Source organism: Plodia interpunctella, chromosome 1 (assembly GCF_027563975.2).
Source record: "Plodia interpunctella isolate USDA-ARS_2022_Savannah chromosome 1, ilPloInte3.2, whole genome shotgun sequence".
NCBI lineage: Eukaryota > Metazoa > Arthropoda > Insecta > Lepidoptera > Pyralidae > Plodia > Plodia interpunctella.
Genome location: NC_071294.1, coordinates 2,620,284 through 2,764,462, shown reverse-complemented (window position 1 = coordinate 2,764,462; position 144,179 = coordinate 2,620,284). Strand labels below are relative to the sequence as shown.

The window sequence follows — 144,179 nt, the reverse complement described above, 5'->3', positions numbered from 1 at the left end:
CAGAATTTCGAGTTTTTATTAATCTAAGTGGCGTGGAAAAAGGAGGTGTATACCCAGCAGTGGGTTTATGTAGGCTGAAAATGATGATGATCAATCTATGAGGAAAAAATAAAGATCGTAGTGATGTCACTTTTCATATTAAAAAAGCATTCCAACCCCCATAGAGTAGGTGTAATAGTAGTCACCACAGTCTGCTATCTTGTTGTTCCAGTTCGAGATCCTGAGTAAAAATAAAACTTAAATATTTAACACAAAGATCGAGACGAATTTCTAAGTATGATTGCCGATTTTAAACATTAAGCATCAACTTGTTATAATTGATACCGTCTCGGTTGGTTAAACGATCGTTAACTTTAGTGAAATATTAAATATCTTTAGCTAACAAAGAGATATTAGATCTGCATTTGAAGCGTGTTTTATTTGGTTAATTGGGCACAACATTCTTAGCAAGATTATTATTTCTCACTAGTGTCAGATGATAAGTTCATGAAATGCCTAAATAGTTATATAACACATTACACACATTTCTGGTACATGATCATTTCACAGAAGTCGATTCAACGAAACGGTGGTGGTGTAATGATTAAGACGCCCGCCTGTGGATTGAAAGGTCCCAGGTTTGATTCCTACTCGTGCCACATGAGTTTGCATACCAATCTGACTCATGTATAATAGTTTTCATCGACCACCATCAAGAATAAGACTATGAAGAACTGATAAACATTGTATGAGTAGCTACGTGTAGAGAGGTGACAAACATATAAACTAACTTTAGCATTTATTTATAGTTGGGATTAAGATATTTTTACTATAGTCACCAAAAGAGCACAAAAGAGTTGCCAGTTAATATTAAACAATAAATTCAGCCCCGTGTTACGCCTACGGCTGGTTGGGCCTTCCGCGATGCGGCTCCATCAATCACACATCAACGAAGAAGCGCCACTTTGATTTATCTGCCCGCATCACGACTAGATGGAAAGGAAGACTTTTTGTTATTAGATAAATTAAGGAGCATCGGTGTTGGGAGAACGTTCGTTTCGAACCCACAAAAGGAACAAAAATTGAAAATAGTTTTAGTTTGAAATTAATAAAAATAAAATATTTCTATTTCAATTTTCAACTATATATATCTATAAAATTGAAAATTGTATATAATCTATATTATAATTCTATATTATAATCTGTGCCTTTATACTGGAAGCATTATGTAATCTATGTCTGTGCTTAAGAAATAAATATTCTTCTTTACGATGAACGAAATATAATGTTAATATTAACTAGGAAGAGGTCAGTAATTAAATAATATACGATTTGTGTTATTTTTCCATCGTTAAAATTTGATGCTCGCTCGACGAATTGACACATGCGTAAGTGGAATTCCTAGTAAGGTCATTTTTAAGCCAAATGATTAACTATCCACACTTTATTATCTACTAATGCCCTCCTCAAACGTTTTTAATCTAATAAACTACGAACAATGCATTTTATATAAATCTGAACTATTCAAACATTAGGCCTTTTGAGTCGTAAATTAATATAACAAATAGCTTCCCATTTCTCATTCCATAGTCAGGAATAAGTTAACGCATGGCAAGAAAGCGAACTAATCTTAACATACAAACATTTATAATTTGAAAGCGTCGGTGGCGCCACCACTGAAGCTCCAACTTAAACATGTTACATTGTAAAGGCGAGGGCACATTTCGAGGTTATGACAAATGAGCACCACGAAATTGAATAGTCCATTCTTAATTCGATATTTCTGTTATAATATCCAATTATAGCTTGTAAGAAATTATTTTGACTTTTTCTTTAGTTTAAGGGTGAGTCTCGTCAACTAATTAATGATTTCTTCGCATTTGGAGTTCAGGGTTGCCCACCGTCAAATCAAAAACTGTTAAAATCAAATATATAATAAAGAAAGATTGTGGCGTTTTAACAAATACAATGAAATTAAACCAATCGGCAAAGTAGACCATTTGAACAAGAGAACCAAAAAAGTAAGCAAACCATTGAAACATGTAGACTAATGAGGAAAGTAGACAAAGTTCCCGAAACTCCAGTAGATGGATTAGTAAAAAATGTACAGTTTGAGAAAACCGACCGAGGATTTTGTCATATACCTAACTTACTTTTAATCTATATTTAATTTTATTCTACTAGTAGAAGTAACTGTTAGTTCTACTGTAACCGTAATTCTATTTAAATAGTTATTTATATTCAAAAATAAATTACAAATAAATAGCAACACGCGTAAAATTTCAATTATTATTTGCTGTGTATAATTAAATATGCTACCAACTTTTTTGTACAGTTATAACAGCTAATAAATAACGAAACGTCGGTATGATTAAACACTTTTTGTATTTACATTTTTAAATACTTCTTAAGTGTAAGACGTGATTAATGATATGAAGCTTCAATACCGATGCGTTTAAGACAACAGTTATTTAAAGCAATATATTTACATATAAATATCATTCTATGGACTACCTATTTGGTGTAATGTCTAATTGAACAGCAGCTGCGGACTAAAGAAAGTCTATTCCGTTCCGTGGATGATGTTAAACATGTGTTTCTTGTGTTACAAATACCCGCATATTGTAATTTGAATGCGCAATAAAAATGCTATTAAATTATGTAAGGTAAGTATTGGTAATTTTCTTGTAATTCTTGCTTATTTTTTTTAGAACAATTATTGCATTTTAAATTGTGAACAATATTATATACCAACTGCGACCCGGGATACCACTCGCAGGGTTATTATTTATTTATTTTCCCTAATTTGACCTGTTGTACAACCCTGGATTGACCCAGAACAGTCTCAGCAGGAGTCGACAGGCGTTTTTCATAGTCCACCGCTTACCCGCCCTTTTAGTTGCCCGCGATGCCTTATTTGAAAAAAGAACTACTTACTTTTTAATTTGGTAGGTTTTAAAGCCAGAATGATATAGTTGCTTTGCTGACACTATTTACAGATTAACAAACTGTGGTTCAGTGAGGGCGTCGCTACTTGTGAATAAATATGGCGCTATAAAATGACCCAAAATTGGAAACTTCCAAATAAACCTTTTTGGTCCTCGTGGCGAGATAAATATTCTTGAAATTGTACAGAAGAAAAGTTGTACTATTTTATGTTCCATTCATAATATACAATAGGTAAATCTTTAGGTATAACTTATATAAATAATTTCGCAACGTTCAATTTCCCACTATATAGATTCAATAAATAAATACCTCGCCATGATTTAATTGCTTTTTGCACTGCCAGTTACACAAATATATCATACAATAACTCACATATTTCTTGTCTGTTTTTTGAAGCAAAACCAGCAATAGTTATGCGGCTTATTGTTTATGAAATGAAATAATTGTGAGACAAACTATTTTACTAACAACGTACTAATTAGACTTCAAAAAGTTCTTTGCAATATGTATGAAATGTATGGTGATACAATTCTTTAATATATACTTGTATCATTTAGAGAGATATCTATCAACAGTCTCCCTTTGCACGAATATATCTACGAACAATGTTATGTATCAACAATGTTTTCGACGAACCATGCTATCTATTTTTAATCGTATAGTATGTACAAACGTGTATCTGTTTCCTTACATATTATAAAACAAAGTCCACTGCCGCGTCCTGTCTGTTCGCGATAAACTCAAAAACTGATGACTTTCATGCGGTTTTCACCAATAATAGTTTATTATTAGTCACCTAAACCTTGAGCAAAGTTTAGGTGACTAATTTCTTATGTTTTTACACGAGCGAAGCCGGGACGGGCCGTTAGTAACCTAATAAATGCTTCTTTTGGTTTTATTTTTTACTAGGTAACTATTTTAAAGGTTCCCAAGAGGTTTTATACTACTTACATACTTTTCAACGTATAAAATCGCAGGCAAAGGGAAACAAAATTACAATTAAATCTTATAATAAAACCCTAGGTCAAATTCAACTAGAATGATAGGCCTGCCTATCCAGTAGTGTACTTTTATAATCTGTGGATCTAGAAATGAGTTCAAAAAAAATATTCACGTAGAAATAAGGTTAAAATCGTTAAAACAGACGTAGGAAAGTAGAGACTATGGCAAAAAGGCCGTTAGTGGGTTCCATCATTGAGTTGTCACTCAACATTCATACATTTATACAAATCAAAGTCATTAAGGTCGCAAAAACTGGTAAAAACCGCCATCGACTTCGTGAGATCACGTCTAAATGAGTTGAGGAATTATATTGCAACTGCATTTGCAGAAAACGATTATGCTGTATTCGTGCTTCTATTGGATCAGCGTTAATTGAAAATGACATAGATTACGCAGGTGACTTCGGCCGCGTTTGCTAATAAATCATCGAAAAACAAAACATAGCTACAGCTATTTTTGATGAAAAGTTGTGAAACGATTCACCGAATTTATTAAAAACAACAAAACATTTATTTACGTTCAAAAACAATATGTATTTACATATATGTTAAATTCTCACGAGTGTCGGAATTTTAAACAGTTTCATATTAAAAATAATTGCACGCCCGTGGGAATCCAGCGGCTTTTTAAATTAAAACAAATTTTCAAATCAACCAACATAATTACGTGACAAAAATGTTCAGCCATAAACTCACACATATTTTTATCGTATCTGTCAACGATAACGACGCGAGCTTGAAACCAGCCTTTATTTATTTCCAAAAATGTACATTATGGACGTTAATATAATTCTATTACTATTGAAATCATATCTGTCGTCAGCCATCATATAAATACGTTATAATCCTACATATTGCCATGTTTGAAAATATTAATAATATGACCGTGAAGTGATCACAAGAATTCAATTATTAAATATTTTCTTTAACCGTGGACGTTATGAAATTAAAAAAGAAAGATAATCAAGTGTGGTATTAAATAACGCACAGTCAACAAAAAAGGTTTGAAACAAGCAAAGAGGCTGATTAAGGCCGATGTCACGCCGATAAAGGCCGTAAAGCCGAAAATTGAAAAGGCGGCCTCATTAAAAATGCTATATTTTAAGGTTTTTAGGCGCGCAGCTGTACCCTATGGCGGTTGTGGAGTGACCATGCTTTTCTCATTTCTTTTTTTTTTTTTAATATGCACTGACTAATCTCATGTACATGTTATCAGCAACCCTGGTAAAATAAATAAAAATATTTTAATATTTGATCTAAATGTTATTTAAACAGTTAACAGCCAGACAACAGAGAACATAATATACAGGAAATTGTACACATATTTGTGGGTAACTTGACGTGCGGTTGACTTTACATTACATTATTTATATGCATTCATTTTTTTTTCTGCACAAATTTATAGTAATTTTGGTGGAATCAAGTGTGATTTTGTTACTTCGACACAATAAACAACTACTTCCAAAACGCTATTAAGAATAAAAATCGTCACCACAAAATCCATCGCAAACTTTTACACGGTCTCTTCTCAATCCCCGAAATTATATTCATCCTACGCACCGTCCAATATCCATAAAACAGGGCCGGCTAGGCCACCCTACAAGCTGTGTCTGCGAAGCGTCCCGCAGCGTATTCTAATGAAATAAACTGAAAATCAACACACCAGCCCGCGCCATCCGCCTTGAACTCACGATATAATTAACGCCCAAATTTATTATAATATTATCCCGAACGTATTACGATCCATGGTCACGCTATTCCTTTGTTTCTTTGTTTGTTTAGCTGCAAGCGATTTGTTCGCTGATATGTTTCGGCGTTTCATTAAAATGTATTAATATACATATAATGTTATTGCTGTAGATATAGTTAATGATTGCAATTCATTTACGCTCGAAAGCAGCTGGTGCCCTTTTCTATAATCACAGAATATACAATACAATACTTCCAGTAATTACTCACCTAACGAGAACTCTGCCTCAAGGCACTATCTCAACAATAGAAAGGTTAATCAAGGAAAGAAAACTTGAAACTTAACGGTATCTCATAATGTTATGTATTTAAAAGTGTTAGACGATCAATAAATATAGGACCTAATGAATGATAATATAGGATGACGGATACAATGAATATAGGTTAAGATTGACGACCTCGGTGGCGCAGTAATAAAGTTCTTGCCACTGAACCGAGGGGTCCCGGGTTCGATCCCCGGTCGGGTCATGATGGAAAATGATCTTTTTCTGATTGGCCCGAACTTGGATGTTTATCTTTATATGTATTTGTCATAAAATATAGTATCGTTGAGTTAGTATCCCATAACACAAGTCTCGAACTTACTTTGGGGCTAGCTCAATCTGTGTGATTTGTCCTAATATATTATATATTGTCCTAATATATATATATATAGTTTTCTTTGATGAATCTGTAACTTTTTCACATGATTTGTCGTACTGGACACACCCAGGACTAAGGGCTTGAAATCATAGTTTTAATAGAGTACGTTTCGCACCTACTCGTGACACAAGATATACCACCAAATCTTCCACTTTTATAAGTTAATAATATATAATATATAAGTTCACATTTTGTATATTTAAAATTGTACATTAAAAATTTTCCTTTTCGACTTCGAAGGCGGAAAAATAATTGTTATTTGAAAACTAGTTATTAAACGAGATAAAAATCTTCAGTTTTCATAGGAATGGACTGATGTTATATTCTATTCAAGTCGCCTAAAGGCGTCTGACATGACTTTTACGACTACCTACCGCGCTTAGTGGCAAAAGGAGCTTTGAAAAATATAATGGCTTATGGGACTTTGCGTCAGAAACCAATTTGAAGAAACTAGGTAAATAATTATTATAAAAAATGAGGCGCCACGGATATTGACTGTAGTGCGTGCAAAAATCTAGGAAATATTTTATTAAAAGCAAGAGAAGCACCAATTAACATTACAGTTGCATAGAGCATAAATACCAAAGCTTATTTGTCCGGTGGATGGTAATGAGGCTTTATATTTGATTACCAACTTTACAGGTTCAATTTCTTTTATAAATCGTGATCAGGAAAAGAAGGAGATATGGGATCGGGAAACAAAAAGGAATTTAGTACACAAAAACAACACAATATGTAGTTCTTCTTCATAGTCGTATTCCTCATGGCTGAGGGTCGTGATCATTACGTAGAATGAAACACACATAACAACTTTCTTGGCATTATTAACGGAGTGGTTTGCCTTCTCCATTTCACACACAAGTTAATAATCAACAAGTGTGCAGGTTTCCTCATGATGTTTTCCTTCACCGAAAGCAAGTGGTGGTCGATGAAAACTACTATACATGAGTCAGATTGGTATACAAACTCATGTGGCAAGACTAGGATTCGAACCTGGGACCTTTCCATTACACCACCACCTCTCCAATATGTTGTTAAATAACCAAAAATCGCTACTGAGTATAGTCGGAATTATTGTATCCACTATTATTAGGCTCTGTTTGGAGATTAAATTCTGGTTCCAAAGAAAAATACATAGCGATAACCAAAATGACTTTCCAGAGGTTATAGGATATTTAATTTTAAGTAAGTATATCCTTTGGTGAAGATGTTAAAATGCTAAATATCGGGGAGACCTTAGTAAATTTTATAAAAAGCTTATACTCGATATAACTAGACAGCCGTTAGATAGTTCGTATAAATTATGAATACATCCAGAACGATCGGTCTACTCTCCCGTTTTGTCAATTTTGAATATTATGGTCTGTTTTCTCAGTGAAAAAGAAAATCTATTTTCAAAGAAATCCTGAAAGAAATGTTGTAAATGATGCAATTAGTGAGAAATAAAGAAATTTTTTATTCATTTATTTCTTCCTAATCCGGTTACTTCTATTAACATTTTAAAAACATATCCCCTTGCATCTGTAATCTACCGTCGGTTATCTACACAGAGGCAGTGTATCCATTTGATTAAAGATGGTAATGAGACGAGTCCCACACTGGAATCATAGACAACATGAAATATGACTTGCCGATGATTTATAGTTACAAATTATCTTTTTTATACAAATGCCGGCTCAAATCTGTAAATGTAAATAAAGCAGCCCGGCTTTGATTTAATAATAGTGAATATACGAAATCAATTTAGTTTCTATATGAATACGTAATAACCTTGTTGTTATGTTAGATAAGTGTGTTTTTTTTGGTTGTGAGCTGTGTGTTTATAGATATCGAAATACTATTAAGATCAGCCTTTAGATATAGCTTCATTTCTAAATGCTTTTATTTAGTTTCGACCCGATGTTTGTTTGTCTCTGATCTAATCTTGAAACCTACTTTCAGTTGTCCTACAGAGTTAACATTTTCCTCGTTGCGTCCGTGGAGGAGGAACTCCTGAACATACTTAATTGCACGAACATAATGTTCGTGCAATTAAGTATGTTTTTTATAGTATTCCCCTGTCCATCCTTCTTGGTTCTCACTGTCCAGTCCTATTTATCTAAAACACGTGACTATTATTAGCATAAAGATTATACATATATGTATAAGATTCTCAATGGTATAGTAATATTAAAGTAATAGACTCTCCATTCAGAAACATTCCATTTTTTTTTCGTTTACTTGTAAATTGAGAGTTGAGTTGGTTGGTGTTATTGTATTTAATTATATGAATATTCGAGGGCTACTTACAATGAAAACAATTTTTAATCTTAATATATATAATTATATTAAATATTTTTTTAATATCATATCTTATTTATAGAAAAACATTATTTCATTGTGCAGTCAAAAATCCATCTAACGGTCAACTTTCACAAACATTTTCAAAACGACAGAATCATCCCAATTACTGTTATAATAATATCATCGTCGAACTGCGGGTCACCTGTTCCAGTTCTGGACGTAAAATATGCATTATTTGCACCTGCATTATTAAATCGATTGGTTCCTTTTCTTCTCGACTGTCGAATAGCGACAAAGACGCCACGCTGCGCGCGCACCCCGCAAATAATCACTATTCGATTTGCCTGTTACAAGGGTCTGTTCAAATAGACAATATAACATTTTCCGCTTTGATTTTAGTAGTATATTTTTTTATATATTTAACCAACCAAGTTACAATGATTTTAAAGTAATTATAAATAGTGCTTCTAACTTAATCACCTTTTACAGGTATTGTATTATTATGTCTACTGCAAACAGTGTTTACTTATGTATTATCCAACGCAGTTTTTTTTGTTATGTATTCTTGAGAAAATATTGAATTAATCACACCTTAATTTTCAAAAATATTTTAATAATATCTTTCAAATAGAATATATTTTAATATCATTATGGACCAACCATTTAGAATCTAAGAAAATAATAATAATATTTAAATGTATGATTGCTTTTTTTGGTTAAAATAAAAAATCTGCTTTTGCTTTATATAAAATAATTATACTTAATATTTCCGTGTTTGCTGCATGCATTTGCATTTGTGTACATATATTTTACGTTTTCTTTCACATTTTATATTGTTTTTAAAACCCCATCATACTTAGTAATATTCGCGTCTATTTATCAAACAAAAAAAATAATTTAAAAATATCTAGTAATAATGCGCTGTTGGTGCAACGCTTCTTTATTGTTCCCAAATAATCGCATGTAGATTTTTTTCCCTTATAAAAAATACTCTAAAAAGAATAGAGACGGACAGACAGAAGGTCGGGCCCCCATTTACATGATAGATGCTCCTAATTCAATCATCTATGAACGGTGGTAGCCGATTGACCTCCAAGCGGGTGATATATTAAGCTATCAACTCGTTACATAAGCTGGGAACTAAAATTGAATTAATATGAACCTGAAATTATGTTAGTATATTTTTTATGTTTGAAACGAATTACTTCAAATAGGCTTGATTCTTGATTCTTGATACTTTTACTTTATATAATACTTTTTGTTTGATAATAAAAATGTTTTGTAAGACAAAAATGTAATGTCAGTAATGATATGCGTCGTTTAATATAATATTTCATTGAATAGGTTAACGTTTTACGTTTTACGTTTTAAAAAAACATGTTGATTTTAATTAAAATTAGGTACATTGCTTTCAATTGTTTGTAATATCAGACTGTTATGACTAATGGTACAGACATAAATCGACATCGCCATACTTACGTTAAACTGAATTCGAAGTTTAAAAATAAAATATATTCAGCAGTTGCCTATAATGAATAGAAGAAAAAACTTGCGCTATGCACAATTAAAAGTTATTAATTTAAATAATAATTTACCTAGTAAATGGCCTAGTTAAGTCGACGTTACAAATTTCCCTGTAACAAGCGCGAAGTAATTTCGTCGACATTGCTTATTACCAGATGTTAGGGAAACATTTAGCGGTGTATTTACCTGGCTGAGCGGACAGAAGCCCAGTGCGGCAAATTATAGGGGGCAAGAAATGTAAGCCAATAAAATGAAGTGTTAGGTATAGAAATGAGCTTGGAAAATGCATATATTTTGATATTTAGTACTGTACAGTATAAGTGATGATTCTCTAACGTCTTAGCTTCTTAAAACACACTGTGTACAAAATATATGTGTGTTTGAAGAATCGAAATGGCAAATCAACTTCATTATCATTATTAAAATTGTTCGTCGCGTGTGTTAGCTATATCCACTTAATAAAACCTACAAGAGCAAAAGAAAGTGTTTATAAATATACGTGTAAATATAAGATATTTAGTCAGTTCGTCCTTGAGATTTTTTAGCTCAAATTGTTACCATAAATTCCTATAATTAAGCCCAGAAGTTGGTTGAACTACAATTTGGCATACAAACCACAGGCTAATCTTGTAACCTTTAGGTTTATTTTTACGCTGATCACGGGCTTCTCAGCGACATAGCCCTGCAACTGGGAACACGCGAGGATGAGGAAGGGTAGGTATACCGAAAAAATAATCGAAAGTGACACATTTCAATGGTAGCTAGGGGCGGCAAAAATTTAATAGCCTACTGTTAGAAAATTCGTAAATCCGCCACTGGAACCAATCCGTTCCAGATTTCTACAGCCTGGAGCCAGTCATGTAATGAGTTTACTGGACAATTAGTACTCCGCCATTAATACATTCGAGACCGATAGGGCGCCCCGGGCATCTGTCATTACCAACCACACGAAGAGAACCCTAAACCACCCATATATGTCTAAAATTACCGCGATATTGATACATTTCCACAGGTCTACTTAATTTGGCCGCGTAATCTCTATGCCCTATTCATTTGCGTTGTTAAAATGATTGACACATTCAATTAGCCAGGTGACCGACGGACCTCCCATCAGGTTCCTAGTTATTAAGTAGACCAGCCTTAAAAGACCTGTCTGGAAAGAAAATTTTCATAATTGTTTCTTCGATTTATAGCTCAAGTTATATTGGTTCAGTTTAAAGGAAGGGTTATGCCGTGGTGTTGTGGTTAGAGTGTTGTTTTCTGAAATTATAGTATGGATAGCGTGTCTTTGGATTAATAGGCCTTTCAGCGAAGTCGGATGAGATGGTTTATGTTTAGGGGAAATAGTGTCAAGGGTTAAAGTTATTATTATAAACAGAATACTTGCTCATTACCATCTGATTACTGGGAAATGCTGTACTCAGTTCCATATGTTTTGAAAGTCAACTGCTTTAATTAATGAAACCGCATCTATACATACAATAAAACTGTAAGTGGACTATGTCTGTACATAGGAGATATTATAAATAAATAAATAATAAATAAATAAATGAGGACAAACCACACATATTGAGCTAGACCCAAAGTAAGTTCGAGACTTGTGTTATGGGATACTAACTCAACGATACTATATTTTATAACAAATACATATATAGATAAACATCCAAGACCCGGGCCAATCAGAAAAAGATCGTTTGCCATCATGACCCGACCGGGGATCGAACCCGGGACCTCTCGGTTCAGTGGCAAAAACTTTACCACTGCGCCACCGAGGTCGTCGAACAATATATATTATAGAACAATAATTATGGGGGATCTTTATGGGACTAATATGGTTAGAATTTTTGTCTGTCTTTCTGTCTGTCTATATATTTTTATTATATTTTGTTCGCGCAAAACGTAAAACCTACAGTTTGGAATTTGATGTGGTTTTCACAGACGTATAGCGGATGGTCTAACTTAAAATCTGGTATAAGTTTCATCGAAATACGTTGCTTAGAACCTGAGATATTGACAATAAATATCAGAGAAGACTTAGTTTTAGTTTTATTATTATGTATAGATAGATAGGTAGATATACAGATATTCAGAAACCAAGAAGAGCTACATAAAATTAAGTACTTATGATATTTTTTGTTATGTAAATTATTGATCGCCATAAATATAGAATATTAAATGTGTAGTTTATAACATCTACATTGACATAAACAAGGAATTAACGAAAGAAAAGAAAAAAGATATTTTAACTAAGTAGGTACATTTGTAATATTCTTTAGATAGATATACCGGCGACGACATGAAAATCAATGTTTAACACAATCCCCATCTCGACATGCCAATTGAACCAACGACCTTTGTTCATAAACTGTGAGATTTAACCACTGAGCCATCAACACCTTTACTAACATATGTGCATTCAAATAAAGCACCAATCAAATTATTACATTGGTCGAGTTAAAACACTAATGTTTGATTAAAACGGAACGTATTTTTCTTTTTTACCTTTTTACTTTATCAATTATTTCTTTTAGATTTTTATTTAATTAAATTACTTTTCCTTTTTATCGTAACCCTTAAGTAAATACGAAAAGTATTTATACAGCATTTAAAATATATTCTAAATCTGATTAAAATAGATTTTTAAAATTTGGTCGCGTTCAAAAATAGGTTTCGTGTATTTTTGAAAATAATAATGAGATGAAGAAATTCTGAAATCGAGCGGGAATTGAACCCATTAACCGACTTAGCAAAATTTTTACTACTAACTTGTGTCAACCACTCGCCCACTATCTCAATGTGAACATTCTTTAACAAATGTATACTTAATATTAAATACTATAAATGTAAATATCTCGCGGTGGGTCTGTCTGTCCGTCGTGTTATCTTATTATCTGTAAACGAATGGCTGCGTGATTAGCTGTCCTAAACATGACTAGTTATCAACTATAAAACACATATAATTACATAGGTTTTATTTCAAATAACACTAATATTATTGTAGACTAACTTTTAACCGCGGCCTCGCCCACGTATATTTTCCACGGGAACATTTATTTTTCCGCGATGAGAGTTGCCCTATGTCCTTCTCCATATTTCTAACTACATAAATTTCAATTAGATTGGTGGAATAGATAGAGCGTGAAGTGGTAATACAACACAACAATACAACAACAAACAAAATTACTTTCTCTTTTATAATATTAGATTAGATTTTTTTTTAGATTGGTAATGGTTATTTTATAGATCTTTGCATGATCATTTATCTGGTGATGTGGCACCAGCAAGAGTGGTTTAATGGTCTCACAGTTCAGATTACCGAAGACAAAAGAAGAGCAAATTAAGTAGAAAAGAAAAGTATAAAAGTGGACCGTGAACTACGACACTATATGGCCGGAGAAAAAAACCGGGAAAGCACCCAAATTCTCATCTGAGAGACACATTTTAATAATCTTTGCATGTTCTCGGTTTCAGCCGGGACTGTGACGTCAATCTGTTTGTAATATCAACCCCCTTTACCAATATACAACATCCTTATGCCGCGTCTGTTTGTTCGCGATAAACTCCAAAAGTACTGAACGGATTTTCATGTGGTTTTCACCAATAGATAATTTGATTCATGTGGAAGGTTTAGGTGTCTAATTTATCATGTTTTTACCCGAGCGAGCCGCTAATACTCAATAAACCTTCGAGTTTTACTAATCCTGGTTCTGTCGAGCCGGTAAGGTAAAGACGTAAACTTATTACAAGCTACGAATGAATTTAATTAAACTGACCTATTTGCAATTAATGTACTGAACAAATGAAAAGGATAAAAATAATTTAATTAATAGGAAATCTAATTACGTTCGTGATCGACTCGAATATTCTTAGATAGGTAATAAATAATAAATCGCTATCAATTGCTGTTTACAAAACATGTTACAAATTGTCCCATTATAATTCAAGTTTTTATAATATTTAACAACCCCGTGGCGTAATGGTCACCACGGCCGTCAGCTATCTGGAGGTCCTGGGTTCCGTTCCCACCGCGGGCAAATATTTATACTTGTGATCACAAATCACAAATATTTGTCGTACCTATATGCACGTTTGATAGCTATTTATCACTTATGTATTTGTAATGTATCAATCTAACGAGCATTCGTTAAGTTCATTTTCGTCTGCAATGACCAAAGTCAGATTATAATACAGCATTTAATGATTTTATATATAAATTCATGCATTTTTATTTTAAATTTTACAATTTCGAAAACAGATGTTACGGAACTCAGTAATAGATAATAGTAAATTTACCTACATAGATTTTTGCTAGCAAATCACTCACTTACAGAAACAGCAATGCTTGAATGTTCAACACGGAACACCAATCGTGTCATTTTTACTTCCCAATCTAATATTTCGAATATTTCCATCTCCAATGAAATCGTTTAAATACAACAATTGGCCGAAGATGACTGACTACCTACCAAATGAAATTGGAACATCATTTGAATTCATTCAAATGGCTGTTTTTTACCAATGTCTCCAAAAAAGTTCTCAATTTTTACCGATTCACTCCACAATGGCTCTATGGGGCTACAAATCTACTTGTATCGTGATGAAGGCTATGTTGGACGGTATTTGTGCTGCATTTCAATTATGGATGATAATGGCAAAGGGTAACTTGCCGACAGGCAAAGATAAATTGTACAGACATGTCAGAGCAGACGATGGTTGATTAACATGATTTTGCCCCCTTTCTCTCATATGAATGACCGTGACGACTAGTAATTCGGAGTCCGCCCTTAAATTTTGAACTGTGCTACGGTTCTGTCTACCTTACCTCAACCTTCTTTGAAACTGTTTTTGTTTTTTTTTATTTATATTTATTTATTATAATTTTGAAGATTCGTTTGTCATTTTTCACCCCGCCGTCGATCCTCCTTGAGAATGCAATTGTTGCCTATCAGCTGTCTGCACTGTGTCCCTTAGTTGCCTCGTACGACATTCACGGCACGTTATGTAGTGTTTTTATTCCCCTATTCCAGGGCAGAACCACACGCCTTATAAATTGACTGCTTTTTTATACAAGAGTATATCAGATCCCATTGAATATAGAATTCCTATATCAATCCGTAATAAGTTTCTTGCTACTTGTCTCACTGAGAGTAACTACTATACATACAATGTTAGTCTATGGCGTGAGTGAGACGTCGCGCGCAGCGGGGCAGATGACATAGCGACAGGACGCCACAAAGCGGCCGCTTTATTGGCAACACAGTTATAATAACTTACTGAGCTACTATTACTACCTACAACGTAATTAGCTCTCTGGGCAGCCGAGCTCTTCAATGTGAGATGTACAGACAGGGTCGTGGCAAATCTGACCATTTTTAGATGTGCATCTTACTTCAATCATTAATTGTTCCAATATTAATTTCCAAAGAGTTTTATACATCATACATTTTTAATTATGCCAAAAAAATTAAAGGCCCTATTAATACATGTGAGTAGGTAATCGAAATTTAAAACAAAATATCGTTTAGGTTAATTTTTTAAGCGTACATCGGGCAGATTGTAACCTAAAAAAATTGAGAGGGACTTTCGTTTTGTTCAGCTATTATAATAAGGATACGCCATCAACTCTAATGCGTTACACAATGCTTGTATTACAACAATATTATGAGTTTGTTTATTAAATACACGAACATAAAGGTGCTACATAAAACTTCAGTAACATAGACATAGAACTACTACAAAATTCACTACAAGCTTGTCATCTAGTGACAATTTAATAAAGGCATAACACACAAAACATGTTGGTGTTGCAAGTAAGTATTGACATGAATTTCATCATAACCTGCCCATAATAAAGCCAATAACGCTGGCGGCCGCTTTCAACAATCTCATTGAAAATGTTGATTAAACCGAGAAGACGCCTCCGCTTTATTAATAGGCTTATGATTGCGACCTCTATTAAAAGTTATCACAACGCCGCCGACGGGTTAGCGAGATGAAAGTCTCTCCGAGGCTGGACGCATAGAGTTCAAATTTCGGTGCAGAAGGTGCGGGAAGTTTGAGTAGGTGGATTTACGCCCAGTAAATCTTTGCTTTGCTTTGCCATTATATTCGAGACTAGCCGCTCGTCCCGGCTTCACTCGCGTAAAAGCATAATAAATTTTACACCTAAACCTTCCTCAGTAATCACACTATCTATTAAGAAACACCGCATCAAAATCCATTGCGTAGTTTTGAAGATCTAAACATACATAGGGATAAACAACGGGAAGCTACTTTGTTTTATACTGTGATATTTGAAAGAAATTAGTGGACTGGGATGAAGCGGTGATGGTCCAATGGTTAAGACCGCATCCACCCTGTGTTAGAAAGGTCCCAGTCTCGAATACTACTCGTGGCACATAAGTTTGTATACCAATCTGACTCATGTTTAGTAGTCTTCATGTGAGTAGACCATTGCTTCCGGTAAAGAAAAAAATCGTGAGGTTCTGCACTCTAGATGTTAGTAAGCACCACCATTGTGAAATGGAGAAGAAAATTACAATGATTAATTAATGATAAATTTATGCCAAGAAAGTCATTGTCTGTGTTTCATTCTACTTCCGACTGTAAGGAGCAGAAGTCAGATGATGGCAATGTGACGACGACTGATGTTTATGGAAAGCATAATTAGAATTACGATTATCTTTAGTGAATGATATTTTAAGAATATCTGATACCAGTGTTTACCCCTATGAAAATGGTACCTCTGAGCCAGGTGGCTTAGGTATGGTCCATAAATAGTAGAGTAACGAGACAAGAGGTGATGATTTGATGATAGAAGCATGCAGAGTTTGACGTACCTAGTTTGTAGTGCTTTTACCGCTGTCTGCCCGTTACTTGATCTATGGCTTGACGCGCCTCGAGTGTGTCTGAGTGATTGAATGCGAGAGCAAATTATACACTGCATGGACACCTTATTACTGGCCTGCGACTGTTAAAGCAATTTACCTGACATTTAAATAATTCTCGGCAATGGGAGCGTAATGGCGGCTGCTGTCCCGTTCGTTACCCTGAACAGAGAATTCGAAATTCGAAGGACGTTTAGTCACGTGCCAGTATTTTTTGCAACTTTTTTGTACCCAACATTGTCCTTTTGTTTTTTTTTAATCGTCTTTTGTTTTTTTTTCCCAGTATATCTTGGAAATCGAGGTCGATTGAGCTGAAAGAGTTGGTAAGTACTTCCATATAAAGTTCGGATCATAGTGCAGCATCATTTGGCCAATGACCACACCATTTGCCGTATGTGGCAGCCCGGGTATTAAATTTTACATAGCAACAAAAGGCTGTATCCACCTATATCTAAAGAAGGACTATCTACGTGTAATGATAAGGCATTTGTATCGAACAATCTCCATCTAGCTGTGTAGCGCTGAGTCAAGAGAGCCACATGTGGCACAAGAGGTCACTGCGTTCGGTCACTCAGCCATCGGCTATGAATCTAAGTATATTAAGAGGGCCTTGGACTTGACTCAGGATTAAAATTATCCTACATATTTTACCCATTGACCAAATTTTATCGAAATTCTTCCACTAGATTTTGTGAGATTGACTAACAAACATACTCAGAAGAAGTCTAGAAACGTGTGTTTGTAAACTTGAGACTATAAATTGCTTGGGATTTATTAGACTAGAAATAAGTTAAACATGTCCTAGGATCCCAGATTAGACAAGGGTTACCTTTGCTGCTCAAATATCTGAGATTTTATTACTTTACAATGATTCATATGTCACTAGCGACTGGCTACACAAGGGGTTTCTACATACACATACAATTAGTACAATATTTTAATGTATTTCATACGGTTTAGCCAATGTTCACAATTATAAGTGCTGGAAAAATCATTTTTTAATGACTTCATTACAAAACATGAAATACCTAACTAACTAGAGTATCATGTTTGTATAAAACTTAGGAAATAAAATACATAATAATAGTGAAAACGTAAAAATAATGTGACTTCAATTCCTATTAGCTGATCTCATCAAAATCAATAAGGGAAAAATGCAAACAAACCAATTACAAGCATCTTCGATACATTAGCAGAGAGCCCTTAATCGTAGTAGCATGTTATGAAACATAATTGTGGTAGGTAGGGTTCACACTACGCCCAAAACTGCAGGAGACTGGATCAAAATGTATTTTTTTCTCCTGAAACAAAAACAAAATAAACTACAATAAAATCTATAACTTCAGAATGTTGTTAGACAACAAAACAGCGGGAAAGGCGTTGAAAAAAGAGAGAATAATAATATAAGTAAGTACGTCTATTAGATGTTAGCCGCGGCTCCGCCAATTCATCCAAAATTCAGTCGCCATAACCAGAAAGATTGATTTATTGTTGAATGTATTTACCCTACGTATGACCTCGGGTCTTAGCCTATTTATTCCAAACTAGCGGCGAGTAGTTTTCGTCTATCTCTGTGCCAAATTTCATCATATTCGGTCCAGTAGATTTTTAGTTATTCATTACTGACGAAAAAAAAGCAAATCTTTTATTTTTATAATATTACTATGGACTAGTACCGATAAATATGAATTAGTACGGATTTCATCGAAATTTGTATTTTAATACCAATTTAGGTAACTCAAAAGTGGTAACCCTAAAGTAGGAGGTAGTATAAAATCCGGTAGTTAATTGTCCCAAATTGTATAATGTTGGTGCGGCAGTACATAATTGGTCCACTTGCCCCGGGCGCGCAGGTATGAGAACCCTGCCGCAAATTAGATTTTTGAGGTTATTTTTTTCTTCTATGTCATCATAACTTCGACCAAATAACTTAACTTCTGATTTCTTTGTCCAAAATTCGAAAGTAATTCTTAAAAGATTTGAATACACTCACAGTTAGGAAAAAATGTAAAAAAAAATATATTTCTTTTATGGTTATGAAATATGGGTAAAGAACGTAGACTTCAGGGCATTCCAAACTTATTTGTACTGTGACTCACTTGGGTATGTGCCATTTTTTACGACGCCCTTACACCCAGTCCCCAAAAAACGAACCAGTTTTTGTTGCCTAGCGCGATGCGATTCGTTGCTTCCCGCTCTAAGCGGTTAAATGAGATGAAATCTATGCTTAAGAATATAAATTTAATAACAACTCCTAAAAAATTTCAATGCTATAAACGAATTGGTGTGCAGAACGGCATACTTGTTAGTTATTAACTGCTACTGCAAAGAGTTCCGTCACGGTGGAGTGTTTAATTAAAGCAATACGATCAATTTTAATTGTCGATATGTTAGAATAACATTTCACCTCTGTTGTGCCGACAAAGTATACCAAGATTATCAAGACTTATTTGTTGGTAATAGTACCAAATCGTATTGAATTTTGGCAGCTATATATTTGTTTGTTTAGAGTAATGTACAGGGCCGAACTAACCATAAAGCACAGGTTTCCCTTAGATTAGTTTTAAATTTTAATTATATTGTACATTAAATTAATATATATGAAATTGTAATTAATAAAAATACTCGCAAAAATTTGTGTTAAATATTTGTGCACCATACAACCCAAATCATGAATACAAAAAATAGGGGAACCTATTAGAGACCCACTACTTGTTTGATGTATGGAGAAGGACATAGGGCACTATTCATCCCGGAAAAATAACTGTTTCCGTAGGATATTTACGCGGGCGAAGCCCTTGCCTTTATATAATACTTATAATTAAGTATACCTACTATTATATATTTCTAGCACAATACTACATCGAATTACAACAATGCATTACTTGTACTTTTAAAATTAAGGCTATAAAACAACGCTTCATGTCGTAAATATATATCGGCTTCATTATTTTCAGCGCCCTGGGTTTACCAAATCAAATAAAGGGCCCATGGGCTTGCGAGATTCGGGTCTGGTGAGAGTAGGTACATTAATCACCTGTGATTCGTTCACAACGACGCAGGTTCGATTACAGAGATCCAGTGATAAGCAACTCATTAAGAACTTAATGAGTTGATTTGTATGCTAAACAAATGCTAGGACATGGTAATATACTAATCAATTGTCGATGAATAGTTAAAACTTGTTCGTATTGTGATTTGGGTATTGTATGGGAACCCATTACTAGTAGAACAACAGTACTAAATTATTAAATGTTTAATCTTTTCCAATAGACTAGTCTATATACCAACTGATATTACAAAATAATTATAGTGTGTTTTTTCTCCTTCTTTCAGGTCACTAAGCAATTAATTAATGAGTATTTTTTTAATGTGAAACTATTCACATTTTATGCACATGTTACCGTTGTCTGCACTGCAGAAGCTCAACAACAGAAACCAGTGTGGCGACCATACAATCTTAATGCGATTTAGCGATAGCCCGCGGCCACCTGATGTGCACTGATGGACGATGTGCGATGCTGCAATTATCTGGCAAAGGGCAGACGTGATACTAGGGATTGTACACACCGCGCCGCGCACCGGCGCGGTAGGATCTCATGTCGCATTGGCCTGTAATTAAACCGCCCGACCAATACACGTACACCGCCTGACTGTGCGATATAGTGTGTAAATCACGGGTGGATCTCTCTCATCTGATATTTCGGTTCCTTCCTGAGCAGTTAAGCGTCAAAGCCCAGAATTCACTTTCCTACTTACATTCTAATTTCACACGGTGAGCATTAATTGCCATTCTATTACCAAGCATTTAGACGTGATTAGACAATATGAAGCCAGCACTAGGTTTGCCTTTTTGACAGGATCAGTGGGCGAAGTGCGGGTTTGCATTTCAGTTCGCTGCGTCAAACTTCGAATCGATTCGATAATGAGAAGTGTATAAGTGAACCTATTTAATGCAAACACGCACTAACCAACCCCTCAGAAGCAAGTTGCATATATATCCAGACATTAGAGCGGAATACTCAAAAGTAATTTTTAGTAGTCGTCACGAACTAACCAAAGGTTTATTGACAGATTAGCAGAATCTGACAGACACCCAAACTAATTCCATGTTGGTAACATATAGTCGTCAAGTGATGTCGTCGTGGATGATATGCGTGCCAATGCGTGTGCGTGTCTGACAGACAACTAAAGACACCAAATACCATGCTAGGTGGAAGAGAAAAGCTAGGAAATAGAACCCAGGGTTGACAATGAAACAGGATAACGTCCAGATGAAATATTATAGAGATTGATATAACATAGTCGCTCGTCTGTCGAAGCCTTAACTCGTTTTGATTACCGTTCAGCTATAAATATCGTGTAACGTGCAGACAGATCGACAGCCGACATCCTTTGTACCACTATGATATGATAGGTATTTATAAATTACAAAGTCTTATTTTACTTGTAATTACTCCGAAAATTACACAAACATGGATGGATAAAAGACAAAGATAACATGAAAAGCCAAAATAGGCGCGAATTTTCTGTCATCCTATTTTTGTAATTAGAAATTCAATTTATTGTAAGCCTTAACACACAAAGGTATATATTAGAAGACTTTATTGAAATCTTGTAACATTTACCTCAAATTGACACTTTTCCTAGTTATCACATTTACGATTGTGTCGGAAGATTTTTTAATATACTAACTAACTTGCCCCGGGGCTCGCTCCCGTGGGAGTTTTGGGATAAAAATAGTCTAAATGTTATTCCTGGTTATATTCTACATGTGTACCAAATTTCATAACAATACGTCCAGGAGATTTTGAGTGAAACAGTAACAAACATACATACATAATACTTGTATTAGTAGAATTGTAATATTAATAGGAAACTGAGCAAGCTGTCATTAACAATTATGTTGAAGGAAGGACGTACGGTCGCCTGCTAAAACCCATTCATAGTCCCTTCTTTTGAACCTTATTCTTATTCCGATTAAAAGTATTACTGGTCTTTTGCAGCCGACCGGAGCTAGTAACGGGGTAGGTTTACTTTTAGAAGTTTGTATTTTTTTATATTTTGCAGGTTACATTTTTATGACCTGATATTATTTAAGACTTCAGAGGGGCAGCTGCCCCACCCTGCCCCCTCTGGCGACGCCCCTGGCCATACCAACCGGTCGCCCGCAGCCCGCAATTACCACCAATTACTACACTCGTTATTACTAGTATATCGTAAATTCAGACTAAATGCCGCGCTAACGTTAAGCCAATATCGACGCTAATCAATGAATCAATTATATGTAAGCCATCATCATTACACATCATAAAAATATAGTTGAGAGCGTAAAAATAGTTTGCGCTTACACATACGTACAAGTAAACCATTCTGCTTCAGTATCCCTTGCCCTGTAGCCTGCATGATATAGCTAATATGAAGTATGTCAATACCATTTAAATAGATGCAGTATATATGTTGAAGAGTACCTACGTACTACTATCTAATCAAAATAGTGTACGGCGACATAAGACATAAAGAGATGAATTGATTCGTTCCAATCTTAACGGCATAAACAATCTTAAACAGCTTAGCGGTTAAAAGCACTGTCCCGGAGAGACAGGGGAGTGGGTTCAAGTCCCGCTCGATTACGAAAAAGGATTTTTTTCATCTTGTTATTATTTTCAATACAATTTACGTACTCTGCACATAATTAGATCTGACGTCTTAGTAATCACTCTATAAATATGTTTTTCACGTGCAAGCCTCAAGCACTTTTATTTTAAAACTAGTAATAAAGCGACGCAATTTGATCTCGTTAAGAATAAATTCCTCGAAGTCCTTATTAATGGCAATTAGCGCTAAATGCCTGTTTACAACTTGTAGTTAATGTTGCATAACTTAATTACTATTCAAACTCGTTTAATTTGACTTAATTAGAATCTCTTTATTGTACAAGGAAGGATTATTCAATAATTGAATTTTAGTTCATGTAAACAATGTTTATGAATTATATAAATGGATGACGGTGATTCCGGCCTAATTAGGGCCGCTCCATACTCGTAAAACATCCCTTACGAGGTGACTAAGAGATATAATGTTTGATAGCTTAGAGGCATCAACAGAATTCTCAAAGAGTTGACGTCAGGTAGGCGACCGAATCTTCTAAAATGTATGCCTTTCAAAACTTTATAATTGGTCTCCAGCACACCATTAAAAACCAGAGTCGACACGCTAAGAAAAAAAATTGCATATAGGTACATTACCCAATTCTCTCTATAAATTTGTTTTATCGATAGCCTAGCAATTACAAGTAAAACACCATTTTAAACATCTCCCAGCTGGTAGACGTTTAAAAGACCATTTTCTTCACACCGTCAGATTATAGCCTAGACGAAAAACATTACCGCGAATAGCCAAGTGAATAGTGAATTACGACGTGCTAACACAAAATTATAGAAACGATTACACATTTAAGGCCGACGCGAACCCCGCATTATCTGTGAAATCGGTAGAGCGAATCGGAAAGTGCGAGGTGGAATCAATCAGCTGGTTGTTTTTAAGCGTGCAATAGTGAATAGTTAATTATACTTAATTAGGACACAAATGGATATGTGTATGGACACAGAGCGATGGTCTAGACAAGTGTTAGAATGGAGATCTCGAGGGACCACCAGGGGGGATCTGGCAGAGAGATAGGTGGACAATATCAGGAAGCATGTCGGCCAGGATCCAGGGGTAGGGTGGACAATATCAGGAAGCATGTCGGCCAGGATCCAGGGGTAGGGTGGACAATATCAGGAAGCATGTCGGCCAGGATCCAGGGGTAGGGTGGACAATATCAGGAAGCATGTCGGCCAGGATCCAGGGGTAGGGTGGACAATATCAGGAAGCATGTCGGCCAGGATCCAGGGGTAGGGTGGACAATATCAGGAAGCATGTCGGCCATGGAATACGAAGGCTAGAGACACGAGTCGTGGAGGAAGCTTATATCTGAAAACGGATAAAGAAAGGGCTACAATGATGATGATAACTTCATTACTCAAAGATAAATAGGCACAAATGTCTGCCCATGCCTTTTCCGCCTGCTTCTGAAAAGGCAAACCTAAAGTACTGGCTTGATGTCGTCAAGAAAGATATGCTTGCCAATGGATTAAAAACAAGGATGTTGAAGACGAAGTGGAAAGATTTCATTTGGAAAACGAACCTAGGGCTCTGACGAGTGAGACAAAGACTTAATTGGACAGAAAGGAGGCATAGACAGAACCTCAAATGCCATAACTGTTTGTTTAATAGTATAGGATAAGATTCCTTCGTAATTATATAACCTGTAGGTGTTTCGCCTATCTATATTTAAAAAATGGTAAGCCCTTCTGGCATAATAGGGACCAACACTGTTTGAATGAGTTTCTTTCGGCATTTCTTCTCAGCAGTGGTCGTTCCGAAATGCTAGTAGTTTGTAGCTTTGGTAAACATCATTTAATTTAGATTACGTGAAAAAGTGCCTGTGAAGGCCTGATTTCTGAATAAATGATTTGATTTTGATTTTGATTTTGATTTTTGATATCACATATCCTTTCATCTAAACATTTAATAATACCTCCCTGAATTTAAACAGTTATAAATTGACTGCTGTCTTTCTAATTATTTTTATCTTTTTACAACAAATTAAATTTTAAAATGGAAAATTTGTAATTAGTTTCGGATTAAAAACGAATAAACTGTTGATTAAGAAAACATTAATCACTGATAAATTTTATTCAATTCATTTGTATTAACTTTTTATATTTATGGTAAATCGTAAAGTATGATTAATTCTGGTATTATAGTGTTTTAACACTTAATAACCCGGCGAGAGGTCTGTGTAATCAAGTAAGGCTTCTTTATTACCCTTTGCCAAATTTAATTTTCTATGTATTAATCGTAAAACATATTGAATAATTACAACTGATAGTCTTCTCAAATTGCGTGGATAATGTGTAATTTTCTACTAAGTATATAAATTTAATTTGATTTGATTTGATGAAAATTTCATATACGATAGGGTACTACTTGTATTTAAAAAAAGTTCAAGAGTTTTACGAGCCGAAAAATGAATATTGATATAGGCTGAATTAACAATGAACCGACAAGACGTCCTAAATTTTTTGATGATGAATGACGGGTCCGACAGGCTCAAATGGGGTACTTATAGCCAATAAGGAACCTTAAAAATGATTGTGGCTATACGACGAACATTATAAATTCCTCAATGTCTTTTCGATACGGTGAAGACATAACAACGGGAAGTTTCAATACCAATCGGCGCCATTACAAGCGACCATACCCTCGTTCCGTGCCGGCAAATCAAAATAGATTGCGGCCCATCGAAGACACTTAAAGCCTATTCCCTTAAATGCCAGCATAAAACTGAACACAAATTTCATTAAAGCAACAAATAAAGCTGGACTCATCCAATGGATTCACTTTAAAATGTTAACCAACATAGTAACCATCGCCACTTGCTTGGGGCAGTTCACAGTGGTCGATTTAGTGCGTTTCGTCGTGTTGTTGAAGCTGTGGTGGTGGATTGATTAAGACAACTTTGTACGAAAGATCCCATGTAATAAAACTACTCGTGCCTCATTAATTTGTATATCAATCGGAGTCATGTTTTCGTGTAGGATTTTTTTAGAAAACCTGTACGTTAAGTAGCACTGATTGCTGACTGTTTTATGTTTTAAAATCTGACACCATTGCTAACACACCCAATAAAAAATATCAATATAAATCAATAGTCCACCTCTAACCGAAACGATTAATGTACTTAATCGCAGCCACACTTTTTATAAATACAAGCTACTCGCCCTTTGACTTTACTAAATCACTCGACCAGTGTGACACAATCGTCGTAATACCGCGCTCATAAAAGATTATGGCGGCCACTTCCATTATCCTTCATAAGCTAAAACTCCTTATAAAGAGCGGTGTAAGTTATCAGCTCCTGTGGCATGCTTGCTTTTGCTCACGACTTCGTTTGCGACGCCATTGTCTGTATATATTATCATAACTTACTTTTCCAAACAACTTTTTACAAACATACATCCCTTCAGACTCATCCAAGTAACAAAATCTGGTACTATAAACGACCTGAGAACCTTTTAGGATGAGCTAGTTGTTTCAGGCAATTTCTTTCAATTAAAAAAGTCACTGCCGCCCGAGCTTGGCAGGAGAGGAATAACCAAAATGGCTGGCGTGTCAATAGTGGGGAAAACAGCCCTGGGATTCAAACCTTTGACTTTTGAATACAGAAGAATCTGAGAATGCGATCAGAAATACAATGTAAGAAAAAGAGAGAAACTAATCAAATCACGTTGTTAAAATTTCCTAACTTTCAGTGTCCATTTTACCCAGTAAAAAATGAACACAATGAAATTTCTTAAGCAGTAACTTTAAAAACTTACGGACGTGACACACGGACAACTTTTCCATATATAAGTATGGTTTATTGCCACTTATGTTGTTGAAGTTGCACTGAGCCAAACAGCGCTTAATCGTCGACAGCAGTCGTCAAACGAATTACTAAAACCTTTTCTTTTTGCGGGGGGTAATAACTGGACGAAAGCGAGTGGACGCAACGTGAAGTCTATGTGGTGTGTGCCTTATATGGCGCATGTCACGTTACAATGTATATTATATGAAATCGTAGACAAAAAACTATAGACGTATAGAATGTTCTATCCATCGATTTAGAAAGTACTTCGTCGGAGTACCTAAGAACTCCATGGTTCTATCTCATTCTCGTCTTATTTTTTTTTTCTTTGTCTTTCTATGGAATATAGACGGCATGGAGATTTCTCCAATCTTTCAATCTCCAAGAAATTTTTCATAAAAAACGTACATATTTTGATTTCATAAAGATTATTATTATTGTATTCAACTCGTGGCAAAAAATCATGTCAAATATATAACTACTTACTTGCAAAGTAATTCCAATGTAAGTTTACTTCTCCAAATTACGCCTTCGTAGGAAAGGTTTTCTTTTTATATATATATATATTTATTAAACAGTACATTAATAGTCTGCCAAACTGTAAAACAGTCCTAGGGTGCGAGTTTCACCAGTAAACTTTGACGTTGATTTTTACCGGCGGCGCGCCGCTGACGTTTAGACAAAATGGCGTAGGCACTTTGCGTTTTTCTACGCAGGTTAAAGTTAACGTCAAAGTTAACTGGTGCAACCCGCTCTTAACCAGATTAAGTTATCAGAGGTTGATGGTGAGTTATATCAACGAGAGCGTGAAATATGCGCGCGAGCGTTATCAGAAACGTCATAGCGTACCAGGATTTATTGTATGCATCTGGGCATTCTTGGACTAGTTGTAGCTTTAAGTCCTGTACGTACAGATTGCGAAACAGTGCGTATTTATTGTATGGAAAAAACTACAATCAATTTTATAATATCCTATAGACATTTTAAAGTGCTAGTTTCAATTACACAACAAAGAAAATTTAGAGGATTACCTATTTCGGTCCAATTTCCTTATAAAATGCGAAACTCCGTGTAGTAACCAGAGGTAGAATTTTGTACAAAAGTTATCTTCATGGGTCATCACACCTCACTGTCATCTTCCATTTATGCCGCCAAACTAACATTGTTGTGTTCCGATAGAGGTAGTGTAATTACAGAGTATCTAAGTACTGTGACAAAAGACAAGGCCACAAAGTCGGCAACGCGCGTGTGACATGACACCTCTGGTATTGCAGGCGTATAAGCTGCGGTGACTACTTACCCACCATGTTTTGCCTGCAAGGCAGTGTAAAAAAGCAAGTAGAATAACAAGAGAAACAGGATCCGTCATGAGTACCAAATAAAACCGTTTATTCCAACTTAAAGCGTGAACGAGTAAAGATAATTGGCATAAAACGGCACTCTAGGCCAATAAAGTTAATTTGGAACATGGGAGCTGCTGAGGCGGTCGCGGGCGCAAACCAACCAATGTGCAGAGGTGTACCTATGTGTGTGTAAAAAAATTGTAGCGCAGATACCAGAAGAAGTAGAAAAAGATGTACAATAGAAATAAAGAAACATAGTTTATCCAACAAAGACTTAAATAAGACCATCTATTATAACTTAATAAGTATAATTCATATATAGTAAAGCCTCTTCACATGTTCCAAAATTCCCAGAGAAGTTGCGTGGGACACATTAAAGGCCTGACCTCAGCTGTTGTAATGAGTAATTGTAACTTAAATCTAGTTACCTATTAGAAAACACCACATTCATAAAAATCGAGCTAATGAAAGGTAATCCAGTAACTCATATTATAGTACTACTTAGTACCTAAAAGATTATATTTCTTATAAGTATTGTTTCATAATAATGGCCATCCGTTTCTCAGTTTACTACTCTGGAAATTTTGCCAAAAATATAAAAATTACTAAAGATATCAATAGATAGTTTTGCTATATTAATGCCTGGATATTTTTCAAAAAATCAACACGTATAGTGGTTTACTTACCTTTGCCCAATCAATACACGATATACTTTACACACAAGAGACTTGGTGAAACCATATCTGTCCAGCCCTTGCTCCGCGTCGGCGGTGAGGTTACACAAGGACTTGGTAAACGCTCTCATCAACTTTACAGCATCTGGCTCGTAATTTAATTAAAAAATTCACAGAAAACGAGCCGCGCAGGCGCAATCATCCAAATTGCGACCGGCAGCAACGGCCTAATTCCCTTAAATATTATTTTTGCCTGCTTTATCTCGTATATTTTGAAATTAACCCGGCGGAATAATAACTGTTATATAGCCAGTTTTGATTAAATTCCCTCAAAACCAATACTTAAGCGTTATCAAGCTTTATCGATGGCGGTCTCGGACCCACGACAATTGACAGTCCGCGAGGTTCATCACCTGTCTTCAGATAGGAATCCCGCACACACCTCCCCTTTTGTGTTCTAATAACGAACCTTATGATAATGCTATGGTTTTATGCAAATTTTTGAACATTTATTTTTGAATTATCGTTTTCATCTTCCATTAATTTATACGAAGCCAGTATATGTGCCAATCCATCACATAAAAAAGTATTTGTAAAAGTTGCAAAATCATTGATACATTGCATATAAATGGAAATAGATCAAAAACAAATTATACTTACATCAAGTTCCTCTCGTCATCCACCTAAACGTGGCTTTCAAGTTTTGACTCTTGACTGTTTACCCCGCAATATGTACTGTATACTGAATTTCAGTATACCGTTGAATGGGTGTTGTCAGGAATCAGAAACTGGCGTTTTCGCGGCAGTCTTCATATCTGTCTCCTTGCCTGCGCGCTGGTACGACCATGTAAGGAATAAATGTCTGGCTATGCCGCTCCCGCCTGGCTCTTGCAGAAAGGGGAAACACAAGTAATGCTGGCTTGATGTTATGTCAATGGTTTGCCAACCAGGGATGCTGACGACACTGCTAACTGGAGACGATAAAAGTAGGAAAGCTGGCCCTGGGCTCCTGGAAAGAAAACTGGAACACGCTCAGATGAGAGCAAGATATTTTATACAATTACAATATAACTGTATGTCATAATGATTTCCAGCCTCGAGCTTTTCATTCAGAAAATATTGTCATCGTTCCCAAAATGCCTTACATCAGAAAATTCGATTCACCCGCCAAATCGATTTGCGCATAATTCCTCAAACGTCAGAGGATTTTTATTAGCGATCGTTGATGGCCGTTGTTAATGTTATTATGCAAATGTAGCATAAAGTGTCGGCAGACATGATGGCCTGGATCTGCTCGAACATTGCTTTGAGTATGTAAATATATGCAGTAGAGTGCGTGACCGAATTTCTTACTCTTGCGCGAAAGACACGTGGGCGAAAGACACTTGCGCGAAAAGACACTAGTGACCAGAGCTGCAAGAATGAAAAGTTTTTTTTAGATAGATATATGTACAAAACATAGATGATACAACTATTTTTTCCATTTGATCCTACTTAGTCTAAATTTGACACCTGCTGGAAGTTAAAAAACATACAAGTCTCGCACTTATTCTGGCTGGGTTGTAACTAGTAACTGTCTGTTATTGCATACATCAACGAAAAATATAACAAAAATCTGTACTTGTTAAATGGTTATTGCAACAACTTAACCTCATTAGATTGAGTAAAGCGATTTGTCACCACCCGTCATATAACCTTACATTTGCTAACATTGTTACAAATTTATATCCACACAATGGCTAAACAATTACACCAACGTATTAATTACAACCAATAAACGTAATTACACGACCACGAGATGACACGTTCAGAACATTGTTGCTGTAACAGCGATACAACAGCGATAAAAATAATAATACCCGTAGGTACAGTTGATCGCGATTGAGTTGGCTGAGAAAACAAAGCTAAGTAAATACCGTTCGAAAAGCAAGACTCAAGTGGAGGTCATATAGCCAGAAAACGAAATCGTTGTGCAGACGACGGTTAGAGTGGAGGTTAAGGGCAAAACGTCTAAGAAGACCACAAATGAGATGAAAATACGACATCAAAAAGATAGCAGGCAGGAACTGGATTTATAATAAATAAATAGGCCTCTGCCAAAGACCTCCACAATGACCGATTGAAAGCAGCCTGCGTCCAGCATCTTCCTGCTACTTTGACGATACTGTCAGACACCTGACCATACTGCTAAGGATAAGACATAATTACATCCAAATAGTATTTAAATAATAGGTAGTAGGTACCTACTTATTATCACTGTAATAAGCACTATTATTGAAAATTCAACCAATGGTGGAGGCACCAACGGCATTAATTATTATAACGTTAAGTCAAAAACGTGTGCTAATGGTTTTTCAATAAAAGTGCTTATTACAGTGATAATAAGTAGGTACTACCTATTATTTAAATACTATGCCGAAAACGCAGCGCAGTACCTCTACTGCGCTGTGTTTTCGGCAAAGTCGAATCCATAAAACCGAGGAATAGGTACCATACTAACTTTAATTTTGTTTTTATTCAAGTGGAAATAACTTTGAGATGCGCGGCCTTTTGTATTGACAAGTACACTATAATTTGTGCCAATATTGACATAGTAAATAAACTTTTTAACGAGCAACATAATTAGCAGATGTTGCCATTTTAATTATTTTACATTATAAAATTGACGCTTCGAAAATGGGTACCGTCAGCAACACTTTAACCTACCAAGATTCCACAAATTCGTTGCAAATACGCCGCTTTTACCGCCACGTAAGGTCCAAGCAAGATAACTTAATATGCAGGCTGTACATTGTACATCTGCAGTAATTTTGTGCAAACAATTGAAAAGGTTATCGGCTTTCTTTACTGTAATTAAGGTGCCAAAAAGTATTAATGTCTTCACGGCGACTTTCACATTTTTCTGTAGCCGTGAATATAATACTTAAAAACTTTTTACTCAACTTCTCAATGAAGGAGTGTAATATTTTTAGGGTTAATTTCATAATTATGCGATGCAAGTTTCTTTCAACCGTAATTCCTTCACTTTGTCATAAGTAAGTACCTACCTGAATATAATAAGCATTGAGAAAGCATAATGAGGAAGTAATTTTGTTTGTTACCCAACAGTTAGAAAACAAGTTTGGTTGAAGAGAATCACTCAACCTTCTTGTCTCATACAAGTTAGGAATACGAATTACTTATATTAAAATAAAAAATAAGTTCATGAATTTAAGAAAGCAATTGATATAATTACTACATTACATCAATACATACCGCTGTCTATCCCCATGTTCTTTAAAACGATATACCTACCTACACAGGTAACTGATTTTGATGCGGGTTATTATAAATAGTGTAATTCCTGAGGAAGGTTTAGGTACATGCAAAATTTAATATGGTTTTACCCGAGCGAAGCCGGGATGGGAAGTAAAATAATAAAATTGTTCATCTTAATTTGAGTTATTACTTATTGAATAAGCTTCCTGTGGTTTAAAAAGTGCGGTCAAAATAATAGATGGAACCGACAATAATTATCAAAATTGCGCCAAATTGAAGACCCAATGTCGCCGACATCTCATTTCCTTTTTCTTATGACTTTATTAAAAGAAGACATTTTGGGGACATTAGTTTATTTGAAAACAAATCACAATTTTATTTTGTTTTGTGCACGCGATATACCGACTTTGACGTAACGATTCTTCTGGGGCGTATCTTGCTGAACCATTGCCAGTAGCCCTATAAAATTAACCTCATTATTTTATTAAGGAAAAAAATGTCTGGCCTGACATAGAAATACCAGACAGGCGTTATAGATATATTATGATAGGTGTAAATAATAGATATATTATTTACACCTATCAAGTTTTATCCAAATTGGAGCTGGAGACTGGGTGATTGAAGAGACTAGGTGATTGAATATCAAACTACTACACACACTCACAAATGCCCACTCGCAAACTGCCCTATGTCCACTAAAATCCATCTTGACGATCCATTGATGGATCTTTTTCCACTTTTATGTCCTTTAATCCATGATTTTTTGTAAATCGCTCCTATTACTGCGGCATAAAGATCCATCAAAGGTAACTTGACATGCGGTCGACTGCCCGAGACATGACAAAGAAAATTTAAATTTGTCTCTATTTGTCACCTTCCTAGACCTTACTCGAGTTTCACAAGTAACTCTATATATTAAACCTATCAATAAAACAGCGCCGATATGATCCAAATTTTATTCAATTACAAAACCTATGTAGTTTGCTTCGCCTCCTTGGCATTCTGCATCGCCTGGGCCAAATACAACTTCGCCAAGCTTTGAGAACAGAACGAGCTGATATGTTGGCTGTATGTGTTGATTTGTCCGGCGACTATCATCGGGTTTAGCCTGGGTGGTACAGGGTGGGGCTTGAACAGTTTGTTGACGTCTTCTTCGGGTAGTGGTGGTTCATCCTTGGCTGCCCTGGCTGCGTTCTCTTGTGCCCGCTTGACGAGCCAGCGGTGCTTGTCCTGCTGCTGGCGCACCACGAGCTGCTGGTAGCGGTTGAACTTGATCGCTTCCTGATTCAGCTCGTCTACGCGCTCCATCAGACTGCGCAGTTGACCTGGAAAAGGTATTTTTAATTAAAATAGAGAGTTGTTAGTTTTTGTGCTCCGTGACATAGTTTTACGGTCACATATTTCTTCAAAAATAAACCTTAAAATTTTGAATATTCGATTGTTTTACAACAGACCGCCTTCATCACGTTAACCCGCTATGTGACCCTTAGTCTCCTAGTACGACATGCACGAAAGGATAAAATTCACCACTTTTTGTTATTACCTGATGATATTGCATTAGTGATCCCAACTCTTCGTGAGGAATACGAGGCAAAGTGGCGAATTATTTTTTTTTATGGTATGAAATACGCTGTTACCTTCAAGCACAGAGGCAGTCCCCAAGTCTAGGAACTTAGAGCCTTCCTCCTCGGGCAACATCTCCTGCAACTCGGACATCATGATGTTGGTCAGTGGGGAGTTGCGGATCACGATGGGCACCTCAATGAACAGGCTCTCGTAACCAATCTTCAGGTTGCGCAGGGCTTCTGGGGTGTAGTCACCCTCTTTGTACATGGCTATCGCCTGAAAGAGAGGTTTATTTAAGGAATATAATAAATTTCACAATGGTCTGAAAAAAAAATGTTTTGGGATGCATATTAACGATAACGACGATGAAGCTTTTTTCCAAATCAGATTTTTTCCAAATCAGTGCAACAAACTTCATAAACTTTTCTTTAAAACTGATGTAATTTGAAGGTCTGATCATAAAGTTATTTTTTATGAAGCACATTTTAGGAATTTTCTTATATTTTATAATATAAGGGTCCTATAGATGTGATGTGTAGATATATAAAATATAAGAGAATTTTTTTTTCGAATTGATTTGACTTTTTTAGATCTGACTTTTATTGTCTCAACAGCAATACACTCTATGATATTACAGTAAGAAATGCGCTATAAATCTTCATATCTGTGAAGGCCAGATCCTAAGAATATAATAAAAAATCCTAGATACCTGAGGAGTGAGACGATAAGCCTTCAGTGTGAGGAATCCTCTGGCAGACTTCTTAGTGTCGTAGATGACAACCACACTCTCCTCGATTGAGGTCTGGTAGTGGTACTGCGACTCGAGCAGGGACTGACTGAGGAAGTTACCAACATCTGCACTCTGGTACCTGGAAATTATTTATTTTTAATTATAACACACTTAACATATATATTACATATAGTAAAAGAAAATGAGGAAGACCAGTCCTGCCTGGCACTGGTCTTCCTCATGTCATGAGACAATCAAAATTTACTAATATTATTAATATGAAAGTGTTTGTTTGTCCTTCTTTGACATCAAGTTTTTGGGGCCAACAGATAGTTCAAGTTAAATAAATACATCTCTTTCAGTAGCATTGAAGAACAGACAAAGTGTAAACATATAATTTTTTGGGTATAAAAATTATTTATCTTACCACCCAACATGGAAATGATCAACATTGACTCTCCTAAGTCTCCGCATCATATCAAGTTGATACTCCTCCTCATCCATGGTGTCATCATGTTTGGGGAACGGAAAACAGTTGGTGATCTCCAGTCTATTCTCCACCACAAGCCCCAGCAAGGCACCCTGCGCTACCTCCATATTACTGCATGACTCTTCATGGCAGTGCTTCACAATTTTCATCACCGCCTGAAAATAAGTAAATAAAAACATTAAAATTAAAGAACTTTTTTTAAATCTATTTTATTTGATGACCTCTGTGGCGCAATAGTAAAGTGCTTGATGGAAAATGATCTTTTACTGATTGGCCTGTGTCTTGGATGTTTATCTATGTATGTATAGTATTGTAGAGTTAGTATCCCATAACACAAGTGTTAAACTTACTTTGGGGCTAGCTCAATCTGTGTGATTTGTCCATATATATTTATTTATTTATATCAGAAGCTAGCTAGCAATCTTTATATTATGTACATTTTGTACATATATTAATAGGGTAGACGAAAAAAAATATTTTGGTAACTTCTTAAAAGTCCTTTAAATTATTAGAAACACCAGGGAAAAATACTGTGATAATTAGTGTTTTCAAAGGTACGACAAAAATAAAATCACATATTTTTGGACTCATACTAAATGATACTCGAAGGTGACGTCATAATTGAGTAATATCTTAGTGAAATAAGCTATGTTTGTCATTAGCTACTTTAAATATTGCATTTATAATTAGGACTTCTTAATAAAAGTTCATTAAAATGGTTTTGTTTTTTACAATGGCGGAATTTATTTTTATATTATTATTTTTAAATGGACTTTCCAATGAACTTTAATCTTTACATGCATAAGTATCCAGGGGCATTGTTACAGTCAATGAATTATCACAATGACCTTCAATTACATATTTTTTATTATTTTGACCTTCTCATCTACCCTACCTATTGAAACTATATTTAAAGTTAAATAAATAACGTTGAATGTGATAATAATAAATTCGGATGCTAGAGACATTTTATTACACAGGCTGAGATCATCGCCGGATTCATCAATAAAGAGTCGGCCACTCCATTTGTCCCCAAAAATGACATGACTCACAGGTAAATGGAGGTGAAAATATTTATCTACTTACATACTTCTCACTCAAGATTGATTGAACCCAAAAATGCTATTTTGATTCCATATACAATGCTTCTCAAACTACACAGAATGCGCCATAAACTCATTAAATAGAAAGTTGGCATCTTTTCACATTAAAACCCAAACAAAACATAACCTAAAACAATCGCCCTAACCTTAATCATAATTGGATCACAAATGCAATAATAGTAATATCTAACATGAACACTTGTAGAATATAAACGTTTTACTTTAATCTCATGTAAATAGTAAAATAACTGCAATTTCCATGAAATAAATGACGTGTCTACAATTATTCAAATGAGATGATGGCGAATTACCATACAATAAACAATATAAAATAGTAACTAAGTCCAAATAGTAATTACTTACCAATCCATCGCATTGAACATATGTTATTGCAGCTTCAGCTTCAGGAACTCGCCTAGCAGAAGCACTACCGCGACTCGCCATTTTTGGTTTTAAAAGAAAGACAAGAAAACAACCAACATGACAAATGAAATGACAGCAGCCTTGATTGAAGGTATTATATTCTCTATGCTTATCTTTTCTTTGTCTTTGATTCCTATCGGCAAAGAAAAGAATAGGTAGACTAGTCTATAATTTTCTCTGTCTGTCACGTAAACGGGAAAGCGGAAACGAGAGCGGAAAACTATAGCCCCGTCCCCATCATATCTACCATTTCGATCAAGCAAAAAACATAATAGGCATATCCCATAGTTTTCGAAGTGTTTTATCGCGATTTTTCCCAATATTTCGGCACACAAATATGCTACAGTGTTGTATATTTTCACAAACGAATGCTTACATAATAAAAGGATTAATAAAGTACTGTAAAATAAACGTTTTGATCAACTTAGCAAAGGGCGGGCGGCAATGCTTTTGTTTACCTGCCATAGAGTGCTGCACTCTGGCGGGATAAATGCGCAGTAATACTCCCTATTAGTCCCTCATCATCATCACATTACGGCTAAACTGCTATTTTGTAATAGCTGGATCGGACTGGGAAATTCAGGTGAACGTTCAATGTGATAAAATCCTTATATTTTTTCGGAATGTTAATGACACTGCTTTTACGTCACTTTGACATTTCCCGTTTGTTATGTTAAATCTGTCATTAAGTCAGTTTTTGTCATTTTGCGTTTTAGTACGAAAGTCCCAGCTAAATACACATAAATAAATGTGAAGTCTTCTTACCTATCAGTTTTCTATCTGCAATCGTAAATATCTTAATTCATATTAAAAGTAATATTTGTTTTATAAGTTGTAGCGTTATATTTTTTTTTAAGTGGAAGTATCGATCAATGGCAATTATAATTATTGTTGCCAATGGAACACTTCTCGAAAACGAAACTACATCATTAGAATAGATAATGAGTCAACATAAATTTTGGAAAGGCTTAACACCTTTAGAAATTAATTCTTCATCACAAGTACCTGAAAAAATTGTGAAGTTATGTTCCCTTGGCACTGATTTCATTGTCTTAGGGAACGACCATGGCCTTTATCACTGCAGCATTGAAGAAGGCCGAATGGAATTTAGTCGAATTAATGGAATCACTGCGATAGATATATCATATCATGATGAAATTCTTTATATAATTGATGTACATGGCCGCCTATACAAAACAAACAATAGCTTTAATAACAAAGAAGAAATTGTGGTCAAAGAAGATGCGAAGTGCTGCCCACACGGTTTCAAAAGCTCTAGCTACAAAGTCAAGTTCAGAAATGTAGTGACAAGTGATTTTGGACAACTTTTTATCAGTAGTGATGGGCAACTGTGGGGGTCAGGTGTTATGCCCCAAATATCTTTAGATACTAGTAGTATTAAGAAAGTGCCATTTTTTGAAGGGAGGACAGTATACAGTGCATCAGTAGGGCAGGATTTTGCAGCTGTTATAGCCAGAAAGAATGTTAAAAGGTCAGGTAATTACGACACAGAGAGTGACAATGAGGATGAAGAGGTTTTTGCATCAAACTGCTCACAATGTCAGACAATAATAGGCCTAGCTTCCCCAGCATCTGTGCCGTCCTTATCAGAAACATGTCCCCTTGGAGTCCAAATAAGCAAGTCCAGTGATGACTCCAGCAGCACCACTGCCCCACAGACGGATGTCCATGTTGATGCTCATAGCTTTACTGAAGATTCAAGTCCTTCATCTGAAGAATCTAAGGTGGCACCTGATAATGTTTCAAAAAAATCTATTGTGGAATTAGATGTTCAGCAGAATAATATTATTGAATTGGAGGAAAGTGCAGGAGTAGAAACAGAAGCTCATTGTTATGTTCGAAATAACAATTAATTGTGTATAAATAAAACACGCTAAGTAGCTGTTGTCAGTGTTGTGTATTGGCGGTAAAAACAAAGTGAAGTAATGTCACATTAAGTGTCAACATGAAGCCACAGACTATACACATTTTATCTATTAATAAAGTGAGCAAGTACTAGGCCAATATATAACATATCTCCTCCCCAAGTATAAGACGTGACAAAACAGTACCCATTATTGATATATGTTAAATATTTAACAATCTAACTAAAACTCACTACACAACAAGAAATTAATAATTAACTTCCATATAATCATTAACATCTCTATTGACTATTTACTAGTTACAATATATAATCAACACTTGAAGAGGTACTAGGTCTCTGATAGGGAATCTTGGGCTGTGTGGATAATTTATTTCGAATTTTTCCTGCATTGGATGAAGGTTCTGCAGCGAAAGGCTGTGCAGTAAAAGGGATGCCTAGCATCTCAGCCCACTGGTCTGCATCAGGGATCTCAATAATGCTTTCAGTTTCAACATCCATTGCCTCTGTCTCTCCGTATGTCGTCTCTGTACTTTCCATATTACTTTCATTATTATCTTCAGGCTTTCTCAAAGATATAACTTGATCCATATGCCGATCAATCACTCCTCCATCACTATCTCTCCTAATTTGATAACTTGAAGGTCCACTTTTACCAATAACAACTCCTGGTGACCATCTTGGGCCTTCATTTCTATAATTCCTGTACATAATCTTCCGTCCCACATTAGTTTCTCTATGTTTCTGTTTGCTATTATTCTCTATTTGGTAATCCCTTTTCTTAGCTATTATATTTTCAGGATGTATGGTATCAAGAATAGTACGCAAACGTCTCCTCATCAAAAGCTCTGCCGGAGTTCTATTTGTCGAAGTGCAAGGTGTCACTCGTAATCCCAATAATAAATTCGGTATTTTAATATCCCATGTAGTAGGCTCTAATTTTTTTAACTTGTCTTTGACGGTCTGTACCATTCTTTCCGCCAGTCCATTAGTTGCTGGATGGTATGGAGCAGTTGTAATATGACGAATATTGTTAGCTCTTAGAAAATCTTCCATCTCTGCAGATACAAAAGATGTGCCATTATCAGAAACTAATACTTCACATAGTCCATGGGTGGCAAATGTTAATCTTAAATGTCGAATTACTGTAGCAGAAGTTGTATTATTTACCATAAATATTTCTGGCCATCGAGAATATGCATCTACGAGAATCAAAAAATATTTATTTTGGAAGGGTCCAGCAAAGTCAATATGCACTCTTGACCATGGCCGCACTGGTGTTATCCATTCATGTGTAGATTTAGGGGGCATATGACGATGTTCTAGACAGGTCTTACAACCACTCACTAATGATTCAATGTCATCATTGAGACGTGGCCACCACACATAACTTCTGGCCAAAGATTTGGTTTGGACGATTCCACTGTGTGTCTTATGTAAAATTTGCAATGTTGTTTGACGTAGAGATTCAGGAATCACTACACGACAGCCCAAAAGTATACAGTCTTCTTGTACTGACAATTCTGCACGTTTCAGCCAATAAGGATGTAGGTCCGATCTACCTTCTTTGGCTGGCCAGCCCCTCTGTATATAATAAATCACCTGGAGCAATGTTGCATCCAACTTAGTTGCCTTGGCAATGTCTTCAGGTTGGAATGGAAAATCCTTGGGTGTTTCTGCCATCAGCAAAACGTCACATAACTGGGTTTCTGGCTCTTCTGGAACGGGTCTGGGCCAACGACTCAAACTATCCGCATTACCAATCTGTGGGCCTGGTTTATAAGTTATATCATAGTCATGCATAGACAAAGCAATGGCAATCCTTGTTAATCTTGGTGAAATCATATTAGACATTGGTTTTTTTGGGTCAAATATGCCCAACAAAGGTTTATGATCAGTAATTATACAAAAATTCCTGCCCACAAGGTAGTTATGGAATTTAGTTATGCCGAACATGATAGAGGTGGCTTCCTTATCAAGTTGTGAGTACCGCCGTTCATGCACATGTAATGTTCTCGACGCCATGGCTATAGGTCGCTCCTGATCATCTTCAAATTTGTGTGACAAAACTGCTCCAACTCCATACTCAGAACTGTCGCATGTGAGAATCAAAGGTTTGTTTAAATCATAATGTACTAATGTCAAATCGAAAGTAATTTGATTTTTTGCAGTATCAAATGCCGATTGTTGCTCTGTTGTCCATTTCCATGGGTTATTAGAGTCTAAAAGCCGGTGTAGTGGCTCCAGTAATGTGGCCTTGTTTCGGATGAATCTTTCATAAAAATTGTACAGTCCTAAGAATGCTTGCAATTCTTGTTTATTTTTAGGCGCTGGTGTATTTACAATAGATTCAACTTTACTTTTTGCTGGGTGTATGCCTTCAGCATCTATAACAAAGCCTAAGAATTCTACTTTCTCTTTTGCAAACTTGCATTTATTTTTATTAAGCCGCAGGCCAGCCTTTTCTATTCGATCTAACACAATGTCTAATCTATTTAACATTTCTAGCACAGTACACCCACATATAATTATGTCATCGATCAGTATTGCTACTCCAGGTATCCCTGCCAATAGAGAAGTCATCAAACGTTGAAATATGCCTGGACAAGCCTTAACTCCAAATGCCAATCGATGTACAGTATATAAACCTTTGCATGTGTTCAGTGTTAACAACTTTGCAGTGCTCTCATCTACCGTCACTTGTGTGTACGCCCTGTCTAAGTCTAATGTTGTAAAAATTTTACCTCCTGCTATTGTGGCAAATACTTCATTGGCTGTAGGCATGGGATAGGTATCAGACTCCGTTGCCTCATTGACAGTACTACGATAGTCTCCACATAATCTGATTTCACCAGACTTTTTTATGATAGGTACAACAGGTGTTGCCCAGTTAGCAAATGATGTTGGTCTCAATACTCCTTCATTTTCTAATCTATCTATTTCTTTTTCTACTCTTTCTTTAATAGCAAATGGCACTGGACGCACTTTGAGAAACTTTGGAGTTGCTCCTGGCTTCAGATGTATAGTCACTGGATGTCCACGATAAGTACCAAGACCCTCTTTGAAAACCGCTTTATACTTGTCAAATAAATTTTCTATTGTATCATACTCGTGCGATACAAAATTAACATTCATAGTAATGTTCAATGGTTCGAACCAATTACGCCCCAGTAAATTGGGTCCACAACCCTTGGCAATGACAACTGAGAGATCTTGTTTATGTTCTTTGTATGTTACAGGTAATGTTGCCTGTCCAACAATTTTGACTGGTGTCTCTGTCCAAGTATGTAGTGACAGCGAAACAGGTCTGAGGATGGTGTGTGGCAAAGACTTACAAATTGTGGACCAAGACTTTTCATTTAATATGGAGAAACTAGCCCCTGTATCCACTTGCATACGGACGGATGTATTGCCAATTAACACTGTTATTTCATAGGGTGGCACTCGCTTTAAACCTTGTATGCAATAAATTCCATTTAAATTATCTGCAAATCCTTCTGAAGTGAAGTTAACTTGTTTTGGTGCATTCTTCTTTTTGCTGATACAAATCTTTTCAATGTGTCCCTTTTTCTTGCAAAAATGACAGACAGCATTTAAGAATCGGCATTCTCCTGGATGTTTATCACCACAGCGATAACAAAAACGAGTGTTCAGTTTAGAGTTGACCACATTAATGTCCATTGGCTCAACAACGGACGAAGTCGCCGACGAAGACGGCGCTCCAAGCTCAGTCATTGAAGCAGTCTGGATCATGCGTACATCTCGTCCCGCACTTTCAGCCGCAAACATAGCATCCACTACGTCGTGATAGCGTAAATTGTCCCGTTTTAATAGATCATATTGAAGCTTTTGGTCGCACATTCCACACACAAGTCTATCTCGTAACGTACGCTCTAAGTCCGAAAAATTGCAATATGCACTAAGCTTTCTTAGCTCAGCGACATAATCGGCAACTTTCTCGCCACGTTTTTGGTCACGTTTGTAAAACTGATATGACATGGATATTTCATTTGGTTTAGGGCTATAGTGTCTAGTAAGAATTGTTTCCACTTCATTAAAAGTTACATTATTCGCCGTCCGCGGGGTGATAAGCGCCAGCAAAGTCTCAAACACACGAGCACCACACACCGTAAAGAAATTAGCACGCTTAACACTATCCAGAATGACGCCATTAGCCTCAAAACAAAACTTTAGTCTATTTATGTAAACGTCCCAATTGTCCACTTGAGGGTTGAATTCCTCGAATTTTATTGCCTTTGTATTCTCCATTACTAATTTTTAGACTCGTCGCCACTGTTATGTTCGAAATAACAATTAATTGTGTATAAATAAAACACGCTAAGTAGCTGTTGTCAGTGTTGTGTATTGGCGGTAAAAACAAAGTGAAGTAATGTCACATTAAGTGTCAACATGAAGCCACAGACTATACACATTTTATCTATTAATAAAGTGAGCAAGTACTAGGCCAATATATAACACTCATACAAGTAATGAAAAGATTAACCACATATTCATAAATACAGATGCAGCCAGGCAGTTCCTCAGTAAACAGCTCTCCTGGGTTTCGGCTGGGGAAGATTACCTTGTCGAATGCACAGAAAAACCAACAAGAATTATTAAAGAAAATGTTTCAAATCTCACTAACTTTGTTTATGAAGGTGTAAAAACTGTAGGAGATAAAGTTGCCACACTCTCTCGCCATGTGAGTGGTAGCAGCGACAACAATGAGGTTGTGGAACTGCAAATTAGAAATTATAATGAAGAAATTGCTTCTCTAATGCACAACTGCACTTCGAACTGCAATATAGATGATTTACATTTCTCAACAAGTACAATAAGCAGTGAGAAACAATTTGAAACTTGTAGAAAGAATGAGAATGTCAAAAATATGGCCAAGCTTGGTAAGAATATCCTTGCAACTGAACTGTGGACCTGGGGAGACATATCATATGGACAACTAGGTATAGGTGATACAGTTAAACGAATAAAACCAATGTTGGTGATGAGCTTATCAGGTTTTGGGCTCCAGAAGGTGTCCTGTGGAAAATGGCATTGTTCAACCTTAACTTTAGATGGTCGCCTATTTATTTGGGGTTACAACCATTACCATCAAGTTAGTTTTGACTGTAGAGAAGACAAAAGTAGCCCAAAGCAGTTTACTGAGAATTCTGACAGTGATAGAGTGAGAGACATGATTGCCACTGAACACCATACATTGGCCTATACACACAATGAAAACATATTTTACATGGGCAAACACACAGATGGATACACCGATTCTATAGTTAATTTGAATACAAAACCAGATGAAAAAGTCACTGAGAATGGTAAAGATGTGTCCATGAAAATTATAGAGCTACAAATACCAAGTAAACCCCAAAATGTGTGTTACCATTGGAGAATATTGTCTTCAGGTAACATTAGTTACTGCTCAGTTGAAGAGGCCATAAAAAGCCCAGAATTTCAAGATCTATCTATTGCTCAAAGATACCTAGAGGAAATGCTTTTAATATACCATTCTCTCGTTAAACCTTTTCTCAAAAGGAGCAAGTCCATTACGGTACATTCCATTATCTATGAGACTGTTTGTGATATGTTTGGTGACATTTTAAATATAACTGCTCTTAATGTGCTATCAATATGGCAGTATGCCGAGAAGCACATAAACGAATGTGATATTTCTTTAATAAAAAATTTAGAAGAATATATTTATTTGTACAGAAAGTATTATGTAGCTGTAAGCAATTTGATTGTTATCGGTGGTTTCACCCAAATCAATAATATTGTTGATGTCCCATCTAGTGTTTATAATTTATTTAGTGATCAGCTGCCATCAAATAAACAGAAAAATAACAAGAAAACATTGGAAGCCATAGTAGCATTAGCTTTCGTGCAACCCTTAATAAGACTGAGCTCATATAAATGCATAGCTCAGTCACTATTGCGGTACAAAACAAAGAGAAAAAAAGGCGACGCCAGAACGACAATTGAGGAGAAATTGGGCAAGGTGATATCATCCTTAGACTTATTGATAGAAGAGCAAGAAAAAAAACGGAAAGAGGCAGAAATTACCAAGTTGTTTTGGGAAACAACAGGGAAAACGCTTGAACAATATAAAACGCCAGATCGCCGACTAGTCCGAGAATCGAAGTCCCGTGCATTAAATTTGGTAAATCCGGGAAGATTTTCTTCGCATTGGTTTATTTTATTAAACGATTTGTTCATCCATGTCAACGGTAGCACTACGAACTTACATCCATTAGAAACTCTATGGGTTGAGTCTGTACCAAATACTGATACTTTGTCTAATGTCATTCAACTACTGACTCCAGAGGAAGTTATTTCAGTATCAACAACTACAGAACAAGAGAAAACAGAATGGTTACACGTATTCAATACAACAATAAAGTTGAAATTAAATAAGGAATCTTCTTTCAAACCTCCATCGATACGTTCAGCCAGCTATACTTTTTCAAATAAGGTGTCTTTTTACAAAGACGCCACTTATACTGGAAGATGGCTGGATGGGAAAACACATGGCAACGGGAAAGCGGAGTGGCCCGATGGGAAGCACTATGTGGGACAGTTCCAGCTGAACGCGTTATGTGGCCATGGGAAGATGGAAATACCTGGAGTAGGTAAATATAGCATGTACTGTACTATCTCACAACTTCTCTGCCTGTAAATAAAGTATGGCTGTGATTTTTCGCCCACTTTCCCAGTCTTAACCCATAATAGTTTGCATGGGCGTGAAAAGCTCCCGATAACGTTAGCGCTAACGCTCAAAATGCGACAACAAAATATTCGTAGTAAAAACTGATTACGTCTGTTCGAACGAAGCCTAATAATATTAAATGCACCAAAATAAAAATAACGGTTCCTATGTACCTTTACTGGTAAGGAACCCTAACTACTTAAGTATTGTTATCATGAAATTCACCAAAGATTTATCAATTATGATACAAGCGATGATAAATCTTTGTTGAATTTATTATTTATTATTTGCAAAACCATATGTACATTAAGATTGGATAAATCTAAAAAAAGGTGAAATCAGAATATTGGTTTAAATTTTACAGGTATATACGAAGGCCAATGGAAAGACAACCTGCAAAACGGGTACGGGGTCTTAAAATACACCACTGGCGACATCTATGAGGGATATTTTAAAGATGGTTTGTGTCACGGGCATGGGATAAAAAAGCAGGGTGATTTTACGTCTTCAACAGCCACCATCTATACTGGCGAATGGACAAGCGGTGTCAGACAAGGATACGGAGTCATGGATGATATAGGGAAAGGCGAAAAATATCTTGGCAATTGGAGTGATAATAAAAGACATGGCTGCGGACTGATAGTGACCTTGGACGGCATTTACTATGAAGGTCTTTTCATGCAAGATGTGCTCACGGTGAGTTTATATTTGATACATATTTGTGATATGATTTGCACAATTTTTGCAAGGTTAATTGCTTCGGCAATGGAAAGAAACGGTTGAATAATAACCGTGTAATGAAAATCATACGCATGTTTATTCCCATCTCGTGACTACTACATATACGAGTATATACAACCATTGGCAATTAGGTATATGGTTTGATCAAAGAAATATATATATATATATATAGTCTATTTTTGACACAACTTTATTATGAAAGTAATACAGTTTATTTTAGTATAATGCTGTGTGCAAAAAAAAAGTATGCATTTTTGTGTGTGTGCATTATACTATACTACTTTTGCATACTTGTAGTCATAATCATACATACTACACATTGCAGACGAAGCAGGATTTTCGCGCGACGCGAATTAATAGCACGAATATAATAAAAAAGCCGAAAAAGCAGATCATTCAATTCATGCGTGTGTCATTAAAAGTTTTTCGACACAATATGTCGGGCAAATGTGTTACATTTTTTTAATGTATATATACTATTTAAGAGACCAAATATACACACTAATTACATAAAAGTGTTATCAAAAACATGCATAATCTACTTTTCAGGTGTTATGAAATTTAATAATAGTATTATTGGAAATATAATCGTCATACAAGTTTTAAATGCCTAATAGAAAAGTCAAAACTACATTTTCGATATCACATCATTACATAGTATAAAACAAAGTCGCTTCCCGCTGTCTGTCCCTATGTATGCTTTGATCTTTAAAACTAGCTATTTTCTATCCTATCGTGCCTATCATTATATTTAAGGGGCACGGAGTCATGGTCTTCGAAGATGGCACCCACTACGAAGGGGAGTTCAGATCGGCCGGTATTTTCTCCGGAAAGGGCGTGTTGACCTTTTCGAGTGGGGACAAAATAGAAGGGTCCCTGTGTGGTGCGTGGACCGAAGGCGTCAAGATTAGTAACGCGACTATGCAGCTGAACGTCTCCAACCCGGCATTGCCATCGAATTCTAAGCCTAAGTATGTAGGAATTAGGGTTCATTTTAACTTTGAGTTTTATTTCAATGACGCCTGTCATTTTACGATTGTAATCTTAAGTTATTAAAATATAAATACGCTCTTAGTTTCTCTCTCTCTCTCTAACTAATAAATGCATTTTCCCTATTCCTTTCTCATTTGTTGTTGGAGCCCAGGGTTCACTTTCATACTTTTTCTTCTTCACTTCCCTCAGTTTTCGGCGTCCTTAGTTCTTGTATCATTGGAAAGCATATCCTCTTGATTTGAATAAAAATATAATTTTTATTTTTTTTATTTTTCAATACAATCAGCAATGTGTTTGACCAGCTTTCAGCTTCTCTCATTCGCTTTTACTATAGACGTATACAAAGTTGTTGAAGTCGTACGTACTAAGTAATTTGTTCCAAAAACATTTATTTTTCTATTAACTTTCAGTTCGTTTGGCAAACTCAGCGTCGCGCCAAACCAAAAATGGAACGCGCTATTCCGCCAATGCTTCCAATGCCTCGGCGTTTCGGAAACAATTTTAACCCCAACCGGAAATCACTTCGCGAACGGTCCATCGAATACCATAGACAACGTCAAGATCTGGCAAAATGTCGCTGTGGCTATTTCCTGTTCGCATAAAGACAAACATAAAACCCCCATGAAAAAGCCAAAAGGATCCGATATCGAGAAGTTAGTGGACTGCTTGGAAGTGATACCGCATTTTGGCCAAAAGAATTTGGATTTGGACAGCTATATGGAGTTGAAACAATATTTGCAAAATGTAAGTTCTATTAACCTTCCATTATATATATATATATATATATATATATATATATATATATATATATATATATATATATATATATATATATATACTAGCTTTTGCCCACAACTTCGTATTTGAGTAAAAATCCGTTGCCGGTGGGCATTTCAGGAAATCCCTTCATAGTGCTCCCCAAAACTGTCCTAGAAACCTCACACCAAATTTCAACTTTCTACGCCCCTCAGTAACGGAAGAGTTTTATATATTATGATATATTGTAAATACCTACATTTAGGCGAATATTTAAACTTACAAAAATGGAAAGATAATTTATGTTTGTTTTTCTTTCACGCAATATCTACTCGACAGATTTCGATAAAACTCGGTACACAGGTAAATTTAAACATTGTTAAACAAAAAGGATGCTGTGTGAGCTTATATGTGTTATACAAAAGATATATCAAAGTATTCAATTGATATAGTCAAATAACTAAATAAGTATTATTTTTGACATTTGGGAATTTCATATATATAATGAATTGCAGTGAAGATCAACTTGCGCGGAAACGGAATCACGGAGCGCAAGTTAAACTATTCTTATCATGTTTCCTTCCAGGCATGCGAATCGACGCACCATCCATTAGGCCAACTAGTCTTAGGACTCACCAACGCGTTCAACACAACTTACGGTGGTGTCAGAGTCCACCCGTTGCTCCTTAGTCATGCGGTCAAAGAGCTAAAAAGCATTACCACCCGACTGTACCAGGTGGTTCGTCTGTTGTTTCCCGCGTTGCCAGTAGAGGGCGCTGACGCGGTGTTGCCATATAAAACGGAAGGTGAAGAGATTGTGGATAGTAACCCTATTGAAGGGTAAGTTAACAATTTGTAGGTATCAGTTCAGTGTCTGTGTTCTAGTGTAGTAAAATGTTGACGTCGTTTTATTGTTCTAAATTTATCATTACATTGTATAAAATGAAGTCGCTTTCCGCTATCCGTCTGCCCCTATGTGTGTCTTTAAAAATACGCAACGGATTTTGATGCGGTTTTTTTTAATAGATATAGTGATTCAAGAGGAAGTTTTTGCCATAATTAGGCATATAGGCAAGAGTCGCCTCATATATCGGTGTATATTGAATGGTCCTATTTCAGGGCGGAAAATACACGCTTAGTAATAAAGTCTCACTTCCAGCGAGGTGGTATCAGCAGATTCTCTACTCCAGCCAACGCTGCTCCCGCGCGTGCACCCGGCTTTGTTCGTGTTATACGCTTTACATAACAAGAGAGAAGACGATTTGTACTGGAGACGACTGATGAAATGGAACCGGCAGCCGGATCTCACGCTGATGGCCTTTCTGGGTATCGACCAGTGAGTTTCAACTGGATTTTTTAATCCTAACGAATATTGTAAATGCGGAAGTATGTTTGTTACCTCTTCAGACACTATCTATATCAATCTTCTTGAAATTCTGCATACATGCAGTTTAAAGTGTGGAGAAAGACATAGCTTTCGTGCCGGAAAAATAACTGTTTCCGTGGAAAACATACGCGGGCGAAGCCGCGGGCAACAACTAGTATACGAACTACCTAGTCCGTTTCTCGATTGGACTGATCGTATTAATAAAACGTTTCATTTTCGAGAGATTCGTCGACAAAAATGTTTCAGGGTGTTTTATAACTAGGCAGTTGATAGGTAACAATAGCATTGACGTCAGGCAGGCGGCCGGTAGTAAATTACAGCCGAATCTGCAAAATTTCAAGTTTATTTTTATGCGCGGTCCCAGAGCTTCGCGGCGTCACAGCTCCGAATCAACATCTCCGAATATGTGGATTTTAGAGATATTTTTTTGTTTTTGACATTAGAAAAAAGCCTCTCATTTGACACTTGTCACTTGTCATTGTTATGTGATTTTAGAAAAATTGTGATTTTAAATCCCATTTTTAGTTGGAAAATAACTTATTATAATACTAAGTCTAGTATAAATAGCGTAACATAACCATACTGATTTCGTCACAATATTTTAATAGAAAATTCTGGATCGGTTACAACACCGTGACCGGTCATAAGTCGCCACCGTACTCTCCGCTCAAAGAACAGCTGTTTCAAGAAGCGGTGGAAACTCTGCAACAACTGAAGACCACCTTCTCGCCAATCGAGAAGCTGCTGGTCATCAGGAGCACCTTCCAGAAGATGACCACCGCTGTGCAACAGGAATTAGGTAATTTGAACTTTTTATTGTTTAGAAATAAGGACTAAAATTGTTTGAACTTGCAATAAAGACAAATATATTTTTTTCTAAATGAAAACTTAATGGGCGAGATTAGCTGATGGTTATTAAGAGCAACTTCTAGAATTTGACCACCTTGAGCGACAATAATTAGGTGATTTTAACCTAATTTTATTTGAAATAAAAAATAAAATAGGCATCTGAATTGCATATTTTACTGTATTTTAATGATTTTATGCTGTATATAACGAAAATAAACTAGTTATGAATTTTATTTAAAAGTTAATAACGTTATTTTTCTTAACTTTTACCTTTATATTTAAACATTGAGTACTAAGTAATAAGGTTGAACATTATTTTGACAGGTCAAAACTACCTATGGAGTATGGACGAATTGTTCCCAGTGTTCCATTTTGTTGTGGTTCGCGCTCGAATCCTTCAGCTCGGCTCGGAAATACACTTTGTGGAAGATTTCCTAGAGCCCGGCATGCAGCACGGGGAATTGGGCCTTATGTTCACCACGCTTAAGGTACAAAATTAATTGCAGCTGCTACTACTATGCATAGCTTCTTCCGTGGTGCAGTCTACAATCTGTATATAAAGAACTGTTTTTTAACGAACTAATTTTTAACGTGCCTTATTTATTTCCTACTTCATAGACAAACTTTAGGTGTTATTCTGCACATGAATAACATTTCATCTAAATCTGCTCAGTTTGAGCAAAGGTAACAGATACTTCCGAGACAATGTACGAAACAAATGCTTTTTTATGCACACAAATAGTTCGTGTAAGTGAATTAATACGAAGTAAGTGTGAGATAAGACGCCAGGGTTGGTCCACATACGCAGTGCGTTCGAAAACCTATGAGGCGGCAGTTTACCCTCTCGACCCTAATTAACCGGCTGTGACTTGCTGGCCGTTTTAAAGCGGGGTGCAGGGAGTGGCCGTACTTACGCGAATGCTCTTAAAATTACATTATGTTCCAGCTGCTACTTATGAAACTATAACTAAAATATTGCTACTAAAATCTGTTACCGTTATTTAACCGCAAAATGTTTTTTCAGGCCTGCTATTTTCAAATACTCCAAGAGAAGATGTCCATAAACTGAAAATGTAGAACAAAACTAATTTAAAAAGATCTCGCAATACTTAATGGTGCGTTTAGTTTGTAATGCTTGAGCAATAATTTGCAAGTTTATACGCTAGATGTCGTTAGGTGTTCAATAACAATTTAGGCCCTTGTTAGATCCATGCTCCATTGTTCAGACGCGCCCCGTCATCTTGACGTCCGTCGACAGACAACGTAAATCAGCGCAGAAAAAGTGTCAAAACCTATAAAAACAAAGGAGCACAACGGAGCAATGAGGTAGGTATGTAATTTAGATGGTAGCATTTGTTTAGTAGGGTCGTGCTTAGTGGAATTTCAAAGACTAAATGTGATGTAATTTTCGTAAACATATATTTAATTATGAAAATATAAATATTCAAAACACGTTTTAATAACTATTAGCAAGAATAGCTGCTAAAATCGTTTTTTTTTTAACATTATTGGTCTTTTATTAGCCAAACTATATTTTTGTTTTAAAATGAATACACGGTATGATATACTGTAATTCCATTAAGTTCCTGTTATAAGATATTTAGCTTACAATTTTTGTAGTCAATTATAATAACCAGGCTCTGATGAAATAATAAACAGTACTAAAAGTTCATATGAATATTAATTTATTTGCTTTAATTAGTTGTAGATCAGTTAAATATAAAACAATGGCTTTGTCAAATAATTTTAAATTGATTAGTTATTTTTTTATTTTTATATACCTGTTGTGGTGCCAAAAATACGATTAATTACGCTGTATAATATTTTAACCGAAATGTCTCGAATTAGAGAAGAATTTCGCAAATTAAGAACAATATATTTTTCTAGAGTTGTTTATATATATTCTTGCCATGTTTAGTTAGTGTTTCAACCTTTCATTGCTTCTCATTGGAACTCGATGCTCTTTATGTATGTATTAAAGTAAATAAACTATGGAGCAACTAAATAATAGTCACTACAGGAGTCGTAAAACATATTTCGTAACAAATTCAGTTCTCCAATGGCCGTATTTGAATCTAAAAGCGATTGCTATATATCGCCATTTAAATATACGTAAATTATTTAATTTTTATACTAAAATAAGTATTCATGATTCAGTCACACTTTTTAACTTTGATTTGTCATGTTTCGACAAAAGAACGTTAGTTTTCCATTTTATATATATTCGCGCGACAATCCGAGATGAGTTTATACTAGTATTATAGAGTAATATATTATATAATTATAAAGTCTTAAATAATTATATTATCTTACCACATTTACGGCGCGAGTCGATTTGGGACTATAAATTCTAATGTTATTAGAACAGTAATAAATAATTATAACGATATCTTATTTAAGCAGTCGATTATTAAAGATGTTCATGTAGTACAAATAATACGGTTGAGTTTACAATTGAACATTATCCTAAATAGTGAGCCATAGTTTTAGATTTAAAACCAAATACTAGCATTGGTAGGCATTAACCACCAAATAAGAGTTATAAGTAATTTCATACAAAATTTTAATGATACTAAGTTGTTGAGTTTGAGCATTAATAAAGTAACTTTCATACCATATCGTAGTGAATAACTGAAAATGTTGTATACTTATAATATTTATATCATCTTGTCATATTGTGTTAATGAGTATTTGAAATGTGTTTAAATTATTGGAAAATGTAATCTTTAATAAAATTCTCATAAAGATATACAGTTGTTTTTGTTGGTTTCAATTTTCGTAAAACTCTTTTCATAAATATTTTTTTACATATTATAAAGATCATAGATTGCATACGACCGTATAGTTATTATAAAATGGTTGCATATCTTACATAAATTCCATCATCAAAATAAAACAAACCACTTGTTTATTAAGGCTATTTATTCATTCCTATAAAATAACATACCAAATTTCTCTTTTGTACAACATCATATCAAAAATGTACACCATTATATAAATTTCGTCACAGGTAAATGTTACCTAGCTACTCACGTGATTTTTTTCCTATTTTTCATGGCTATTACACATCATAAATATAATAATTATAGTCCTCTCACTTGCCTATTATTTGATAGGTACAAATTCATAATACCGTCCTGTAATGCTGTACATGATATCTACAATATTCCGACTCTGGAAAAATCAAATTACTTAATTTTTTGACAGGTGCAATGTTTTTTATTGCAATTGGTAAGTTTTTCGAGAGGTTTTTTCCTTCATTACGCAAATACACCTGTCAAAAAACGAATGCTGTAACAAATTGACATAGTTATATGATCCTACTCCAAACGCATTAAAGATCAAATATGATCAGAAAGCGAGATATGAACAAGTGTTGTAAAATTCGTTCTACTTAAAATTTCACTTGAATTAGTCCGTCATTTACATTCAGATCAAACAAACGGCGCTTATATCGTTCATTATTTTTGAAATCAAGAGAGCTGCCAAAGCAAATTTAAACTTTTTTTTATTGTAATAAATTAATTTATTGTAGCTTGATAATCTACATCAATATGAGGCTTTGAATCAAAACAGATTTGGTGAATAAAAGTTATGGCTTTTAATATTATTTCTTACCCTAAGGTGTTAGTAAAATTTCAAGTTGATTGCAAGACATAGATCTTTTAATACTAATTGATATATATCCATACAATGGACACTGGACACTGTTAGACATCAAAGACCCTGAAGTGAGCTTAGGAGTCCTACCACGAAACATACAAACACGTACCACGTTAGTACATCCACATTCTGTCTCTTTTTCCCACATTGTGTACCCGTCGTGAAAAAAGAAAACGAAGGAATGGCGAACTACGTGTTTTATATTTCATGGTAGCTCCCCTGAAATGGTTGGAGATATAAGAACGAAAATTGAGTCTTTCGAAGGAAGGAAGATAAAAATTAGCTACAAAAGGCCGTAAGTAGTGTATTTACTTATAAGAGGTTCAAATTATACAATTATCGTTCTTACACGGTCCAACCACGACTAAATTGGTGCAAAGGCAGTGAAATATTCATATTCAGTTCATGAATTGTCCTCTGACAGCTGAGACAAGAGTAAAAAAACTCTTGATGACATACGCATAGAGTTGAATTTATACTATCATAACTGAATCTCATAGCCGTCACAGAGGAAAAATTCTGAACGATCGACAGGTGGGTAGCTAGCTAGCTATGAATGTTAAATTTATAAAAATCGAGAGTATTTTAGAACTTTTATCTCCTATAGGCAAGAATTTCCTTTATCCGATCGTGGATTTTGCAAGTGAAAGATATGTAGTACAGCATAAGCACAACCTTACATTTTAGAAATTATATTTTAATATTTTTGTTCGCAAGTACACGAGCCACGCTATTGTATTTGTACTTTGTTTACAATCAAATTAAGAACTGCGAGCTAGGGAGGTGTAGGGGAAGTGACAATTTCAACTCATATTTGATTATAAAATCAACAAGCAATTTAATTGGACTATACATTTGATGGAACACGCATCTATTTTATACTTAAAGAATATCGTACTTTTATGAAGATACAATAGTCCTATTATTTTTTTATATTAGTGCAGACTAAGAGCCATGCCACATCGCTCCGTTACGCGGCGTCGTACTCCGTCCTGTTTACTGATCAACGCGAAAATTATATCGTCAGTGTCAAAACCTATAGAAAACAACGAAGCTATAACTAAGCAATGGGGTATGACACTTACAGTGAAAACAGCGTGTTCCATCAATTGTCGAATAAATTCGTCAAAAGCACCGACATCTGAACAAGACAAGAGAAAAAGAACAATAAGTATATTAAATTATTGCGTACATTACATCTCCCCGTAAAACGTTACAGATACTAAAATACAATACAAAAAAATATCAAATTAATGACACAACAACTTATACCCGAAACTCGCTAGTTAGGTAATGTTAGACATAAAATAAATTTATTATATTCCATTAATACAATAAGATATTAGAAAATATCAATCAAATTTTATTGCATGCAATACAATTTCAAATAATAATAACAATATTACCTAAATAACACTGTTGGACGATTTCTATAGTCAAGTTAAAAATAGAATACACGTCTAAGAGTCACAGGTGTATCGCTTACAAGCCTAAGTTACAGATGTTTAAAAATAACGCGTCATTAAACAACAGAATGCTTACAACTAAAGAAATCAACGTATATATTACTATAACATCCTACGCTACATGTTAATGCTTACAAATAAATGCTGTCTAATATGGTCTATGGGAACCTAGTAATCCACATCGCAAAAGCTGAGAAAAATACGTATTGCGTGCTAACAGGCCCAAGTACTTGCACACACGATCTCCCAATATTGATTCTACTAATAAATTGGTGCGAAATAAATATACTTATAACCCAATTAGTACACATTATTACAAGCCCCCGGATGTCAAATTTGGAAGGAATGTGTGAAGCAATATTTGAAGACCGTGCTCTAGTAATCGATTGCTTAGTCCCGTTTGTATAGTGTGGTGGTCGCGATTCTATCAGATTTTATTATTTGAAAATGGAAGATAAGACTGAATGTTTTCTAAGAAAATGAATATTAGGATTTATTGGCCATATCTAAGCTTAACAAGTATGTTGGAAATATTCGCTAAAAGAGTGCAGCGGCCTTTAATTTTAGTCACGTTACAAATACAATTATAATAATTTATTAACCACGACTGCAGACGCCGGGAAAAGAATAAAAAATTACAAAACATACAAAAATTAAAAATCGATAAAATTATTATTAATTTCATATTGCCCTTTAATAAAGTTCATAAGTGTAATTACTACATCTGACCAATGCAAATTATATAAGTATATAGTTATAATAATAAGCCCATTCATAACTTCTCGTATATAAATAAAATAGTAGGCGACGTTAGGAATATATGTATAAAATATTTTAATTTTAATTATTTATCTCCTAAAAATAGACTTTAGTGTATGTTAAACAATGCCCTCCTAAATTGTTTGTGGATTACCAGCCGGTAAACATATTCGTACTATGTCTAATGTATGGAGCCGGGTAATCTAGCGTTAACATACAACTATAAAATATACGTATATAAGGGTATGTACATACACCGGCGTAGTCACTAAATAACAACTAACATGTACACTACCAAAACATTGCGTCGTATCGAATATTTAAATCGAGCTTTAAGTTAATAAAAATCTTATTTACACGTCTATTACCAAACAATAATAAATCGATATTGTTTATAAAAAAAGAAAACAAATAAAACCTTTTTGCTAAGCAATTAAAACAATAAATAAGATGGCATCGTCAAGCCAAGGTGAAGATGTGTATACCGATTATATAAAAGTACAAATTATTCTTACATTCAGTTTGTATGAAAATGTCGAAATTTTTTTAACCAATTGGAGTCCAATGTGCGTTAAGAGTGCTATAGTTTCCTTAACAGTCAATCTTTCGAGTTGCTTAACTAATACTGAAAGCACCATTTCATATTACCTAATTAATTATTATATAAATCCGTTAGGTATAATTTTGAATTTTGCTTTTAAGAATGATGGTTTTAAGACTTTCTTCAAACGCTTTCGTTAAACTGGAGAAATTATGGCAACACATTTTACATTCACAGAACATTTCAATTGCTATATACAAACGTGGTATATCCAAAACTCAAGCTTAGTTCACATCAGTGCAAGAGTTAAACATACTACTACTTTAGCAGTCACATTTACATATCTAAACGAGAACTCATGAAACATGATAAATAGATAGGTCACGCGAGAAATCTTGCATGGGAACTTATCGCTACTACGTGACCAATGATTTTATTAATTATAACACAACCACAACCACGTCTCAACTATTTAGTGCAATAGGGCAGTTGCCACTAAGTCAGATACTTTTTCCAAATGTCTAAAGCGATTTTTATGGGGCTTTAATGACAGGTCACATTTCTTGATATTAAAAAAAACTATATCATTCAATAAAACAAAATTGATCGATTAAAGTGACGTTTTGGTTAATCGAACACATTTATACATTTTATTTTATACCCAGGCAGCAACCATATTGCAACACTAAAAAAAATATTCATAATTATAACCTTTACTCTGTGAATGTACATGGCGCTGTCATACTTCATAAATATTTAATTACAGTTGATATCATTACAGCATTGACTATCGTGTTAACTCCAAGGTAAAATCTTTACATCCAATATTAGTATAGAAAAGAACACTTTACAGTAGAACCTGCACATAGTAGAATCTGTATATGATGGCATCAAACACTATAAAACTAGTATAATACTGAGATGATAATTATCATTAAATTATGTGCAGCCTATTTAACAACGCTCTTCGAGAGAAGATTCAGATTTTAAATTTTCATGTTTAAAAAAATAAATATATATATTAGGACAAATCACACAGATTGAGCTAGCCCCAAAGTTCGAGACTTGTGTTATGGGATACTAACTCAACGATACTATATTTTATGACAAATATATATATAGATAAACATCCAAGAGCCGGGCCAATCAGAAAAAGATATTTTTCCATCATGACCCCGGATCGAACCCGGAACCTCTCGGATGAGTGGCAAGAACCTTACCACTGCGCCACCGAGGTCGTCAAAATGCAAAGTAAGCAATTTCCCTGCAGAAGAATATAAATTAATTTGCTAGAATCGGTATCAGATATACGTGCGTACACTTACAAAACGCGACGTAATTTCAAAGAACACAAAGTCGATTTTAGATTAACACGCATTAGAATTCCACCGCCAAGTATATTAATACTATTATTGCAATTAGATTTCTTCTCTAGGAGAGCGATACATCAATACATAGATGCCAAGTCCAACAAGGTACTACATCCACCCGTGATACAATTAACATTAATTCACTAAACTCATATGACACTGACGCGATTGACTTTTTATTGTCACCAATAAATTACGGAAAATAATCGTTAACATTTAAACGTTCACACACTAATGTGTAGAATATTTGCATGTGCACACATAATTAATTCTGACGTTACGCCGATTTGAATTTCGAACTTGGCTGCATGAACATAATGTTCTAGACTGTGATCGCATTGTAAAGCAATAAAAAAAATATAATTCGACAGTTATGCTTCAAACGGCGTAACCTCAGCCGAAGTGCGGACCCTATTCACCTTAAGTGCTAAACTTTCTGCCACTCTCCCATCGCTTACCATTTATATTTATTATAAAATATATATATACATTATAATTAATCCGTATTCGTTAATTCTAGACCATGATTCAAGCGTCCTTCTGTCGTTTATTATAAAAAGTATTTACACAATCCACTAAGCTAGTGTATGGACATTTAACACCAGTCGTGATTTCGAATTTGCAATAATGACACAAATCTACCGAATGGACTATTCTAAAGTAGTGGTTTTACGGTGTAGGGACTGCCATCAATTCCCGGTCTTGCGGCAAAACTTCGATACGATAAAGGCATGTGTCCACTAGGCAAAATTTGGCATGAAACGTGTTGCGCTTCATCGCTCATTCTGTTTCATGAGAGTGACAAAGACATGCTTTCACTTGGGTGAAAAGAACGAGATAGCATAACATGTCGTGTGTTGATTGTTACCTAGCAGAACGTGTTAATGATTACGTAAAGCGTTTCAGACGAAGGTATCCTAACTTACTTTATTTGATCCCAAGCATGATATAAAAAATTCGAAAGAGAACTTGTCACAGACTTAGATGAATTTGACGCCCGGGCGTAAACCCATCTCTGATAACGACAGAACACACATACATTGCCGCAAGCTTAGCTAAGAGGTTAAATAATCACAAATCCATCATACAGACTTACGCACTAAGAGATACCTAAAATGTAAAATAGGTACAAATAACGTCCTTACTATCCAGAAGGCAAAATTGGCACTTAAGACGAAGTTCGCTCCTTTCTTGACGATCGTTTCGAAAAAGGTCGTTGGGGGGGAAGCGGGGTTCTCGAGCGAACAAGTTTCCTTACTAAGTACGTCGAGTCCGTACTCTTGGTTATGTACAGGTGTGGCGGGGGGGTGGCGGGGCGACCGCGCGAGGGAGGGGGGGCGCTATGTCGGCGGCGAGTTGTTCTGTGTCGGGTTGTACGGGTGATTGGAGTTACGCGACACTGTGTAAACACTATCCACCTTGCTAAGTTTCTCGAAAAACGGTATCAAGTCTAATAGTTCTGAATCTGTCATGTCGTCGAACCAAGACGCGACAGGTACCTGCGAAAATAAATTTATATTAACGTCATTTTGTGTATATTTTTATTGTGATTTATACATTTCAAGTAAATACTGTACACACTTTAAAGTATTGAGAACAACCTTTAACGTATTGTATATTAAGATGTTACTTTTAAATTAAAAATTACAAATCATATGAAAGTGATATAGCGACAATAACGCTCCCTAAACAATATTAATAAAAGTAGACGGGAGGCCTGTGCCCAACAGTGGGGCTATTAAAAAACAATGTTATCTGTCCCGAGCTGGACAATGACATTCCTACATGAGAACTGACATTATCGCGGTGACCGTGTTTCCATGTTTGAATTTATATCTTTATAACACACATATTTACCGTGAATATTTAGTTTTGTTAATTACAAAATTAACTAGCGGCCCGCACTAGCTTCGCTCGGATAAAACCATAATAAGTAATTACCTATACCTTCCTCAGGAATCATACAATCTATTAAAAAAACCCGCATCCATCGCGTAGTTATAAAGATCTATACATACATAGTGACAGACAGAGTGAGGCGATTTTGTTTTATACTATGTAAATATGTAACATTTAAACTAGCTGCCCCCGGGACTTCGCTCCCGTGTTAATTTGCGGATAAAAAGTACCCTATGTGTTATTCCAGGTTATATTCTACCCATTACATAATAATCGGTCTAGTAGATTTTGCGTGAAAGAGTAACAAACATACACACATACATTCTCACAAACTTTATAGCCGGCTATACCTAGGTGCAGCCGGCCTCTATTGGTTACACCTAGTTGTAGTCTACATTTCTTCGGCTAGATCTAGGTCGTTACTGGCTTTGGTGGACTTTGGTATATTGTGCTTATCTTCGGCTAGAACTATGTGCAGCCGGATATGTACATAGATTATGTTAAATAATGTGCATCCATTTTTCAATTTTATTATAAGAAAATGTGGACCAAAGTTTGAAATTATTTTTAATTATTATTTTAAAACCGTTTTTTATAACTGACATGAGGGCTAATCCCTAAATCAGAGTTAATGCAATTTTCGACCTAATTAACTTAATTGTCTAACTCATACTTTTGGAATCTATTAAGACCACTTGATTTAATAAAATATATCAAAGACGATTCATTTTTAATTATGAACAAAGAATTTGTAATTTGATGAGTTTGTGTTTGTTCTAAAGCAAGATCACTCACAGCATTGTCGGGGTGGAATATGTAGGAGGCGGGAGAGTTGTCCACAATGACGACACGGCGCAGGTCGCGGCCGAGGCTGTTGAGGTCCTTCACGTAGTTCCCGCGGTGGAACACGCAGCTGTCGCGGAAAAGCCGAGCGCGGAACACACCCCATCTGAAAATATTAAACTATTTCCAGCATTTATAATATTACTAGCTGCATCCCGAAATCATTTAGAAAAAAAAAACTTGTTTTTTGTCACATGCACAGTAGCGCCATCTACTTTATAAAGCGCTAGTGACTATTAGACTTTTTGACCGAATCCTACGGGAACAGCGTACATTCGGGATAAAAAGTACCCTATGTAAATAAGTTAATCCAAGTCGTCAGATACCTCAATACCAAATTTCATAAAAATTGGCCCAGCCGGTTTACCTTGGGACCGCGCGGTCTATCTCAACTAGGACCACATACTATATATACTTGAGAGGCATATTAAACTAATATCAAGCCACTAACCTATCCAATAAGTCAGCAACAGGGTCCGCGTATTTAGCGAGCGATGCGGTGAATAACACGCACTCATACAGCTCGCCGCATCGCCGCAGGAACTCGTCGACATGCGGCCGCTTCAACACATACACTTGATGGACCGCGCCGTCTATTTCCACTGGGACCACGAAGTCTGCGTTGTTTATTGGCTGGAACAATAAAATGAATGACAATGAAAAAACAAAACATGAATAAAATAAAATGAAAATTGATTTATTTATCAAAATCGATACAGATAGTTAATACATCCGCTTCCAAATTAAGGCAACCGTGAATCTTAGAAATCTGGAGCACAGTTACTACGAGGGCTGCTATTTATGTATCCGGAATAACAAAATTAAACAAACATATATTATTATATATGGTTTTATTGTTTCTCGAAGTATTCTCCGCGATGATCTATGCACTTCTGCATACGATGAAACCAATTTTCAAAGCACTTTTTCCATTCTGATTGAGGTATGTCCAAAACGTGTGTTTTGAACGCATCAACGGCCTCTTCGCGGCTCGAAAAACGTTGACCACGTAATTTATTTTTAATGTTTGGAAATAAATAAAAATCATTGGGTGCCAGGTCGGGGCTGTACGGCGGATGACCCGTCAATTCAATCTTTTGACCCTCCAAAAAATTTTTTGTTTCAGCCGACTTGTGGCAGCTAGCATTGTCGTGATGAAGTATGATTCTGCGTTGTGGGTTGTTCTTTCGTATTTTTTCAAAGACTTCTGGCAAACAAATGGTGGTGTACCATTCAGAATTAACCGTCCTACTATTCTCTAGTGGCACTGTAGCTACATGTCCGTTGATACCAAAAAAACAAGCGACCATTTGCTTTAAAGTGCTTCTCGCACGAACAACTTTTGTTGGATTCGGTTCATCTTGAAAGACCCACACCGTTGACTGCTGTTTAGTTTCAGGGTCATAAGCATAGATCCAGGTTTCGTCACCTGTGTAGATATTATAAACAGCTTTTCACGTGCCACGGTTGTATTTTTTTATCATTTTCTTACACCAGTCGACACGAGCCTGTTTTTGATCTACGCTCAAGTTGTGCGGAATCCAACGCGAACAAATTTTTTTAACAATTAAATGTTCGTGTAATATCGCGTGTATACTCGTCATACTAATGCCCAGAGACGCCTCTATCTCGCGGTATGTAACATGACGATCTTGCATTACTAATTGTCGCACAGCATCAATATTTTGTTGTACCACTACCGATTTAGGACGACCCTCCTTAATTTCATCCGTGAGCATAGACCGTCCACGTTGAAATTCCTTAAACCAATAATACACAGTGGTTTTCGATGGTGCTTCATCTCCAAAAGTTAAAATCAGTTGTTCGATGCACTGTTTTTGAGTTAATCCACGCCGAAAATCATAATAAATCATCGCGCGAAAATGTTCACGAGTTAAATCCATGGCAATGAAGACAAGCTATTTTCAAAATTGGCGCCAATTGAAAAAAACAAATGACAGGGACATGAAAAATATTTATTCTCTAGCCGAAGAGTTCTATTTTCAAATGTTGTAATTACTTTTTAAATATTCTAGAATTATTGGCCAGTTCCGGATACATAAATAGCAGCCTATGTATAAGACTTATTTTAGCACAGTGATCAACTCAAGAAGAGGTGAATAAAATGCATTAAAGAAAATATCAATAGGAAATGACAAGTGACAGAGTTTAATGGAAGAAATTAACAACATACTGTGCCGACCCCACATGAGTGGGAAAAAGGTCGAGAAAAAAAGTAATCAGATTAGAATAATTTGTTACTTAATCATACAGGGTGTGTTCATACTTAAAACGAATGGACGAATTTTAATGAAGTTTGGTATGCTATAACTAAAATAGCTATTTTGAATTTCGGATCGTATTGGGAAAGACAAATGGTGTCAAATTTTTGGACAGATGTCAACGGAAGCCCATAAATATGACTCAATTACGACGTCGACGATTTTGTTAAAGTCTACGAAAAATAAACAAAATACATCATAAACCACTTTCTTATTCGCTTGTCTACTTTAATCATTTGAAACAATTTAAGATAATGATTGACGTGTGTACAGATTATAATTTATTTCTTAAACGCATGAAGTCATATAATACCAATACAAACTTTCAATGTATTTATCTTAACCAAGATAAATGCTGCCAATTATTTCATAAAATAATATATTAATAACTTTAATTTTACCTACTTTATTAATTGTCAATTTTCTAGAAACTTTCTTAAATTTTATATTCTTTATATTATACTAGCATTTGTCCACAATTTCTTATGTGAGTAAAAATCCGTTTCCCGTGGGAATTTCAGAAAATCCCTTCTTAGTGCTCCCCTACACTGTCCTAGGAACCTGCACATCCAATTTCAGCTTTCTACGCCCAGTAGTTTCGGCACATCCGAAACTACAAAGCTGTCAGTCAGTCAGTCACTCAGTAACGCAAGAGTTTTATATATAAATAGAATAAATAATAGATATTGATTATGTTTAATTCCTAATTTCCATTCTCTTTCATTTAAATGAATAACATACCACAATATTCCTATCCTTTAGTAATAACTTTAGTTATTTTTTCTTTAGTAGTAACTTTTATTTTATTACTATATACATATATATATATACACATCATGCTGCATGAGTGCTATGATTAATCTCTACGCAATTTGCACTTGAAAGGGCCTCATTTGCGCCTGCGTTGCATCTACAGAAACTTACGTTGATGGTTGGACTGGACAGTGAAAGGCCGCTAAATATTTTTTGTTTTAAAACTTTCACTACTCTTACCGCCAACGAACAATATCTCACGATTATAACGATCAAAACGCCGAGAATAATATGCGTTGCATATTTCGATAACTGTTAATAATGAATGACAAAAAAGATCGTTATTAAAAGATATGCGGAAAGATGTGAATTGTACCCTTGTTCGGCCACCTCTGGTAACATTTTTGGTTGTAGATGGTGGTTGTACAACATGACCATTTTATTATAATCATTAAAGCGAAAATATGCTTCACTCAGATTTAAACCATAACAAATTACACACCTAAACCTTCGTCAGGAGTCACATAATCTAACTGTCCGGTAGTTTTCAATTTTATCGCGTACAGACAGACATACGCGAAAAGGTGACTTCTTTTTAACATAAGTATGTAAGGATGTAATGATGAAAAAATATCCGTATCAATAACGAGTAAAAATCCTGTCTTTTTCCGATCACCGAAATAATTTCGCGTTATTGCGAACGCAACACACGTGCTGATTTCTATTAATATATTTATGTTACGGTTAGTCTCGATTAGTTTTCGGAAGCAATCGGAATAAAAATGCCAACAGATATTTAGCAAACATAAACATTAGTTTTAATATGGTTCGCCTGTGCTTACACCTGGCCGCCACTAATTTACTGTTATACAAACCTCCAATTAATTATAAATTACATAATTAATTAATTCTTAAAGACATTATAATGTAATAGCTTAAGTAAGTTTGTTTTTAAAAGTACGTAAACAAATGCAATACATTCATTCTTAGGAGACAGTCAATAAGGAAGCAAGGCTTGATGTAAATCTAATTACTTTTTAATAATCCGGAATGGAATACATGTTTATAATTTTCAACTTTGAGCCAAAGTTTATAAATCAGTATCTATATTATAGTAAGTTTATAATCATTTTATAAATATTTATATATAGATTAGCGATAATGTCCGGAATTAATGCCAATAATTTTATTGACAACCATGTTTATGAGGACAGAAAATATATGGCAAGGTCGCGACGCGATAAAAATTCGTGTGGGATGGTTATGCAATGGATTATAGATATTTGAGTTTCCTGTTTAATGGAGGGACACAAATAAAAATTAATTAACCATTTCGCTATAAAAAAAAATTTCACGTCAAAACAAAAAAGTTCCCAGATACACAGTAAAACACAGTATATCCATACTATCCATTGATACTAATAAAATAAATGTGAAAGTATGTTTGTTTGTCCTTCTTTTAAGTCAAAACGGATTAAGATTATTTTTGGTGTGGAGATAGTTGGAGAGTGACATAGTTAGGCAAAAGCTAGGAGAATAGATCTTTTTAATTTGCTCCGGAGTCACGGCAATTTGTCAAGATTCTATATTCAAAATTAAATATGCGATATTATTTATGATATAAAATATTTTCAACCGCTCAACCGAGTGACAGTAGAAATAAAAATCAAACCGATTAAGCATGGTTACCGATACAAAAGAATCGATTCCCGATTGTGTGCCCTAACAAACCAAGGTCGGAGCCTTGACACGTGTTAGGAGCTAACCAAAAACGAGCCCACATGACAGTACACACACGGCAAATAAATGTCGTACTCCTAACACAAATGCAATTATAATTTATGATATAATGTAATGTGTAATGTAACTTTTAGCATTTGACACAACTTCATTATTTTGAGGACTGACCAAAAATGAAACAGCAATTTTTCTGAAAGAGATTTAAGATTTTTGTCTGTACATTACATTACATCGTAACAAAGAGCGGTGTATTTTAACGTAGAACATAATTTTCCCAAGTTTTCCAAACAGCTTCATAATCAAATTATCTACTGGCCACAATTCAAGCTGATATGTCAAGTTGAACAGGATTTACGGTCCTGCAGGCAACTTTTACAGAACGATTCCAATGCAACTCAGTTCAATTTAGGCACCTAAAATGCGATTGCATTCATACTAAAAATTAAGTCGATGGTACGAATTTGCGATGCAGTTCAGTTTAGGTCGTAAAGTGGATCGCGTTAAGAGATGATGGTAAGCCCCCTGGAGTCGGAAAGAAGTGCAGACAGCTACATTTATCGCGCGGAATTTAAAAAACCAGCACTAGTTTTATACCCTGTTATTTAAAAAAAAGTTAGAACATCCTCCAAGCTGAAATGTGTTTTGTCTCTTTCTGTCAAATTTTAGCTTAAGAGTATGTTTTAACTTTTTACGAATAATAGGGATAGAATCGAATTCTGTAATTACAAATAGAAAATAATCATTCAAAAATAAATAGGAAATTACATTAACTTTCAACCCCTTACATGACGCTACTCAGAAAATGACGCATTTCCTAGTAAGAACATTTATAAAGTTAAAGAAAAATAACGTCACCTTTAATTGCGCACGTGTTAACCTTTTTTCTTCTTTATATAGCTCGCGATACTCGCCATAATTTTATTGTGAAACTAATTATAGCACAGACGTAGTAAGAAAGACCGTCACGTGACCAAATTGCAGGAAAAATGTTTAGTTTCATTCACCGTTTCTAGGAATGATATAATTACTTTTTTGGAAAGAATCAGTTTAATTAGCTATATATAACCCCCACTCGTGGAAAAGAAGGGAGATCCATCCACATACCTTGGATCCCAAAGTGTCGAATACAGTATTTCAAGAAAGTGAAGAAAACGGATTTTTGACGAATTAATTTTTTTTGCTATTGCAATATCTAATAGAATAGTCAAGATTGATTGATAAACGCCCAGTGTTGCCAACAGGAGACAGCGCCCTCGATTCTTCACCATCTTGACAGACTGTAGTGCGCTTTCTTTCGGCATTTCTTCTCAGCAGTGGTCGTTCCGAAATGCCAGTAGTTTGTAGCTTGTGAGAAATAACTATAAATATAAAATTTGACGAGAAAAAGTGCCTGTGAAGGTCTAATTTCTGAATAAATGATTTGAATTTGAATTTAAAAGGAACTTCCTTCCGTGAACTCTGAGGTTGTGGAAAGAGTTGATTCCACATCGAGTTCTTAGAGTACGATTTCTTATTGACAACTAATAAATGATGTAAGCTCTATAAACAAATTTTCCAACTTTAATTCAGCGACCCAGACACATTTTTGCTGTGATATGAAAATACCACACGCCATTTGCCTATTTGTCTAAGTTCACAGCACACCCTAATGCCTAGGTGAGGACTAAAATAACTTTTACTGTCTACAATACTACATCTTTAGCCTAGTATGCTATGATATCACCTGGCCCATTCGTACCATAAAATACCATAATTAGAACACAGATAATTGAACCAATCCAGTTTCGTTAATAGATCGACATCAATTTACAAGAGTCCCGACGGTTATCATCAATATCACAAGATACAGTCACCATTACATTAAGCCACTCAAATCCATTGTATATGGCTCGAAGCTCTATATAGGTCGAAGGAGTGAAATATGGTTGACTCACGCAAGGGCTAAGTTGGCGGAAAACGTTGAAATATAACCTTTGAGATAACCCAATTTAATATTAATAAGGGTTAATATCTATTAGTCCTACGTCTCAATAATACTAGCGCCGTTACGATTAAATCGCAGTTTAGACCAAATCTTCATTGGACTTAATCTTGATTAGTTCATTTGAGTAGATATCAGAATCACTAATATATATTGCCAAAACGCGAGTAAATTTAAAGTACGTACCTGTAGGTACGTACGTTTAGAAGTTTTAGTTCCGGGATTATAAAATATTTTTAGTACCTTGTGCGATGTCGAAGCATCAGGTAACGCCTGAAGTTAAAAGGCTTCCCTCGTTATAAGGGCTTAGGTATTGATAACTGGGGTGGCTTTTCAGGTGACAATATGTATCATCATGGACGGACGGATAACGAATTGTTGTTAAACAATTCTTTTTCTCTCATATAATGAAGCCAAAATCACAATGAACAAAGCGCGCTTTAATAATAATTGCGTCAATTAATTTAATACCGCTGTTAGCTAATTATGAACAGCCCATTACATTCTGCGATTCGGAAAATTAATCGTATAAATGTTTTGTTGTTTTCTTTTTGTTAATTTATTATTAGATATAAAAGATTTCTTATTTGTATGTGTTCTTATTTGTATACTACTTCATACTCCTAATTTCTCTTTGGGTTGCATCAGGCGGTTCTCGTTTCACTATTTACAATACAGTTCTTTTTACATTTCGAGTAAAAAATAACTTGACAAACTTATAGGTTCCATGTTTACCTTTGTAACCCTAGAAAATAAAACCCGATGCAAATTCCTGTCAATTCTAGTATCGGCAGATTAACTATTTTTTAGGCTTTCGTACCCCAAAAGGAATAAAATGGTACCCTTATTTTTTTACGGTCTCATCTCGCACACGACATATCATATCCCAGTCATTCCCGTTCCGTCATATCTGAAGAAGCTTCTAAACACTAGCGGGCTACGCTCTAGTTAAGCCGAGGTGTTCAAAAACATAGACGGGTTTACTCCCAGTTCCTTCCCAAAAAGTCGGACGCAAATCCAACTATTAGATGGCTTTGCGCCGGACAGTTTGGGAAGAACTGGCCAAGTACTGGGCAAAAACCTGGTTCAAAAGATTGTCCGAACCGGAAAAACTGAGTCGTGTCCGCCACGTCTGGGTAATTATAGCATCGGGAAGTCATCACGAGGTGTGATGTGCGCACTGACAGGCGTAACCCCCGCTTTATACACTAAAAAGGGGTCGCAGTCTGTCGTAATATTTAGATCATTACAAACACTAGTGGTAGTCAAGCTGAAATATTTTTTGACGTTCTGCACGAGAGACATGTATCACATCGTTGTTCCGCACACAAATGACACAATTGAAGATGTAAGGAAGAGAATGTGCATCTGTCTTTTTAAAATGGCTTTATTTATAACTAGCGGGCCGCCTCGGCTTCGCTCGGGGACTATTAGGTACTCCTGAAGGTTTCGTCTATCTCTGTGCCACTATTCATCATCGGCTAATGTTAAGAAAATATAAAAAAAGAACAAATGAAAATACAAATCTTTTCTCTTTTTAATATTGGTATGGATGTAGAGCGAAAAATTTTGGAAAATTGCCTAAGTACCTATAGTCACTAAAACAATTCTAAATATTTAAAGCAATTAGAAATCAATCTCAAAAAATAACAAACTTTATTTAATGTAACAAACTATTCGGTATGATAACATCGACGGAGATAATGCCTCGGGTCGCGCGGTTGCTGACATAATGGTCGCGTTGCTTACCTACTATTACTTAATTCACGATTAACAAAACGCGAGTGACGATAATCCAGCCAAACAAGGCCATTGTACCTAACACAATTTACGCGTGAGACTGGGATTAATTAGCATTATTTTTTAAATATTTTGCTTTCATGTAATTCCACATTGCCGTGAATAATGCAAAGCGGGTGTATGAAATTGGTTTCGCGCCTTTCGATTTCATATATACGTCTCTTTCTACATTCACCACCCCCCGTTCACTTTTCGCGTCTTACTTCTGTTTGGTGCATATGATATGAACTTGTATCATAACAATATCGCACATCCCTTGAGTATGAGACTTACATTGTCATCCCATTCTAGTCCAAAGATGGACATGCAGCCTATTCTACTCCAAATATGGTAATGAAAATGAACCTTGAACTAAAATGTAACAAGTCGGAAAATACAAATCTTCAGGTAACTATTACATGACTATTTTGACAAGCAATAAAGTTTCGCCTGGTTCAAATGCTCTTTCCAAGGTTATCTAGACAATGAAATCAGATTTATCTCAGATGATAAAATGTCTCCACTTAAGTCAAAACAAACAAACAAACAATGGCAATGCAAGTAGCTTACTATTTAGGGTTCCAGTTCTGAAACTTTCTTCGTCCCTTTAAGCTATAAGCAATGTAGCAAGAGGGGTTCTTAGAGGGTGAAAATACCGACGGATTTTTGTACGGTTTTCACCAAGAGATAGTGTAGTCCTGAGGATAGTTTAGGTGTATAATTTAATATAAACGAGCGAAGCCGGAACGGGCCATTATAGTACCTCATAAAGTAATTGGAAACATTAGCATATCCCCAAAATTCCTTCACATGCCTTGAGGTGGTATAAAAAACCTGTTTGTATAAAACACTATGTTTACCTAGCTAGAATAAATATGGTAGGTATGGTTTAAAACTTACATTGACATATTTATTAAAATATATTGTACTGTGTGGAAAAATATAACAAATCAAAGTAATATTAAAGATAATTTTTCTTGTTAAAGTTAATTAACATAATTAAACAATAAAGACTAAATTCTAAAAGAACTGTGTGCATAAGTTACATATAATATATAGTTAATCAAAATAGATAAGAGTACTAGGTACTTAACACTGATAAGAAAGTGGCAATTGACATATTTTTATTATTGTGAAAATCATTGTTGGCATAATTTGTATGTGATTTTTATATATTTACTAGTATTAGCAAGCGGCTTCAGCCGCGTTTTTTGTGCGTTTCTTATGGGTACTCTATGGGTAACTTAACACTCACTCAAAAACATTTGCTTTCACATTGATAATTTTGAATCATATTATTATATACAATTAATAATTGTCAAGAGTTAAGTTAAAAATGTATATAAAAGTTTTATGTCAGTACTCACTTGTAATGACATTATAAGGACAGTGCAACATAATTGTGTATTGTTTGATTGTTTTTAACTAGCATGACTCATGATGTCTATAAGAACACAGATTATGTTTAAGTCTGTAAGATGCAAGTTGTAAATTATAGTAATTTACTGAAGGACATGATAGATTTTATTAATATAGACGATACATTTTTAAATGTTATATTTCAGAATATAATTGGGTAGTTAAGAGTTGATTTTTTTTAAATTTATTAAAGAAAGTAGATCATTAAACCTCTTTTTGAATCTTTCGTTTTTAAATGATAAAATCTGTCTATCACTTTCATAGCTAAATCACACCTGTGATTTTTCTTCTCTCTTTCCAAATTCCAACTTTCATAAAAATCAGCAGGGGCTGAGAATTAATGACCAAAGGTTTGCCTATTGCTGGTGGAGCTGCAGGCGACATTTGATTGTTTCAATGGATTTTCCAAATGCTAATAAACTGCATAATCATCAATCAAAGAGGAATTAGCATAACAAGAGTAAGAGAAAACTTAGATAAAACTGTGTGAAACAATGAATGGAATTGAAATCTTATGAATAATATTTGTACAAACATTTGGTATAAAAGGATTATTGTTATCTATTGTTTATTTCTATAATACAATTTTTAGAAGCAAACATTTCAAAGAATCGTAACTAATTTATTTTTGTTCAGGATTTCAAATTTTACTGAATTTCAGAATGAAATATAATATGAATATGAACATGTTTAATTCTAAGCAATTTTGACTTATTTCTTGTTTAAAGTTTTCATGAATGGTAAACAATAGTATAATAAGTAATTATATTCAAAAAACATACCTTGAAGGAGCTGTGCACTAATGTTTCATCAAGGTCAATCACCATACACATTTTATGTGTATCCTGGTGTCTTACTGGCGGTAACAGCGGTCTGGGGGCATGTTCCGCCATAACCAGAAGTGGAGGTGAGGCACGACCATCAATGCTGTTTGTGCTGTTTCCAGGAGGTCCCTTCCCTCTGCCTCCACGCCAACAGCATAGCAATGAGCGCAAGAATCCACCGCCGCCACTGGACTTTTTACTACCCAATGGGGTCGAACCTGCCACTGGGGTTCCATCCCCATCGTTATGTTGCCCGCCAGGGGATGACCCTAAAACAAACATGTCACCATAAAAATCACTGCAACACTAAACCAAAACGAGGAAGCCCAATTGTCACTCTATGTGGGACTGGTATTAGGAAAGACTAGATCTCAAGGTTGCTGTTAGGAATGTTATCGCGTTCACACGTTCAAAGTGTTTACCTGGAGCCTCGTACCCATAAGAAACACAATGTTAACACACGAAACCTTCAATAATCCACTGATTTAACTTCGATCACGATTAACAAATATTTACGAATCATGAGGAGGTAACACTATACGCTCTAATTTGATGCCAGTAGGTAACAGGTGTAATACGGTTTAGATTTACCTCTGTCGGATCCATAATTGTTTAATTGCTCGTCATCCCGAGACACCTGAGTTATAATGGACGATGCGTCCATTTAAACATTTGTTTTGGGCCTTAATAAAAATGGCAACGGAGTTTTTGTTTAATTTTAACACCATAAAACTATTTTTTATCTCCCTTCTATCTTACAAAATGGCAGGTTCTTGGCAAATACCAACTTCAAATACTGCCAACCTAAGCAACTTGTTATATTGACTTCTTTGTTTGTCCTACTACGATAGAAAGAGACAACAATGTTTTGTTTGTTTTATTATTTTGTCTACCCTGTCAAACGGCAAAAATAAATAACGTTTCATTCATACTTTCAAAAATTGAAAAAGAATAAAAAACATCATAACGAACGCGAACATTCATAATACCTACCTAATTAATTTACTCTTTGCAATGCAAACATTGCTTAAGAGGCCAGCCATGTAAGCTATGTAGGTACCTAGTCTGTATGGTAGGTATGTATGGATAGATGTGTTGCAAAAAAATACAAAAATATGTTTGAGATGCGATAGCGAGACAATCAATTTCTAACTCTAGTTGTAATTACCCAAGTATAACCCGTAGTAAAGGACCGAAAACAAGGGCAAAAGTTGTACTACACAGTAATAAAGTAAAAAGTACTGGCAATGTGTGCTCGAAATGACGGCATTGATCCATTTTTTTTTTCTAAAGTAAATCTTTTTTTAAGGGGTAAACACTGTTACTTATCTTTCAACCTTTCAATGTCATAAAGAGAAAGAACAGTCAAACAAATGTTGCCAAGTCTGTCATCAATCAAGTCGACATCGACACGACAAATAAAGAAAACGAAGTCGAAGTCGAAAAGTGTAGACAATGATTACTAAATAAAAAGCGCTAATCTTTAGTATTAAGTGTAAAAAATAGTGGATTTTCGAAGTGCAGCAATATTTTATAAGATACAGTATTTTTAGGACAATTTCAAAATGTCGCAACGGGATCCAGGTCCAATACCTAATAGGTGGCTGAAGTGTCCGCGGAAAGCCACTGGCCTGATTGCTGACAAGTTCTTGGCATTCAAAACGCCTCTGGGGCATCTGTTCAATGATAAAGTACCTGAAGAAAACCGTTTCACACCTTCTATGCTGTTCGTTTACATGAAAAGTTTAAAGGTAATTTATATGATTCTGGTTTTGTAATGTCAATCATTCTCACGGTTCTGTTGTGATTGTGAACAAAACTAAATGTTGATTTTATTAATTTAGCAACAAATTATGCTACCAGTAAAAATTGTACCTATAAATGGTTTTTAAACAAAAGAATCATTATATCTTCAAATTGCTGACTTATTAAATGAACAATTTTTATTGATAGCATAATTTGTTGCTGAGTTAACAGAATGAGTTTTGTATTGTTCATTAGCAGAGATATATACAATAGATAGATACAATATATATCACTAATTTTAGGTGAAATTGGGACTATGGGTTGACCTGACAAACACAAATCGTTTTTATGACAAGAAAGATATAGAGAATATGGACTGTAAATATATAAAACTTCAGTGCAGAGGACATGGTGAAACTCCTACAGTGGAACAAACAAGGTAAATAGAGTTCACAATACCTATGCTTTATAGAAATACACAGACATTTAAAATTAAACACACCATGTCTAGTTTCCATAGACTTTTAAAATATTTACGACTAGATTTGAGAGGAATATGTTCTCCTCACTATGTGTGAGAAAACCAGCTAGGTATTAAAAAAATATTGACATAATAAACTGTATTATCTACTAGTTTTGTTACAAGATTCCAAAATATTTACTTATTTATGACAACTATTTGCAAAAATTTCATCATAATGTAGACAAGTTTTCTATCTTTCTTGACAAGTATATCATAACTAACACTAGTGTCAAATTTTATTCTAATCACATAAAGGCATCGGTCATACTTACTACTTACATACTTTTGTGAATACAACTAAAGAAGTTTACAAGTCCTTTGCCTATTAACTTCTTTAACACTTTGGGAGGACCAATCAATGATCTAGTGCTTGTGCTGTCATTCTGACCAGGAAATATTTTTTTTTTATGTTTCATGTTTTTTTTTTTAATATTATTGCAGTAACAATTCTTTTGTATTCTCCTTCAGGTTATTCATAGATCTGGTGTCTAGATTCATATCTCAGAACCCACTGGAAGTGGTTGGGGTACACTGCACCCACGGGTTCAATAGAACGGGGTTCTTGTTAGTGTCGTACATGGTTGAACAGCTGGACTGCAGTGTTGAAGCTGCCGTTAACGAGTTTGCTAGGATGAGGTTTGTAAACATCATATATCTCAGTTTTCTCTTGTTCCATTTCAGGGATCTTTTGTCACTGTAGTTTCGCGGAACTAGAATAGTTTTCTGCATAATCCATACTATCTTATGGAAGAGCATGCAACATCAGTAAACTTCCAAAACTTGGTATCGTACTTTCTAAACTGCTCAAAAAATTTTTTGAATTTATAAACAACTAGATCCTTGGAATTTGAATTCATGGCTTTTGTGTGCATTATCATTCAACAAATTCGGAATATAATTTTGGACCTAAGTTCTTGTCTGTTACATTATTCTTAAGGGTCTGTATAATAAACAGATTCATTTACAATCAAACCCAAATCACAATCACTCAATCAAGAAATTTAGTTGTATCTGATTTTACTATTTTTTATCGAGTGTGTCGCCAGTTGCCCAAAGGTGTCTGATATTGCTTACGAATACATTCATCTCTCTCTCTCTCATCTGAGCGTTTTCCTGGTCTCCTACGAACACCGCCATCTAGTGACAATAAACTGACTATTTTTTGGTAAATACCCTTATTCTGTTGATGGTTGCAGGCCCCCTGGTATTTACAAACAGGACTATCTGCAAGAGTTGTACAGACGTTATGACGATGCAGAGTTCACTCCGGCGGCCCCGATGAGGCCCGATTGGTGTAATGGTAAGTTTAAATTATTAATGTATTAAATAATAGGCAGTTGTCAGGGATCAAATGCATACTAATGGTTCAGATTAGCATGCATACGACTAAAGATGTCTTTAATTATTCTATGACAGCTAAGCTTTATTTATTCACATAGCATTGCATGGGTTGAAACGGGTTCTAGTTTTTTTTTGTATGAAAAGACAGTCATACCATAGACATGCGTCAAGTGCCAACATTCGTGGTGCAGTAAAATTAAGGTCAGGGTAATGAGATTTCAACATTCCTATGAGGAATGCAAAGGTTCAGTTTGTACAGTTGTTGCAGTTGTATATTATGTTTGATTTATTACAGAAGAAGAAGAAATTGATTATGACGATGATGATGAAAGGCCGAGTAATTCTCAATCTCAGACTGATTCTAGCAAAAATGGCAATCCTAAGTGAGTATCACATACCTAAATATAAACAAGTTTTTTTAATAAAAATGTAATTTGTCCACATACTTTTATGTCGTCAGAGAGATTTTTTTTTTCTAATAATATGTATGATCATTGCTGTTAAAAAAAACATACTTATTTCAATAAACCCTGAGTGAGTTATCTCATTGGATAATCTTATGGTAATAATGCATTGTCATGGAAAATTTCAACTCTGTAGAACAGACGAAAGTAGGTGAAATATTACTTTTAAGATTTGGTTACAGACAAACAAACATATCGGGTGAAAGAAATCTTGTAAAAATAAATGTATTAATGACTTTGAAATAATGTAAGTATTGCAATATCTATTTGTTTCAGCCATAGACGTAAGGGCAGACGCGAGACTACTCATAAAAAAGCCACATTTATGCCGGGAGTGAGTTTAATTTTCATTCAATCTATTTATTTTTAAACAAGTAAAGCTATTTTTTTTTCTGTGTTTGAAGTTAAAATTTTGAACCCACAAAGCGAGCGTGGAAAACACGAAAGTGAAGCCGCGAAGCAGTTAGTATAGAACTAATTTTGAAACGTCCGAAGTATAAAAGGCACATGTCTGATTTGTCAGTTTGAGTTTTACGCAAATAAATCTGGTATTCAAACTAGTTACAAATAGGATAGGTACACAAATTGTATATGACATAGTGTAAGTGATTCTATCTTTTTTTATATAGATCGTGTAATGAAAATAAATATTTTAATTGTATTTCTTTTTTATTTTAGGTGAGAGGAGTGGAGCCGTTCGATACCCAACCTCGTCTCAGCCAAGTGCAGAGGAAAGCGCAGGAGTTCTGCGAGTGGGAGAAGACCGGCTTCCCGGGATCCCAGCCCGTGTCCATGGACATCATGAACCTGAGGAAACTGCACGAAAAACCATACAGGGTCTCGTGGAAAGCTGACGGTGTCAGGTAATTTTTTTTACATAAAATTCGGCCGTTATAAGGCTATAGAAAAATAAAGCATAGTGGACAAATGAAAGAAAAAAAATATCAAAAATTTCTATTTCCACTACAGTTGGTTAAATTTCTTGTTTGCAATAAATTGTTTTGTATTGTATTATGAAATGGACATCTGGCCCCAAGTTCCCCATTTCGTCGCGGAATCGTGTCACTTAAAATTGAACCTTATTGTAGTAAACTTAAGGCCAATTTTGATTTGCGCCTTTCGTGAAGAGTGTGATAACAACAATTTTGGTGCATGGCCGACAGATACATGATGCTCATTGATGGCGAGGACGAAGTGTACATGTTGGACAGAGACAACTGCGTGTTCAAAGTGCGAGGGCTCAAATTCCCGCACAGGAAGGATCTGAGGAGGCATCTCACTAATACATTATTGGATGGCGTAAGTATTCCATTTTTTTAAATATAAGGTGTAAAGACATAATAAAGTTTACTAATAAACCTTCCTCAGGAGCCATACTCTATTTTGGTGAAAACCGCATGAAAATCCGTGCGCTAGTTTGAGTTTATCGCGAACAGACAGACAGACGCGGCAGAGGACTTTGTTTTATAATAATGTAAGGATCATAGTCATTGAAGCCCTTTACTATTTTTAAGTTTCTTCTGAAACAAATTTAGTTTGACGGTAGATTATTTTTTACATCTAAATATAATGTAAATATTACTATAAATAAAGAAAATACTTGAATATTGCTTGTCATTTAATTGTATGCATGCCACACTATCGCGGACAAGTTCGCCGAACTTTGACGGATTCGGCATACATTGCTGGTTTTTCATTGCGGTAAATTAGTATTCATACAAACTACGCAATGTACATGTACACATGTACCTTGCGCGTGCCGGCAGCCGCCATGCAATTTCCACATTTTCACCATCAGTCATGATCATGGCAAAATTAAGTGCATTACTCGAAGCGAAGCTTTCGCTTTGAGCTCGGTTTTCCTTTTACCAATAAGGTACGAAATAGCATTATGGAACATGGATCTATCGATACTATAATGTTTCAGGAGCTGGTCATAGACAAAGTGAACGGCAAGGATACCCCTCGGTACCTGTGCTATGACATCATCAGGTTCGAGAACCAAGATGTCGGCAAGATGCCCTTCTATCCCAACAGGCTGTCTTACATCGAGAATGAGATCGTCAATCCGAGGTTGGTTTCTGTACTAGTCCCTAGATGGCGTTGTCACTTGAACCATTTTGGCCAGCGTGAAATACAGCCAAATCAAATTCATCTGGGCTTGAGTTAACTAGGCTTGAGTGACTCATAAAATAAGAACTGTACACCGTAGATTTAGAATATATAAACTGAAGTTCTACACACCGAATTAAATTAATTAGGACCTATTTCACCATTTTATGATAACACTAGCGGCGCGTCCCTGCTTCGCTCGGGTAAAACCTTAACAAGTTATACACCTAAACCTTCCTCAGGAATCAAACTATATATTTAAAAAACCCGCATCAAAATCCGTTGCGTAGTTTTAAAGATTTAAGCATACATAGGGATTTAGGGACAGAGAAAGCAACTTTGTTTTGTACTATGTAGTGATATGATATTATAATCTGACTAATAAACTGCTAAATGAGTCTGTCTGAAGTTATTGAATCGTTGGCCTATCACTCGTGAAACACTATTTTAATGCTATATGTTTAATACATTATATATTGGATATGAACACAGCAAGTGATGAAACAGGTCGTTAGTGTTAAATAAAATTTAAGATTAAAATAAAATTAAAGATATAATTTTTCTCTCTTCTTTTCGTTGCCTAAAATTATTTTATTTATTTATGTACACAACATAACAGTGTAAGTTTAAAACTTACAAATAGGAAACTAGGTGCAAAGTCACTACTTATTACTACAGAAATTTCTTCCTTGACCCACGAAAGAAAAATGAAAAAAAAAACAGAGGCATTGAAAAAGAGATAACTATGATAATTTATTATTTAAATAAGCAATGTATTTTTAGATTATTTTATTAGACAAAATAATCGTATCGCAATTAGTACACTTAGCACAAAAAAAGATTAAGCAATATATTTTCAGACACAAAGCAATAATGCAAGGTCTGATCAACAAAGAAAGTGAGCCGTTCAGCATAAGACTGAAGCAGTTCTGGGAGGTCACGATGGCGCAGAGACTTCTCGGAGACAAGTTTGCCAAAACTCTGTGCCACGAACCAGATGGACTTATATTTCAGCCCTCCAAAGAGGTGAGAACTTTATCCTAAGGGTCTGAGGGCGAAGTGAGACGCAGCGAACTAATCACATTGCGGTGTGGTTTACGTTGCGCACAATGGTGCACTGTGATTGGTTAGCTAGCTGCGTCGCTCACTACGAATCCGATGGTGATGTAAATAGCAAAGTCGCATTACGCACACTGCAGACCTTGACACTGACCACTGAGACACTAGAGCCAACGCCACCAGTACTTTTTTTTCATTGCGATATATAAAAGCTCTTGGAAAAACTAAGCAAGAATTGACGTACAGTCAATTCTTCGCCGGTAGTGTGCATAGGCGCCACCATGATGATGTCTATAGTTTTGCATTATAAATTTTAAGGTTAATTTTTTACGCTGACCCCGGGTTTCGTAGCCTAACAGCCGAAAATGCAACCTGGAACACGAAGATAAGAGTAGAGTTAAAACTATTTATGTACACAACATAACAGTGTGAATATATGAAAGACAATTGAAATAAAGTCGGTACTAGTGTAAAAACTATATTTGAATTTCAGCCGTACATGCCTGGCCAGTGCCCTGATGTACTGAAATGGAAACCGAGTCACATGAACAGTGTAGATTTCAAGCTGAAAATCGTCACAGAAGGTGGACAAGGGTAAGTTTAAATCTTGCCGCGGTAATAGCGGCAAGATTTGAATGAGTTTTGATAGGTTGATGCGCTGTTGACTGTACCTATTAGAACTAAATTCCTGATAGATACTAAGTACATGATGTTATGAAGGTTATCTCATAATTCAATGTAATGAGTTAAAATTTAATAACAAAAGCAATGTATGTGTGAATCTATTTTATAACAGTGTACTTTTTTACTTATTTTGTATAATAAGCACAATTATTCCTAAAGGTTTTGTTTTAAAATTTATTTTATAATTTCAGAATGTTACCAACAAGAGTTGGCCAGCTTTTCGTCGGTCAGCTAGATCGGCCGTTTACAGCCATGCGTGTGACTAAAGACATTAAGGACCTTAACAACAAGATCATAGAGTGCAAATTCGAGAACAACCAATGGGTCTTCATGAGGGAACGCACGGACAAGTCGTATCCAAACAGTTATAACACAGCTAAATGTAAGTTCAAAACCATTTCAATTTATTTGCCATATACCTTTTGAGTTCAGAACTTTAAAAAAAAACTGACTGGCTGCCTGACGTAAATCTGTCTAAATGAAACACACACGACGACTTTTTTCGCACTGGAGTGGTTTGCCATTGCCTTCTCCATTTCACACACAAGTTGATAATCAACCATGTTGTTTGTTGTTTTACAAATAAATGTTTTATCTATCTATAAACCAGTGTGCAGGTTTCCTCACGATGTTTTCCTTCACCGGAAGCAAGTGGTGGTCGCCGAAGACTACTGTACATGGGTCGATTAGTATACAAACTCATTTGGCACTAGTAGGTAGGATTCGATAAGAACGACACGACATATGCAAGTGTGATATGCGTGGCCAAATTGTTGAATTGGCGACATCGTGAATTTATTGCATACTAGCTTTTGCCCGCGGCTTCGCTCGCGTGAATTTCATAGCAAAATCTCAGTAATTTTTTTATCGCGTACTCTGTAAGACTGGTAAATAAATATGATTCGAATTCGCATTTTTTTCTCATCTTTAGTTCAATTTTCTGTTTCCCGCTGCATGTCTCGTACTGCAAACTTGTCCAATCCCGCTTCCTGATATGTAATGTAAAGTAGATATCCCGTACTGTTTCCTACATATTGTGCCATCATGTTTTTTGCAATGTGTCCCGTCCTGTTTCCCACTACGTGTCTCCTTTCCATTTCCCGCTCCTACTCCCACTCCCGCTTTCTGCAACGCGTGCCGTCGCATTTTCCATGACGTTTTACGTCCCGGTTTTTTATTAACCACAAACGTAAATGAAACATTTTTTGTATTTACTATTACTGTTATTTACTACAAAAAGTAAGTGTGCCAATTTTCAGCTTTTTATCTTGAAAATTGTATTAAGTCCCATACAATCTTTCACCCCCCTTATGAAGGGGTTGAGGGTTAATTTTCAGAAAAATCTGAAATACGTATTCATTACTTTGTTGTAAACAACCAAAATCCAAATTTTCAAGTCACTAACTTCAACGGTGTAGAACTTTCATATTTACAGTTTTTCACCCCTTTCACTCCCTTCGGAATAGAATTTCCAAAAATCCTCTCTCACCTACCTGCCAAATTTCAGCTTTCCGCCCAGCAGTTTTGGGTGTACGTTGTCTGTCAGTCAGTCACTCAGTAACGGAAGAGTTTTATACTGATATATTGATACATACTGCGCCCATTATATCTATATCATATTTTAATCGTTAAAAATAAATTGTTTATGTTCGTTTTACACCTTTCTACAAAATTTTAAAGTAAATCGGCTCCGTGGATTGTTATTTTAATTTTCTTACAGGACCCCCCTCATTTTCCGGGATGAAATGTCTATAAGATGTTAACCCGGGATTCCAAGGAATTTTTTATTCATAATTAGTTTTTAAATTCTCCTACGGGAACCTGACCATTTACCGGGACGAAATGTATCTAATTTTCCTACAGGCCCTCCTCATTTTCCGGGATGAAATGTCTATAAGATGTTAACCCGGGATTCTGAGGCATTTTTTATTCTTAATTAGTTTTTCAATTATCCTACGGGAACCTGACCATTTACCGGGATGAAATGTATCGTAAGGTGTTAACCCAGTATGTAAGGTACCTACATACCAAATTTCAAGCAAATCGGTCCAGTAGATTTCGAGTGATGCACGTTCAGACAGACAGACAGACAAAAATTTCCAAAACTATATTTTCGTCATCTATATCAGTAACTAAGTATATTCCATGAAGAATTTTAAAAAATCCAATGTACAAATTTGGCCTTTCTTCAATTTTATTATATGTATTGAAATGTAACGCTTGCTCAATTTATTTGTCACTGCAAAACTAGGAAACTTTGTGTCAGTTAGCCTACTGACTCTGACACAAAACAATATGGCCAGAGTTGGAATGGGCCATTCAATCATTTGGCCGCGACCTTTACTTTTTTAAATAGCTTGTTTTATGTGTCCCAATGCTGGTCAAAGGCCTCCCCTTTTATCTTCCATAGGTTTCCGTCTTGAGCCGTATGTTGCCAACCGCGCTGAACCTTTTCTAGTACATCCATCCATCTAGTTCGTGGTTTATCTCGACGCCTGCGCCCTTCGGGAACCCGAGTTGTAGTGATCCCTGCCCATCTGATCACGACACACGCGCCAATATAAAATCTGTATTGCTCCCAGCGGTGTGCGAGAGCATCCAGACGCCGGTGACGAGCGAGCGGCTGCTGGAGTACATCGAGCTGCATCGCTTCCACGACGACGCCGACATCATGCCGCCGCCCAAGCGGCCCCGGCTGTAGACTGTGAACACTGACTTTACACTAAATAAATAAATCAACTCATCATGATTGTTTTTTTTTCATCGGTTGCGTTTGCTAGGAAATTTTTAAATTCCTCCTCCCTCTCGTTGTCCGTTGCGATCCGTCACGGTGGCGTCCGTCGACCGATCAACGCAGAAAACGTAGAATCTGTGTCAAGTTATGATGTACGTCAACGCATATCGGTGTCAAAATCTAGAACGCACAGCGAATTCGCCGCTTGGAGGAAGGAGAGGTACTTTTTGCCACGGACAAACAGTACTACACAAAAATTGAATTTTATTTTATTCATTGGTAACAACAATAAATATCAGCAACAACAACAATAACCAACAAAATCAAAAAATGTAAATATCTCTTCGTTTTTATAAGTTGCAGTTGCAGACTCCATCAAACTGCCATCTGTTCTCATCATCGATCTTAATACATTTTATCTTATTTTCTTTTGTTAACTTTGTGAGGTGATGGTTTACATTATATGCGGCAGCGGGCCAGAGATGTTCTGGGGTTTCAGTATAAATAATTTTGACTAAGTCCATTTCATTCAGCTGCTTTGATGCATTGTTCTTTAACACATCTAATATTTGCTCTTCCCTTTTGGTTCTATGCTCTATGTAATATTCTATTTTCTGCAAAGGATCCTGAAAGAAATATTCCTGTACATGATTCAAAGTCTACCAGGCCTAAAAGCAAGCACAAGATCAATCTCCTAAAAAAGGAGCCCCATGCATATAATGGTGGTCTCTGCACTCAGCCCTGGATTTATTACCTACAAGGTAGAACAAAGTCACAGCTAGAAAATTACATTCTATTTCTAATCGACCAAATGAGCGGAACCAACTTGGGACAAAAATATATTTCTTGTATGTTTGTAAAGCAATAACTTTCGAACTGTTGGTCTGATTTTGATGAAATTGATTTTATGTGGGATCTGTCACTAGAAATTTTAAAGCTGAAAAACATACATTTTTGGAATACTCACTTCAACCACAGGTCCATGCCCTGGATAAATGAGCCTGGGCTGCAAATCCAATATCCTGCGCAAACTCTTCATATATGTGTACAAGTCTTCAAAGACCGCTGTGCCTTCACCCAGAATACAGTCTCCACTGAACAATATATTTTCTTCTAGCAATGTCAACACCACATGGTCCGTAGTATGTCCCGGTGTGTGATAGATTTTCACCGTAGCCCCTTCCACAGTGATCTCTTGGCCATCAGACAGCCAGTTGATAGGGATAGATGGTGGCAGCTCATTGTCTGGACTGTCATCTTTGTTTTTTTTGTGTTTCCATACTTTTGATTGTTCTGGAAATTATTTAGCATTACACAACATCACTTTTAGACTAATTATCTTCTCTCCATCCTCCCATAGATGTCGTCAGAGGCATCTTAAGCGTCAGATAACCTTGGCAACTGATAGGCAACAACAGCATTCTCAAGAAAGGTTGATCTTAGGCAGAAATTTGTAAAATCAGACTAATCCTTTTATGCTGACCCTGGGCTTTGTGGTGGCACAGGTCCAAATGAAACCGGTAACATGTGAAGTTGAGATAGAGAACATGAATAACAGCAGAAGACACAAAAAAAATTTTTCTTGAAATAATAATAATATGTATGTGAAAGAGTTACAACACAAATGTCAAAATCATAGTCATTTCCAAAAATAAAACTTACTTGCAATTTTGCCATAAACATCCTCAACACCACCAATGTGGTCATGATGCCAATGAGTCACCACAATATGCTCAATGTCCACCTGCTCTGACTGCACCACTTCGCTCAAGTTCTTTTGATACTCTTTCACATCTTTGTCACCAGTATCTAAGAGAATTCGACTGAAACCATGCCATGATTTGTAACATTGATAAATAAAATTATTTTTTTGTGAATAAAAGATGTATTGAAATTTACAATAAATAATAATTCTTAATATTTCAATATCTACAAATAAAATTGTTCTATGCCAATTTTCTACATGCTAAGTGACAAAACACAGGTGTGATTATACTTGATACAATAACACCTGTATGGCACAATAGAACATATTGAATTGCAACAAGAAACTGCACACAAAATATTAAAACTACAACAGACTTTTCTAAAATACAAAATAAACAATCATAACCTTACTTCTTGCCAGTTCCAATAAGATAGGTGTTGGTGCCTTGTAAAGTCATAGGACCAGGATTACATCCGAGGATCCTGATAATCCTTCCGGATAATTTGCTAACCGCTGGGATGACTGCCGTCATTTTTGTGTAAATTTCTACTCCAGAGTAAAGTCTAAAGTTCAGTTTTTAGCACGTCGCAGCTTAGGGGTTACAAAATGATTATTCAAGATAGCAGAGATAAAGAAATGTAGGTAGTCGTTTAGAGGCATTTACATACATCTACGTAATCTTTTGTTGTCACATGAATGAATAACATTTAAAATCTAAGGAATAGCATTGTTGCCACAGATCTCCGATCTAGTACAAATGTAAATCGGTAAATAAATAAAAGTATTTTACCTTCAAGTAAATAAATAATTAATGAAACACTATTTCACCTTGAAATTTAAGTATACCTAAGTAATTCCAGATTTTCTAAATCAGAATAAAATTTAAAAACAAAAATAATTTGGTTTGATTTCATTTGATTGTTTACTTTTTTACTGATAATAATGTCAACTGTCATTTGATTTTTACAGACGGAATCTGGACTGTTCACTGACTGTTCAGTTTCACATGAACAATGCTGTACCCTTTGTGTTAATGCAGTGTCATGCATGTCCACTTTCCTATTTGATGTGGACTTTGTCCATGTCCTCCGCGACGATCACAACGACTTATGTCGTATTTGGTTTGGGCATTGCGACGCCTAATAGTGTACATATGAAGTCAAAGTTTTTATATACTGTCATTAAGTCCGGGATCCTCAGTGGTACCTATACTAGATTAAACATCACACTGACATACCTAATATTCTTTGATTGTTGAGGTTAAATAATAAGATTAAATTGTTTCAATGTCCAACATTTTTTAATAATCATTATTACTAGGTTGCGGTTCACATTATGTTTAAATATCCTCACACACATTTATCTAAAATAACAGATTCTAACTGTGTTCAGAAATAATCTCAACAGATTTTATTTATTGGTATTTCCTCACCCCTAGTAACCCGAGGACCTGGAACTTCTGTTAAGATCTGTTTCTTAACTGGTTTTTTTAGCATATCGAGTGACATCTAAAACAATACAACAAATGAAATTAATGCTCGTTTAAGTAATGTAAGTGATTATGCACTAAACCCTCAGTTAGTGCGGGTTTGTATTTCACTTCTCACCATCGATCGAATTGATTCGAAGAGAGACGCAGCTACTGGGGTATTATTTAATCTGTGACGCAGCGAACTAATCACATCACAGTGTGGTTGTCGTTGCGGCGCAATGTGATTGGTTCGCTGCGTCTCAATTCGTATCGATTCGATGGTGAAAAGTGAAATACAAACCAGCACTTCGCCCATTATCTAAACGGGAGGGAATGTATGCATAGGTATAATACATTATGAAGCTTGAGAGTGGGGTTAGGACAATAAACATAGTAAAGACAAATGGCAAAAGGGTCAAAAGCTGTCGTATTTTTAATCGAAATCCTTATATGTCGAATGTCATAGTGTTTAGCGGTTAACGAAGATTTGTAGGTATTATTTTTGTCTCACATTCTACTTGGGGCAATTTTTTTTTTGTATGTATGTATGTATGTATGTTTGTTTGTTTGTTTGTTTGTTTGTTTGTTTGTTTGTTTGTTTGTTTGTTTGTTTGTTTGTTTGTAAAGCGATAACTTTCGAACCGTTGGTCCGATTTTGATGAAATTTAAATTTAAAGGTATGTAGATCCTACATACCAATGGAATTTTTAAATTCATGGGGCAACTAAATCAGCTAAGCCGTTTTTGAAATATTCACAATTTTGTAAAAAAAAATATTGTGTTCGCGAGGTCTACTTTCGCGGCGAACGACTAGTCTAGATAACATCGGAATTATTAAGTTTATACATAAGCTGATGCAGTGTTAAACGATAGTTATAATTACTTTATTATTTAAACCACAATTTTAGCGCTAGTGTGCTAGGTGCGCCGCTAGTTGTTATTATTATTACATTGTACTTAGATGTTTTTGCCATTGAATTTACGATACCATTTTATTTTTCTACATTTATTATCTGTCAAGTAACAAGTAGTTGTAGGTATAAACTCACTTGAAGAACAGGTCCATGTCCTGGATAAATGGCATTAGACTTCAAATTCAATATTTTTTGCAAGCTCTTTATATATGAGTGTAAGTCTTCAAAAATCGCTGTACCGTTTCCTAAAATACAGTCCCCACTAAACAATACGTTTTCTTCCAGTAAAGTCACTACCACATGATCTGTAGTGTGCCCGGGAGTGTGATATATTTTCAAAGTAGCTCCTTCCACATTGATCTCTTGACCATCTGAAAGCCAGTGGATAGGGATATGTTTCGGTAACTCGCTGTCTGGACTGTCGTATTTGCTTCTTTTGTGCTTCCATACTTTTGGGTTTACTGAAAATTATGTGATACTTATTAAATAAATAAATAAATTATAGTTAGTTGTATGTATAAAGAAGAGCTTAATAAGTCTTTCAAGGTTTACAAATGTTGAATTAAATTAACCTAATCATTATTTGGGTAACTTACTTGCAATATTTCCATAAATATTTTCCACTCCTCCGATGTGGTCTGGGTGCCAGTGTGTCACCAATATATGCTCTATATTTGCTTTTTGAAACCGTATCAGCTGCCTCAAGGTTTTTTGGTACTCCTCAACGTTCTTATCGCCAGCGTCTAAGAGTAATCGGCTAAAATGTTAAGTAAAATCAAGACTAGAAAATATTATAAGTCAAACAATAGGTACCAGACTTGGAGAGTCTTACTTTTTACCAGTTCCTATAAGATATGTATTAGTGCCTTGCATAGTCATGGGACCAGGGTTACAACCCAGGATCCTGATAATCCTTCCGGATAATTTTGTAACTTTTGGGATAACTGCTGACATTTTTCTGTAGTGCTCACTTGTTTGTCCAATTATAAAGAGAGTTACAGCAGGGATAAAAAGCTAGGAAAATATTTTCAGAATAATGTTTTGTTGTTTGAAATCTATAGCCTTTTTACAATGTGTATGTTAAAGTAGGTTTGTTGTTTGGTAATAATATCTTCAAAGCAAAGGGAAAGCGTGGAAATATTCTATATAAATATATGCATTTTGAAATAAAATTTTATTTTAAATTTAGGATTCAGATACCTAATAAACTAAAATTTTGATTTTTCCATTTTTACTATCACAGCGATGGACAAAATAATGGATGGTGAGTGTATTGCTGTCAGTCAAAGAAGCGTGTGTGGCCTGTCATTGCAGTTAATGAGAAACATGTTATAGCATGGATCACATGGCAGACAACAACGATAAATGCGTAGGTTAGAAATACACGTGAAAAACCGGGACAGGGCGCTTATATATTTTGTCCCTATCGTGTGCCCAATTTGCCGCTTAGTTTGTATTTGGTGGCAGAGTTGGGTAGTGGGTTAAAACCCATTTCAATCCATCTGGGTGAAAACGGGTGATTTGGGTTATAAAATCTGTAATTATAACCCATTATCATCCTGAAAACGCTAAAAGTATGTATCATAGTTGGCCGGGAAGTTCTATAGAAATGTTCTTCCCATGGAATTAGTAGGTACTCCGACTTACTAATACATGGTTATTCTCTCATTTGGATACACTAGTTTGTCGTCTTATAAACATAAGTAAACATTTTTTCTATTACTTTACTGGCTAAACAAGAGGTATATATATATATATATATCCATATATATATAGATGAAAGTGTATATGATGCAGTGCCTGCACAGGGGGCTTGTGAAAGCTAATACGTTTTGGTTGGTAACATTGATATTTTTATTCCAATGGGCAACTGCGGCGAGAATTGAAGGAGACGTGACGTGACGTGTGACATTGACAGTACAGTTCATCTGGAACTGGAAACTGGAAATATTTTCAAGTCAACGAAAATGGCTGGTGCGCTGGCTAGAATAATAAAAGGCCCAAATATCCCAAAACCTTACTTGGGTACGTAATTTTACCCTTTCATTTGTCTGATTGTTCACTAATTACAATATCGCTTTTGAAGATTTATTTCATATATCGTGTCAACACTTTAAATGCGCAATGGCTCAACCATCAGCTTATATAATTTTGACGTCTGTTTCAGGTATTGTTGGGCCTGTTGTGAACATCAATAATGTACCGGCGCGTTCTCAACAGACACAAGCTCCTACAAAGACGCAATTTGGTGGACTGGCAGACTGCGACAGGGTCTTTACAAACCTTTACGGACGACATGACTGGCGCTTGAAAGGCGCGCTTTGCCGCGGCGACTGGTATATGACTAAGGAGATCCTTTTGAAGGGCACAGACTGGATAGTCAGTGAGTATTTTCTATAATCATTCCAAATTGTCCTAATGAGATATTAGATAGAATGCAGTGTTGTTTGTCTCTTTCTCTCTCTGTCTCTCATCTTCCCGTATTGAATTCATTGTTGCTCGGGGCCAGCGCAACGGCAGACTTTGGAAGTTTTCTTTCAGAATTTTTATCAGGAAAACTTTGAAGGATCTAATTTTTATTTACTATGCAGGCTTTATAATTGCATTCCTATATATTTTTTTCAAATCTAGATGAATTGAAGACATCTGGTCTCCGTGGTCGTGGCGGCGCCGGTTTCCCCACGGGAATGAAGTGGTCTTTCATGAACAAACCTCCAGATGGCCGCCCGAAGTACCTCGTAGTGAATGCTGATGAAGGAGAACCTGGTACTTGCAAGGTAGGATTACTTTGATATAAAACATGTATTGATTACAACACAAACATTCTTAAACATATTGAAAATAGGAGAGGGTCAATGTTAGGAAACTTGATACAATGCATTGCCATCTTTTCCCTCTTTCTTATACCTTTCCTTCTATGGTATATCATAGAAGATGAAGAATTAGGAAGACCAAGTTACATCAAGAAAAAAGAGAACAAATGTTGGGATTATGCTGAAGAAATTTCATATTATCAGCTATGAAGAGTGCAATTGAAGCAATTCCACTGTCTAGAGCCTCTCTAACCCAAGTTAAGGAGATAAATCTCCTCAGAAGCCTTCAAACCCTTTGAATAAGAATGAATGATCAAAAACAATTCCTTAGTTCAAATCTGTGGTAAATGAAAGTGGATAAAGATTTTTTCCACATTTTTCAGAGTTATCTTTTAAATCGTCAAAGTAGTTAGTTTATATTACAAATAATAACCAATGTATTCCAAACAAGGACCGTGAAATCATGCGCCATGACCCGCACAAGCTAGTTGAAGGCTGTTTGATTGCGGGTCGAGCTATAGGCGCCATAGCAGCTTATATATACATAAGAGGAGAATTCTATAACGAAGCCAGCAATATGCAAGTAGCTATTGCTGAGGTGAGTGGCACAAAGTTTACTCAGTGAAGTAGTGTTGAATTTGTCATATTCAAGGACCGAGACATCATGAGGCATGATCCACATAAGTTGGTGGAAGGCTGCCTGATTGCAGGGCGCGCTATGGGCGCTCAAGCGGCATACATTTACATCAGAGGAGAGTTCTATAATGAGGCTAGCAATCTTCAAGTAGCAATTGCTGAGGTAAGGCTGTCTTTTTTCTGTCTTGTGGTTTTTGCATGGTGTGCTGTTGCTGATTAACAAACTATTTATGGTGGTGTCTTTTTTTTAAGGTATGTTGCAAATATGTGTGTTTCTTAATGTCATGTTATGTCCATTTGTCCTGACTTATGATTGCTTCATGTTCATCATTACTTATTAATATATATATATATATATATATATTATTGTAAAATACATTAGGCAGTAATTAACACGTTTTACATTACAATAATTATAAAATCAATGAACATAATATATTTAAATAATCAACTTAACTCACATTATACAGAAGTAATTAAATTTTTAAACAGCATGCAACTTTTAACAAATAAAAATATTTTGAAAAGATAACATAAATATTTGAATTTCCATACCCAATTTTAAACGTTCACATTGCAATTAGCCACTCTACATATATTAATTTTCTTTATTTGCTTGTGCATGAGAGTTGCATGCATTGCTCAATTTACTGTTGACTAAAATTAGATAAATACAAGTAATTATATGGCCTAACATAAAAATTTTAATTTCAGGCGTATCAAGCGGGCTTGATCGGCAAGAACGCTTGCGGTTCAGGCTACGACTTCGATGTGTTTGTCCACCGCGGCGCCGGAGCCTACATCTGCGGCGAGGAGACCGCCCTCATTGAGTCCATCGAGGGCAAGCAGGGCAAGCCGAGGTTGAAGCCTCCATTCCCCGCTGACATTGGCTTGTTCGGGTGCCCCACGACCGTTAATAATGTGGAGACTATTGCAGTTTCTCCGGTGAGAATTTTAATTTAAGATTTTTTTATCTTAGCGTGTGATGTGTCCTTATTGGGCAAAGGTCTCTGTCGAGGGTATTCTTAAGATTTAAGAATTAGTGTCCATTCAGGGCAAGCCATTCCTTGCTAACAGTGACGAAAAGAGATGAATCAATTTGGTTGATCAGCCATGATCTTTGATGTCGTCAAGGATGACATTTATATCTATATAGAGATCCCCAAGACCATGTGAAGTGGAAAAGAAAAAATAGCTCAACAGCTGAGCCCAGTGTGCTTTCCTATTTTTTAAGAAGTAACCTGCTAAACACTTAAATGTGAGAGGACAGGCACGGTAGCACTAGTGGTCTAGGAGCTCTGCACCAAATTGTAGGTTTGATTTTCACACACACAACCCATTCGTTTATAGTCAAGAAAGACTGATTGCAATTGCTCAAACCAAAAAAAAGTCCTAGACTCAATCTCAATTCCAGTAGACATTTCTAAAAAAAATTTAGTATGAAAAGTATGTGCCCACATAACAATACAAGCGATATAAAACCCGGTAGACGATCTGCCGTCGCGGAGGCGCGTGGTTCGCGTCGTTCGGCCGCGCGCGCAACTCGGGCACGAAGCTGTTCAACATCTCGGGGCACGTGAACACGCCCTGCACTGTGGAGGAGGAGATGAGCATCCCGCTCAAGGAGCTCATCGAGCGACACGCCGGCGGCGTCATCGGCGGCTGGGACAACCTGCTGGCCATCATCCCCGGGGGCTCCTCCACGCCTTGCATTCCTAAGGAGTAAGCGTTCTTGACAGTTTTTAAATTTTAAGCTTCCGGTGATTATTTAGCTCTCTAATATCTAATGCGACTATTTGCCATTTGATTATTCCTTCTCATTGAGAGGCATGCTGATTAATTAGGAGTCTGGGTTAACCTTATAGCTGCTACTATTATAGGATCATTAATGATATAAAATCCTAAGTAACATACTATAAGTCCAAAGTATAAGGTTCTCAAATAATTCTTAATTTTCTTGAATATTACTGTTAACCTTACACATTATAAAACAGAGTCCTGTACCGCATCTGTCTGTTCACAATAAACTCTAAAACTACTGCACGTATTTTCAAGCAGTTTTCACCAATAGATAGAGTGATTCCTTAAGAAGGTTTAGCGGTATAATTTATTATTTTTTTACCCGACCGAAACCGGGACGGGCCGCTAGATGTATAAAAAGAGATGACATTCAAGCTAATGAACATGATCTACTAGTTTAGTATCCCACTAATATTATAAATGCGAAAGTTTGTATCTATCTGGCGGGTTTCAATGAAATTTTAAATGCCGCATTTTAATTGGAATTTCCCGGAGTGAAGCCCCAAGCTAGTCTATCTGCAAGTCAAGTTTATCCTAATCTTTTAGCGAACCTCGACGTCTAAACTCATTCGATGAATATATTTTCAGCGTATGCTCAACAGTACTAATGGATTTCGATGGACTAGTGGCTGCCCAAACATCTCTAGGCACAGCCGCCATCATAGTGATGGACCGGTCCACGGACATCGTCAAGGCGATCGCCAGACTGATCATGTTCTACAAACACGAGTCCTGTGGACAATGCACCCCGTGCCGGGAAGGTGTCTCCTGGATGAACAAGATTATGTACAGGTATGGGCTTTTTGATGAGTGAATAATTGTATATAAATTGTGGATCTATTTTTATCTGAAAAAAACCTTCATTTATCTAATACTTGGTGGCGCAGTGGTAAAGTGCTTGCCTCTGTTCGATCCCCGGTCAGGTCAACATGGAATATTATCATTTTCTGATTGGCCCAAGTCTTGGATGTTTATCTATATATGTATTTGTTATAAAATATAGTAGCGTTGAGTTACTATCCTATAACACAAATATCGAACATACTTTGGGGCTAGCTCAATCTGTGTGATTTGTCCTAATATATTTATTTATTATACTAATATTATAATAAAGAGAAGAGATTGCAATTCAGGAATGAGTTATTATGCATGGGATAATATATTATTACATCTGTATTGTGAATGTGTATTCTCGCTTTGTTCTAAGCGATCTAGATAAAAAAAAACTATCGAAATCTCAAGGTAACTTTTGAACAGTATCTGGACATTATACACATTCAAATGTGTGAAATTTGATTATCAATAGCTTTATTATTTTTTAGATTCGTCGAAGGTAACGCTTCGCCTAAAGAAATTGACATGCTGTGGGAGATCTCTAAACAAATTGAAGGTGAGAATTATATAATTATATTAGAAATAAACAAAGATAGTTTAGGGTAAGGTATCATATATTTCTGACAAAAAAAAAATATTTTTATTTTTATTATTTTTTTTTGTATATTAGAAGTCTTATTTAATTAAGGTGCAACATTGCTTTATTTATGACTAGCTGCGGGGCTTCGCTTCCGTAGGAATTTCAGGATAAAAAGTATCGTAATGTTATTCCAGGTTATATTATTTCAGGATAAAAAGTATCGTAATGTTATTCCAGGTTATATTCTACCCTTGTACCAATTTTCATAACAATCCGTCCAGTAGATTTTGCGTGAAAGAGTAACAAACATGCACACAAACTTTCGTGTTCATAATATTAATAGAATTCTGCCACGCTTATTTTGCAACTTGCAGTGGCGCGAAGCCACGAACTTTTTACAATTGGTATAGTTAACACTATAAATTGTAATAAATATGTTACTTAATACTTTTTTGTTATGAAAAACCTTAGATTTTGGGGTAAAAACTTTATTTGTAGCATGTATAGTTTTTGAGATACAGGTGGGCCCTCAGACGACACTATGAGGACTGAGGGCCCTTCGTAAAATATCGTAACTCGCTTATTTGGCTTTCACAAAATCTAATTCCAACTTTCACAATTCTTTTGGAATGTTCACTAAATCCCAAGCATAATTTCATAGAATTTCAAGAAGTGGGCTCTCAGACCACGGGCTCATTCCTTATTATTTTTGTATATACAAAAAAAATATATACAATATTTTTTCTATATAGAAAAAAAATTGTTAAGACAAAATTGAAATTGGCGCTATACCGTATTTTTTTATAATTCATATAAAATTTGAGAAACTATTTTCGTTATTTTTTTTATTTTAAAATATATAGGTTTGATCTGATATAATTTAATTTCGACAATAACACAGTCACAGTCATTAACAGTAGTGAACTACTCTAATCTACCTTTCAGGGCACACGATCTGTGCGCTGGGCGACGGCGCGGCGTGGCCGGTGCAGGGCCTCATCCGGCACTTCCGGCCCGAGCTCGAGCGCCGCATGCGCGAGTACCAGCTCTGCCACGGGCCCAGCAAGGCTGAGAAACTATACTAACCCCACTACACCCCACTGGAACATTCGTGCTACGATGGTCAAAAGACGTAAACTGCCATGTTTTGGGGTTCAGAAAAACTGAAGAGCAATTTTCATTACTGTACCGGTTGAAAAAATCACTGATTTCGTCGAAAAACTCGCTTGTGAACATCAAATTTCACCGTGAATCAATGATGCTAAATCCAAACTTTTAAAACGTCAAACTTCCTTTTTATCGAGTGTGTTGTTGCTAACACTAGTGTCAGATTTTATTCGATTCGCCTAAAGGCATCTGACGTTGCACACATTGATTTCACATGGCAAAATTCGACGTTTACACGTGAAGTTTTTAACAAAGCAAACTATTCTGATGTCACTAGTATTGTAATGAACATTAAACCTAACGCAAACTTCCGACTAAATGGAAATGACGCGGACATTATTGCGGACATTTTAAATAATGATATTAAAATGAAAATGCGGCGAGACGCATCATTTCATCTTATTGATCGCGTTGAGATGATTATTATAAAGTCATCGCTTTCCGGTAAGGTAGATTTAAAAAAAACAATCAACCATAAACAATTCAACAAATTTCGCTGGTCTATATACTAAATGTATGCATAAATTCTATGAAGCAATATCCATCGCCGTCGAAACCTGTTACGAATGTTACTATAGTGATTAGTCTGCAACATTTTGTATTTAATTAATATAGCAATCATTTTAACTGTACATTATTTATTAAACTTTTTTTAATGAAAATATTTTTTTCTTTATAACTGATGCAATTTATATAGAATCAATGATTGTTTAGTAAAACAGGTTTACGTTTGTATTGTATAGATATCACAGAAGTATAGTACACAATATTTTTTAATATGATGCAACAATGAATAATATATAACATGTAAAATACTTGTAAAAAGCATAATTAGGGACATCGTGAAAGTGAGATTAGGATCATCAAATTACACCACAATCGAGTTATCAAATTCTCATGTCATATATTTCGTGTAAAACACTACTTGTCTAATACAATATTAGCAGCAATCTCGACTCGATGGATTCCAAGAAACGGTAAAAGAGATCAAACATGTACATTGCACATTATTGTTTGATAAAACGAATTTGTTCAGTTCTTTTCAGAATTTATATCGAAGTCGAAGTATGGTAAGAGAAATAGCATTTTTTTTAATTTCAAAGAGACTATTCTAACTTGGTATTTCACGAGAATCACGAGAAAACATACATGTTCTATGAACCTTTGTATGGCTAATTATAAATTTTCAACAGACCTATCATCATGCTAAGAAATCGAGCAACTTTTGAGGAAATTAACATCATCTCGTACGATATTCTGACCTTGGGGGAAATACGTATTATTTTTGTGATTAAAATAGTGATATGTAAAATTTTACCGCGCATTGCTAATGACCATTAAACGGATACGGGTGATTACGCCGTGTTACTAGATAATTTTGTATAAAATTGTGTTAGAAATAAATAGTGTAAATGAATCCTGGCATTTTTATTAATCACTGCAATAGATTTTCATAAAGATTTTGTTGTTTTTGGTCCTTTGCTGCTGGCGTCTATCTGATCAATAATTAAATCTACAACTACTTATAGTGTCTTTTTTTTTATCACATTGATATTTAAAAAACTACCATTATAAACAAATTTTGAAGACAATTTTGAGGCGAGCACATTTTTTTCATATGTGTTATAAAATATAGTATAATCATGACATTTTTTCTGATTTTACCTACGTTTATTTTTTAATCGCATAATCCGATGATATGGAATTTCCTGTGTTTTATGTTACGTTCTATTGTTTCCGCCATTTATATCAATGTCGTTAGAGTTGAGGTGTTTCAGGAAAATTTGTAAAAGAGCAAATGAAATCTTCAAATATTTGTAAAAGACATGTAGGCAAAATTTAAAATAGTTGAAAGTAATTTTTGGTTATATATTTTACATACATATAATGTAAGTACTATATTGTAAGAAAAACTAAATTCTATAAGTAGGCCTTGTGATAGATGTGTATAAGGCAATATCAATTCGCATTCGTGTGAATTATTTGCATATTGTTATCACGTGTACTAAATACACTGGAGCACGTGAAAATTGCGCAAGTGGCAATTGAATAAGATAATTTAACCATAATGAAACTTAAAGACCTATTTGCAAGATTAAATTTTCTTTAGTGAAATTTTCACAAATTTCAGTCTTCAACTAGAAATTAAGGCCAGAGTTCTGACGATGACTTAATGGTTATTTTTATTACAATTACCTGGCCTGTTTCACTGCTTGCTGATAAAATATCTGATAGTTTATCTGAAACAATGTGTTTCTGTTATAGGTCTAACTGGCCAATCACTTAGGCAGATTTATATAGCGGTAAGTTTGTCTGTCAGATTAAAATTTAACATTTGATTAGAAAGTGGTGAAACAGGCCTAGGCTAAGTTGGGATTCGGAATAAAAGCAAGGTGTAATTTTTCTAAATTATTTTATTCCCTCTATCATTCTTTCTTTTTTGATCCTTATGTTATCTTAGCTCTATTTACAGTTTGTATAAATTAAAGTAGTAATTTTATATATTACATAGTAAGCTACTATTGTACAATACGCTTTCATCATTGAAAGACTTGACTACAGTTTCAAGATTGAAGGGGAACGCCCAATAAAATTGACTTTTTTAGATTCGGACTTTCACCAGTCAATTTTACGGCGCTTTACAATCCCCAGGAATCCCAAACAGTTTGAAAATGAACAAAATGATTGAAAGGAAAAAAAAAAGATTCGTTAACAAATCAACAATTTAGACATGGTAACATTTCCGATTATCTTGATTTTGAAAAAATAATTTATCAATAAAAACTAAAATCGAAATTGATCTCGAATCAATCAAAATAAAAACTCAACACCAAGTACCAAATGGAAATAATAATTAATTTTATTAGGAAGAAGAGTGCCGGCTAACACAGCGCGATACAAACAATAAATTATTATGTTTAAATTAAATAAATGGCACAGACCAAATCTACGACCATTTTCGGTACATGGTGATGTGTATATAATTTTAATTTTTAATATAATTTTGGTTGATAATAATAACATAATAATAATTTCGTTCTGTAGATTTGCCAAATAATCACGATTTAATAATAACCAAATAATATAATCAAAATAACTCTATGATGGAAGCAACTGAACATTGTGCAACAAAAGGTCTATAACTTCTGTAAACAACATAATGGCAATCAAGTTATCGCTAAATAACATCGGTGGAGATCACAATTACTCAATATAACTTTACTTTTATATAAATACAAAATATACATAGGTAATTTACCTAACACTACTGCGACAATTTCAATGCAATATACCCATTTATATTGTTGTGAAATTGATATGATTACATTAGCTTAAGAGGATTTAAGGTAATAGTTAACGCTTTTAATAAATAACTTGTAGCTGTCGGGTCGAGCGGGCCGCGAGACAAGCCTGTGGGCCCTGTCCCGAGGACCGCGGCCCCCATTCACAACAGTTGGATCGCTATCGTTTCCGAGGATAAATCACAAGAACGCGATATCAGTCTCACTTATTCTGTCATTATAAACATTACGACTACACCACAGCTCGTAAAGCCTGACCGCCAATAAAATCCGCGGAGCGCGGCTAGTATTGTCGTCCAGCTCACACATAAATAAGGATCGCGGGGCGGGCCAGCCGCCGCGCGACTACCGGGGCCTTAATCTAAGACAAATCTCCAGGGAGACCTTTATTTGGCTTCGGGTCACTACTGAAATATTTTGAACACGCGGCATCGATATCGGTTACGTAATGGACTATTTCAGTGAGCGCAACCGCAAGCTACGGGTTAGGCCGGATCGACTTAACAAATTCATTTGCGTCCATTGCGAGGAGCCTGGACGTCGAAACTGGTAGACCGATGCCAGCACCGGGAGCTGCACTTCAGACGACTGACCGTCGTCCGTATGCAACTTTTAAAATCAACAAAATCATAAATAGTGAAATGCTTCGTCGGTCGGAGGCTAGTGTTGGGATTAGATGCAGTCTAGGTCGATGTCGAGGTCCGGCACGAGGCGGTCGTGCGAGGCGGCGGCGCGCGGCGGCAGCTCGTTGCGCGGGTCGCGCGCCAGCCACGGGTGCCGCAGCACGTCGCGCGCGCTCAGCCGCTCGCACGCCTCGCGCCGCAGCAGCGACCGGATCAGGCACTTCCCCCGTGACGATAAACATTCCGGCACCACAAAGTAACCCCGCGAGATCTTCGCGAACAATGACGCGTGCTCCGAATCGTTGAACGGATACCTGCAACAAACAAACCTTTACTTAGATTGCTTCCTCGTTAACTTGATCGATGACGGTCACGTGCACAAATTGGTCTTCAAATAAAGCTGGGTATACTGCACGAAATTCGAAAACACTTATCGCATTCGATAAGATAGACCATTAAAACCAACATCGGGAATCGGCTCCACAAAATTGTTGAGTTTTTACAAAGCACAGTTCCAATTAATGAGCGATCCGATTGTCATTTGGAGGAGCAGATGCCCGAAACAAAAACTCAGGTACGGAGGAACCCTTCCGGCGACAGGTGATGCCGGCGATTGCGGCGAAATCCCGAATTTGGAATATAAATTACGGGTGCCCGGGGGTAAAAAAGAAAACAAAGGACGAAACGCGAACAGCAGGTGCGCCGGGGCGGGATAGCAACGTCTTCGCCACATGTAGGCAGGTGCGGCGAAGATTTCACTATTTCATTTATGTGGGTGATATAATTGTTGGCCGTTGGCGCGTAACGGCCGACAGGTGATCATCCCTCGGTGTCCCAACGGTCGCCGCGACCCTTGCGATCCTCTAAAACGGTAAGTCCCACGCTAGCAGGTGAAGACGCCCCCTCGCATTATTTATGCGTGTTTAATTGCCATTGACCTAAATTTTACCGTCTTTATCATACAGATTATCATAGATAGTAGGTATGGTACATAGATTGTCATAGTACACACCTCCCAACGAGCATGGTGTAGAGGATGACTCCGAGCGACCACATATCGGCGGCTCTCCCAGAGTACGTTCTATGAGCTCTTAAGATTTCCGGCGACACGTAAGCGGGACATCCCCTCTTGTCTTGAAGGAGGTCTTCCTCAGGATCGTCGAGAACGACGGCATCTTCCAGCGATTCTAATTTTAACGTCGTCCTGAAACAAAAGAGAGAGACTTTAAATTGTGTGCCAATTTATTTGCATTGATTAATCTTAGTGAAGGGCACAGGTCAAAAGCGTATGCCGCGAGCGCTGACCCATATAAATCGCCGTCCATTACATATTATACGTCGTGATATATATGCGCTCATCCGTAATGCATTCCTTTGTACACAAAGCTTTGTCCGGGAGCTATTAACAATCCGCGTGCAGGTAATTAGCGTTAGAGAGCATAATATTAAACTCAGGTGGGATAGCACGAATATTGCGAAAGGCTTCGCAATTGGTCGCATATGTAACAATGTCATGTAAATAATTACATAGGTTCTCCATAAAGCTGCTCCGTGACGCAATAGGTTTTGTTTCGTCACGTTGGCTTTGGGCGCAGGCGCAGCATGTTCGCCTCGTGTTTCACAGCCGTCCGCCGCATCGTTTCGAAATGCATTGAATGCATAGCCCGAAACAGTACACCGGTATGATTGAATGTAAATAAACCACCGACCCAACGTCCAACGGGACTTTTCAATTTCCAATTTACATGTTTCCCAAACAACATGGGAGGATTGCAGATGCAGAGTGCACGCATTTACAAATTGACGTGTATTTTTTTCAGAAAAATTAAAAAGAAATAAAGTAAAATAGAGGTTAAGGCGAGGCAGGTGCGCGATGGGCGGTTCGATGCAGCAGAATCGACGGGCATTAATGCATATTGGTGGGATATTTTTAGTCTTTTAATAATACTTATACTGGAACCGTGGGCTGATGAGTTTTAATAGGGTAGCTATTTATATCTGGAGTCCTATTTATTGTGAGTAGTTACATTCCAAGGAATTTTTGTAATGTAGAAATGTTGTCATGCGTACGTATTCCGTAAGGTGGAGGCAATAAATATCAAGTTTGCTTATAGCTTAGTTGCAAAACAGAGTTGAGGTCTCTGTCGTTTGACAAATAGTCTGTGGACGGACAGCACTATCGATGAATATGACGACCGACGCTCAGGAGATCCATGCGAAAGTGAACTTTAATGCGTTGCAATAACTCAGCGCACATACTAGATGTTTTAGTTGATAACGTTATTTATCATTAAATTATAAGTGATCAGATCGTGACAATATGGAGCGGTGTTCCTAAAGGTTACTCTCGTTAAGGCTGTTGCAACTCTGTCAGTGCCGAGTGAATTATTAACGCGAGTCGATACCGTTAGTGAATCAGCAGCGATATCGACACTAGAATGCTTTGAATGGAAATAAGGCGTGCGGCAGACGTTCGTCAGTGGACAAACATAACTGTGAGGGCGCGGGTCGTGCGTGGCGATGCACGTGTCCGTTAATCGGTTTGTAGCAAGAGATCCACTGTGGGAACTAGTTGACGAAACGCGTGACGTCAGCTGCAGCCTACAACTGCGCCCGGACCTTTTTGTAATCCATCAGTGAGCGGTTGGTCTGGAGGGCGTCCTCGTATCCGTTTAGGTCTCGCCGACTGCGCAACTGATCCTAATTAAATCCCTACAGCGGCAAGGCTAAAGTGCGATGTCTGCAGTTGCAATCGATTCAAATTTCGCAACTTGTAAATAAGTTATACGGTGTCGTAACGCAGTCGGAAGGTTGGCCGGATTTCCGAGCGGCGGCCTCGAAGGATTCTCGCGGTGTCTCGGGCGCGGGACCGGCGCGGGCGCAGCGAAAGGACAACTGTCAATTTACGCAATTTGACATTACGCATACGCGGGACTATGGCGCTATAGCCGCTATTCGCACGCAGCCTTCTAATCCCAACCCAGAATTCACGCCCAAATCTGTACTGCGTGCGTTACCAAACTCACTCACGTTTACTTCGCAACTGTATTACGAACGTCGTTGAAATAACACGTTTGTAAACTGCGGCGCTAGCTGCAACACTTGGTACAACACAAGTTGTAGAAATGCCTAGTGTGTTTACAGAGGCTTTATTGCGGTCAAATAAATGAAATCACAATATCGATCGTGTTGATTACGTGTAGCGTGTGGGAGATCGCCACAATTAGCGGGATGCGCGGGTTTTGCAACCGCCGCCATTACTAAACTCAACCCTGACAGTTTCGTAACTAACAATGGCAGTCAGATGCAGCACACATGCACTTCCTGCTCGAGTTGTATCACTCGCATGACTTGCGTAACTGATAGGACGCGCTGCATATAGTCATTCACAAAGCCTCTACAAGCGATGATAGACATTGCGAAAGTTTGCGGCGGGCCAGTGTCAGATATGAATGGTCGAAGTTCACCACCGCGTATCTTAAGAGCCCTATGGTATAGTGAACTGTAGTTACGGTTAGTCATAGGTTTTCGTAACCCGCATTGTAGGGACACGCGGTGTCGCAACGCGTTGCTTCACCGCGGAGATGCCGCCGGGATAGGTTGGGAAACCATCCCGACCATACCCAATTATACGCATTGTGCAATCACTCGCAGCGGATGCTTTATGAAATTCGATTGATAACTTATCACAGAGCGAGGCTTTTCGGCTTATCTGTGTTAACTAATGGGTTTACGGCGGCTGAGGGCAAACAGCGCGTTGCGAAAATTGAGAAATTTGCCTTATTAGTGACTAAACGTCCGCGATATACTGTGCGAACTGTGTACATAGGTTCCTGAATTTAGGTCTCAAAACCGCATAGGCAGCGACACTGTTCGCTTTATCGGAGTAGCGATAACGCAAGTCGAACTCAGTTTTGAAACCGAGCGCTGGGCCGCTTGCGAAAACACTAATGTGAACATCGGTTGCAAAATTGTTTTAGTTTTAAATCGAATGCAGCGACAACGTTTGATCGGCTGCACTCTGCACGCTATGAAGCGGGCCATTATCATTACCAGTTATTATAGTCAGGGACGTATCTTCGGCTGGAGCTAGATCAGGTCAAGTAGCGCAATGCACTAGGGCCGCATTTAGCAGCTGTGTGTCACAATGGCACGGATTATGAGGTGCGTTGCGTTATGGCATGTTGCAAGTCCGGGCGGCGGTCCAAGCGCCGCCGCCGAAATAATCCCGTGTTGCAACGCGCGGACTGCGGAACGGGCGCCACTCCAGAGCCCGTTGCGCAAACACACTGTGAGCAATTGGCCAATTGCGCACGACCATCTCCATCTTGACGCACGCTCAGACTCATTTACGAAACAAACGATCCCGTTCGATGACCCGCGCGCCTATTACGCGACCATTGCATAACGAAGAAAGTGCTCAGAATGCGTCCGCAAAAAGTACCAGAATCCACATCGATCTCCATGTTGAATGGTTGCAATTACACCGTTACGTGGCGTCGTGTTAAATCCGGTGAGCGGTCGACTTTCTAACGCGGGGTCGGTGTACGGGCGGGTGTCGCAACAATTTCTCCGCGCGGCGTCGCGAACGAAGAAAGCGCGACCTCAGCAACGTTTTGCAATCGCACCGCTGCTACTGCCGCTGCACACTGGACTGGGCAAAGTGAAACGATAACCCATAACTCGAATTTTATAAGAAGACAGTTAGGTGGGTTTTTAAAATGTATATTGGATACGTATTCCCACAACTGTTTTTGACAAGAGAGTTAGTTAACAGTTATAAATAATCAATACAAATGAACTGATTTATTCGTTATTCTCAAAAACTTTAGATGACTAAGCGTCTCGTAAAGCCCGCCCCAATGTGTGCTGCAGACTCGCAGACTTGTAGGAACCGCTCCTGCCTACCAGCAGGCGTCGAAACCGCAGGTAGTTTGCGACAGACGCGATAACAAGATGGCTGCTGCAGCGCCGACCGCAACACGAGCCATCACAACTGCAGTTCAGGAATTGGGCAAGAGCCGCCGCGGTTACGCAAGCCGCGATACGCGGACGCATGTCACAGGCCCTCGTGAAACACTTCCGTTCATTGACTCCTTCCCAATTTAACCGCTTAGTTTCGAAATGCATTTCGCTGGCTGACATCGCACACGTGTGAGGGCACGAAGAAGTTTCAGCATCATGACTTTAAGGATCATTACACTGCTCCACCAAGATGCAAGACCCCCGACGCAGGTCGCGGCGCCAGGGCCCCGTGGAGCATAACGATGTCGCAACCCTCATTAACGAGCCTAATTCCAAGTAGGAATTATGTCGTGCAGGATTATTACGTGAAGAGCTGGTAACCGGCCCAGCAGCACGTTTGCTTATGCACTTTCATAACCGTTGTTACGTTTTCGACCGACTTTTCCACGTGTTAGGAAAGAAACGGTAAAAAGCTGGAGCTCCCACATCGCAGACGAGTAATCATTATGACTGTTCGCGGTTGGAAAAAACGACATAATTGTGCGAGATGCCGTGATTTCTTACGATGAGCTTTCACGCGATGACACGCAACTGCACAAGAACTATTACCTCGATTCGAGACGAGGTGATCATAGATATGAGTGAAGCAGCCACCTGGCGACAGGTGCGCGTGCGCTCCAGTATTGCCTGTTAGTTGAGGCTGCCATAATGGCGACAACCATAAAGGGCAGCTGGTACACGTTTGTCGCTCGACAGATGCGGTCTAGATCGCCCGATAAATAAAACAAGAAAATCCACATCCGTAAGCGACTGCGCAGTTTCCGCCGCCGCGTACGCAGCCGGAATCGACGATTGTTTCGTCTTGCAATCGCTTCCGATTCATTGTAGTGTAGGAAGTATGAAAAGAACCAAACGAAATCCTTCGCAAAAACAGGGAAGACACCGCGGCAGTGGAGGGTTGCAAATAGCTATGAACACCAACCAAATTGGAGTTCCGATTAATCATGAAAGTTATTGCGAGAGCTTGCGATATGTAGCGAGCTCAGTATTGCGAACTACGAGGCAACAGCCGCTTTACTAACGGTTGGTTAACTGTATTGGATCTTGCGTGCGAGTGACGCAAAGTATGGAAAAATGAAAAGACAATGGTTTGTAGATTTACGGCTGATTTATGCGCCGGAGGACGGGCCAAGGCATCCACGAAACTCAATGCATTTTGTAACAACACCTTTGACGGATTTGCAAAACGCTCCGCGTACGTATTGCGACGTATAAAAGTTGGTCCTTATTCCTTGCATTCTATTTCATAATGTTTGCACAAGACGGCCGAGCATGCGGTCGCTTTAAAAGGGTTCGTGCCACAAAACATGTGAATAAGCATGCATTGTTCCATTTTCCTGGAGCGTTTCGAGGAAATTTAAAGAGCAAGCACGCCGCTTTGGCCTTTAAAATAAAGGGAGGAAGAGCCATTCAGGTGAGTCAGGATAAAGAATTTACATTCTGATTAACTAGCCATGAAATGGACACGAATACTATAAATCATAATTAAAAGTAAATGTTTATTGAACTGAACACTAGATCGAATCGTACGCAAGTACAAAGGAATGAATGACGCAGGATGGTTTCGAAAACGCGAAATAAGCGATGTTGCGATTTCGTCTTGTGAAATACATTTACCTCGAGATTGCAGAAACGCGTGGGACGACAAATAGGATTAATCTAACCATTCGATTTGTAAGCGGTGCAACGAAAAATAGTTCATTCGATGACTCATTGGAAAGTGCCCTCTTCTATGCTCCTTCATCTTTGAAGCTACTATCAGTTGATGTACAAAAGGCGTGAAAAGTGTAATTACATAGACGATTATTTCATTCTAATTAATTTTCTTTCTGTAAAACTTGTTTATACTTCGTACAACATATTTGATAAGAAGCAATATTCCGCACTAGAGTATGCATTCTATGTAAATACAACTGATAATGCCACGTTATCTCAATCATCCGATATATATTTATCGCAATTTTTATCACCATTTCACTATATCTTATCTGAAAAAAATCCCCTTAAAATTTCACCGGTTGTTGTTTATTTGTCTATTTGATACGCAGATAGGGTGCACAAATATATGGTTGCACAACTCACGGGGACCTATTTTATTAGTACGATTGCAAAACAAGCGAGTTATTGGAGATTCCATTGAGATGGTAATAGGAGCAAAGCGTGACACACACGAAACGTGCGTGAAGTGCTTAGCGCATGAATTATTCATGATTGTACAAGTAAATATTGAAAGCAACGTAAGGAAAATTTACTCATATTCGGCCGCCATTAATCAGATCAAGATTTTTTCGGAATTTCCGAAAGAGATGTTGAGGCAAATATAAAAAAAAAACTGAACGTACGCTTTTGTTTGCAAACAATATGAACCCTGGTACCGCTAAGGCACTCGAGCTAAGTTCATAAACTGCGATGTTTATCGCAAACTTGATCGAATCAGGAACAATGGTTTTATTAGGAGCGGGGTCCACACGACCCCTATGACGTCGCAGGTCCTGCGTCGATAAGGCACGTGAGCCCCGCCACCATTCAAACGAATATAACAATTACTACGAAGTATGCTTTACATTACTATTCAACAACCACTGAAGTTGTGCGAGCTGCAACAAATGGGGCAGTGGATAACTAGCAATGAGATATTGAAACGACCAAAGATCTTTCAACAGGATCAAGTATTAAGGGTGCTTTTCTTACAAAAGCTTTGATTAAACAACAAAAGATCGGTAAAACGTATGCTCGTAATCTTTTAAACAATAGCAAATATCAACGAGGAAATACGCGATTTTCAGAATAGTAAACCCGTCGGAGTGTTTGTAAATAAACACAAGTCAAACTTACCAGGAAAGTAAAAATACGCGATCAAAACAAGTTGTACCGTTACGCTGAAAACGCGTAAACATGTCACAGATAAACCAGTTTGAAATGAGAATCGCGATAATACCTAAATGATTTAACGATTTTCTGATTTTGAATTTTTGGAATTTTTAAATATCACAAAAGATCAGGGCAGTTAGCATGAAGAATGCCAAGCACCGTATGATGGTGTGAATCGTGGACGTGGATCGAATGCGATACGAGAGATCGTGGTGGATAAACAACAGGCTTCTAGGATTCGCGGACAATGCCCTTTGTCATTTCTGGATGTTGGTAAAATAAACGAATTATGGTTGTTTGTACTGCGAGTCAGTCGTATTGACCGTGCGACACAGAATCGCGATGGCCACTGTACCGGTACTTTCTCATTGCAGTGTACCGTTTCCTCAAGTGAAATGGTACTAGGTCGATGAAAGTATCGATAGAATTCCACCACGCGATTCGACAGATATGTAGGCGGGAGGTGTTCCCGAATATTGTAATTTGCCCTCATTAAGTCAAGACTGTTGTTTATTAGTTCACTGTATTGCGTGGTAGCATGGGTGAAAGCAAAAAACTGAGTACTTAGTGTTTTTTTTACAACACGTGTGTACCTATAAGGATGAGATCACTAAAGGATCAACGCTCTAGGCGAATGCCAAAGCAATGATCAACAATTACATATTAAGGGGAGGCCTGCCCGGCCGGTCATTACCCTGACACTTTTTCTAGCCACAATGATGTAACCTGGAAAGTGCGGAAATTGTAATCTGTAAAAGTAAGAAATTGGCGGAGAGATATTATATCACAAAATCGAGCATTCGGCTGACTGGCACTGCGAACGTAACGCGGGATGAGGTCAGTGAACTTGCGAAACTTCACCTGTCATAGCAGAGGGGAGCGCGGAACAAAAGCGCTGATGTATTAGAAAGTAAGTGCTGAATTTATGAAGATACCTGGCGATCGAGCAGCCATTACAGCAGATGTAACAAAAGAATTAGTTTTAGAAACTGCTGGGACGCATTCTAAATCGGTATCGATGACCGGCGGCACTTGCACAACTGACTGGCAGCCCGCGACGGAAGAGAGTGCGGCGAAACGGCACAACTATGTGATGCAATAAAGAAAGTGCGGAACTGAAGTAGGTTTTCTAACGCGGTGAATGTACTCCGGGCATTAGCATTGTATCATTCGCGTCCGCGAAGCCTCCTGAGGCTCGGCCGACGACCTCGGCTGGTGTCAGTGAGAGCCATATTTCGCATTCGCGGTGATATAATACGCTCGGGATGGAATTGTGATGCGGAATCGCTGTGCCGAAGGGAGGTTACATCAAACTTCAGCTTGCGACTCGTTAGGTAACGCGTGTTGTCACACTTGTTTGTTGCAATTGCAGCTGATGTAATGCGTTCAACTATGAAAAATCGCTGTAGCGTCTCTTCAACTCTTACAGACGGATCTCATGTGTACGATAAACTGTCTATAAGAAGGTATTAACAGTATGTGTACGAGCACGAGGCTAGACAAGCCGGTCGGCGGCGGGCGAGGAGCGGTGACAATGAATGGCAAAGCACCGTTGTACTTGACCTAGTATTCTGGCCGTCACGCCCGGCCGGTGCAACGTTGACGATCGATGGATGATTGATATGCGTGAGAAGTTCAACTCTCTGCAACTATCACGTCTTAGGAATTCATCTACGACCCTCGTACATTAATAAAAACATAATTAAACAGTGCTGCGCGGCCCGAGATGGCTTTACGATAGCTCTGACATTGGCGCAGTAACCCACTTGGCACAGTATTCTGGTTGCGTTTACGTCAATCAAGAAATATTTAACACATGAAGTGTCAGTAGCGGTGGGAATCAACATAGAAGCAATGATGTCAGTGTTTATGAAAGACCATACAGTCCAGCAACTGAATCACCGTTCGATATAAATGAGTAATGTACGGGGAATGATATCTCAGCACGTTTGGGCTGTGAACTACACAAACATAAAATAGATGTCGAAACACACAAAGTATCTCGCAAGCGGTTTCCGATATACATTTGTTAGCAGTAGATATGTACGAGTATATGTGCCATTGCGCAAGGTCGACAGCGCACCTGCGCGCCGGTCACTGCAGCCCGTTGCAGCTCCCACGACATAGTCTGAAGCTCATGCATTATTAATTATCCAGAAATTATAGAAGGGCATTCGACAAGACGCTATCGGCGACGACCTTTATCGTAAAGATTAAATCGATAAAGCCTGCGAAATTGATGTTAGTTAGTAGCAGAGTTTAATGATACAAAAAGCCGCTGCAGCGCTGGCGGCAGCGCGCGTACGGTGGCAAGCGCACTCGTAATCATCCAAGTGGGTTAAGGTTTCATCAAGGATTTATTGCGGCAAGTCTCCGCTCCAAAACGCCAGCCATTCGTTGCTATGAGCTAACTGCATGGTTCCGCTGCATTTGCTCATTATAACGTTTAGAATTTCGCACGTTTAGAAATTCTGCTCTCAATCATCGGCGGCGGTCAGTCTGACAATGTTTGGATGGACATTTTTTGCCTCTCTACTTAGTTACTTTGGAATTTCGTCGCAATGCTCGTATTTCATTCACCTGTAGTCGACAGTTACAAATGGACAAAGAGAGCTAGCGATCTTTTGTTTAATTAATGTCCAACAAACAAAAGTAACTTGATACTTAAAATGAGTCCTTTTGTCGCCGACACTTAGAGTGAAAACGTTGGGACAAATGGAAAAGTCCTTTGAGTTGAAAGGCATTTAAAACTCGTCGTTAGGAACAATTGAGGGCAAAATAAACAGGTTAATAGTTTCAAAACGATACAGATGTATTACAAAAAGTGTAGCATACAAACGTTTATCAAGCGTTGTTTCGCAAGCTGTCGCGGGCAGCGTTCGGACCACTCGTTAATTGTTCATCGAACAAAGCGCTCCGTATCGAACACTCCATGCTAAAATCGGGGCACGATTTATTCTTTTGTTTCACAAAAACATATTGTGACAAACTTCTGATGTTTTCAAACCTGAAGCCGTAAAAGCAGTTTTGTATGCAATCAACTGGTCTGTAATAGGTTTATTGCAAAGTAAAACAATCATTATTGTAGCGGTTTGGACAACTTTTGGTTTACAACGATCCGTGTCCTCATACGGATTATGTAACAAGTTAACCTCGACTTTAATAGACTAAATTGGATTCATATTACCTCAGTGTAATAAATTTGATTAGGTACGCATCGCTAATTAATAATTTGGTTATACACAGCTCAGTTATCTACTTAACATGTTTGGTTATGTGATTTTGAAATTGAATTACATGAAGCATTCGCGAGTTAATAGCTATATTTGATATTAAAGTCGATGGAGTTATGTAAATTTGGCGAAGTCAGCTGTGATAAATGGAGGATGATGGATTGTGATGTGAACGTTACAGAGGAGCTAGTATTGAGGCGGAGGACGGGCAGATGTGCGCATTGTGCCCGCAACAAAAGCAGGTAGGCGACGTTCCGATCTGAGCCATGTGCTACATGTCACTTTTTCAGATATATTTTTACGTTAAAACTTGAAAAAAACAATCTGACCCGACAGATGGACCAGCACATGTCCCCACAAAAAAATGATCATCACTAACAAAAACGAAATACCTGACGGATTTAAATAAATACGCCAGAACCTATTAAAATTCAATTTCCATGCCAATGAAAACCCTTTGTTTTTGCAGCGTAACTACAGTGAATTAATTACAATGATTTCCCTTTGTTACAAAAGAGAGAAACGAATCGAATCCCAGTTATCAAAATTAATAACGGCAAAGCAATTTACTCTGATCGCGTAATATCCTGCCGATGCATTTATTGAGAACCGCAGTTTCGTTCGATGTATTGTTTCATGTGAATACGAGATGGAATAATCAAGTACATGCGATAATATCGTAATATTTCTGATTATATTTTGAAACAAAGGACTGCCAATGAAAAGACTAACTCAAGGGACATATGATATAAAGAAAGGAACGAAAAAACGACAAATATTGACCTCGGAGCAGATGTCGAAAGGCAAACTTCAGACTAGTCGTATGTGCATTTGAATAAACATGCCTGTCGATGGCAACTGTTGATCTAAGCTCGCTATCGAATGACACCGTGTGCTTTCAGATAGAGTTGTCATCAGGTGTCCAAATAAACTTTTCCCTATCTTCGTAGTTCCAAACTCTTCTAAGAATTTATATGAACAGTCGCCCAACAAAATAAGTTGAAAGATAAGAGAAGCTATAAATAACGAACTGTCTCGCGAAATATGCAAGAGACCACGGCGCCAATGAGACACCGAGGCCTTTTATAAACAGAATAAAATATTGAGTCCAAAAATAGACTCATCGCTATAAAGTCGAGAAATTGTTGGCCATAAAGACCTTTACGAGATGCCAGATTTACAGTCTGTTTGGAACTTACTTATTATTCATTAAAGGAAAAGGGACCTTGTTATATTTATTCTGAAGTTGAAACTGAAGTGGACAGGGTTGCGAAAATAGTAACCCATGATTGTCTGTCCGGAATGCGAATGCGAACACGTGCGTCGCTGGCGCAGGTAAGCGTTTGCATGTGCAATTCATTGTGTCATCTAAAGGTGGTTTTCTTAGAGCTGAATAGATGAATCTTTGCACAATAGCCGGCGAATCTATCGAGACCCATCATCGGATCGGTAAAGGAGATCGGGATAATAAATCATACGTAGGAGACAGCCACAATGGCGAAGTATTTGTTTACGAACATCTGTGCAAGCTGATGTTCGAACTGAATTGGCGTGCTCACAAAAACCTGACCATTGTCGTACAGGTAATTGTGAAAAGATTAACCCGATGTGAGATACAATGAGAACTGAACACCTTGACATTTTTTACTAAATTTCTACTTGAATGGAGGAAAATCTGAGAATGGGATCACTTTAAGGTTATAGTCACGACATGCCACATTGTCATTGCGGCACACCATGCGACCTTAGGACGTTATCTGGCGTGATAACGGAGATTGTGTGACCTTTAAGTGAGGCTTGTGCCTCGATAACAAGTCCAATGACCGTGTTACTGATATTAGAAATTAAGAAAATATCAGAAAGATTTTTTCATTACTATATCGAGCGAAGTTCTCATGGCGCTTGAATTAATAGGGGTTGCATTTGTGATTCTCAAGAGTTCTCAGGGGCCGGATGTAACGGGACCGGAAACAAATTGAATAAAATAGAGCGGTAATATTTATACGGCAGATGGTCAGACTGAGAGACAAAGAAATAAAAAAAAAACGCAACATACTGCGCCCGCGTGCAAAGTTATCTTAATTATGTTCGCTCGAAAATTTAAATTGGATGGTGGCTAGTTTTACTAGAAATGGACGGCCTATAATTACGTGGATGTAATTTTTCGACGTTGAAAAACTATAATGAGTTAGTTTTAAAGTTATATTTAGTATCAACAAGATGTAACACAAGACGATATAGCCTTAGTGATTATGAGGGAGATCAAGTGAGATAAAACTACAGTAAATGCGTCAATCCGATTATTTACTGTTCGAGTGATGATGCAAATGCTTCAAACACATAGAAACTAAGTCGTAATCTATTTGAATCAGTGTTACATAAGTACGTGATACGTTGGTCATCACACGCTAATTTCCAATGGATACTCCGATTTTCTTAACAAAGTCACGTCAATTCTTGATCTCCGGCACTTTATTCTCGATTTAGTTCGCATAACATCACGTAGATCTAACCTCGTTGATATAACCGGAATAAAAATAGGAACAAGGATCTAAAGTTGATAAGATTCGTTGAGATTTAAATTTGGAACGGCTGGTTCTCGCGCGCGACTCAAAGGCGGAAGAGGCGCTTGCGCAACTGACATTGAACTGTGGCGGTCTTCGTGGAGGCCACCAGACGCCGGATTCTAAGTTTAAACGATAATTTAATGGTGTTAATATAACAATTTATCTCTATAATAAAATCGACTGGTTTCCGCGTACGGTATCGAACGTGGAATGCGTAATCGGAAAACTGCGGAACCCAAGACAAAAAATTTCCATTATTCTAGTGAGATTCATCGCAACAGGATGTTATGATATTGGCGGTACATGGATTTATACGCGGAAGACTTTATGAGGAACTCTTCTCAGATGCAAACATTCATATTGTTTTGGTATATTTCCTTCTTGACATGACGTTCCTCGTGTTTTGTTTCTCAGTATAAGAGATCTCATGCAAAATATCTTTAAAATTCCTCATACACATGTTAATTGAACCATTGAAGATTTACGTCACGCTGTTGCAAGTGTGAGTGCAAATTTCATCAGTATGCTATTGTGCTTATAACTAAATGTCACCTCACTGTCATTTGCCGATGTGAAGGTGACTAATGTCAGTCACTCTATAAATATTCCGATTTATAGGCATTAGTAGGAAACGTTTTATTTACTCAGCAGGATGAAGGAAAACCTAAAGTAATTGTAGAAATGACATTCGCTAAAAAGGTTTGCGACAATACTATCTTAGTAACAGATGAGAGTGATGAAGCGCTAAGAGTCCAGAAAGTCCTCCATATCTTCTATTGGCAAGAATGGCGCAGAGCAGAAAATAATGGACAATTCTATTGGAGGTTAATAGATCCTCTTTCGGCTGAGAATCTTAGTGATGCATTTCTGCTAGTAGTATTAGTTGACAGCTGCGCGTGTTTGGTGTTGGGCGGTGCGTGCGCGCATCGTGGCAGTGTCGCAAGCGCAGCGGTCCGGCCCGTCCTTGGCCACCACCACGGCCGCGCTCCACCGACCGCCGATACGACGTCGACGGTGCGTAACGCTTCCGCGTGCCACCGCTGACGTCACAAGCCTGCTTTCCAAACATCGATTTCATAGGTGCGTCACAAAGGGAAACCTCCCTGTGACGTCAGCTGATCACGTGGTGCCCGTGTCTGGAGGCTTTGAAACCTTCCGTGGGCGGAAAATGCGTCAAAACGTAAAACTTCGCAGTGGGCGCTTCACGTGCCTCGAATTCGAAATAAAGCTTTTGTTGATCCCTTAGAATCTTGGGGCAATTACATAAATTCCAAATGTGCTCATTGTACTGAATATGAACTGGGTGATTACATCAGCGCTCATAAGGGGCTAACTGCGCAGCTCGTGAAATCTGTTTAAATATTATCGATAATAAAACAATAATGGAATGTGCACAATACCGTGCTAATGACGCCAGTCACTTCGAATACGTCGATGATTTCATGCTGGGATCATCACACTGGCAATGACATGACCCGATCACGGGCACTCCTTAACATTCACCACATCAACTGTCTATTTGTCATTGTTATGACCTGCCTTATTAGTCACAATAACATCATTGTTAATTATCAAGCCTATTTATAAATAAGCATTTTTTTTAATGAGTTTATTATAAAGTCGTGAGAGTGACCTAAATTTGATTAGTAAAATTAGACCAGAGTTCGCTTTGAGGTGAATTCGCAAAAACTAATACACAAGTTGCGAAACGCAAAACCAGTATTTAGCTCAGCCCTGACTAAATTGGGTGGCAATGCAATATGAAAAATGCAACAAAACAATTATTAATTGGTAAAGTTGTCAAATGCACGTTACGTCAGAGTGAGTATTGTTTGTGGAGGGCGTTACGCAACGTGACCGCGAAGTGAGGTCGGGTCCGTTCACATATTTATTATACGTATTCTTCAAACTCTAACTCGGCGCGAGGCCAGAAGCACTAAAGAGTACCGTTTCGCAACAGCATTTCAATGTCAGTGTGCTGTACGTTGCCGTGCGAGGCTTTGATTTATCACGTTTAGTTTGGATATTATATTTGCACCGCTTGTAGCGGAATCCGATGGCAATGACAATAATAAATGAAACACCAATTCATTTAAGAAGGTAGTTTTGATACAAATTGTCGAATAAATTCATGGACAAAGACGACAAGTTGCAATATGTTATGTATGAAATAAATTTGATCTAGATATTAATCGTCAGTACAATTAACAGAAAACGAATTGATGAATTTAATTTGAGGGCAATAATGTTAAATGCAAAATTAGCAATTCAACTACTAATCGAGACCGCTTTCGGTGACAATTTAAAGCCAGAACGTTAATTTCATCGCTAAATGGCTCGAATATGGAGCTGGTACAATTACAACACATATCACTGAATGTCAAGCAATGTAAAGTTTCTAGTCTATGCCAGATTTAATGACCTGTAGTTAAATTACCTTGGTACCCACCCTTTATGGTGTTCAAGTGCTTAGCACTCGCGCTCTATATATAGAATTAATACCAGCTCTAAATTGTTTATGAAGCGAATAGATCTTAGTTTTGGCGAGTGATCGACAACTAGTGTTGTAACCCTGTGTGCAACGCGTGCTTGCGTCATTTCCTCTTCATGACCGTGAACTGAGTTACGTCAGCAAAGAGTTTCGGTCGAGATAGGATGCGCCCACAATGTTTACCAAGAAACACGAACCCATTGAAATTTAACTCCTATTACCGAGTAATAAAGTCTACTCCGAAAAACTCGGCGTGTTGTTACTACGCTACCTCGATCCCACTCCATATATCCCCTTTGATTAAGCTGGAATTGTTTAACTTGTCGTGTGGGTAGACCTTTACAAGTTAAGGATAAAAATAAATGGCTTTGAATCCAAATTAGTATTATGATTAATTCATTTTTTTTTCTTTGAGCTTAAAGGATGAGAAATTGTAAATTCGATTTATTAAAACATTTGTGGGCTGACCTTTAGTGCAGTAAAAATAAATATTCTGATGTCTGTGTGTACAACAAAACAATATATTATTTCCTCGTCTTTGACACCAATTTTCGGGGACTTTTGTAAAGTGAAGTGACATCATGTGTCGTTAAATAATTAGTTTATCTCAATAGGTAAATTCCACATCCTCCTTCCGCGAACAACAATTAGAGATAAGCCCTAATTTGTAGACAAGATCATTAAGCACAAGGAAAAACAATGCTTCCTATTTCTAGGAACAATAGTAACACAAACAACAATATTAGTAGGGCGAAGAAAATGGCATAAACATGTGGATATATTTTGTTACTTTTCTCGATAAATCGACTGAGATTCATAGAGGCCGATAGAGGAGTGCAGCTAAACAGCCAGTCCAAAATAAAGATAGTCGTACGATCCATAACACACATATATAGATAACAGTCGATAGAATCGATAACAGAAACAGGAAACGCACCGTGACTAAGCATAAGCATGGTGATTATTCCTTTGTTTTAAAATAAATTCTGGGCTTGCGTGGCTACCGCAGCTTATAAATAAAGATGAGCTCATATCGGGGGCAGAAATTAAAGAGAAAGGAGAAAGCCATATTGGATCCAGACTATGAGTGACGCATCGCGCTGCAGATTGAGGGTAAGATCTGGTAAGATTCAGGCTGGCCACTGTCAAACCGGTTGTGTCTTAGTTTTTTTGCCGTCGGGCACGAGGTAAACGATCGAAGACTGCGAAATCGGCAACACACGATATATTATTCAGGGCTGTCATCCTAGCAACATGTGACATCATACTGATACCCCTGCGGCACATTAAGAAAATAAGACGATATTATTAGAAACAGTTTCAATTAACATATTGCGTCATTTCCGAAGGTCGGGGATTTTAAGGACGTATTTCCCTGTACGAAATTATATTTGACTGCCGCCTCCGCAGTTGAAATAATCTGCGCTCGGGAATGTTTTTCACGTAGGTAGGATGGAAACACCGAAAATAGATTTCGTTCAAACTTCAAATCGGGGATGAAATTATTAAGTGTTATTTCTATATTTATCTTGAATTGGGGTGTCTGTGTTTCGAAGATAAATCTTTAGAGCATAGACAATGGGTTGCGAGGTGAGGGCTCGGAGCAAAGCAGACGCGTGTCGTTCGGGAAGCAGAGTGTGTTGAACTCCGAGTCGTAACAGGAAAACGCTGATAGCACAGCTAGTAACATCTCAAAAGATTTACGACCATCGGTAGCTTTAGTTCAGGTCAGTCGCCGCAACAAACAACTTTTAACAAGAAACCATAGTTATAACTTACCCTGTAATTATAACAGAGTGTAAGAAGCCTGCTGCACTCTCTTGAATAAACTTCTCGATATTTTTTTTATCAAAGACCTTTTTTTCCTCGCATAAATATAGACGCTGTTTTGTCTTGTTTTGAGAGTCGAACACAGAGCAATTAATGAATTCGAGGTGCGTCTTTGAAATAACCCTTGAAACTGTGGAAAAAAAAAACAATGTAAACAAGTTTCACAGATTTTTTAAATAAGAAACTTGTTTGGTTCTTTTCAGCCCCTTTTGTATTTTGTAAATAGGCTTCTTTTTTCACCTTTTTTAAAAGTTACAATAACGAAATGAAAGGTATACGATTCAATGCATAGGTTCTTAATTAACATTTAGTGATTCGGTATAGATGTTCCATCAGCGTTTGTTATTATAAGTTGCGTTAAGTCTTAAAATGGACCGATGTTATATTTGGGCACATTTTAGGGTTCGATATAAATAGGAGCAGGGGGCTCGGGGTAGTGACCCGATGGAAATTTCCTATGATTCATCCCTGAACCCTCGCTGCTGCCCTTTGATTTTTTATAACTTCCCTCTCAAATGACGTCATAGCTTGCACTGACGCATGCAGTACAGTCTCTACTGTATGGAATAAATATGGAATGGAATTTATCACGAGCCGTCATAGCCACTGATTCATTGCTACATTGTTTCTCTGAGAGCAGAGGTTTATTTTTATGAACGGAGACTGCAGACCGCAAAACCAAATTTGTTCTTTCTCCCAGTTATAGAACGCGTGAAACTGGCACTAGCATTCTTGTATAACAACTTCATAGTCTGTCTGTATGTAATTAGAATCCAGGTTCAATGCTCTCCTTGGGTCGATAAGGACTATAATTAAATGACCTGCCTTTAAAGAAACTCTAAAATGGACCTTGTTGGTCGAGATCAGTGTTGAAATTCATAATGCATCGCGATTTTTCCATTGCTCATAACTTGCTGTTTCCGATGATGTTATGTCGTCCTTACGTCATGCCGGTGATCGTGTGCTTGCTTCTGTTGTTTACGCTAGTTGGTTTTGGGCGGTCAGCGACCTTCGCCACGCGGATGCAGGCCCGACGACGGCGTCTCCAATCCGAAAAGACACAACTGCTAGCAGGTTTCAGTGCAACACAATAAAAATAAATGCGCAAGAAAATAAAATCAGCAGCTAAGGTTTCCAACTAGCTGTTGCCAGGCCATTAAACCTCCCGATCTCAACTGGTATGGAACGGTACGGAACACTGATAATATTATTCAGACGCGTGGCGGTCAGTGATTCGGAGATTCTCAGGTTTGGCTTCGTTCTCCGTGGCCAGCCAAGCGGCCAGTCCCTCCATAGGGCTACTAAGGGATCGCAATTACCAGGCGTCTCATCCTTAGTTAATTGTTGGCACGTGCATATTTATTCCCTTTGTAGCGAAGTGAATGCACCCAGCGCTAGGGCTATGGTCGCGTGCGCCGACATTCAAAGTTTTTGCATGATTTTTTAATGATCGTGCCTTATGCTCCCTTGCTCGCGCGCACCCAGTTCACCTCGCCTTAGCCGCGGCCCGTGACACCGGAGTCACGATGCGGTGACTCACATGCTGATATCATGACATGACACCGGCTCCATCGCGGGACCAACTTTATACGAATGCCTTTTCAGATAATACATTGAAAAGACAAGGTGTTCGTGCGGAAAGGACGGACTCCGTATACGGTCTGTTTTGTTTAGCATCGACGTGGTCAATGTTAAATTAAAATGCAACGGCGATCTTGACATGCATTTGTGTAATGCACAAGTTGTAAACCATATACAAGGCGCATGCAAATCGTTCGTTTCCGAATTAGACGCCAATTCGCGATCATAAAGTTAAGCATAGCGGGGTTGCATTTATTGGGCAACTGAGTGCTTAGGCATATTTCAAATGTGTCTTGGAGCGAGATGTAGGCAAGCGGAGCGTGTCACAACACACGGCCGGGGTATCGGCGGATAAGTGCGCGGTTACGCAAATCCGCAGATATGTCGGCGCGGGCGCAGGCGCGCCGCTTGCACAAGGTTTCGCAGACCTTTGTTTTACGCAACCGATCGATTTAATAGCTAGTCGTGCGTTTTGTCAGCTGTATACCCGGGACTAGAATTAAACGCCTCAATTGCAGGGTTCTAAATCATTGTTAAGAAATAAAATGTAAAGAAGAAATTATAACAAAGTCGGGAAGGAAGGCAATAGGGCATCCGGAGATCCGCCCTTCTATGGCAACAATAACCTGTTGTGATTCGCCCCGTATTCAGCAAGGTGTGCGTAAACATAAGCCCATTATCGTTTACGTTTCCACTGACAATCGGATTTACTTTTGTAAGGATGACACCTATGTCCGGCAATTCATTACTCACAATGCTGACTGCGGAACATTGTCGCTCCTATAGTACATACGGGCGACATTCGCCTGAGAAGCCTAGGTCTGCGTCCGGTAGCAACGTCCGGTCTTTTCGTACCACCAAAAAAGGTGCGAACATACGTTATTTATAGTTGTGACGAATGCTCGTCTCGTCCTCACCAATTCATTTATTTTCAGAGCGAGGGAGAAGCGTAGGTGTTTTGAATTTGAAAGCGTTCCGGGTCATTTCACTGCAATATGAGTCCACTTTAAACTCCAGTTGTTTTATTACCATTATTTTTATATATTACCACTTTTGAATATCAGTATTGCCAAATTTTGCCATGCAAATTATTGAATTATTATTACTAGCTATATCTGAATGCGCAGGACATTATAGTTCAATGTCAATTTCGAACGTTGCATATGCGTTTTGCAATCGCCAATGCATTTATGGCATCAGTTCCGCACGAGCGAGGAGAGGAAGCGCTGGCTTGCAGGCGGCGACATTGGCACACTTCTCCATGACCTAAGCTTGACCAGCACAAGATTCGGCCGAGGTCACCAAAACAGACGCCCAAAACAAGATGTACCATCCCGGCGGAATTCAGGCACGCCTGAATCACTGCGTTAATTTCGTACTCTGCGCTATCGCCTATCATTCATCCTAGAAAGACCACACCCGCGCGCAGCGAACGTGCCAACTACGCAGTCTCATCTTCGTACCGAGGGATCTTTGCGTAATCCATGGCTGCTCTCACAATGAAGTGGGACCGTCTCACTGCACCAAAAGTTATACAACTGGAGAAACTGAATATGCGTATTGGTGGATTACTGGGCGCCTAGCATTATGCAAATACATCGCTGTAATGTGGCAGCGTCTTGCACCACGCCTTTGGCAACTGAGTTTCAAAACATTTTCAAAATAGCGTAGGCGCGCAGGTATCGACTGAGGTATCGGCTACAGCCCCAGGCTTATGGTCCTCTCCACGGTTCCATGTTGCGTGTAGTTTATGAAATTATATTGGAATGATCGCGTGCAGAAGCCTGAGTTTAGATCGGATCTAAATATGGATCTCATTTAAAGGAAACCTGGTGGCAGCCGGTGGCCGGGCCGGTATGCGACGCGACGGCGTCTGCCGGGTGGCGGGCGGCCGTCTATCGCGGACCAATTTGGCACATCCGCTGGCGAGTGCCAGTAGAACCGTAAATATCTCATCCCGTTAACCCCGCAGACGCGCTAATAACTATCGCCAATCTTTTATCACACATAGATTCGAATTACACTCCAGCTCAGCTAACCTGTTTTTTAAAAACCTTTTATGATCTTGAAGATAATGAGATCTGATTATTGGACGGTGCAAGATCGTTTTGAAACTCGAAATGCCGCAAGTTGTATATCGGGTTGCGTACAGAAATGTGGCTATATCAACGTCATTGTTTGCAGCGCATTCGATCAGTCGAGCTCCTGTACACCGCGTTACGCAAAAAACTCCGAGTTTTGTTTTGTTACCTGGATTTGCGTGATGCGGGTATTATTATTTTGGCGTGGAGTGGGCGGGATGGGTCGGAACAATGCTCCGAGGACAACTTTTATACCTGGGCTTGTTTACAAAGGATTGTACTATCTCGTACGATGCGAAACACACGGAACGGGCCCCGCTCTGTCTGCAGCGTATTAAAATATGACCATTGTAGACACTTGCGCAGCAAATTACATTTTTTATAAGCCGCATTGAACAAAGAGTATTTGTATTCGCCGCGTGAATTCTATTTCCGCTTAGAAATGTCGGCAATGGCAAAATTAAGAACGCATTATTCGGACAAAGGTAGTTTGTAGTCAAATATCCGGCTTTCCGAAGTCGTAAAATTTGTGATGTCAACAGGATTTACAAACGATGCTATGAAACTAGTTCGTCGTAAAACTTCAATGTACAGGAAGTGTTACTTTTCTGATAAACGTGAGTTCCATTCACGTGTTGCATCTGTTAAGCTATGTAGGGCAAAGCAGGGCGCGCTACCTGTTTTATCTGCCAAAACGACCTCAATTTACTCCCTCAAGGTTCGAGCCCGGATATGCCGAGATTTCTCTGTAGTTTCTAGTTCCAAATGAAGCTCATTTGTTACACATAATCTATCATAAAGAGCCACTGGCAGCAGTGAAAGTAGATTTTAAAAAATAACGGATATGCAGCCTAGATTACGTCGAAATAACATCAGTTTCCAAGTCGTTTACGATGCCACGTTGCAAAGTTGTAAATCGAAACGATATTTCAAATTTTAATATTAAAGAGGAAGACTTTGAAGAAAAATTTGTATTTATATTCAAATCATGAAAAATAAGGGACGAGAATTATGAAGATCCATTCGAGAACGTCAAAGAGAGCGAATCAATATTAATGTAGTTGTTTACCTTTGAGATCGTGAGATGCTGGTCGTCTCCCGCCGGATGACTCGAATGCGTAATCAGTCAAGGGTGCCTTTGTAGCGACGTGAGAACGGAGGTCGAAGGGCGGGCACTTGATCATATTGCACCTTCCAACACCCATTCTCACGATGCCACAACAGCTGTATGAAACACTGACCGCGCGGCATGTGCATTAGATTTTATTAGGGCAGAACAAGGTCAGCTGCTCGCACACGCATATTTATGCGCTTGACCACCTGAGCAATTAAGTTTTATAATTTTGATAAAAAGTGTCATCTGGGAAAGTAGGCGACACATGACTCTTTCGCACCGGTCAAATTGGGCACAGCTGCTGACCTAGAGATGAAGGACCGTCAATAACTTGGAAACAAAAAGCGTTTCCGTTTTCCATTCCGGTCCGACACATGGCGAATATGGAAACATCTGCAATATCCTGTCTAATTACCGACCACAGCTCATCAAGGCTACTTTGACTACTTTGTTGCATCCTAGCCTTTCCCATAAAGCATTAAAATTTAATTTCGGTGTTTGCAGTTTCATAAAAAGACAGCATTTTCGAGCGGGAAAAGTTTGTCTTTGACTCGGAGTTTAGAGTTTCTGCGTAATAATAACCAAATGTAAAACATTCCACCTTTGAGCGGCAACTTCGCCAAAGGCTTCTCAAGTCGCGGCGGGCTGCTATTACGTAAAGGGTAAAGCAAAACTTTTTACATTTGAGGCACGGCCGCGGTGCTTCTCGTTCCGCATAGCAAACCGACGCTTTTGACAACACTCGCTTTGATGATGCGACGTTCAAAAGGGTATTAAATTTTACTTTTTCTATCTATCCGTCCTGTATCAAAGCGGAGTGAATTAAAACCTTTGCGTTAATAATGGCTTTCGTTTGCGCAAAGCGACGGCGAACGCCCGGCTCGTAACTGTATCTAGTCATATTTTGTTTGTAGAACCAGTCTGGGGCTTAGCGGCCGCGTCAGAGCCGACGCGCCGTGCGAATGTCACCAGGGACGCGCTCGAGGACCTCGCTCTCGACTTGCCAGAGGTCAAAGAAACGATTACATTAAAGTCAGCCTCAATGTGCGCGGGGGCGTACTGAAATTTGTCTCGGTTGGGACGCCGGGGATAACTCAATACACAAAAGGTTGGTTGTTGCCCCGTTCGGCAGCCGTGGGATGACAATAAATGTACGAATTGAATGAAATTAAAAATCTTTCGAGACAGTAGCACGGCACAAAAAATGTCATAAGATGCGTTAGTAATTTGTTTATGTCGAGATTTGGATCGGGATTTGAATAGAGGTTTGGAATTCACCTTATTAATTTAACAATCGTTCACTTGAGATACGGGCAGGTGAATGGAATTTAATTTAGTCACCCCTATCGGAATGTGGTCGTTAAAAATGATAGTGTAAGGATACACAATGTATTCCTATGATAGTTTTTATCTAAGGGGTTAACCGGGATCACCTGAGCGGATAAGGGCGGTGCAGGTACCCGCATAAGGGAAGGTGGATGTGTTATCAACAGCGCATACACAGTGACGGTACGGACGGGCGTGCAACGCGTTTGCTGCGCAGTGTAGACCCTTGACCCGATTGCGGCGCGCAGTATTGTACGCAGCAATGACACCGTTCGCCTTGAGCCGCTAGCATTGCCGGAGATATTTGCAACAATGGAGGCCAGATAACATTTCAAAAGTTCGAAAATCCGTTGGTTCCTACCGACTGCTGGTCCTAATTATAATACATTGTGTAATGGATCATTGTTTGTTTCGATAAATAATTTATTGATAGCTATTAGGAAGGCGCCACTTCGATGGAAGCGATCGTTCGAGACTCAGGATGTGGCAGAGACGTAGTCCTGGCGCCGACCGACAATATACAGTTTATCGACAACGCCAACTACCGTCATTAAACCGACAGGTACTCTGCATGTAAATTATCATAATGAATGATTCGATTAACACTTATCGCGGTCGCACTGCTGTTATTGACTTACGAAAGGAAATAATGCGCTGTTTAAAAATTCTAAGAGCACTTCCGTTTCCTTTGAGTTTTTGTTTATCTTTTTCTCACGAATCTCTCCAAGCGATAAAAAAAATTAGAGGAAACGAACGATCGATCAGGGCGAATAGATTGGATCAAGATCATTGGGCACCATGGGAGCATTACGTCAGATATTTCATTGACAAAATTTAAGTACATAGCGATCGGAACCGTGGTCCAATGACGTCGTAATGATATTGTTCCGTAGCAAATTGTAAACCATATGCTTTATACATAACGTATTATTATAATAATTTCTATAAAAAGACAAACTCACCTCTGAGGATCCGCGAAGACGAACTTCCTTAATTTGAGATCCCGTAAGACTATCCCCTGCTCGTGACACGCGGCCACCGTTTCAGCCATTTGCCTGAACAGTCTCCGGGCTTCATGTTCCCGTAACCGTTTCCTCGCTCGCACGTATGAGTGGAGGTCGGAATGCGATCGAGGGAATATTAGGTACACTCTCTTGTCGCCGACTAGAACTTCGTGGATAGGATTTACGTGCGGATGGCCATCTAGCCTGTAGTGGGCTTGGAGTAAGCTGCTGCAGTCTCTCGATACAACCTGAGGAAAAATGCTTACGTGAGCAAAGAAAGGACACTTAAAAGGTCCCGCCTCGACATTGAATTAAAATCACTCGTCTGAAGGCGCATTCGAGGTCCTTTCCGGGAAGTATGACACACTTGCCATAAAGGTTGAGCCGTTGCTTTTTAAATACCGCCGTGGGGTCAAAGCGATTTACCTAAAACCGACCCAATTAAGCTTGCGTGCTATGCATAGAAATAACGCTCTTAGCTGTATTATTATCAACTTGAAAACCCAAGCTAACTAAAATGTCTTTTAGATAAATGATGGATTTAGACTCAATAGGAGATAGCAAAGACTCGCCTATGTCAGTAAATACGAATTCAAAGGGGGCTTTTGAAGAGTCTGTGATTGAAAAGGGCTAAGTCTAATGCGAGTAACGAGGTTGAAACATTTTTGTGAATAGCTGACCCTCAAAGCGAGTTCTGTCACTAAATGCCTGATGGGACACGAGACACGAATTTTAAGGTCAGATAGAAAAAAGTAAAGCCGTTAAATAACTATTAGCTACTGCATGACCACTGGTAGAAATTGGTTTTAGAATGCCTAAACTCTGGGTCCGTTCCAAATAAAGCCAGACCAACTAGCTAAAAGAAACTCTTTACTTATGTTTTAGGAACTACGTCGGCTTTTATTTTTATTAAGCATGAGAATGTCAACGACTTGGCTAAATTCGAATCAGAAATTACGAGTCACGGATGATGAATCACTTGCGTGCTAAAAGCCCATTTCTTTTTTGAGAACGCTGTATAAATAGTTTCACCAGTCATTGTAGACGCATCGACTCTTTCCATTTACGTACACAGGAATATGTACAAAAATATTCTTTGACCCAATTGGAGATGTTTGCCAATAATGATAATGATAAAGATTCGCCATATTGACAGAGGACTTGATAATATTTCGGTGTCGTATGCATTTACAGGAGCTAACCTACTTTGCGTTATCAGTATTTATTTAATCATGTTGCAAAATGTTTATGCTAGCTAGTATTTTGCAATTATTTAGCACTTGTTATTGTTAGAGTCCAAAGTTTTTACATATTGATATTATACGTAAAAACATTAAATTACATGCAGATTGATAAAATTCAAGGTATTAACATAGAGCAGACTGGAATCCGGTATTTAAAGACAGGTAGATAAACTGGATTTAAAAGTCCATTTGCAAATATGTCCATTTTGTTTTTACGCGACAGTAAGGTGGCGGTTACACATTTGAGTACATTTATATGGATGATATATTAGCCAGCGCAGAAGCACATATGACTTGACAGCCCACATTGAAATCCTCGACTCTTGCTTGGCAATACTACTACACAACGGTTATTTCGATTGTTTGCAGATTGATTGCAGCATGTATTACCTCTGTATCATGATACCATTCTAACGATAATATAATGTCTGATATGCAAGTCTGGTTTCGTTCGGCGGGCTTAAAAATTCAATCATGCATGCGCAGCGATGTATACGATTCTATGACGAGAGCTTCGAGGTGGAATGGTGGGGGCCGCCAGAAGGGGGGCCCGCTAGCCTCGCTGTGACCGAATGTCACCGATCGGCATGTTATCAACTCGTCTATTTCACAATGTCAATGAGAAGGTCATGCCTATTTTCGGGCCGGCGTAAGGCACGTGTCTTTATCAATCAGTTGTAAAAGAGATGATAACGATCATCTTTCGACTGATGCACTCTCGTAAACGTTGCGTAGGCCGGTATAACACACTGGAGTTACAAATGTGGCAGTCGTGTCGGCAAGAGCCGGTGTTGTAAATACGCTCGGCGTTTAGCAACTATGCCGTTGCCTCACTTAACCTTGCCAAGTTCTCACGAGGGAAGTGCCTATTCTGTGCCTTGACAATACGCGTATGGGCCTTTGTTAGCACTGGAACTATGTATCCTGTATTGCCTAAAATTAATAGCTAGCTAAAGCTAAATGTTATTCTAAGTAATCTTGCTCAGGCTCTTACTCAGTTTCTTCACGTTGCGTGTGACATTGTGATTCATGGTGTTCTAATAAGGACATGTTTGTCTTTGTGTCACGCGTGAGTAACATTTGACGTGTTCAACCACTCATCAGATGGTCCACTAAGTCTCATCCGAATGACACAAAGATGACCATTGATGTCAAAATTCAGTGCAACAATAAAAACGATATCGTTGTTGGTGTTATTAACAGTTATTGTTAAGTAGTATCGATTGCGAAAGTGAATACGTACATGACATTGTAAAAACAACGATGGCTGTGGCCTACAAGTGCGTTCGAGCAGCAAGAGACCGTGACATATAAAGTATGACATCGGTGTTCTACAGATGCTATGAACAATGCACGCGATTCATAAAAAAAAAACTAGCTTATTATTAATTTAATTATACAAATAATGGCTGACAACAATGCTAACTGTTAGTCTGTGTGAAACTCGTGGGTTAAATTTATTAATTGACCAAATTAAATTAATTTAAATGTTTTGATACTTCTTTTGTAGTAACATAGTTATAGGGGTCAAAGTCAGATTTACGAATGATTCTCAAGTAACATTCGATAAATTGCAATGAATAGGACACGACATGTGGGCATATTATTGAGAACTGAGCTTATCTCTACATGGGGTCTAATCCCGTGGGATAAAAGAACCCTTCCAAACTTGCCAGATATTGTTGATGTCTTTGCAAAGTAATTAATCTTATTAATTTATTATGTTGTAATTTTCTGTTACAGAAGATTTTGGTATGAAGACTATTGAAATTGAAGACTATGGCATTATTTATATTGTAAAAAGGTTTACATACCTCAACTAATTGGCTTATTAAACAAATGGTCTAGAGGTCGTATCTAAACAAGAGATTACGCACTGTATCAATCAAACAAAGCAACAGCCGCTGTTGAAACCCGACACAATTTCAACATGTGACATGTTGTCCTATCTGGCCGTTGAGTGATAAATGATTAAACATTGTCTATGGCAAATTAAAAAAGTAGAAATGTCAAACGTTATCTACCTACCTATGTCACTGGCTATTTTTCTCACGTTTCATGTAAAAAGTAAAAATACCAGCAGTGATTTAAAAATAAAAAACCAACGTTCCGAGTTTTAATTACAGGAAATGAGAGCATAATTCTGGCCGTGCAAGTTTGACAATCATGGGAAAATTAACCACCGTTAAGATTTGATAGATAAAAGCAAATTATTAAATGTGGGTGGGATTTAAATGAAAGGTATAACAACATTAAAATTATACTGCAAGTGACAATAGTTTAGTAATAAATGAGCAATATAATAGACACTTCTAGGATGTTATGTAAAGATACAGTTGCAAGTTGTTTAGTAATAAACTACGCTCTTTGCAATCTTTCTGAACTTTGTAAGTAGGTGGGCTTTTTTAAATAATATAACTTATTGGCAAACATATAAGTTTTTATACTGCGCCAATTTGTTATTCGAGCGATTATTTTAATTACAGTTTTAAGATCACATGAAGTGTTGCTAGAAATGATAGGTAATGAAATTTCTTCTTAGTCTTATCCGTGTAGATAGATCTCGTGCCTAATTTCTTATCTAGGTACTAGAAGATATCATAGAATCGATAACAATAGTAGGGTAACTTTATGCAAAATATTTGATTAGATAAAAATAAACATAGTACCTAACACCTACGGATCTAGGTATTACTTAGGCTTAAACGGTCATAGATCAGTCAGTGCTAACCATTACTATACTCTAGGATGTAGGTATCAAAACTGTATAGGTACCTACATACGACATCCACTACACCGTAAAGCAGATTGATTTGATAATTTAGTCATGTAAGAATATTTGTACCTACATATGTGTCTTATTTGATTGACTGACACATGCAAAAATAATTATTAAGAAGGTAGAAAAGATGAGATTTAGTGATTAGTGACCAAACAAGGGAGCTTACGTTAATAAAAATTCTAAATTCTGTGGCATGAAACTGATAGGTACTTATGTTTCTGATATCCGTGTTTAGACATTATGTAATCCCAGCCGACATGATACCTATTTTATACCTGGTTAGGGGTAGTTAGGTATATTACTTATCGCGAAAGGAAGACTTGAGATAAGTTAATTTGATTATTTGCTTTATAGGTATTGTGCATCTAGGAATACCTAACTAAGTAATAAATATGGTATGAAATAACTTGATAAGAGTTTGACAATATGCCACTGGTAACTTAGATAACATCGCAAAAGAGCGCAACATTTATTTTTAGAAATTACGTTCCAGTTTCATCGCAAGAAAACTTTCCTCGTTTTTGCCACTGCTCACAACTTTCTTGTCATAACAAGTAACATTTACCTACACGAACCAAATTTTTTGTTCCAAAAATAGAAATGTGATTATATAGATTGTGGCGTCAATGCGTTGTTAATCGTTTTGTTTACAGCTTAGTGGGTAGTTAAATAACTTAAATGTTTACTTAATGATACGATAGGAACTTACTTTACAGACATACTCCTCTTGCGTGCGCACGTCCACACACCGGCAAAGAGAGGAACCTTCGACTTGTTCGAGTAGGAGGTATTTCTCTGCGACCAGTGCCGCCTGGAACTGATGCTGAGGGGGAGGTGGACTGGTGGGCGCTGGACTGGCTGGCGACGGCGGCGCTGCCGACAGCCGCTCCGCCAGGGACGGAGACTGCGCCCGATCCTCAACCTTGACATCCTCTGTCGCCGGCACCGGCAGCGTCACCGCCGGCTTGCTCAGGCGCAGCGGAAACAACAACGAAGGCGATCCCGGATCCATCACAACACTGTCACTTTAACACTTAAGTTCACAACACACACAAAACACTTAAAACGATGAGGAACTACGATGAGATGAACATGATCTGCAACAAAACAACACTGTTAGAACACGATCACTTGCATTTGCGATTTTATTGCAATCCGATATTACAAAATTTAAACGAAACAACTACTACGAGAGACAATCGACGATTTAGTAACGTTATTTAGTAAGGGGAAATTACGAATGAAGTACGAACCTTGAAATGATTCGCCCTGAGTGGATATCGTACCAAAATTTGACTGTCCGTGGCAGCGTTTATGTCGCTTGTTTGCTTAATAGAATTACAGGAAATATTTCCGAGTAATTCGAGCAGATATAGACAGGCCAATATTTTGGGCCGGTGTCCGCTCGGGATGTTGCGAAACTAAACGAACACACGACCAACGCTCACTAACGCCATTGCGAGACTGACGAGAGCTTGCTGAATTCGGCGTCACCGCGGCGTACGTCAGCGCTCGCGAAGCCTCGAGCCGACGGCAACCGATCCAACGTCCAATGTCGACACAGCGTCAACTTGCGTAGTACGAGAGAGTACGCCATGCGGTTTGTAGACGCAACAATTGTGTTATAGCTGTCTCTTTCTATTATATCGTGATTTTGTTCTGCAGAAAGGGAAATAACTATACCATTCATTTACGTTTGGCAATGCATAATGTCAACAAATTAATTATTTCATAAATAAATTTTCACAAAAGTCGTTTCCTATTGTATTTTTTATTAGGTAAACTGCTAATGCGGATTGCAAATTACTTCTATTTGATGAGTTTACTTTATCTAAAAGTCCTGGGTTGAGATGGGATTGAGAATGTGCATTCTATCATTTGCTAATTATTTAGATACCTACCTACCTATTTAGATACTTATTAGTTTTATTGCAAATGTAGTAATAACTAGCTAGTTAAAGTAACTACTTATGTAAATTTCTTCATTATTGTGTCGTTACTTCAATAAGCCAAGAATACAAATAAAGTCGACAAATCTGCACGATTCTAGGAATTTTACTACGTAGGTATCTATTATGTGGGTATTTCCGTAATAATAGTTCAAATCAAAACAAGATCACATGATGACATGATCAAATCTATGACGATAAATGTTTAGTTTTAGTACAACATTTTGTTAATTTTTATTACCTGTAGGCCTGTAGGCATTTGTTTATTATTATATCTATGTGCATGTGCATTCATTGTACAGTTGCAATGAATGTAAGTTAATGTGATGACTGTAGGTAGGTACCTAGTGCAGGCTGCGTTGTCTTGACTGTTCTGTCGTAGTTCTAGATTCTTAGATGCATGAATATCATGGCAACAACTCTCAAATGAGTGGCGCAGCAGGGGAAGTCCTGTAACAGCAGGGGAAGTCCTGTAATGTAATGCATACCTACCATACGGTGCATTACACATAGATATAACATTATACTTTTGATAGCAAATGTTGTAGGTGTGATGATTCAGAAAATGAATCAATAACCAAATTCGAAAGTTCAAAATCGAACATGGAAATATAATTTAGTACAATTCTTACTCGATGATATCGAAGAACAAAATAAGGTACTTAGCTAGGTGGCCAACAATTTTCTACTACCGAACAGATAAGGCAAGGCAAGGGACATTTTTAATTCGGGGGACATTTTGGGAAATTAAGAATACTTATAGGACTTCTTAAGACTGTAATCACACATTAATTATTAATTGAAAACATCGTGTGATCATTGAGCAAGGACTGAATAGCAATTATTTCGCCATGTCACGTTACGTTACACGCGTGATGCATTTTCTTGTGTCATTATTTTTTTTTCCTTTCATAAGATGAGGCATGGATAGTTTTTTTCTTAGATCCTATTGTAGAATGAGCCATGGTCATAGATAATCCCAGATTGAAAATTCGATTTAGTCATTCAGCTCTTATGATAAAGCAGACAGATAGGCATATTCCATAATGTGACGAAATCATTTGACATTTCATTTTTGAGTTTGCGAAAATACTTATTTTGTGAAATATAAAATTCAGAGTGGGGAATAATAATCATATAAAATTGTTTATTTTGAATCAAGAGTGATCCAAAATAAACAATAAATAGACTTATAATACAATTAGGTTATATTAAGAAATTATATTTATTAGATAAATAGAATAAACAATATTTGGTGGATTTATAACTAAAATTATATTTTCGGGGTTTCTTGTTTAACTCTTGTATGCTTTTTGCTACAATTTTGAGAATCTCTAGGGACTGGCAATCCTTGTCCCGTCTTGGCCACGTCATCCTCCCGTATATAAAGAGGTAATTTTAAGTTTGACATATATTATGTATCTGAATAACTGCGATGTTTTGTGTTCTTAAATACGATTAAAAGTAGTTTTTTAAATATTTTTTAATTTTAGGTGGCACTTAAGTAGGTACTAGGTTCACTTCACGTCTTTTTGCGTTGGGGTCCAGCACCCACGCGAGGTTGCAACTTGCAACGTTGCAACGAAAGTCCTTTTTCAAATAGTACTGACACGAATACAAAGAAAACGTAGTTTTACTATGGTTATACAATAAAAAATTTGAACTCACCCTTATGAGAATCCGTATAAGTACCAATATGATTAGGTACCTAATATGTGAAATCTGAAATAAGTTCTTTCTCGTGTTGACCTATTTGACCTGATCACTACACATACGCACTGCCAGTGTCATACACAGCGGGCAAAAAGTACCAAGATAAACTATCAGAGAATTTGTTTATAGTGATTGCGCAACTTTTTTAAAGGTTGTACAAGGGCAGTTCCTAACAATCATGGTCTTTGTAATGAACGACGTTGACGATATTACGTGTCCTTTTCTATTCGTCATCTAGGTTTTCTGTTCTAAATATATTTTTATAGTCTTAATCCTCAAGGCTGAGAGTCCGTGGTCATTATATGGAACTAGATATTGCTCCCGGCTACGCCCCAGTGATTTTTCCGGAATATAAGGTACCCATAATGTCCTTCTTCGTACTTGAATGTAACTATATGTACTTAATCTGTATTTACTCTGTCATCACACGAATAAGATTCGAACCTGGAACCATTTGGTTCAGAGGTGGGTGGACCGTTCTAGTTCTAAATATGCTAGTAGGTTATAATACATATAGAGTTATTATAGAAAGAGCAATTGAAGGAAAACAGTATAAAATACATCTATCGATACATCGAAATAGTTATACAATCGATATAATATATTATACCTATGCTAATAGATGTGATTAAACATCGATTAGTTATTGCAGAAAAGGTTGCAATCCATAGAATCTGTACTTAGCTGTGAATCATTGACACAGTCATAGTTATGACAAGTGTACAGAAATAATGTGCAACGCTGACCAGGTAATGTGCAACAATTACCTGAGTCGATGTACGATCTACAAGCCCAAATTTATTGCAAAATCTCCCCTACTACTGCGACATAGAGATGCGATTGACTGTTTCCTGACCTGAACTTTTATCCCGAGTGAATTATCTTTGTCATAATCACAAGACTAACTACAGCAACGGGGAAACATAAGGGCAAATACATATATAGGCCTCCCATACAAACTTGACAGAAAAAAAAAATACTTTGACAGTGGCCTGCACTGCATCCTGCATCTACTGAAATAAACAGCGTCGTCGAACTACGTTTTGGCGACTGGCATGGGTATTCCGTGGCAAGTGGATATAATGAAAGTGTGGCCTTACTACGTATAAAAAGTTTACAACAACACAAAACACAATACAGCCAGACACACTACTACGAGACAAGTGTCTGTATTGCAGGAATACAAAAAGTCAAAAGTCCGTTTCAGTCTAAGTACTTCATCATCCAGAAGAGTGATACACTGGTGTTCAGATGCAACCAGAGTGAATGTGTGAAACGTCTATTTATTATATTGTGCTACTACTTTACTTGCTGAATTCATCTATTACTTGAGTGAGAATCAAATAGTTACAAGTGCAGAATAAAATTTATGATCTTCTTCGATATCGAAAATAATTATGATCGAGTTTTTTCTGTGCAATTGGGAAGAAAGACGTGGTAATAAATATGTGTTTATATTGTTCGTTAGAATTATGGAAAGTTTGCATTGCGTAGGAGGGCGTCCATAACATAAGAAGTCGGTAAAGTTCGAGTTTTCATATTCTGTACAAAGACGTCATTGAAACAATTGTTTCGTTGGCAGCAGTTTTTTCTTTTTTATTTCTTCTATTTTTTCACAATTTTCAACTTTTTTGTAAACAAATCAACAAACATCTTTCATCTTTACATATACCTACCTACTTGCAACCATCTGAGTAATTCAATAAAGAGGGGAAGTTTTTGTATGTTTGCGTGTAGGAGAAAATTAACAGATTTTTAGAATGTAAAATTTCTGAACGAGTGAAATCATTATCATACTTGAGCCATAAAATAATAAAAATGAATTTATGAACTTTTCTTCTGGATTCCTACAACAACCACTTTTGTTGTGTTGCGTTATCACGATATCACGAACAGTGCATTTGGAGAGCTATAGAGAAATTGTCTTTGCTTGTTGCATATATGAGTATTCACGTTCATACGATTCACGTATTGTTTCTTTTTCCTTTCAAATTTATTTCATGTGGAAGACATTTTGGGTCTGATGACGTATAAAGTGCACGTTTTTACTACGTTATTAACGCAGGTTCTGCGTCATGAGGAAAATTGCCATCTCCGTCACCTTTACCTTTCATAACATTTTCTTTTGCAAGTTTTTTTACCACTGTGACTGTGACGTAGTAGTTCTTAGATATTAATACCTGTTTTTTTTTCAGGTCTTTTCGGTTCTGTGTGTGTTGTAGTTGCTAACACTAAACTTATTTACTATTGCACATCATACTATCTATATCCACCATATTGAATCTAAGTGTTTTAAGATTTTACGTATCAATTTACACGTGTCTTGCAAATAAAATATCTTATTTATTTTATCTTTAAATCAGTCATGATAAATACTTTGACATTAACTGTTTTCACACATTTTGGGGTGATAATGGGTTGTAATCTGGTTACAAGTTTATAACCCAAATCACCCATTTTTAAACACGCGGATTAAAGAGGGGATAATTTAACCCGCACCCCGGGGATTCGCTTCCGTGGGAATTTCGGGATAAAAAGTACACTATGTGTTATTCCAGGTTATATTCTATCCGTGTACCAAATTTCATAACAATCGGTCCAGTAGATTTTGCCTGAAAGAGTAACAAACATACATAGGTACACACATCCTCACGAACTTTCGAATTTATAATAGGATAGGATTGTACATATTACCCAGTTCGATAATACCGAAAAGACTTGATTCGTATTTTTGAAATAACTTTATTGAAAATTAAGATTAAGGTGACTGCAACATCGAATTTCCATACATTTTGTTTCCAGACTTTACGACAAATGTGGTTAGTTTTTCTCATAATACAATTGTTTTTCCAATACCTATGGACTTATGGTGGTCGCCTTCTTTATTTTTTTTATCGTAACGAAATAAAATAGAATGTCTGAGAAAATAATAGTTAATTAAATAATTCTTTCCGAACACGAGCGGTGGTCTAGTCATGTATATGCTATGTATGCTATAAATTAATTGCTGCACCATATAAATCTGGTCGTGGGCGAACCAGCCCTAGGGTGATCCGTAGGAGCTGCCTTTGTGACGTGACTCATTGCCATTGTACGGACCCCTTTATTATAGTGGAGTACAGTAAATAAAACTAATATAATATGTGCACCTAGACCATAGGACAAATTACGCAACCTACCCTGGGTAACTGTGTCATACGCGTAATATCACCGCATCAACTCCCTCACTATTTTCCTGAACTAATTTTCTACACATACTAGGCTATGATTGCGGCTTTCTTAAAGTCCTTATTTCGAACGATTTTCAGTGCTCATGTCAATTCATGTGGCAATTAAATTCGAATACCGTTGAACCAATTAAAGTTTGATTTGATCGACTTATTTATGATCACTCGGATCATAAATCGTACAAGTCGATTTGACTGCTTACTTATTGTAATTTTATCTAAGCTTCTGAATATATTTATTCATTCTCTTCGGCTACTATCGGAGTTCGGCAATAGTGTGTACAAGCCATTACTGGCAAATCATGGAGCCAAATAAAAGGAAAGCCAGGAAACCTGTGCTCACCAAATTGCCGCATGCATCACGATGCAAGAATGTGAGGAATCCTGCGCTTGAGTCGGGAGGTTTGTCTTCTCTGGCAGTGAATCATCTGAGACACGTACGGTCAACAGCGCGTCAAACTACACATATTCCTTGCAATTTCGCCACTATTACCATCGCAAATAACTATCTTACTGTAACTACTTTCTTACTGTTTACTTCTAATTAAGTGTTTCATTGCTTGCTAATGACAGATAGCTTAAATTTAACATATCAAACGCAATATTCACAGATATTGGATAGGGCTAACTGGGCAATCACATCAGGCAAATTTATCTAGCAGTTAAGTTTATCTTATCTGTCAGATGACAATATCATATTTTATCAGAAAGTGGTGAAACAGGATCGAAAGAGAATTAAAAAAAACCTTTATGCCTTTTGGTTTGTCCGTATTTCTTTGAATCATGATCATGACATGAAAGCTGAAAATGAGCTCAACGATGAAGGGATTTTCTTTGAATAGCAAAATATTTGCATATTGCTAGAGATACATATCGGAAAATCTTATACCGGAAAATCTTATATAATATCAATTGATAAACAAACTGCGTCATTATGTGATGTGTCACATACACGTTTCATATTTATCATAATAATAAGTATATAATTATCATTGGATATTATACCTTAATGCTTTAATCATAAGGTGGAAAGAGTACGCGGATGTAAAAGTAATTTAGTCAGGTTTGACTTTAGTGATTTCCCTATTTATTCCGCAGTATCAAGGGAAATACATTAGTTATGGAAATAAGGAATTTGAAAACCAATCAAGAACAATTCGTCTCATCAGAGACCGGATTTGGGCAGTGCGATGGGTGCTCATAATTTTTTTTTGTAAATTTGATTCACCATAGGCGTAGCCGGGCTCAGGGAAAAACAAATGATAGCGCAAACAGGGGGATTCCCTGTGAGATGAAACAAAATTCCAGCGAATCAAGTCTTCACCAAAAACATTACTTCTAATCATAATTAGCGCCCCGTAATAATACACCTCAATCAGGAATCACACGATCTTTTGGTGAAAACCCTTCCGGTTGTTTTTCCATTGATCGCGTTCATACGCGTCTAGTTCGAAGAGGTCCAGGGAGACCAAGGAAGAGTTAATGCAAGCCGATTAGAAAAGAGAACCGTAAAGAGAAGGCAGGCGTTGTTGATCTTAAAAGCAAAGCCGTGAGGTGTGGCTTATACTCCACGGACAAGAGTACTCTCTCAAATAAGAAGAAGAAGAAGCTAACAAAAGTAACTTCATACGGGCATTATGGCCTACGGCTTCAGAACTAATTTTATGTCCGATGTAAATGTTCACGTTTGCAATCGTAAACCACAAGAAATGGCGGGAGACATTGGCGAGATGCGTTCTCGATTACATTCGAGGCATTGAGTTCGAAGTGCTATAAAATTAATTGCTTTCTTCCAAAGGTTGCCATTTGAGTAATGCAATAAATATTACATGTGGCCGATTTCAATTCAGCTAACGTCTCTCGTTATCATTGTATATATCGCATCTGGTTAAATCAGCCATTTAATTGGAAGGCTCGATTTAATGACTACAGGACAACTAGCCAAGTTGTTGAGTTAGTGTTAAAAGGGATAAGTACAGGAATAGAAAATTCTGCTTTTATTTTTTTTTATCAAAGGAAGGACTTCACAGCGAAATGTTTGATTTGAATAGGATTTATTTTTCTGATTTTTCATTCAACAATAACATATACTAAAATAGTTAATAGTTAAATACTTATGTAAAAATCGGATGCATATGAAAAGCAAAATATAAATAACCCACTAAAATTTACGTCAACGGTAGCTTCATATATTTTCTTAGGTATGATTCCCAGGTAGTCGGCGGGTTCTCTGGTCCAGTTACAAATCCAATGCTTTGGTCTTCATTCCCACGGCAATATTTGTAAGCAAATATGGTGATGTTTTAGTATGAGAGCTTCTGTGACGTCATCTCTGGGTCCCATAGCGGAGGCCGTCAATTGGGGACGCGCGAGCAAATATAAAGGGGTGAAAAATATTTCTGTTAGTCATACAAGATTTTGTTTGTCTATAGATATAATCGAGTCTCGCCTGTTTCTTATAAGAGACGTGTCATTTTTTCGTTATTCCGTGAATTACAGTAAATATATCTTGCGAAATCACGTCTTTTCTTTGTCTTATGACTTAGACAGAACCGCCACAGTCGCAAAGTTTGTAGGCTACATTCTGATGAGTAGGTTTATTAGAGGAATTGTGATTCTGAAACAACCTGCGCAACCTAACACAGGTTGCAGCGAGCCCATTTGCATATGAGAAGAATCCTCAGTTTATAGCCCGTTCCCTTGATCGACTTTTACTATTGCGTGAGATGAGAAATTATGGTATATTCATAGTATATGGTATATATATTCAACATTTTATTCCATGCTCAATACTGCGTTCTTTTCTCGCAGACCAGCACGAAAATTTAGGTACCCACCACTAAAACTAATTTTTCGTAAGTAGTTGATTCTGCATAGTATTCCTGGTAAAGCTAGGCAATTTGCCACAATTTAAAATGTATCTTAACTGTTAGGACATATATGATAATCTACCTATCCATAAGAAATTCCAGATGTTGATCAAATATAAAATAGTAACTCCGCATACTTTACCACGTAATAGACTTACAAAATATTAATGTAGTATTTCAAAGTTTTTTGAAAAATGGTGCAATCACATTCTTTATTCATAGGATGTGATGTCAAATCATGACGTCTCGTCTAACCTCGGCGCGTATTGCTCATATCCCGGGTTTGTCTGCAAACTTGTGAAAGACGTTGCTCGTTCTGTGGTTTTATGGTGCAACCGAGTTAAGGTAATCATTTAAAATTGCAGTTTAGTAGCAAGGCAGTTTTATTCTTGTTTTTATAAATTAAATTATTCAAAGATCTTTAAGTAACAATTTTATTCGTACGCCGCGGTATTTTTTCCTTATCCTCATACTTACATTTAGAAGAAGAGAGAATAGAAAAGAAGTCCCCCTGTCGCTTGTAGATTTGCCTTAATATTAACATGTTAGAGTATTCTATTTGTTTGTTAGTTACCTCTTCCTCTATATACAGTGCTACTTGCGTTACCAACCAGTCTTTTTGAATTACATGCATTATTTCGTTAGGAGAAGTAGTCATTGATGGAAACAGAACCCCAGAAAAAAGCACTGGTTTCGTGGAAAAGTCGTCGTTTTCGAGGCTTGTGAAGTCGTACTTAGCTAAAAGTTAGTTGTCTATAAAATATGACAATTGTTATTTTCAAATGAACAATCTAAGATAAACCTTCAATATTTTGGTAATAAATAAGTCTGAAGAAATTCGCTATCACCTTGTACTGCAAATATTTATCGTCATTTTATGTTTCCTGGTCAGTTTTATTATCCTGTTTACCTCAGTAGTAATAAACAATCTTAAAATAAATTTCAAGGTGCTAGGCGCATTGAAAGAGACAAAGTTTGTTTGTCTGCGCGCTTTATAAGACAAGGTGAGTACTTGGTAAGGTCGTCCTTAAAATATTAAGTGTTGGTAGGACTGAATGTTTATCCTACAGAAATACTTTTTGCAATGGCACCGTTGTACTTTACATTACAGTGAATATCAAGAAAAATAACTACCTATATCTACGTATACAGAATGTGTGGAATTATTTATTAGCTACTACTATCTGCGCCAAGGGGCTTCGCTCCCGTGGGAATTTGGGATAAATGTGTGTCCCTATGTGTTATTCTGGGTTATGTTCTACCCATGTACCAAATTTCATAACAATCGGTCCAGTAGATTCCCCTCAGCTTATGTCAAGCGGCGCCAAATACCATAGAGCATCTATTTTTATTGTCTTTTCTTCATCTCTGAATCTCTGCCGTTGCATGTATTTTATTTGCGGATGCAGCATAATAAGTTCGTCATAGACTGTTGGTAGAAAGATAGCAGGTATTTTATGGCTATTTCATAATATATTGTGCCAAAGTGCAATGTTGTCAATTACCTTTATTGCGCAAAATTAACTTTTATAGATAATACAGGTGTAGGTACGTATCCAAGAAACTCTAAGCGCAAAATTTTTCAAGAATTTATCTCCAACTATATGTTGCCCGGGACTTCGCTCCAATGGGAATTTTGAGATAAAATATATTAATAGCCTATATTAATCCTGGATAATGTACCTTTCTAATGGTGAAAGAATTTTTGAAATCAGTTTGGTAGTTTCGTATATTTCCCGCCTCAAATATACAAACTCACAAACGCTTACCTCTTTATAATAATAGTATGGATAAGAGAGCCTAAAAATTCACCAAAACGTCCTAGAAACATTTGTTTCGATTTGTATAGTCGTTAGGCAATACATTTCAGCTACGCAATGTTTCATAACAGTGAAATTCATAACGACTCGCAATGCCAAGAGCCAACGGGCGACTGTCAAGGTCCTCAGTTGCTTCAATGGTGCAGTGCATAAAGTGCACGCGTAATTATTAAAAAAAAAACTTACGTTTTTATGCACAGTAGCGCTCTCTATCTACTTTATAAAGCGCCAATGACTATCAGACTTTTCGACCAATTCTACGGGAATCGTGTACTTTCGGAAGTACCCTATATGTTAATCCAAGGTATCAGCTATCTCAGTACCAAATTTCATAAAAATTTTCCCAGCCGTTTAAGCGTGAAGAAGTAACAAACATACTCACAAACTTTCGCCTTTACGATATTAGTGGGATTTAGTTTATACTTCATTACTTTTTTATTTCCAGTCAGTCCTATTGGAGCCATTCCTAAAATAATTCAATTAAAATTATTATTACTAAAATCTCGCTTATGCGATCGTCTCTCTCGTGATAATTATAATATTTTTTATGTTTTCAACCTTTTATGTCATTGAAATAAAATTACGATTATGACCTACATAATATTAAATACTATACATTAAAATGGCTTCGAACTACCAATTGCAATCAATTTGTTGCGAATATTTAACATTGCGTAACTCGTTAATTTGACATGATTTTCATATTTTTCGTTCGGTTTGCGCAATTTTTTTATTACACACCAACAGTACAGTTTCCTAGGCGCTTGTGAATCAGATTGGTCATGTTTTACAAGTTTAAACAGATTTTTGAAACAGTTCAATTTTACCAGTGTACCTATACCTACGTATAATTTAATGCATGGATTAAAGACATATTAATGGATTTAAGCCAATTGGAGATGGTTCTTGTCTTGGGCTAAAGATAATAACAACAAAGTAAATCAATGTTGCGCAATAGGAATAGCATATACCTAATTATACTTCGGTTTGTTGCGCAATTCTGTGGCGTAGTTTACATACGGTAATTAATTTGTTTATGTGACAACACGTACATAACAGCCCACATCAATATTATTCCAGATATGAAACTTTGCATTTAACCCATATTTTAGTTTATGGTTTACTAGCGACCCGCCCCGGCTTCGCACGGGTGCAATATATGCATGTTACTTATAAACCTTCCTGGAATCACTCTATCTATTAAAAATACCCGCATCAAAATCCGTTGTATACATAGGGATCGACAGCGGGTAGCGACTTTGTTTTATACTTTGTAGTGATTGACATCCGTCACACAAATAATGCTTTTAGAAAAAAGCAATGACGTCAATGCAACAGTCGGGTGACGAAATTTTAATAAGTTTTCGTTGCTAGTACTTGCAGCTAAACATATTTCGAAAGTGTACCTAAGATTCGACTTTAAATGTTCTCAAATCAGTTTCATACTTATACCTGAAACTTCTCAACTACAGGTCGTTTCTAAGTTCTTTTGACCATTACGCCAGCCCAATCTAAAACAAAGTAAATAACATATTTTAATTCACATAAAACCGTCTAAATTCATTCTGATAGTCGTCCAGTTTTCCTTGGTGCATATGCAGTTGAGTCGGCTGTGCTGACCTTAGAATGCAACACCAGCTGATGCAAGCCGGCCATTTTGCAAAATGTCGCTCTTGGATTGGGAAACCTGAAATCATAGCTGAATCATAGGTTATAATAATAACAAGTACTTATTTATTATGATTTGAATGTGTAGATGATGAATTATTATCAGAAATATTTTTTGATTTAAATAAGAAGACCTGAAATTCAGAACTCGGATTTCGGATAAGCAAAGTGAGTTGTTGGCGTGGCGTGAACGCGTGAATGATTGAATATGAATTCCGAATAGCTCCACTGAACACTTTAGAAAACGAGCAGTGAGTTTCATTATCCATAAAACCTAAATATCTATCCAACAAAATTTTACTTTTATATCTAAGTGACGGCATGGAGATTGTTTTTCAGTGCTTGATTTTCTGTAGTAATAAATATTTTGGAGCAATAAACTTACGCACGTGACAATATCCACGACAAATGTGTTATTTAAAACTGTTAATAGATATTTTACCTAAGTATTAAGTTTCTTTTATCACCTAGGAACGCAGAGTTTTTAGCTGACATTCTAGGCTTATTTATGTCTGCATTATAATTTTGGTCCTACCAATTTAGTTTGCGACTCACCTTAGCCTCAATTCTTAGTTTTGAAAGGTAACTAACTCGATAGGTAAATCATTAATATTTACTTTATCCAATTACTGAATTTATTTAAGACGTATATTTGAATTATTTCCCACTTAGTAGCTGTTTATGTAATAATTATTTTTTCTCACACTTCTAATGTTTCAGAGAAAATTTTTAAATATTTTTATTTATCACTTATCTACCTATTAAGTTTTAAAACAGAAAGCCAATAAGTTAGATACGGAGTTCAACCATATTGTACGAAGTATCTATTTAAATTACGAACGTAAATGTGAGTACATATTTTAATTAATTATTATTTTTTACATCACATATGTCCAATGGATTCATTCCATTGTTCTCGAATACAAATAAATGGCGAATCATCGATGGCCAAAAGTCATTCCCATTTTCAAATTAACCCCAAGACAAAGTAATCCGTCGGTAAAGTTCGGTCTGTTCTTTGGAATAATTAGGGACAAGAACCAGGGTTTTGGCATTTAAAAATGGCGCGTAGATGAACGTAATGCATTATCATTTGATAAGAAATAATGTGCCTTTGATTTTCTTTGTTTGAGCATTATTATTAAAAATAATAAATAATAACATCCTTACATATTATAAAAAGTCCTCCTGTCGCATCTCTCATTCTATATGTATAACCGCGATAAACTCAAAAACTACGGGACATATTTTCGTACGATTTTCACCAATATATTTATAATTTGATTTTTGAGGAAAACTAGGTGTTTCATGATGGTTTTTAACCAAGCGAAGTCAGGGCTGGCCGCTAGAGAGGAGATAAAAGTGAAGCAGATCTATGGGCACTCTAGTAGGACACGCCATTAAGCCGGTGGAACCGTTCATCGTTCAGGAGTTTCAGGCCAACGCCCACACGTCTCGTTGCGCACAATATCAAATAAACTCTGCTCCGCTGAATAGATGGCTATGACGTCATGACTCACCTTTGGACTTGAGAATTGGCTCGATCGTTATTGGTTCGTTATCCCAACTCAACTAATTTATTTATTAATTTATTAACTAAATTTATTAATAAAATTAATTAATTTAATTATATAAAATTAAACTAAATTATTAGTAATAACGTTTTAATTATATTCTTCGTACTTACTGATACTACGGATAAAGATAAGTAAATGCATATTATATATTAGGACAAATCACACAGATTGAGCTAGTCCCAAAGGAAGTTCGAGACTTGAGTTATGGGATACTAACTCCACGATAGGTAGTATATTTAATAACAAATATATGTCATTAAAACTTAACAAGTTTTTTACAAAAATTACATTTTTGCCACAAGCTTTTACCGCCTGTCAAAATTGTTAAACCGTTGACGAGTTCCCTCATTGGGAGCCGATCATGGTTGCACCCGTCTTGCCTTGACTTGCGTGTTGCCGGTCATGCATGTCATGGAATCTGAAGCGTCGTGGGAAATTTCAACTTAGTAGAACAACTGGGAATAGGAGACATCTCACTTTGCATAATTTGATTACAGACTGACAAGCAAACATCGGGGACAGGTGAAACTAAATAAAAGCTTGTAAATAAAAAACGTAAGTTTTTTTTTTTTAAATAATTACAACAAATGATGGACCTCGAGTAACATCGCTGTGCAGCTAGGAAGTAGACATTTACGTCCTATATGTTTGCAGCTTCATATGAAGAACATTTTACTACGTGTACATCAGCCAGTTTCTCGCAAAGTTACCATTATTGTATACATCAAGTTATTCGCCATGAACCTCTATGGCGCGGTAATAGCGGCGAGTTTGCAATGAATTTGTGTAGGCTGATGTGCTGTTGACTGTACGTAGGTAGGAGTAATTAAACGTCAATATTTCGCAATGTTTTGAGGAAAACTTATTGTTGATATGATGAGCTACATTACACCACGCGTGGGAAAATGTTTATAGTTTGGTATATAGATATCGACCGCCGGTGAACGCAGTTATTGTTATCATTGTCATGGCGCGGTTGGTGATAAATCGTGTAACATTTTTGCATTTGACACATTTACGTTGGGTAATGCACAAAATTACAAAAAATATAGGACATACTTACATTGCATTCTCTACCAACTCCACATTTTCTTAATAACCTCATCCTTTTTGTTTTTATCGATTTTGGGCTTTAATGAACTACCTAATTGTCGAATATTCGCTAGACAAAGAGATCACAAGAAAATATTTTATTGAGAAATACGCATACCTAAACATCTACAAGACACATGAACATTTTAAATATCGAGATGTTTGAGTACTCACTCTTCTCTTTGTCATTATTCACTGCTTCGTCACTGTCTCGGGAATCGAACGGGTTACCAGACGATGACGAACCAATAGGTATGAGCTCACGGGGCAACGACCACTGATGCTTGAAAAACCGTTGTTTGATACATCACTTGTTAAGTAATGGAATGCTTCGAATGTGTGTAGTAATTGAATTATTTCAGGCGGAATAGTACCATGAATGAATAAGTACCTACTTAAGTAGAAATAGATTGTCTTGAGTCTTGATATCGACATAATATCGACATAAATTGAGGAGAGATTTAATTTTTAATCAAGAAAAACGTTAACAGGCATACAAAAGAAAAGGGAGACCAAGATAAAGAAGGACTGGCTGTATAAGATTATTAAAAATTTACGAGTGGACGCGAGTATGACGGGATATTGCGCCGACCGAAAATGATGGAAAGGTAAATAAGGTGAGGTAACGGATAGTACATACCATAGATATATTTCTTTTACCCATGAAATGATCAAAATAAATCATTTAGGTCTTTCTAGGTTTTGATAGGTACACGTATTATGCCGAATCTCAAACTATGGTATTTAAAACCAATTTGGTGGAGTATAGGTAACCGTGCTGTATTCGATCGTAATAAAATCAAAGAGCGTAGGTATATCGCTTAAAGAATCCCAAATTCCCAGAGAGAGTGGACGTCAGACAGGTGGCAGGTTGGAATATCATCCAAGGCCAAGTCTACAATATTTAATGGTTACTTTTTTACGCGAAACCTGGGCTGTGGGGATTCACAGCTCCGAATGTAACGGAAAGTTGAGAAAGAGAGCCATCATACCTAACTGCCACAAATTAGATACTTATTCAATATAATCTATTACATTATGAACCTCCTCAAAACCGCTCAAAGGACTTCATAACTTCATAACTTGGAACCTCACATGAACTTGACATGACATTGTGACCAGCCGCAGCCGAGTCGATTGTTAATAACTAACTCACACATTGCACGAGTATGCAAACTATTATTTAATTTGCCATTTTTGTACACTCCGGCAGAAAAGTTTTTGGAATCAAATAATATGGTACTTACATAGTCTAAGTGAGACAGGTTTTCAACAGCTTGAAAAGTAGAAAGAAAGAATATTGTACACCTTTAATATGCGTAACATTGGATCCTGCATGCAACTTACTCGTATCTATATAATTTCAACTTGATTATGATCTTAAAAGCACCTGATATTATTATAAAAAATATTAATTTTTCTGCCCGACTGTCCTCAAAAGCTGGCCAGTTCAATCCAAGGCTAACCAGCACGAACTAGGCACTGCGACATGCCCTTAATAGCAGAGGATTTAGCAATAAGCTCTATTCCGATCCCTTTACTATGCATTTATTATCGTAGTCCAAAAACAGATCCAAATAATCCTGTCCAACGTAATTTAAATTCAAATTCAAATCATTTATTCAGAAATTAGACCTTCACAGGCACTTTTTCTCGTCAATCTTTATATTTATAGTTATTTATCACAAGCTACAAACTACTGGCATTTCGGAACGACCACTGCTGAGAAGAAATGCCGAAAGAAACTCATTTGAACAGTGTTGGTCCCTATCATGCCAGATTGGCTTACCATTATTGTTCCTTACAATGTTTTTTTTTTCTTTCTAATAATATATAAAAGACCGGTGCCCACGACTACGTAAAGCGTGACTTTTTAGAAGAACGAATAAGGTAGGTATGTGCA

The 144,179-nt window shown here is 37.0% G+C and overlaps 9 protein-coding genes and 1 long non-coding RNA gene across 13 annotated transcripts; 4 read left to right on the top strand and 6 right to left on the bottom strand.

Annotated features, from left to right (window-relative positions):
• Window positions 1–32,685: 32,685 nt before the first annotated feature.
• On the bottom strand, window positions 32,686–36,152 carry eIF3h (eukaryotic translation initiation factor 3 subunit h). Its single transcript, XM_053749816.1, has 5 exons — window positions 35,996–36,152; window positions 34,467–34,684; window positions 34,019–34,178; window positions 33,381–33,585; window positions 32,686–33,068 (listed from the first exon to the last, which is right to left on the bottom strand). The coding sequence occupies exons 1-5, from the start codon at window positions 36,074–36,076 to the stop codon at window positions 32,716–32,718; spliced, it is 1,017 nt and encodes a 338-aa protein (XP_053605791.1). The 5' UTR covers window positions 36,077–36,152; the 3' UTR covers window positions 32,686–32,715.
• A 587-nt stretch (window positions 36,153–36,739) lies between these two features.
• Window positions 36,740–37,929, top strand: LOC128682132 (uncharacterized). Its single transcript, XM_053766724.1, has one exon. It carries the CDS (start codon window positions 36,997–36,999, stop codon window positions 37,927–37,929), a length of 933 nt encoding a protein of 310 aa, XP_053622699.1. The 5' UTR covers window positions 36,740–36,996.
• A 4,638-nt stretch (window positions 37,930–42,567) lies between these two features.
• Window positions 42,568–52,121, top strand: Als2 (Amyotrophic lateral sclerosis 2). 2 transcript variants are annotated; one of them, XM_064435974.1, is made up of 9 exons: window positions 42,568–44,578; window positions 45,020–45,351; window positions 46,153–46,367; window positions 46,800–47,133; window positions 47,732–47,985; window positions 48,305–48,481; window positions 49,141–49,331; window positions 49,706–49,869; window positions 50,406–52,121. In XM_064435974.1, exons 1-9 carry the CDS (start codon window positions 42,718–42,720, stop codon window positions 50,448–50,450), a joined length of 3,573 nt encoding a protein of 1,190 aa, XP_064292044.1. In that variant the 5' UTR covers window positions 42,568–42,717; the 3' UTR covers window positions 50,451–52,121. The 2 variants fall into 2 exon arrangements, with proteins under 2 accessions (XP_064292044.1, XP_053601493.1); XM_053745518.1 differs by having other exon boundaries at window positions 44,317–44,574.
• Window positions 52,122–52,285: 164 nt separating this feature from the next.
• On the bottom strand, window positions 52,286–71,487 carry hzg (herzog). Its single transcript, XM_053769145.1, has 5 exons — window positions 71,292–71,487; window positions 70,659–70,969; window positions 60,374–60,555; window positions 59,875–60,028; window positions 52,286–58,679 (listed from the first exon to the last, which is right to left on the bottom strand). The coding sequence occupies exons 1-5, from the start codon at window positions 71,362–71,364 to the stop codon at window positions 58,521–58,523; spliced, it is 879 nt and encodes a 292-aa protein (XP_053625120.1). The 5' UTR covers window positions 71,365–71,487; the 3' UTR covers window positions 52,286–58,520.
• A 561-nt stretch (window positions 71,488–72,048) lies between these two features.
• mRNA-cap (mRNA-capping-enzyme) lies at window positions 72,049–81,373 on the top strand. Its single transcript, XM_053746164.2, has 13 exons — window positions 72,049–72,451; window positions 72,749–72,885; window positions 73,438–73,605; window positions 74,166–74,269; window positions 74,606–74,693; window positions 75,051–75,108; window positions 75,453–75,637; window positions 75,938–76,073; window positions 76,702–76,847; window positions 77,747–77,912; window positions 78,439–78,539; window positions 78,821–79,011; window positions 81,212–81,373. The coding sequence occupies exons 1-13, from the start codon at window positions 72,266–72,268 to the stop codon at window positions 81,328–81,330; spliced, it is 1,785 nt and encodes a 594-aa protein (XP_053602139.1). The 5' UTR covers window positions 72,049–72,265; the 3' UTR covers window positions 81,331–81,373.
• Window positions 81,374–81,610: 237 nt separating this feature from the next.
• Window positions 81,611–84,265, bottom strand: LOC128670483 (beta-lactamase-like protein 2 homolog). Of its 3 annotated transcripts, none has more exons than XM_053746180.1 (5): window positions 83,862–84,023; window positions 83,482–83,662; window positions 83,026–83,186; window positions 82,331–82,656; window positions 81,611–81,989 (listed from the first exon to the last, which is right to left on the bottom strand). In XM_053746180.1, the coding sequence occupies exons 2-5, from the start codon at window positions 83,601–83,603 to the stop codon at window positions 81,714–81,716; spliced, it is 885 nt and encodes a 294-aa protein (XP_053602155.1). In that variant the 5' UTR covers window positions 83,604–83,662; window positions 83,862–84,023; the 3' UTR covers window positions 81,611–81,713. The 3 variants fall into 3 exon arrangements, with proteins under 3 accessions (XP_053602155.1, XP_053602171.1, XP_053602163.1); XM_053746196.1 differs by having other exon boundaries at window positions 83,900–84,018; XM_053746188.1 differs by having other exon boundaries at window positions 83,482–84,265.
• An 84-nt stretch (window positions 84,266–84,349) lies between these two features.
• LOC128670500 (endoribonuclease LACTB2-like) lies at window positions 84,350–86,729 on the bottom strand. The gene is made up of 4 exons (XM_053746208.1): window positions 86,289–86,729; window positions 86,053–86,213; window positions 85,592–85,917; window positions 84,350–84,579 (listed from the first exon to the last, which is right to left on the bottom strand). The coding sequence occupies exons 1-4, from the start codon at window positions 86,408–86,410 to the stop codon at window positions 84,472–84,474; spliced, it is 717 nt and encodes a 238-aa protein (XP_053602183.1). The 5' UTR covers window positions 86,411–86,729; the 3' UTR covers window positions 84,350–84,471.
• Window positions 86,730–87,332: 603 nt separating this feature from the next.
• On the top strand, window positions 87,333–94,703 carry ND-51 (NADH dehydrogenase (ubiquinone) 51 kDa subunit). Its single transcript, XM_053754626.1, has 9 exons — window positions 87,333–87,481; window positions 87,624–87,839; window positions 88,088–88,233; window positions 88,922–89,068; window positions 89,620–89,850; window positions 90,395–90,627; window positions 91,294–91,497; window positions 92,028–92,095; window positions 93,065–94,703. The coding sequence occupies exons 1-9, from the start codon at window positions 87,424–87,426 to the stop codon at window positions 93,202–93,204; spliced, it is 1,443 nt and encodes a 480-aa protein (XP_053610601.1). The 5' UTR covers window positions 87,333–87,423; the 3' UTR covers window positions 93,205–94,703.
• Window positions 94,704–95,682: 979 nt separating this feature from the next.
• Window positions 95,683–127,845, bottom strand: LOC128675358 (tribbles homolog 2-like). Its single transcript, XM_053754751.2, has 5 exons — window positions 127,614–127,845; window positions 127,070–127,457; window positions 122,293–122,582; window positions 98,224–98,415; window positions 95,683–97,525 (listed from the first exon to the last, which is right to left on the bottom strand). Exons 2-5 carry the CDS (start codon window positions 127,370–127,372, stop codon window positions 97,261–97,263), a joined length of 1,050 nt encoding a protein of 349 aa, XP_053610726.1. The 5' UTR covers window positions 127,373–127,457; window positions 127,614–127,845; the 3' UTR covers window positions 95,683–97,260.
• Window positions 127,846–139,465: 11,620 nt separating this feature from the next.
• LOC128671402 (uncharacterized) lies at window positions 139,466–141,058 on the bottom strand. Its single transcript, XR_008404845.1, has 2 exons — window positions 140,778–141,058; window positions 139,466–139,626 (listed from the first exon to the last, which is right to left on the bottom strand). It is a non-coding gene; the product is annotated as an uncharacterized LOC128671402 (long non-coding RNA).
• Window positions 141,059–144,179: the final 3,121 nt, after the last annotated feature.

Excerpts from the sequence above, each read along its gene's own strand:
- LOC128670500 (XM_053746208.1), bottom strand. The coding sequence starts at position 86,410 with ATGTCAGCAGTTATCCCAAAAGTTACAAAATTATCCGGAAGGATTATC. Across the intron at positions 86,214-86,288 it reads CTTATAGGAACTGGTAAAAA|CCGATTACTCTTAGACGCTG; the intron begins GTAAGACTCTCC and ends TTAACATTTTAG. Across the intron at positions 84,580-85,591 it reads GACATGGACCTGTTCTTCAA|ATGTCACTCGATATGCTAAA; the intron begins GTGAGTTTATAC and ends GTATTGTTTTAG.
- eIF3h (XM_053749816.1), bottom strand. The coding sequence starts at position 36,076 with ATGGCGAGTCGCGGTAGTGCTTCTGCTAGGCGAGTTCCTGAAGCTGAA. Across the intron at positions 33,586-34,018 it reads CTTATCGTCTCACTCCTCAG|GCGATAGCCATGTACAAAGA; the intron begins GTATCTAGGATT and ends CCTCTCTTTCAG. Across the intron at positions 33,069-33,380 it reads GACTGCCTCTGTGCTTGAAG|GTCAACTGCGCAGTCTGATG; the intron begins GTAACAGCGTAT and ends TACCTTTTCCAG.
- hzg (XM_053769145.1), bottom strand. The coding sequence starts at position 71,364 with ATGGACGCATCGTCCATTATAACTCAGGTGTCTCGGGATGACGAGCAA. Across the intron at positions 70,970-71,291 it reads CAATTATGGATCCGACAGAG|GGTCATCCCCTGGCGGGCAA; the intron begins GTAAATCTAAAC and ends TGTTTGTTTTAG. Across the intron at positions 60,029-60,373 it reads GTTGCTGACTTATTGGATAG|ATGGGGTGTGTTCCGCGCTC; the intron begins GTTAGTGGCTTG and ends TAATATTTTCAG.
- LOC128670483 (XM_053746188.1), bottom strand. The coding sequence starts at position 83,603 with ATGACGGCAGTCATCCCAGCGGTTAGCAAATTATCCGGAAGGATTATC. Across the intron at positions 82,657-83,025 it reads TGTTTATGGCAAAATTGCAA|AACAATCAAAAGTATGGAAA; the intron begins GTAAGTTTTATT and ends AATAATTTCCAG. Across the intron at positions 81,990-82,330 it reads GGCATGGACCTGTGGTTGAA|GATCCTTTGCAGAAAATAGA; the intron begins GTGAGTATTCCA and ends TATTTCTTTCAG.
- mRNA-cap (XM_053746164.2), top strand. The coding sequence starts at position 72,266 with ATGTCGCAACGGGATCCAGGTCCAATACCTAATAGGTGGCTGAAGTGT. Across the intron at positions 73,606-74,165 it reads AACGAGTTTGCTAGGATGAG|GCCCCCTGGTATTTACAAAC; the intron begins GTTTGTAAACAT and ends TGATGGTTGCAG. Across the intron at positions 75,638-75,937 it reads TGGAAAGCTGACGGTGTCAG|ATACATGATGCTCATTGATG; the intron begins GTAATTTTTTTT and ends CATGGCCGACAG.
- Als2 (XM_064435974.1), top strand. The coding sequence starts at position 42,718 with ATGCACAACTGCACTTCGAACTGCAATATAGATGATTTACATTTCTCA. Across the intron at positions 45,352-46,152 it reads TCATGCAAGATGTGCTCACG|GGGCACGGAGTCATGGTCTT; the intron begins GTGAGTTTATAT and ends ATTATATTTAAG. Across the intron at positions 47,134-47,731 it reads TGAAACAATATTTGCAAAAT|GCATGCGAATCGACGCACCA; the intron begins GTAAGTTCTATT and ends GTTTCCTTCCAG.
- LOC128675358 (XM_053754751.2), bottom strand. The coding sequence starts at position 127,372 with ATGGATCCGGGATCGCCTTCGTTGTTGTTTCCGCTGCGCCTGAGCAAG. Across the intron at positions 98,416-122,292 it reads GTCTTCGCGGATCCTCAGAG|GACGACGTTAAAATTAGAAT; the intron begins GTGAGTTTGTCT and ends CTTTTGTTTCAG. Across the intron at positions 97,526-98,223 it reads TACACCATGCTCGTTGGGAG|GTATCCGTTCAACGATTCGG; the intron begins GTGTGTACTATG and ends TGTTTGTTGCAG.
- LOC128682132 (XM_053766724.1), top strand. The coding sequence starts at position 36,997 with ATGAGTCAACATAAATTTTGGAAAGGCTTAACACCTTTAGAAATTAAT.
- ND-51 (XM_053754626.1), top strand. The coding sequence starts at position 87,424 with ATGGCTGGTGCGCTGGCTAGAATAATAAAAGGCCCAAATATCCCAAAA. Across the intron at positions 88,234-88,921 it reads GAGAACCTGGTACTTGCAAG|GACCGAGACATCATGAGGCA; the intron begins GTAGGATTACTT and ends GTCATATTCAAG. Across the intron at positions 92,096-93,064 it reads GATCTCTAAACAAATTGAAG|GGCACACGATCTGTGCGCTG; the intron begins GTGAGAATTATA and ends TCTACCTTTCAG.